The 144,179-nt window shown below is 41.2% G+C and overlaps 3 protein-coding genes, 1 long non-coding RNA gene and 1 pseudogene across 5 annotated transcripts; 3 read left to right on the plus strand and 2 right to left on the minus strand.

The window, feature by feature from the left end:
• Positions 1-33,932: 33,932 nt before the first annotated feature.
• Positions 33,933-46,703, minus strand: LOC134620165 (chloride intracellular channel protein 6-like). Its single transcript, XM_063466166.1, has 7 exons — positions 46,407-46,703; positions 43,883-46,247; positions 36,708-36,817; positions 36,493-36,618; positions 36,300-36,406; positions 35,289-35,470; positions 33,933-35,199 (listed from the first exon to the last, which is right to left on the minus strand). Exons 1-7 carry the CDS (start codon positions 46,553-46,555, stop codon positions 35,047-35,049), a joined length of 3,192 nt encoding a protein of 1,063 aa, XP_063322236.1. The 5' UTR covers positions 46,556-46,703; the 3' UTR covers positions 33,933-35,046.
• Positions 46,704-49,346: 2,643 nt separating this feature from the next.
• On the plus strand, positions 49,347-79,036 carry LOC134620441 (calcipressin-1-like). Of its 2 annotated transcripts, XM_063466598.1 has the most exons (5): positions 49,347-49,505; positions 49,667-49,803; positions 65,585-65,758; positions 67,997-68,156; positions 76,107-79,036. In XM_063466598.1, the coding sequence occupies exons 2-5, from the start codon at positions 49,678-49,680 to the stop codon at positions 76,289-76,291; spliced, it is 645 nt and encodes a 214-aa protein (XP_063322668.1). In that variant the 5' UTR covers positions 49,347-49,505; positions 49,667-49,677; the 3' UTR covers positions 76,292-79,036. The 2 variants fall into 2 exon arrangements, with proteins under 2 accessions (XP_063322668.1, XP_063322666.1); XM_063466596.1 differs by lacking the exons at positions 49,347-49,505; positions 49,667-49,803 and adding an exon at positions 64,305-64,903.
• Positions 79,037-98,451: 19,415 nt separating this feature from the next.
• LOC134620466 (tripartite motif-containing protein 16-like) lies at positions 98,452-103,453 on the minus strand (annotated as a pseudogene).
• A 14,256-nt stretch (positions 103,454-117,709) lies between these two features.
• On the plus strand, positions 117,710-129,871 carry LOC134620468 (histone-arginine methyltransferase CARM1-like). The gene is made up of 14 exons (XM_063466636.1): positions 117,710-117,761; positions 118,451-118,579; positions 118,667-118,723; positions 118,769-118,821; positions 118,888-118,992; positions 119,287-119,397; positions 120,433-120,610; positions 121,748-121,838; positions 124,462-124,543; positions 127,569-127,654; positions 128,190-128,279; positions 128,510-128,647; positions 129,047-129,136; positions 129,775-129,871. Exons 1-14 carry the CDS (start codon positions 117,710-117,712, stop codon positions 129,869-129,871), a joined length of 1,359 nt encoding a protein of 452 aa, XP_063322706.1.
• A 9,206-nt stretch (positions 129,872-139,077) lies between these two features.
• Positions 139,078-141,112, plus strand: LOC135932315 (uncharacterized). The gene is made up of 3 exons (XR_010573413.1): positions 139,078-139,238; positions 140,045-140,208; positions 140,531-141,112. It is a non-coding gene; the product is annotated as an uncharacterized LOC135932315 (long non-coding RNA).
• The last annotated feature ends 3,067 nt before the right edge of the window (positions 141,113-144,179 follow it).

Consider the following 144,179-nt stretch of genomic DNA (forward strand, 5'->3'; position numbering starts at 1 on the left):
TCTATCTATCTATAGATATATATATATATATATATATATATATATATATATATATATATATATATATATATATAGATAGATAGATAGATAGATAGATAGATAGATGTACTTTTCTTTTATAGTCGCAGACAGAGCAAAGTATGTCTGTACTGGTGGTAATGGCAGAGCTCTGGTACACCAACCTGTGGAGGACATGTCTACAGTACATCATCTGTCTGCAGCATCTATACCTCACTTTAATGGTACTTATGATATCATTTATTGTCATTACCATCTGAGGCCACTCTAACCACTAACATATACACAAGTACATGCAAGTGCAGGTAGCAGGCACAGTAAGTGATATAGATTGCAGCACTCTTCAGTCCGTACAGAATGGAGGTCGTGACCTTGGACCAAATGTCATCAAAGAGCTGTAAATCTCTCAGTGGTTTGTGTAGCATCCTCTTAAGCTCGTCTTCTTTTGCACCAAAATACACTTAAATTAATGAAATTAAAACAACAATCCAAGGCCTTGGAAACTTACCAAAAAGCTTATCCCTCATTTTAATCTGTTATCAAAGCTTTATATGTAAGAACCAATGGCACACGTTTTTACTTAAAATGTATTTTATTCAATGTGGAACTAACCATAAAATCACATGAAATTCAAATTAGATCTGTCAAGCTATGCTATGCTGCCAGGTTTGTAATTTCTACATCAGATCATAAACTCTAAACATTTCCTTTGCCGTTTTTCCCCAATCTGGAGCCTGAGACAACATGTGACACTCAGTAGGATTAGGTTACTTGCAGATTCTGTCCATAGGTGTAAATCTAACTGCATGTCTTTGGACTGTGAGACGAAGCCAGAATACGTGAACAGAAACCATACAGACACAGGGAGAACATGCAAACTCCACACAGAAAGATCTCAGACAGATGGTGGGCCAAAGGCAATAAATATGACACATGGGATTACCAAACAGTGTCATATCAAAGTATAATTATTATTAGAGTCTGGAAAAACCTTGAACCAGAGGGCTCGTCTCACTCGCCACCACGCTGAAAAAACATTAGCCAAGGATGGCAAAGCTAACATTTTATCAATCAACACACTTAACCTGAAGAAAGGTTTTTATCATATGTGACCATAATACCTTAATATATTACAGACGACTGACAACATATACCTGTAATAGTACAACATTCCACACGTTGCATGCAACACTGGGGAAAGTTTTAGATTATTGGTCAGTCTGTCTGCTTGATAATCCCAAGATGTAGTTTGCAGGTGAATAAAGGTGATAACTTACAGTGTTTGGCGATATATGCTATTGTAATACTCAGCATTTTGCAGCATATGTGAAACTGCAATAATATCCTATTTTAAGTGTCATGATGATATTCTCTATTCTCTGACACATGCTCTAATATTTGCATTTTGGACTTGCATTATTTGAACACTGTCTTCATCTTCCAGCAGCTTTTAAAGTGTAGTATGTATTTATACTTTAAAAAAATCCACCAAAGATAAAAAGTCATATAGAACTTTTCCTCCCAAAAGATAATTTACCTATCTCTGCCTTTCTCCTCTTCCTTATTTCTCCATCTGTCTCATCCTCGCAAGGCCATTACCCCATTAATCAAATACAGGCCACCTCACCACTATCTGTCTTCTGCCGAGGCTGGTCATGATGGGATGGGGAAGCAGAGAGGAGAATCAATGAGGCCCCTGCCTGTCAAGTCTGCTCAGTCGTTTTCATATCCATCTACCCATTGCTGTGTCCTCCTCTTCTTCCTCAACGTTGCCGTTTTTTTCATTGTTAGTTTCCAAACCTAAAAGTGTGTTGACTAAGGGACCAAATGCTGCTACAGCCTCTCTGCATCCTCACATGTGGTAGATTTGATGAACTTTGAGTCTCAGTAACGATGCATATTGTGTAAAAAATTAACATTTATTTTTATTCTAAAAACATTTCTCCGTATTTCTAATAAATGCGTTGAATTAATGAAAAGACGACTTGATGACTGCTGGAAAGGAGAATGTTAAACTGAGGGGTAGGCTGCTAATGAAGTTCAAAATGATGTGGGAGTTTTCATGAATGCAGCTCTGTGCTGAAGACCTTTCTCTGACTGAGTGCACCTTAATCTATACAGGCATAGATCACTCCATCAAGTAAAAATGACCTCTACATATTTTCAAGTTACATTCTGCTCTAAATTCAACATGATGTCACAAAGTTTGCAGATGTATTAACACCAGTTCTAGTAACATGTGGTGGTGCATATATTTTCACAGTAATGTAAAAATCTAAAAATCTTTTGTGATAAATTTTATGAAAGGACAAAACGCATCACTGACTTTCACTAAGATAGTTTCCCAGACAGAGATGGGGGGTTGCTCTGTAGAAGCCTCTTATTTCACATCATTAAGAGGTGATGATATGCAGCTGAACAACAAGCACTAAACTGAGAAAAGCAAAAATCCCTCATTTGAACTTTGTCATAAAGTTCTTGAAGATACAAAGAAAATGATATATTTTATAACAGTGTTCTGTAAATACTTTCTGTTAATGATTCCTGAAATACCGTTTACATGTGTTAAAATCACAGCATAGAGAGGATATTTGTGCCGGGGTTTGGAAGTCGATGGCCTTCTGTGTGTGTGTGTGTGGGGGGGGGGGGTCGGGGGTCGGGCAGCTATTTGAACGGTCACCTAATGTGTCAAATCCAGTCTGGGCTCTCAAACCTGTCTGTAAAATGACTGCAGTGATTTATCTGAGATGTGCAGAGCGCAGAAGGAGAGTTAAAATACAGGTGGCTCACAGCGGCCAATTCACTGCAATCCATACATTATTTATGTAACATTAATAATGTAACATTAGTAACATAAATACTGTTATAATGTAGAAGGCTCTTACTTACCTAACAGTAAAACTACTGTTAAGACATCTACTTAATACATGTAACAAATTGTGTTATTAAAGTGTTTATTTATTCATCGTATTTTAAATTTTACATGGTTTATCCGGTCTCTACATTCAGGTGGGGTCATATGATGATGATGAAGCTTTGATTGCACAATCCCAAGAAACAATGTGAAAAATGTATAAAACAGGTATCAGTTGTTTAGATTCTCCCGACTGCAGAGTTGAAACAAACTGTATTCTGTGGGAACAGTGAGCGCTGTTTGTATGGTCGCTCATTAGGACCAGGTTGAACACTAATAACTGTTCATTCTCTCCTACCTGTCAGCACATGGAGTGTTTCCACCTATAACTAAATAAATAAATACAGCAGGTTGGACACTTATTTGCGGGACATGTACCAGTTGCTGGATTTGGGGTCTCCCTTTCACAGAGTTAAATTTTTGAACCAGAGTATTAAAATAAATCACAAAGACGATAGACTAAGATTAGCGGCAGACACCTTGAGTAAGCGGGCATGACTGTGATGGTCAAAGCTATCACTGTTCATTTATTTGGAAAACGTAAATGGAGGGAATTAACAATAGTTTTAAGCACAGTGCCAGAGCTTTGTGGTTCACTCCTACAGCAGCGTTTCACTGACCTTATTAATCATCAGAAATATTTAGAACAAAGTGCCACATGTTTCTGGCAGAAATACACACATGTATACATATTGTTGCACTTTTAAATTGTGATTTTTCATTTTATATAAGAACATTATCAGTGCAATGAAATAATCATTTTATGCTTTCATGTTCAGAAACACAAATCAGTAATAATCTTAGAAGATAAGAATCCCTTTCTGCCTGGCTTGTTCAGAGTGCACAACCTGTATTTTATTTGCTTCAAACGTGCATCTATATCAGTATTTCATTGAAAGGTTGATTCTGGCACAATTATAGAATCCCTCAACAAATTTTAAAGGTATACATATATAGTGTAGCAAGTCTGTAACTGAATGCGCCTCCACACTGCTCCCCCTGGTGGATACACAAGACATTAATACTGATTTTCCTAAATGGGGTATTATTAGTTATTAATAGGAGTATTACTACTCATGGTCACATCACCCACGCCGCAGGCAGGGGATATCGTTACGACCACACATCATTCAGTCAGGATTCCACGAAGGATCAATCATGGTCCTGTTTTTCCATGGCCTCTCCAAACTCCTCCCACACCCAGGTTTTTGCTTCAGCTGCTGTCCAAGCTGTTTTCTGCTTGGCTTCCAAAGTCCCACAGGCTAACCAAGCCCAATAGGACTCCTTCTTCAGCCTGGTGGCTCCCTTCACCTCTGGTGTCCACCATTTGGTTCGGGGGTTACCACCACGACAGGCACCAACCACCTTGTGGACGTAGGTCAGTGCAGCAGCTTCGGCAATGTAGGTACTGAACATGGTCCATTCAGACTCGGTGTCCCCAGTGTCCCTCAGAATGCTGTTGAAGCTCTGCTGGACAAAACAGCAGAGTAACAAGGCCGGGAGGCCTTTCCTCCCATCTCCAGGTCTCACCGTCATTGCCCACGTGAGCATTGAAGTCTCCCAGTAGGACGACAGAGTCCCCAGGTCAAGCACCCTCCAGTACTCCACCCGGGGACTCTAAAAAGGCTGGGTTCTCTGAACTGTCATTCGATGCATAGTCAGGACCCATTCCCTGACCCGAAGGTGCAGGCGACAAACCCTCTGGTCCACTGGGAAAAACCTCAAAGTACAGGCAGCAAGCCGAAGGGATACTAAGATACCCATACCCAGGGATACTAAGATACTAAGGAAAATGAGCCCATGTCCCTTTTTTTGGCTGTGCTCGGCCAGGCCCCAAGGGCTAAGGCCGGGCCACTAGACACTCGCCCTCGGGCACCCTTCCCGAGCCTGCCTCCAGGGCGGGGCCCCGGTAATCCTATCCCGGGCAGGGTGAACTTATAGGGGTCGTTTGAATGGCTCTTTGTCTGGTCCCTCACCCAGGATCAATTTGCCATGCTGGACCCTACCAGGGGGCAAAAACCCCCAGACAACATAGCCCCTGGGATCCCTGGGACACACAAACCCCTCCACCACAATAAGGTAGCGATTCACGGAGGGGTGAATCATCTTCTTTTGCATGAATAAAGGAAGCATCTGCAGATGGTGTACCTGAGAGGAGCCATCCCTAACCAGTTCCCAGTTGGAGGCATGAAACTGTCCAAAATGCAGCTAAATAAATGGAGCTAAATAAATAAAATAAAATTGAATTGAATTAAACTGAGAGCGATCTATTCCTTCACAAATGTAGAAGCAGTCTGCATGCCTATGTACTTGATTTTATACACCTATAGTCGTGGAAGTGAACACATGAATTCAATTATTTGGATAAGCGAGTAAATACATGGTCCTCGCAGCACAGCTACTACAAACATATGATAGATACAGTATGATGTTGGACATCAAACAGAATGCAACATATGCAAAAAGAGTTCAAACTTAAACATATGTAGCAGTAATATGAATTCATTTATGACTGATAGGTTTTTGCAGGATGTTTATTTTTAACAGCTAGGATAGGCTTCAGCCCCTGTAACCCTGAGTTGTATAAGTGAATGTGGATGGACTGATGTACAGTTATTTTTATGTTGATATTTTTATGTGTAGCGAGGTCTTTTTATATTGTTGCTTCTTTTCCTAAAGTCGTGGGTTGAAAAAATTCTCTACTGCTTGTCATTCTCAGCTAATGTTAAGTCATTTTTGGTAATATGCTAGATATTTATTTCACAATAGAATAATAATAATGCAAAATTCTTCAGACAGTAAGGAGTGCAGAAAGGTGATCTGATCAAGTTTATCTCGTTAAACTGCTAAATAGAGGAGGAAGATGTTTTTGTTTGTGTGTCTCTTGGGGGAGGGGCTTCTCTGGTTGCCTTTATGTAAAAGTCAAGGCTCGTCACACAGACCCACGTATACCACAGTCTACATGTGGTATCCCTGAACACACTGTGAATGCTATTGGACCTAGTACTGTCACCATCCTGGCTCGTTTGACCCAGAGTTTTGAGTTTTCAAATATTTTGATGGTTTATGTTTCAGTTCATTTAGTTATCTTAAGCTCCTAGGTTGCCCAGTTATAGTTCATTGTATATTAGATTCCCCCGGTGTTTAAGTCTCCCTCGCCCTTCATGTGTTTCAGTGATGTCTTTGTCTCCGTCTCGTCCTCACTCCTCACAGTCAGCGCCCGCTAACTGTGACAAGTACATGTTAAGTCATTAGAATCACATACACTGCTTTTTGCTACCGGCTATGCATCATTAGATCCAAATACATAAGAATATTAAGAATAGATTCTGGAAATGCATGCAAACAGTCTCTGTCCTTTTAATCACACACACACGGTCATATGCAGTACACCCATGTTCTTATTTTCTGCCTTCGTTCATCTCTCGCTTACACACCAATCACACACACAGAATCAGGTCATGCCCTTCTCGTGTTTCCTTTGACACATGGTAATAGATTCCGCTGTAGCTCTACGCCTCGGCTAAGTGGCCTCACCTTTCACTGAAAACAAATCACTCTCTCCCACTCGCACACACTCACACACACACTCGCACACACTCACACACACACTCACACACCCTCACACACACCCACACACACACAAACACGCGCGCACACACACACTCCACCCCTCACATTTTTACACGTTTTCTTTCTCACCCTCTTTTTCCTGTTTATCCTCATTTCTGACCTTTCTCTACTCTCTTTCTCTTTTTCTCCCATGGGTGCGCTTCCTTTCACTCGGCCCATCATCCTTATCATCAGTTTATTTATATGCAGTTTTTCCTTTTTAATCCCTTAAACATAAAAATCTTAATTTTAAGTTTTAAAGGTGTTATCTTCAGACAAATTACAAATCAGCAATATAAACTGCAGTAGAAATTAATAATATCATATTAGTATTTTGAGGTGATTAATTCTTTTTATTATAAATGATAATTATAATTACTAATAATTATAATGGTAAGCATTTTAGGTAGTCTAAAATCCAGGTAGTACAATCCTAACTGTAACTGTGACACTGATCTTTCTGTATGGACAGATAGATAACTAGACACATCAAACTATTTCCAACGCTATAATAAAAATATTGTAGCTATTTTAAAATGTAAGCTTAGATCGATAAATAAATAAAGTTCATCATTTAGCTGCACTCAGAGTTTGCTGGTTAACACTGGTCTCCACTGCTGTTGTTCACCAGCTACAAAACAACAGTGTGGGATTCGGTTTTATCATTAGTGCCAATTAACTTTAAAGATACTGGCTAGCTAAATGTCTGTCAACTATAATATAGGAAACAGCTAGTGTCACTGTTTGACTGATGCAGCTCGTCGCTGGTTTATCCAAAATGATCGTTTTACAAAGCAAACATTATCAAGTTGAACACTGACTAGAACGTGTAAATGTAAAAGTTTTAATGCTAAAAATATTTTATATTTTAGGCATTACTCATGCAAGTCTACAATTTTCTTTAGGGAACAGAAGCTTAAAATATACAGACTCATGGAAAGAGCTCAAGACACTGAACTCTTGGCTTAATATGTGTTGGATTTTATTTAATGTAATGCTTTTAAAAGTAAACATTTCAGTTGATAATGTGAAGGATCACCAGCATTTATTATTTCATGCAATAAGGCTTTACTTATTTATTACACATTTATTACTCATTTTTTAAATTATTCTTGTTATTATATTTAACCTTTTTCTTTTTGACACTGCAGGGACTGCACCTTATTTTGTTGTACTTTTACAATGACAGTAACGACATTCGGATCTTTGTCCAGAATCACACGGAGACTTTTCCTATAACTGACTTAAATAACATGGAATTTGTTTTCACCATAAAATCATCAGTTCCTTGTGTTTATCTGTGTTTATATGTTGAAGGGATAAGTGAATCTGTATCACCCAGTACATGACATCTAAACTACACTGCTATTTGCTTTATGACATTTATAAATATGTTGTTTACTGTTTGTGACCATACCAACTAAAATGCACGTATATTAATGAATTCATAAACTAAGCCGCATTAATATAGTCCACTATGAAGGGCCAGCTCTGGACCCATGCATCTCTGAGGCCATATATGGAGGTTGATAGCCCTCTAGAGGTGAGCAAAAGGATCTCAAACACTGTTGAGCCTGAAACCAGGGACAGGTCTGGGATCACTCTGATAACCACTTAAAAAGAAAACATAGCTGCTTCTGAATGAAACAGGACCAAACACAGAAAACATGGAGTGACCAGAAACATGTGGATTTTCTTGTGCTGAACAAATGAGCACAAGTGATCCTTTTGTTTTCTTCAACACGTATTATTGACAAGACTTTCCCAGTTTACAAAAGAATAACAGAACAGGGGGCATCTTCACATAATAATGAATGCATTGACTGTGACATCTAAACTATTATGCTATTTAAGAAATTCATAAATATAATAATATAATATAAATAAAGTTATTACCGTTTGGGACCATATCAACTAGAGTGCATGTTAAATAATGAGCATAAACTAAGCTGCATTCCTGTGCTTGGGCCGACTCTGGGCCACATATGCATGCATGTCCATAACATTTTGAAATTATGGCAAGTATCGATCATGTTGATGTGATAGAGGTCTCAGAAACTCATGTATCAAATATGATACAAAAGGCAATATAGGGTAAAGTCGATTTTTGGATTTTGTCAAAGTCAGCTCTGTGAGTTCTATGAAACCTCAGATGTGAACTAGCACACATGTTTTTTGTTTTTTGACTGTCCTGCTTGATTCTTTAGCCTCAGAATTGTTGTCTGACGGCCAAAAAGATGCCCAACAGATTTACTTTACCAAGTGGATCAGAATCAAAATCAGAAAGGGTTTTATTGCCAAATGTTGAGAAGGTTTCCAACATCAGGAAATTGCTTCGGTACTTAGTGTGAAACATACTGTAAAACAAACACTTAAATTGACATAAAAATTCAAATTAAAAGTGCTAGGCAGATAGATATATACATAAATGCAGGTGATCATCAGTGCAACAAATGGAACAAATGCAGAGAACACAGTATATGGTCATCACGGCCTTGCCATATTGGTCCATTTGATTTTGTTATTATTATTTGTTTATTTCATTTTATTTTATTTTATTTCAAGTTATTACAGACGAGACAGACGCATCTGGGGGATAGGAAAGGGAGAGAGAGGGAGGGAAAGAAAAACAGAGGGGAAGAGGGACAGTGAGAGAAGACACTTAAAAAGAAAGAAAAAAATCACCTGTTGAGAGAAAAAAACAGAGAAAACAAGCAAAAAGAGAGCAACATAATAAACACAACACCACAGCAATAATCTAGCTAACAGTAAATACTAAATATTGAAAGTTATTGTGCAGCACGCTGGACCAACAGCGCACAATGTGCTTTGAGGTAGCAGCCAAGAAAGGTGTAGTTTGTGTCTGTGAGCACCCATGTGTACACCTGTGTGGATCAGCGCGCTTGTATTCAAAAGGTTTCTCCATGTAACGGTCTGCTAGGGGGTGTAGAGGGCCATAGCCCCGTCCCCCAGGGCATGAAGCAGGCATGGAGAGATCCAGGTCCTTAGACATCCAGAGGGCCCAGAGTGCGAGAGCCCACGGAGGACCACCAGAGGAGCAACCATGCCACCGTCCTGGGAAGAGCTGAGGAGAGCCTCAGATAAGGGGTCACCCAGCAGCCACGGAGCAGAGGACCGGCACACATTAACATGCCTGACTCATTAGTCTCCATGTGCATTAGGATGAATGATCACATTGAGGCAGAGGTGGGAAGTAACGAGGTACAAATACTTTGTTACTGTACTGAAGACTACCTTCATTACAACATCCCTAAACATAGCATCTCTTGTCATTGCTTTGAAGATGACCTACAGATATATTTGCCTATACAAGCCAACAGATGGTGGCTCGACATAAACGTCCTCAATCTGAACAAAAGTAAAAGATAAATTATTTTATTTTGGTGACCCAACCTGTTAGATGGGTATGAACGCGCCATTGGTCTTTTAGCCTCTTACTGTCGTCTGGTTACAAGGACCATTGGTGTGACTTTTGACAGTCCTTTAATAACAGATTAGCTCTATTGTTAGGACAAGTTTCTTTCAACTAAGGCTCCTCAATAAGGTAAAGGCCTAGATTCTGAGATCCAGGTTTAAAAGCAGAGACAATCAAGCTTTTCAGTGGTGGCTCTTGATCTTTGGAACAACTTGCCTCTTCACATTAGCACTGCCCGGTCTCTCAGTCATTTAAAACGCTTTCAAAATAGTGATGTGTCGGTCGCGAACGAAACGGCTCTTAGAGCCGACTCTTTGAAGTGAACGACGCGAGCCGTGGGTTTTTTTTTTTTTTTTTCCTTTCTCTCACCCTCTCTCTCGCACTTTTTTCCGCTTCACTCTGCACGTGAGCCTTGTGCTTTGCGCTGGGCAGAGGGGGGAGGGGCGGTAGTTACACTCGCAGTAGCACAGGAACAGAGCGGGAGGGAGAGAGAGAGAAAGAGAGCCAGGGACAACAACGTCACATTAGAAAGGTATAGTAATCATCCACAACTACTTTCAGTTGCGGATGATAAAGGATTCAGAAAGTTTATTCATGCAGGCCCATATGACAGAGAATGTGCATCTTCTTTTTCATATTTTAATTTATATTTAATTGTGTTGTGGTTTGCTGTGTTTTGTGTTGTTTCACTTTAAATTTGTTTAAAAGGAAAAAGCTGAAAATTTGAATAGTTAAAAGTTGAAATGTGAATACTTGGTTTTAGTATTATATGATTTATTTATTACATTTTATGTGGAGTGAATAAATAAAAATATATTTACGGTGGCCGCTAGAGACAAAGCACATGCAAACTCCAAAACACGTAAAAACTCCAAAACACGTAAAAACTCCAAAACACGTAAAAACTCCAAAACACGTACAAAACACAACAGAAGTGCTCCAAGATGCTAGGCGCAGTGTTGAGCTTTTGTTACCTCGTGGCTACACAAGCCAGGAAGTACCAATGACTGGATTTGGTGTGTGTGTAACCGGTTTCTCCTTCATCCCGCTGCAACAGTTCGGCCCAAACAGACTCCTCGACTCTGCGTTGTGTTGTGTTTTTAAGAAGACAAGGAGTCTCTGATCGATCGTTGCCACTTTATTTCCTGAATGGAAACAACGGTGTTTTATCAGTGCACAGGCTCGCCACACACCACTCCGCACAGCACACTATGGCAGAACATCCCATTAGCATTCCGCTTTAGCATACAGTTTTACACAATAATAAACAAATGAAAAGTACATAAAACTGGTGTTGGACATGTGTCCACTAAGCACTTATTACACTTGGTGCCCATCAGCTAATCAAACATGTTTTATGTGTCTGTACTATTTAGCTATATTGTGTGCGGAACAATACAAATGGTAAATGGCCTGTATTTGTATAGCACTTTACTAGTCCCTAAGGACCCCAAAGCGCTTTACACAACCAGTCATCCACCCATTCACACACTGGTGATGGCAAGCTACATTGTAGCCACAGCCACCCTGGGGCGCACTGACAGAGGCGAGGCTGCCGGACACTGGCGCCACCGGGCCCTCTGACCACCACCAGTAGGCAACGGGTGAAGTGTCTTGCCCAAGGACACAACGACCGAGACTGTCCAAGCCGGGGCTCGAACCGGCAACCTTCCGATTACAAGGCGAACTCCCAACTCTTGAGCCACGATCGCCCCATTACAACTCACCTCTCGTATGGCTACGGCAGACTGGCACACACTGACATTTGTGGCAAGTGGAATAATACCACATAAACACTGTTACATGTGGTAGTAACAGGTAAATGAACATTTTTTTAAATTATTTGAATATATATGAGTGCCTGTGTATAAATACACAAACAATACACATATGCTTTCAATTGTGCAATTTAAGTGATCTAGGTAGTATTGAACCCCGATCCTTTTCTCCCCATGATAGAACAGAGCAAACCGAGTCATAGTGTGTTAAAACATTTATATTTCTTTTTATTCAATCATCTTCCTGAAGAGAGAGACCCCTGCACAGCTCAAACGCCAGTTGCAAGAGCTCTAACATTAGAATCATAAGCTGTGTCTCATATAGGTGTTATTTTGGTACTTTACACGCCACACAGTCTCAAACATTGCTTATATGGAAAGTTCCTCTTTTCTGTGTCTTATCTATTAATATGCCTGTGCACTAAAACTTCCTGTTTTCCAGTCTGGCTGAGCACTTAGTTTGTGAGTCAAAGGTGGCCTTGCTCTACAAACCTTCATTATTAAAGTACATAAAACAATATAATAAAAAATAAGGATACTAAGGATATTGATTTCCTGACAGTTCTCCCCCTTTTTGTGTTTTGTAAGAAACACAACATAATTCCTAATTTATCACTTTAAGTTTACTTCAATGCAATCCAATTCAATTTTATTTATATAGTGCCAAATCACAACAAAAGTCGCCCCAAGGCGCTTCATAGATACAGAGAAAAACCCAACAATCATATGACCCCCTATGAGCAAGCACTTTGGCGACAGTGGGAAGGAAAAACTCCCTTTTAACAGGAAGAAACCTCCAGCAGAACCAGGCTCAGGGAGGGGCGGGGCCATCTGCTGCGACCGGTTGGGGTGAGATAACAGAGACTTCAGGAGAGAGACCTAATATTTACTAATCCACATTTCACTGTTTTACTCTTTGGTTCACATGTGGATTCTGTATTGTTCTTTCTTTGTGATTGTTTATGTTTAAGTTGTTTATTGCTGGCTTTTAGTTTGTTTTTGTCTGTCTCTGTTTTGGAAGTTCAGTTAACACTAGAAATGTGTTTTGGAGTTTGTACGTGTTTTGTCTCTAGGGGCCACCTTATATATTTATATATAAACATATATAAATAAAACCACTTTTTTTTTACATTAGTAATTCCTTTTGTGCATAATTTTATTTTGTTGTTAATAATAAATTAATTAAAGCAACAAAACAACCTGAAGAGCCGGTTGGGAGCCGAAATAGCCGGCTCTTTTGAGTGAGCCGAGCCGAAAGAGCCGGTTCTCTGAAAGAGCCGGAAATCCCATCACTATTTCAAAAACCTTTTTGTTCTCACTTGCTTTCAGGTCTAGTTGAGCAGAATACCCTGGTGTGGTTTTTTTACAGTTTATTTACCTGTTTTATTTGATTTTTAGTCTATATTTATTGTTAATTTAGTGACTGTTTTATGTAGTGTGTATTTTGTATAAGTTGTACAGTACTTTGGTCACTGGAGATTATTTAAAAATGTGCTATATAAGTAAGCTTTGACTTGACTTGATTTCTTCTGTTCAGATGAATTTAAGACAGCCTATGTTGATTCTTACACTTACCAAAGGTTTGTTGATGAATTGAAGAACTGTCCTTGGTCAACTGTCCTTTGCATTCAGAGGAAGCTGTGTCATTAAATAGGAATGAAGAATGGAACATTTTTTCCCTGATTCCCAGCAGTAACCCCAGGGGACCACCAGGTGTAGCCCATGCAGCAGGCCTTGGTGAACTCCCTCAGAATGGCACATACTGAGCACCAGGATCTCTCTCTATTTGGGCCAGCTGGGTAAATGAATCCATAAAAGCAATCATCATGGAGGCATTGAACAGTACTATTCTGAACAGTGAGTACATTCTTTTTCTTTGTGAGGCTTCTGGTTCTCCGTTGGCATTGACTATCCCTTGTATTATTTGGACCATGGCAGAATTACTGGTACAGGTCTCATTGTCACTTATTTTGCCTTCAGTCTGTTCTGCTTCTTGAAGATAGTGTTCCTCTTTCAGGATTTGAGATCATTCCTGTTGTCTACTATGTGTCAGGGGAGTCTCCAGGAAACATTTGGCTTCGGCATTTGACTTGGGTCCAGGCAGCAGAGTTGCAGGCTTACACACCTCTGCAGCGTCTCTACTCCTGTCATTCCCCCAAACGCCATCCCCACAGAGACTTTGTAAACTCCCATGTAATCAAAAAAGAACCAAAAGGTAACAAAAAACAATTTAAGCATTAAAAAAAATCACTAAGAACAATAAAGCATCATCAGCTGCACCAAAGAGTAAAATTATCAAACATTAGTTTTCTCACTTTTAAGTCCCTGTTAGTAAATGATTTAATAATTGATCAATATATTGATTTAATCTTCCACTCCAGCTTATTAATGAACCATAAACCCACACAGATTTAATTCATTTGAAAGCCTAACTCTTAGCCTTGTCTGCCATAATTGGAAAACTCAAAAGCCAGTTGTTTGCTATCTCTTAACCACGTCCACCTGGCCCCTACTCAGAGTTTCTGTCTGATTTCTCTACATTTTTATCTGATTTAGTGCAAAGCTCAGATAAAATAATTGTTCTGGGTGATTTTAATATCCATGCTAATAATCACAGCCTCAAAACAGTAATTAATCTATTGTTTGACTACACCAGCTTCTCTCAAAATGTAAAAGAGCCCACCCATCACACTCTGGATCTCGTTCTGAGATATGGCATGGAAACCGAACATGAGGTGGCTGTGGGTCATCCACTGAAGTTTGGAAGTTTAATCCTTGGCTGATCCAGTCTGCATTTCAAATATCGTTGGACAAGAATGTTAGATAGAAAGTGCTCATGTTGTTTAAAGCGCTTTGAGCACTCTGGGAGAGTAGAAAAGAATTCCATGAAAACCTTATGTTCTCTGCTCAATTGTTAATAACATTTATATTTACAATAATGGATTACGCAGTAGTGGGAACTGCATTTGATTACAGTAAATGTCTTTCTGAAATAGTGATGTGTCGGTTGCGAACGAAACGGCTCTTAGAGCCGAATCTTTGAAGTGAACGACGTGAGCCGTGGGGTTTTTTTTCTTTTTCTTCCCTTTCTCTCACCCTCTCTCTCGCACTTTTTTCCGCTTTTTCGCTGGGCAGAGGGGGGAGGGGCGGTAGTTACACTCGCAGTAGCACAGGAACAGAGCGGGAGGGAGAGAGAGAGAGAGAGAGCCAGGGACAACAACGTCACATTAGAAAGGTATAGTAATCATCCACAACTATTTTCAGTTGCAGATGATAAAGGATTCAGAAAGTTTATTCATGCAGGCCCATATGACAGAGAATGTGCATCTTCTTTTTGTTTTCATATTTTAGTTTATATTTAATTGTGTTGTGGTTTGCAGTGTTTTGTCTTGTTTCACTTTAAATTTGTTTAAAAGAGAAAAGCTGAAAATTTAAATAGTTAAAAGTTGAAATGTAAATAGTTGGTTTGTGTATTATATGATTTATTTATTACATTTTATGTGGAGTGAATAAATAGAATAGAATAGAATAGAATAATCCTTTAATTGTCCCACAAGGGGAAATTTGGTTGTAACAGCAGCCAAAAAGACACATATACAAACAAACAGTACACAGGACACAGAACAGAAACATACACAATTTTTCTTACATATTTACATCAAGGACAAAATTACTATATACAGAGAGCACTGTACAGTTATTAAATTAAATAAAAATAACTACAGATAAGAGGCAAACCAGGTTGTAGTGTGAATCGGTTAATTAACTTATGGCAGTTACAGTGCTGATGTAAACCTCTATGTTTGTTGGGAGCAGTTCTGATTGTACAGTCTGACAGCTGCAGGGAGGAAGGACCTGCGGAAACGCTCCTTCATCGAGGATGCAGCAGTCTGTCACTGAAGGAGCTCTGCAGTTCAGCAACATTTACATGCATGGGGTGGGAGACTCTGTCCATCAGAGATGTTATTTTGGCCAGAGTCCTTCTGTCTCCCACCACCTGCACTGGGTCCAGGGTGCATCCCAGAACAGAGCCGGCCTTCCTGATGAGTTTATCCAACCTCTTCCTCTCAGCTGCCGATAAACTGCTGCTCCAACATACAACACTGTAAAAAATGACAGATGCCACCACAGAGTCATAGAAGGTTTTTAAAAGCGCTCCCTGGACTCCAAATGACCTCACCGCCTCAGCAGGTAGAGTCTGCTCTGACCCTTCCTGTAAAGAGCATCAGTGTTGTGGCTCCAGTCCAGTTTATTATTCAGGTGAACACCCAGGTACCTATACGAGTCCACTATCTCAATGTCCACTCCCTGGATGTTCACCGGTGTCAGTGTGGTGGGTCTGCGTCTCCGGAAGTCCACCACCAACTCCTTGGTTTTCCCGGCGTTGATCAGCAGGTGGTTCTGCTGGCACCAGTCCACAAAGTCCAGAGTCCACTGTCTGTACTCTGAGTCGTCCTCACCTGTGATGAGGCCGACTATGGCAGAGTCATCAGAGAACTTCTGTAGGTGGCAGCGTGGGGAGTTGATGGAGAAGTCTGCAGTGTAGAGGGTGAAGAGGAACGGTGCCAGCACAGTTCCCTGTGGGGCCCCCGTACTGCAGACCAGCGTGTCAGAGACACAGCCCTGTGACCTCACATACTGTGGACGTCCTGTGAGGTAGTCCAGTATCCACTGGGACATGTGGTGGTCCACTCCTGATAGCTCCAGCTTGTCTCTCAGAAGTCGTGGCTGGATGGTGTTGAAAGCACTGGAGAAATCAAAGAACATGATCCTCACAGTGCTTCCAGGCTTCTCCAGGTGAGTCAGAGCTCGGTGCAGGAGGTAGATGATGGCGTCCTCCACCCCAATGCCAGGCTGGTAAGCAAACTGCAGCGGATCCAATGAAGACCTCACCAGGGGGCGCAGATGGTTTAGAACCAACCTCTCGAGGGTCTTCATCAGATGCGATGTCAGGGCTACCGGCCTGTAGCTGCTGAGGTCCTTGGGATGGGAGGTCTTTGGTACCGGTACCACACATGAGGTCTTCCACAGCTGTGGTACTTTCCCCAGTGACAGGCTCAGGTTGAACAGATATCCTAGGATGCCACACAGTTCATCTGCACAGCATCTCAGGAGCCTGGAGCTGATGCCATCTGGACCTGCAGACTTCCGCACCTTGATCTTGGTCGTTCCTCACTTGAAGTGCTGAGATAGAAAGAGTGGATTTTGGGGGAGGGGTGTGTATGTTGGAGTCCACAGAAGCCGGGGGTGGGTGTAATGACTGGGAGCTGGGAGGTATGAAGCTGAGAGGTGTGAAGTCCTGAGATGAAGGACAGGCAGTCCCTGAAGATGAGGGAGATTGCAGCAGGGGGGACGATCCTGGGGGAGGGGTGGGTGTTTGATCAAACCTATTAAAATATTTATTTAGGTCATTCACCCACCCCAAGTCTCCTGCAGCCTGGGGGGTTGGTTTTTGTCCTGAGATTGTCTTCAGGCTGTTCCAAACCCCTCTGATGTTGTCCTGTTGCAGCTGCTCTTCCATCTTCCTCCTGTAGTTTTCCTTCCCTTGCCTTAATCTTCCATTTCAGCTTCTTCTGGACAACTCTCAGCTCCTGTTTGTCTCCAGATCTAAAGACTCTCTTCTTCTCCTTGAAGAGAGCCTTAATTTCAGGATTTATCCATGGCTTGTTGTTAGAAAAACACCGTACCTTTTTGATGGGTACGGTGTTGTCCACACAGAAGTTCATGTAATCCGTAATGCAGTCTGTGATGCTGTTGAGGTCATCCTCCAGGGTGCTGCAGAGGTTGTCCCACACAGTAGAACGGAACCATTTCCTAACTGTGCGTTTCACTACTGGTTCTCTGTGTACTAGAGGTTTATACACAGGCTGGAGATGAACCAGATTGTGATCTGAGCCCCCCAGGGGAGAGAGAGGTGATGAGCTGTATGCCTCCTTGGTGTTGGCATACAATAAGTCCAATGTTTTATTGTCTATGGTGTGGCAGGTAACATACTGGGTGAAGGTGGGGAGAGTGGAGGACAGGGAGATGTCATTAAAGTCCCCAGAGATCAAGAAAAGGGCCTGAGGGTGCTGTGTTTGGAGTCTGCTGGTTACAGTGTGCAGGACCTCACAGGCTGCTGCAGCGCTAGCAGAGGGCGGGACATACACAGCTATCATAATCACGTGTGTAAACTCTCGCGGTAGATAGTACGGTCTCATGCTAACCGCTAGCAGCTCAATGTCCTTACAGCATAGCGTCTCTTTGATAGATAAATGCCCAGAGTTACACCATCTATCGTTCACAAACACAGCCAGACCCCCTCCTCTCTTCTTACCACTCTCCGTTGTTCTGTCGGCCCGGATCAGATGAAAACCATCCATGTTTACGTGTGAGTCCGGAGTTAGCGCAGTTAGCCACGACTCTGAAGCACATCAGGCTGCACTCCCTGTAGCTCCTCTGATGTCGGGTAAGGGCTGCCAGTTCGTCTACTTTATTGGGGAGAGATCTCACATTCCCCATAATAATAGATGGAATCGCTGGCCAGTACCTCCTAACTTTACTGAGACGCCCGATCCCAGCCCGAGTACCGCGTCTCTTCCTACTCACCTTGCGGGGGATGTTGGCTTGCTCGGCGGTAGGCAGGGCAGTGGAGGCTCCGAGGGCTAACAGCTGATCCCTGCTGTAAACAATGGGAGGTCGGACCTCCACGTGCTCTCCGGACAAAGACGCCGTAAAAAATGTAATAAAGAATACCATTGTCCATAGAATTCTGAGCTCCATTGTGGGGGACAGCAATCCACAATAGAAAAACAAAAACAACAAAGAAACATATATTAAAGAGAAAAAAGGACTCGGTCAGGTCGGAGCTGCTGATACTGGCTGCCAGCTCAGAGCGGCGCCGGAAGTGATAATAAAATAAAAGTATATTTACAGTGGCCCCTAGAGACAAAACACGTACGAACTCCAAAACACGTAAAAACTCCAAAACACGTAAAAACATAACAGAAGTGCTCCAGGATGCTCCAGTGTTGAGCTTTTGTTACTTAGTGGCTACACAAGCCAGGAAGTACCAATGACCGGATTTGGTGTGTGGTAGTAACAGGTAAATGAACTTTTTTTTTTTTTTTTAATTATATATGAGTGCCTGTGTATAAATACACAAACAATACACATATGCTTTCAATTGTGTAATTTAAGTGATCTAGGTAGCTCTGTTTGGAAGTTCAGTTAACGCTAGAAATGTGTTTTGGAGTTTGTGCGTGTTTCGGGCCACCGTATATATTTATATATAAACATATACAAATAAAACCACGTTGTTGTTTTTTTTACATTAGTAATTCCTTTTGTGCATAATTTTATATAGTTGTTAATAATAAATTAAAGCAACAAAACAACCTGAAGAGCCGGTTGGGAGCCGAAAGAGCCGGTTCTTTTTAGTGAGCCTAAAAAGAGCCAGAAATCCCATCACTATTCTGAAAGTGCCATAATTAAGTTTAAGGATGTAATTTGTCCACTCTTCTTCAATGCCATGTGCCAACACAGTGCAGAGCAGATACCTAACCTCTTCTCCAATAGAGGCCAATTATCTCATTAATGGTGTTACATCCTCACTGCAGATGGCTATGCATACTTTTGGAGAGGAAATGTCGTCTCACTAATTTAGAATTCTTCATTCGACCTGGACAAAAGAAAGCTCTCCGTAAAGCCAGAACATTTTACTACTCATCACTGATTGAAGACAATAAGAACAACCCCAGGTTTCTCTTCAGCACTGTAGCCAGGCTGACAAAAAGTCAGAGCTTTGTTAAGCCAGCCATCCCTTTAACATGGGGGTGATCGTGGCTTAAGCGTTGGGAGCTCGGAAGTTGTAATCAGAAGGTTGCCGGTTCGAGCCCCGGCTTGGACAGTCTCGGTCGTTGTGTCCTTGGGCAAGACACTTCACCCGTTGCCTACTGGTGGTGGTCAGAGGGCCCGGTGGCGCCAGTGTCCGGCAGCCTCGCCTCTGTCAGTGCGCCCCAGGGTGGCTGTGGCTACAACATAGCTTGCCATCACCAGTGTGTGAATGGGTGGATGAATGGGTGGATGACTGAACGTGTAAAGCACTTTGGGGTCCTTAGGGACTAGTAAAGCGCTATACAAATACAGGCCATTAACTAGTAATGACTTCATGAACTTCTTCACACATAAAATTTTAACCATTAGAGAAAAAAAAATGACTCATAATCATCTTAATGACTTATTATATACAGCTGCTTTCAGTCATATTTATATTTATTTAGACTCCTTCTCTCAAATTTATCTTTCTAATGTGGTGGAACGGATGAGGGATAACCGGGACGGTACCTAAGATGTTGACAACACCACCTGGGGGAGGGAGTTACACCCCAGGAAAGATTTCTCTAGCCAATGTAAGTGCTACACTGGCTACCAAAGCCCACAGACTCGTTATTAACAGCAGAGGTGAGACAGATGAATTTTACAAATCAAAATTTATTAAGAAGAACTACTAAAAGCATAGAATTGTAAAATCAGAAAGGTACCTAAGGTAGCAGGGTTGAGACAGCAAGATAGTTAATTAGAACACTTTATTAACAACCGATGATTAAAATGACCAGACTCCCTACCACGATGCTACCCTAAAACAATCACAGCTTGATAAAAGAGCAACTAAACAAAATGGTGGAGACCGGCCACTTGAGGAGGCAACCTACAGGGAGGAGTGCCCAAGGGTGCCACCAATTACTCACCCATGTGATTTCACTGCAGACCTCACTGTCACTCACACTGAACTCTAAATGGTGCAATCTACCTATGCCCGGTGTGTACACTCGCATGCATCGGGGAGGGGATTCCACCTCACGTGCCTAGCCCCTCAACAAGCGGCCGCACCTCCACTAAAGCAATAAAACAAAGCATAACACGTTAAACAAATTAGTAAAAGATCTACATAAAACAAATACACCCCAAATTACTGTTCTTTATAAAAGCATCACATAAACAAAACAGCATAAGACAAGACAGCAGCAGTATAGCACAATCCTGCAACAAAAGAGGGAAACAGTCGTCAAGGTCCACCCTACTATGCCACATTATGATGAACGCAAGAGTCCCACTTACCACTCTCTAAAGGGCAATACTAAACTGAGTAGCTTTCCTGGAGAGATCTGCAGTGCTTAACTGCCTAATGCTCGCAGCCACCTTGGATGGACAAGACTGCCAAATGCCTGCGTCTGGTAGTGAAGGGCAGCTGTTTCTTATAAGCCCGCTAACTGTCAGCTGGAAAGGTGTGGATGTTAGTGCTGCATTCATGGACATCACATAAAATCCTACCCCAGAATCTACTTCACTACACTAAGTTAACTTATAACCAAGTTAAATAAGAACTCAAGTTAACTTGAGTTAACTTAACTAATAATCACTTCTTCTAAAGCATCAGTGTGTCTATTACACCCCCAGGATCAAAGATGTCCTGCCATTAATTAATGCTTCAATCTTAAATATGATCAACCTATTTCTGTTAATGGGCTATGTACCACAGGCCTTTAACGTGGCAGTAATTTAACCATTAATTAAAAAGCATCACTTTGTCAAACAGCTAACAGATCATCTGCAGAGGAATGGCCTCAGCCACACCAGAAATCTGTGTGGATGCCCTCACCTGGAACACTTACCTGCCCACTCTCTATTGATGATACTATTTATCTCAGATTCCTTGGACCCCCTTCTTGACCTGAAACATTTCCATAAAATTTCCCCTTGTGGGACTAATAAAGGTATATCAATATCAATTTTCAACTCAATTCACACCATTTGTCCTCTCCTCACCTTCACAGAGCTCCCAGCCACTTGCCCAGTTACACTCTCACTTCAGTTCTCAGTGCATTCAGACTCATCAAACTGTCTCATGTTGTATTCTGTCGCCATAAGATTTTATCTACCCTATCAGACCAGCTGATAGGGTGATACCAGCTGATAGCAGTGGGTAGATCAAATATATAGTATGATACAATCAGCTAACTCAAAACTGTCTCAGTTCACACTCGTGTAACCAGGCTAGTTCAACCCCACAACAACCTCCTCTGCAAGCTCCAACCTGGTCTCAAGCCCATCATTCTCCTTTCCAGCGTCCCCCGCACCTCACCTTTTCGCTGTGAGTTGGGTCAGTGTGGCAGCTTCCTCTTGCAATGCAATTTGTTGTTTAAAATGTGCCCACTACACTACAGGGTGCCTGTGTTGTGTGTGTGTGTGCATGGCTGGGACTGGGGCTTGCTGGGACTTGGCCCCTGTGTAAGCTGCACCCATGTGCTTTTGGTAAATCTTCCGCTTCTTGTATGGTACTCTTCTACTCTGCCTGAGCACTCAAATTAATACAACTTGCCCCATTTCACAACAGCACTTTAAAAGAAAAAAACATCTTTCTATATAAGTGCTTCCTAGCTAACATTAGAACACATTCATCTCAGTCATCCACAATAGATGGATTAGAGAGAAAACTGGGATTAGTAGCTTGCTCAAGAATATTTGAACCACCAACCTTCGATAGGTCTGCTGCTGCTGTCAGTTGCTGCCGAGGGACAACTGCCAGAGAGGGTTTTTAAAACAGCTGGAACAGATGGAACCAATCAGCAGCTGCCAGCTCTCCAATCAGGAAGGACCTGCAGAGACTCTTAAAGGCACAGGACACACACAGAACAAAATCCAACCACTGTGATCTAACATATGGCCAGGGCCGTAGCAACAACCTACAGACAACAGCCAGGTACCTACAAACATGTTAATTTATTTATAACATGCTTGAATAACTGTAATTTCCCAGTTCTACAGAAAAACTTGTTTTGGTTTTACAAGTGATGGTAAATCTAATATTATCCTTAATTAAACAAGCAGCGTTTCCTCATTCCAAAAGCATGGCTGGTTTCAGAAGACGAACTACAAGGAACTACAAGGAACCAGGGGAGACTTACTGGGAGTGGTGAGGCAAGAGGAAGGGGCGTATCCTGCTGTCCACAATGGAAAGCCACAGCTGACACACATGTTGTATCATGAGGGGAAATGAATGATGACATCAATACACACTCTTGTGTTCACTTCTTTTCTCAGGGCTGCGTTCTCAGCCCCCTACTGTACGCCCTGTATACCTATGACTCTACACCAATTTACCCAACCAACATCATCGTCTAGTATCCCGATGACACCGCTGTCTCTGACGGTGATGAGACAGCATACTCAGAAAATAACCTGAAACTGAATGTCCCTGAAACAAAAGATCTTATCATGGACTTCAAGGGCAGGGACAGGTCCCCTCTCCTCACATTATAAATGGAGAATGGGTGGGTGATGTCTCTGCACACTTGGGTCTTGTATACTATTCAAAACCGGGTACCAAAATTACACTGAAGCCAATTATGGGACATAACTATTGGTTGAGTTTTGGTACCATCCTGGGTATCAGTAACTAGTCATCATTAGTAGTAGGTTTGAATCTCACCTCTACCTATCCAGTGTAATGTATTTTTGTTTCATTGGCTGCATCAAATTGCAGTGGGTCATATGTGTTGACTTTCACATCTTAACACCAGGGCTGCATTTTTATATCTCATCTATAGCACCTTTGTGAGCCTGTCTCAGAGTACCTGAAATCTCACAACAGAGCGAGAGCAAGAGAGAAAGACACAAAAGGGAAAAAATCAAGCTACTACTATCTTCTGCTATGTCATGGTTATTAATTACCAGAGACTTTCACCAGCTGAAAAACTGCATGAAAACTTACTAGAAAATAATCAGATTCTGATATTCCTGTTTTTGTTTTGATTTTTAAAGAATGAAATGAATGAAAAAACGTGCAAACACACATCCTGTAAGTGTCTATAAGAGGAGAAACTAAAGGCTTCTACAGAAACTGGAAGAAGAAAACATTCCTTTTATATTTCCCTTAAACTTTCAAACTCATTCACTTTTTGTCTCTGTCACATGTGGACACACACAGCGTGTTAATGTCAAAGCTAGGCAGAAAGATTGAGACAATGAGTGAATGTTTTTAAACTAAATTCTTTTCACCCAGCAACTCTCCCTGTCTCTCTCCTGGTCTCTCTCACCCTTCTTATCATTCTATCTCTTTGCAAAGTTCAATATTTCCCCCATTGTGTTAATGAGGTTCATGGGTGTATATTTGTAGTTATCACTAAGGTGTCAGCTTTCTGTCTGAAGGTTTAGTCATTCCAATGAACAACTGAAAAGTCCTTTTTGGACATGAATTCCCAGCCTTCATGTGCACTTTGATGTGCATCCCACACTTGTTTTCATAGTCTCTGTGTGGTTTTCACTATTCTTCCAAGTTCATTTGTGTGTGTGTGTGTGTGTGTGTGTGTGTGTGTGTGTGTGTGCAGTCGGAGGCTCCAAGCCCTCATGCGTCAGAATGCTTTTCTTTTTCTGTGGCCCCTGAGCAAACATATTAAGAACTACCTTATCACTGCTTATACAGCCATGTCCACATACACAAGACACACATATTAAACACAAGCCTAAGCACACACACACAGACACCAGATTCACAAAACAATACAGCTGACACCAAACACACAAAGCTTGCCGCCACACTCTCCAAATGTCACCGACCCATCGAGGAGGAAGGGCTGGGCTGGATGGCCTCTCAGGTCTCATTGGTTGATGCTGAGAAGTCAGTCTGACGCTCTGGGACAAACCAAGGATTATAAAAGCGAGGTACGTTGACTGTGTCCGAAAAAGCAACACACTCTTGACAAGCCTTCTTTGAGAGGTGCATCCATGGATTATGAAAAGAAAAACTTTCTCTGTTTCACAGATGAAACTGATGCTGAAGCGTAGATTTTTTAGAGTTGTGAAGTTGCGGAGATTTAATTGACAAATACCAATTTAGGTACTGTATCACACCTGAAGATAACGCTGATTATCTCTTTGAGTAAACTGGAAACGACAGAATCTCCAAAGACAAGTCACTAAAAGAACCCAAAAAATCTCCAGAGCTCATTTTTTGGATGGATAATTTGAGCATCAGGAGAAACAATACAGACTGAGAACTTGTAGAACAAAAACACTGTGGGAAAAAGATTCCTAGTCCAAGTTTGAAACTTTGAGAAAAAGTAAATTCACATAGACTGCAGGGCTGAGCAGCATCTTCTTTTCTTTTTCAACTAAAGCCACAATGCTAAACAGAGCAGCAGTTTTGATGGGGATGGCTTTAATCCTGCTTGTTCTGATGATTCTAGGGATGCAAGTGGAAGCAGCAGCTGATGAAAGAGGTAAAAAAAATGTTAATAATGCAAGACTGTCTAATTCTCATAGCTGGGATTTCCTTATTCTTGAAGAGTTCATGGTTAAAGGTTTGTTTGTGTTTAAAAAACTGTGCTTTCATTTAAAGCACATCACAGTTTTTAAAAAGTCATTCAGTCTTCAGCCATGGTCTTTGCATCAATCATTTCAAAAGAAGGTGTATGATGGCTGGAACCTAATAGCAGCTTCGCTCTTCATCGAAAAGTCAGCCTAATCACTTTATTGTTATTTGTTTTGTAGGCTTTGTGAAACAACCGCATCTTTTTCATGTCTCAGCTGTTCCACAGAAGACCTTAGCATTCAATTCAAACCAATACCTGAAGCACTGGCTCCTCAAAAGCACAGCAGCTCAACATGATGGTACAGCAAAAAGCACTGACCAAACTGCTACAAGAACTATTGCAGATACCAAGTCCAAGCAACCAAGGGTCAACAGCAACACAGCTGGTCCTGGTGCACAAGCCAAGCTGCAGAAGATGGTCTCAGCCCTGGAGGAATTTAACAGAACCCGGAGCTCACAGCTTACCATCATGCCACGAGGTAATACCACTCTTCTTTTAACTTTTTAATGCATTTCATTCTTCATTGTGTTATAAAATGTATTACTCTTTAAGGTTCCAGCATTAGCAGAAAGAAAACGCCAAGAGAAAGAAGAATATCTCTCCCACATTAAGACACTGTATCTGGGATATTTTCTACCATTGGCCTTTATCACAGCACGAAAGAGGAGAGAGTCTCATTGCTGGAAACACCTGTTTTGTTTTAACTGAGGGTCTGTCTGAGTAGAGTCTGCATACACATCATGCCCACTTGTATATGAATGACAGTTACCTGCACATATTGACTGCAGTGATGCAGCTCAGTGGATCTGTTACTAATCAGAGCATCAGTTAATCACCTGCCCCTCACATGTACCTTATGTAATGAACCCCACATTGCAGACGATGTCTCCATCAGAATGAATGAATATGCATTTGTGAATATGTTTTTTAAAGTTCTTTGAGTACTCTGACTAGACTAGAAAAATCCTAGTTCATTTCCAAACACTTTGTACTTATGAGTTGCTGCAGTAAAGACTATTTAACATCACATCAGACTAATTCAAACATGCAGCTCCTTGGGTAACGTCTGGAGAGCTTCAGGACTGCACAGTATTTACAGGCTTAGCCTAAACCAAGAAGTGACCACTGACATTTTTGTTTTGTTTTTCATTTCAGTAAGCAGCAGAAATTCTGGGGGGAAAGATAAAGTGGTAAGTTAGACCCAAAGTCTAAAGATCTGAGTTAAAGAAAGTGCTGCATGAATGTATGAATAAATGTCACTTAGTAGGTCGCTCAGTCTGAGGCGGTTTAAGTGGTCAGTAAGATTAGAAACGTGCAAAATAACTGCATTCGAATTAGACATAAAGAAAACAGATACATGAATTGGTTGACAAGAAATGAGAATTTTTGTACTCCCTGCATTATTCACTTGCTTGAGTAGTCTTTGGCTGCATGCAGGTTAATAGTCTATCTGAAGAGAAAATTGGCTTGTTTAGTTTTATTCAAAACACTGGTCTTTGTCCCAAAAGTGGGCTAATGAAGTGCTGGTTGCATTTTAAACATGACTTCTTAAATCCAGCAATAAAGAACTTTGACCAAAGGATGAAATGAAACACAGAGTGTGACGGGGTGCAGAAACGAGGATGTCTTGAAATCCAAGCAAAGCCACTATGTAACAATCTCCACATATAGGAGTATAAAAAAGCCAATGATGTTTGTGTGGTTGCATTCTTAAAAGGGGCAGAAGGAAAGTATCTAGTTGATGACTCATGCTTTGATTGCTGACTGCCAGTTTGATCTTTTTGTTACCGCTGTGATGGAAGCTCACTGCTGCTGAAGGAGCGGTGAATCCCACCACTGCCTGCCCAGTATTACTTGACAGCACTGCATCCAAAGCCAGTGCAGACGTCATCCCAAGCCTGACTGGTCGAAACTTTAGGAAGTCCTTCCCACCACAGACAAAGAAGACCAACAAAAGAGGTGAGGAAAGTGTGTATATATCTTCTGACAGGTGGTGTATTTGCTTGACAGACCATAATAATAAACAGGTCAAACCTATTTATTTATTAAGCCAAGCTGTTCTCATTCACCTTTGATTAATGCAGCAAATTTGCAGAGCAGCAGTTATTGGGGACTGGAGTGTATAATTATGTGTGTGAATGCAATTTTTAGTGTGCATGAATTTATCATTACTCTTTGAGGTGTTGTCACCAGCACGTCTTCAGACTGATTTATAACCACGTGTTCCTTCTTTGCTTCTTCCACAGTGTGTTTCTGGAAGTATTGCTCTCAGAAATGACAGCTTTCCAGCCGCGGCTCACTTTTGTGTCTCATCTTCTTCCTTTCGCTCATCTCCCCTTCCATCTACCCAAGCACGCGTCTCCATTTTTTATTCATCCTCCATCCTCTTCTGTATCTCCTGCCTGACTTCTGAGTGCTAAGAAACTGTGGCTATGACAACAGAAAGATCTTCGTGCTGAACCAGGCCGGCGCCAGCCTTTACTTGGACCTTTTCATTCATGCATCAACTAACAAGACAGACCAGTCAAAGCAAACCTTGTGCGCCCTTGGTCAAGACACACACACTTGTTAACCCTTATGCTCCTTTAGAAGACAGACACACGTCAGTTTTTCAATGTGTGTGCCATATTTTAAATAAAGTTTATCATTTGCATAGCAAGTACTGACTGTGACGACAAAGGCTGACATTTTATTTTCTACAGTCAGAGATCTGAAACAGTAACTTCACGTTGTGGTTTTTCTTTGATTACACAGTTTGTATTTAAAGGATTTTGTAACACTGCTTGTTAAACTGAAATCAAATACAGTACTTTATTTAGATACAGCTTCAGCAGCAGTATGTTGCAATCTGACACTAAATCACCATCAGAGTTAATAGTATTTGATGAGTGACACCAGCTAGCCTCAGTAGTCAAACCAGCCTATGTCCAGACCAGCAGTGAATTCTTCAACTGGGCGTTTCTGGGGAAACTGGACTGTGAGTATTTGGTGTCCGGGTATGTAAATTCTGGGTCACTTCATTCAAAGGGTTTCTGCAGAAGTCAGCGTCATTGTCCAGCTGGTGATTGTGTCTAAGTCTGTGTGTTAAATGTGCTTGACCTTGCAATCACAATCATTTTGTCTATTTTTATTTACCACAATGATTAGAGCATACACTGTTTTGGAAAGTCAAAAGTCTAGCACAGGACCAAGAGCAGGCTATTATATCAAACATCACACCACTGTTTGAGCACATGATGGACATAGACAGTTGGTTAGGTTGTGGATTGTAGCAGCGACGTAGCAGGAAAATGTCTAAAAAATAGTCTATCCTCGCATGTCAATAATTTGTGCATTCAGTCTTTACACTGCTGCCTTCTTGTGGCTGCAATTAGCTACAGTCTGCTGCGCTTGTTTCAATTTCATAAGAGAATGCAACCCTCAATGTTTTGAAGGTGTGTCAGTCTAACGTTAGCAATTACTTTAGTGGGCAAGATGAGAGGCCAGGAGGTTTTTCTGCTGGTTTGTGCATACACATTGTGGATAAACCACTGGTCTTTGACTATAAACTGATTAGAGACCAGCATGTGACACAAGCTACCACTGACTGACCTTTCACTGTTCTGAGATCACTTACTATCTGCGCTTCATATAGAAATACAGCTAGCATTAGCAAGTAAATGAGCCTCAGTGGTTTGTCAGCGTAATATGAGTTTCCTCTTTGTACCTATTTTGGCTAACATGTGGGATGGAGAGAAGATGGAGAATGAAAAAGCTGTTAATAACTGTTTTTAGTACATTAACAAGGAAAGCTCTGATGATGATAGAGAGGGGATGGCAGCTCTAATCATATCTGATCTAATAAAATGCAGGCTCAGCAGTACTTCCACATTAACATCTATGAGATTGTCTGAATGTACTGTCTTTAACCAGCAGCTCCAAATTCATTTTCATTCATATTTTTAATCCCCCTGTAGATATTAACAGTTAAAGTGTTTGCTCAAGCATTTAATTCAGCTGATTATTTTAATTATTAACTTATTTAATGTGCTTTAAAAAATCAAAATGAAGCCTGTATTTGTGAGCTCACTCTTTTTTCAGAGATAAGTGGTCCTCACAGGACAGCAACTACAAACATATGATTTATTTTATAAACCATGTTGCTGGGCACTAAACTGTATATATACAGTGTTGGGGAGTAACGGAATACATGTACCACCGTTATTTAAAATACAAAATATGAGTAACTGTATTACAGTTACCGTTTAAAAAGGTGGTATTCAGAATACAGTTACTTTGTTGAAATAAATGGATTACACGACGCTATTTTCCTGTTTCATATGTTAGGCTATGCTCTCTCTATTTCTGGTAATTCACGCCAGTGGAAACCCAAACAAAACACGCTTTAAGAGGCTCTTTGTCTCAATCTCGCGGCCCATGTCACCTCTACTTGCGGCTGCATAATGACGTGAAGAAATATTTTTAAAAATGATTTAATCTGAAGGCAATAGGCAGACTGTTACAGGCATATGTTACACCCCTGAAAACAGGGGAAAAAATCACAAGAGTGATTTTGACTTGCTTCCCTCATGCAGCTGTTTATTGCAATGAAAATGAACATAAATGTTTCACATTCTGTACTGCTTCATGTCACATGGTGGAAGGAAAAGCTAAACAATAAACCAAAATAATGAAGTGCTTACTATACATATACCTGAACAGGTTTCCTGACAACATGGTTGTCAGGAAATAGCAACATTTCTAGCTCCTGCCGTTAGCTTAATGGACATTATACAGTATAAAACTGAGGCTCAAAACCACCGTGTCTATGTGCACAAAACAACTGTAATATAATGCTTCTAAAGCTTACAAAACGATGAAGGGTTACCTATTAAATATCTTAACAATGTACAGATTGCAAATATATCAACTTTTAAACACTTTTACCTGAAAACAGGGGAAAAGAATCACGAGAGTGATTTTCACTTGCTTCTTTCATGCAGTTCTTTATTGCAATGAGGAGAGCGTGCGAAAGCCCCCTAGTGGAGAATAGAGACACTACTAATCGATCCCAGAAAAGGCTTACTAGCCGATCAGTGATGTATAGATTGCACTTCTCTTAAAATAAAATGAAAGTCATTAATATAACATGAAAAATAATAACCTCTTAACAATTTTCTTACCATATTTACATTATTTTTGTCCTTATATCAACTAATATGAATTAGTATTACCTGAACCCTTTTATATTCAGTAATCCTTCAACCTGTCACACATCACCCTAAAGCATGTAACCTCATGGGCAGTGTAGTCCGTGCTGCAGGGAGAATGGACTGCCATACCCGTTATGTGTCTGTGAGCGAGGGAGGGAGAAAAATGAAAAGTCCGAGCTGTCACCAAGCAGAAACGGGAGCTGGAAGCATGTAAATATAATAATAACCACTGCAGCCAAAAAGAGTGCCTGACGAGCCCAGTTGTAAGTAAGCTATTAAGACTCGACTGTACACTGTGTTCGTGTTTTCCTCCGAAACAATAAGTTCCGTTGGAGCAGCCTTTCAACGCCTCTCTCTGTCTCTCGCTAGCAAAGTTGACCCAGACAACAAAGTAAAACTAGTTTTCAGCTACGAGCCCGACACGAACCCGACGTATTAACCAGAGGTCCCTTTACTACGGTTCGGAGCCACGGACCTGTTTTATATACGCGCCGAATAGTTTTCTATACGAGATCGCTGCAAAAAGTGCAGCCTTACCTAATGTCCACCTACTGTTACTCATTTATATTAAGATTTAAACATCTAGTTGGTATTGGTATGGAGAGTAGCCTTCAGTAATAGTAATAAATCACAGCAATAGTACATTCACGTAGTTGTAAAAAGCATGATAATATATTAAGTAATCCAAAGTATTCAGAATACGTTACTCTCATTGAGTAACGTAATGGAATACGTTACAAAATACATTTTGGGGCATGTAATCTGTAATCTGTAGTGGAATACATTATAAAAGTAACCTTCCCAACACTAATATATTTATATATATATATACATATATGAATATAGATAGATAGATATATACACACACATACACACACACACAATAAATTCTTTCATGGCATGCATCTCTTTGAAATTTTGGGCTGATTGGGACCTGATAAATATAAAAACAAAGAATTATCTTTTTACCTGTTTTTGCTCTACAAGGGCCTGATATCCACATATGAGGACATTTGTTTTAAATTTTGATAGAACAGTGGCAGTATAATGTCCTCGTAAGTGGATATCAGGCCCTTGTAGATTAAAATCTAGTATTGTGGTCCCGACAACCCAAAATGTGATGTCCACATATGTGGACCTGGCGGAGGTTAAAGCTTGAGTGCTCTACCAGAGACCTTGGAGCTCCAGAGTCCTGCGCGGTATCTTTGATCTGCTGGAGCCAGTTTGGGGGTCACAGCCCTGAGTGCTCTGATTATCATGCGACCACTGTTACCTTCACCCTCCGCATCTTCTCGAGCTCTTCTCTGAGCCCTTAGTATTTCTTGAGCTTCTCTTGTTCCCTCTTCCTGATGTTGCTGTCATTTGGTATCACTACACCTACCACCACTATGTCCGGTTGGTTAGCCATCAGCATTTTGTCCGTCTGTATCTGGAAGTCCCACAGGATCTTAGCTCGGTCATTCTCCACCACCCTAGGGGGCTCCCATTTTGACCTCGGGACTTCCAGGCCGTATTCGGCACATTAAAAAAGTAGTGAAAACTGTAAATGTTAATATACAGAACTTTAGACATATCCGCACATCATTAACAGACACAGCAGCGATTACATTCCTGCACTCTGTGATACTGGCTCATATTGAATACTGTATTACAAGTTGGTCCTATACGAGCTCTGCTGCTATTGCGCCAATCGAAGTGTGCTACAAAAGAGCATTGAAAATATTAGATAAGAAACCTTTTTCATATCACCATTGTCAAATTTTATAAATACAAGTTTCTAAATTTTATTAATTTCAAATTATTTAAATCTGCCTGTCTAATATACAGAGTTATACATGGTCTGGCGCCTCCACCAATGAGTGATTTTATTAAACAAAAGTCTAGCAGTGTTGCCGGGTCTCGACTGACTCGACCCACTGTGAGAGGTGATTGTGAACTGGCAGTTAGACGGACCACCTTTTCACAGATGCTCCGTCAAATCAGGGAGTGAGCTTCTGGAATAGTCTTCCACTGTCAGTGAGGGAAAGTCTCCCCGTCTTTAAGAGTCACTTAAAAGGGCGTCTGAGGGACACACAAACATGTGATCATGTTTAATAATCATGCTTCATATTGGACATGAAAAAGAGTTAGTGTGTTACAAAAAGGGAAACAACTATTAGTGTAATGTGTGAGTGCAATATCAGGACAGTCAGGGCATGTTTGTGCAATACTGTGCAATATAACTGATGTGTTTCCGTTATTGTTCTCTATATTGTCCTCTGTTGTCCACTCTTCTTGTCATTGTTTGTTCTAGTATCATGTGATCACTGTTTTTGTCCTTGTCACATGACCTGTAAATAGTGTCTCTGTATGTTTTTACTAACGTGTGTGTAACACCAACCTACCAGAGCGTCTGCAGATGGAAATTAGCCCAAGGCTGTAATCTGGCATATTTACATTTGTTAAAATGTTCTTTCTAAATAAATAAATTTAATTTAATTTAATTAGATGTTCCTGTACACTATGCCGGCCACTTGGTTATGGCGTTCCATGTATGTCCTGCCTGCTAGCATCTTGCACCCTGCTGTTATGTGCTGGATTGTCTCTGGGGCATCTTTACACAGCCTGCACCTGGGGTCTTGCCTGGTGTGATAGACCCCAGCCTCTATGAGTCTTGTGCTCAGAGCTTGTTCCTGTGCTGCCATGATTAGTGCCTCTATGATGTCTTTCAGTCCAGCTTTGTCCAGCCACTGGTAGGATTTCTGGATGTCCTCTATCTGCCGGTGGTACATACCGTGCAGGAGCCTGTCCTTCCATGATGGTTCCTCCTGTTGCTCCTCTTCTTTCTCTGGTTTCTACTACCTGAGCTATTCAATAAGCATGTGTTTATCTTTCTTATGTACTGGTAGAGCTTTGTTGTTTCATCACTGATCATGATACAGACACTCACCAGTCCCCGGCCTTGTTCGTTTCCCTTGCGTACAGCCTCAGGGTGCTGGACTTGGGGTGAAACCCTCCACACATGGTCAGGAGCTTCCTGGTCTTGATGTCAGTGGCTTCTATCTCCTCCTTTGGCCAGCTTATTATTCCAGCAGGGTACCTGATCACAGGCAGGGCGTAGGTGTTGATAGCCTGGATCTAGTTCTTACCGTTCATCTGACTCCTCAGGACTTGCCTGACCCTCTGCAGGTTGCAGCTTTCCTAGCAGTCTCTTCATGGTTTCTATTTGCCTGTTGTTCCCAAGTTCCAGGTACTTGGGAACTTAGGTACTGTCTTCGATTTCCTCGAGCTGTCCTTTGTTGTCATCCCACTACACTTCTCTAGTCCGAATAGCATTCCAATGTTATTACTGTAGATCCTGCTGGTGTAGATCAGTGCACTGATGTCTCGTTCACTCTTGGCATACAGTTTGATGTCATAAAATAAAATTAGTTGCGATACTTTCTGGATGTCATAATACAACAAAAATCTACATACTACTTTAAAGATACAGACCCATCGGTGTAACTTTCTGCTGAACATTGGGGGGGTCAGGATCTCTGTTTAAATAAATAAATAAATCTGGGTAAATTCCCAGATGATTCAACTTGCAACTATTTTGCTGGTAATACCCGAAATGAGTAAAGAAAAGCAACAGCGTATTTATGCAAGATAATTCATAATTTTATTGGGCTGGTTATATTGGTTGGGTCTGATTATTGGGGGGGTCATAACCCCCCTAACCCCCCTGGAAATTCTGCCCCTGTACAGACCATAATACCATTCTGCATGCTGACTCCTTTTAATCTCCTCACCACTCTAACAAAGCACCATCAGATCTACCTTCAGAAAATGTTTTCCCTTTGATTACATTCAGATACCTTACTAACAGGGCTGAAACACAGACAGCAAAGGCAAACAAAGTCCACAAAGTGATCAGATCAGTTTAATAAAGCTTCTAACGCTGAGCATGTATATGAAGAACAAAGTGATTTTAATACTAGGACAAACACGGCTGAATTAGAGTGAACTGTGATCTGTATCCATCAAAACACATTTACAGTAGACAAGTCCAGAATCAAAGCCACAGCTAGTGACAAGCAAAAGATTCAAAGTATTTCTGAGATTATTCCACTAAACAGTCCCACTGCATGAGCACACATCAGTGTGTTATTGATCTGTTTTATTAAGACACACTGTGCTCTTTGCTAGACCTAACAAATGCTTTGTGTTTTCATTTTTTTAATTTTCTATTATCATGAAGTAAATCATGAGCAGTGATTATAAATCAGCAGTGACAGAGTGGAATCACTACTTAAGGAGTAAACACACACTGGAAAAATAAGATCTTTCCATGTTGGGAAGCATTTTAATGGTGCGCGAAATGAACATTATTAACATTTTCACTTTAAAGAGAATAAAAGATGAAAAGATCATTTTGATTTCTTATAAACTGAGTTTTTATTGATCACAAAGTTGAGGCTGCGATAATTGTTATCTTTGAGACTGCCTCTCTCACTCTCTCGCTGTGTGTGTGTGTGTGTGTGAAAGAGAGAGAGAGTATACAACAGTCAGAGTCAGTGTTGCAGTGACACGGTCCTGCCATTATCTGAAAAGTGAAGTAGTTGTGTTGTCATCATTTTTAAAATGGTCAAGATAGAGATGACACACACACACACACACACACACACGTGTGTTAGTGCTTTCCTCTTTACTAGTTTTCCTTATGTTCTTTTCATATTTCTTGATTTCCTTGATTTCTGCGCTGCCCTACATTTTGTTTAATTCATTTTGCAACATGCAAATAGGCAAACTCAATCTCCCTCTCAGCGGGACAGGTGCCGGTGAACTCCTCTCTCTGGTAGGCACAGCTCAAATACCGCCACACGCCTGTCATCTCCTGAGGGATCTCAAAGCCACGATATTTCTTAGCTACAACCTTAAAAAAAAGGCACAGAAAATAACCAACAATGGATCCTTCTGATCGGGCTCATGTAAAAGTTCTAGCAACCTAAATAAGCTCCAAACCTTTAGAATGTGGAGTTTGGGCAGCAGGTTGCAGTCAGACAAGGTGAGCTCTGGCCCATCTAGGAAGCTCCTAGTTGACTCTGGCACATCTCCTAAGACATCAGCATCAATCTCTTCAGACAGGGGAGTCCTTAGGAAGTCATCAAGGCGCTGAAGAGACTTCAACAAAGCTTTCTGTAAGGCTACAAAGTCAGAGGTAGAGAACACGCTGATTTGATTGACAGACTTAGGATAAGCTATCTGAAAAAACACTGATGTTTTCCACAACAACCAGCTCCTTATTTATACACCAGTATTTCCAAAAGACTTTTAATAAAATGCAAATAATTGCAGATTTGTTTGGGGTTTTTTGCAAATCATTTAAACCATATAGTTTAAACATATTGAATACTGTTTTAAAAAAAATATCTGATTACTTTAAATTTCACACTTTTAAAAAGGTTTGAGCAGAATAGCAAACGACTGCAGAAGCAGTCACCTGAGGGTCACCTGAGCTAGCCTCCCAACGATATGCTTTATCACAAAGGAGAGTTTGAAGTCTTATGCTCATCTTAAAAGGGCGTCTGTCTCCTGAATCCAAACTGGGAGCTGATTCCACAAAAACAGCCTCTGCCTCCCGTTCTACTTTTAAATATCCTGAGAAGCACAAGTGAGTCATCAGTCTGAGAGTTTTCTGTTAGGGTGATAGCATGAGCTCTGTCACATGAGAGCGAGCCTGATTATTCAAGAAGAAGAAGAGTAAGTTATGTTGAGGGTTTCCCCACAGAGGTATGGCATGGGAAACAGTTTTAGTTTAAATAGTTTCAATTTTCCAATATAAAACGGGGAAAAGTTTAATATAGTTTAACATCTATATAACACTGCATGGCCATGACCTGTGAGTCCTCAGGCACCACTGTGATTAATGTTGTCAGCGAGCACAGACCAATGCTGCAGTCACAAACAAACCACACACACACCTTACTATCTTTGTTGAATACATGTTTCCAACCTAACTGTGTCCCTTCTTACCATCCGTTGTGTCTTTTCTTGTGTTTTTGATGTACGCTGAGAATTTGGCAAAGATGTCAATGCCAGCTGTGTTAGCTTCAGCATGTTTGGGAGCCAGTCTGGGATATCTGGTCCAGACAAAATGGAGAAATTTGAAATTAACCTCAACACGGCTTCCCATCGCAAACATATCTTTCAATGTGTGCTTGCATACCGGGGTGGAGTTAGCTTCTCCTCCAAGAATTCTTCTATCTTGTTGACATCAACCTTGACTTCACCATTAAAGGTCACGAAAGGAGGGTTGGTTCCTGGAGCGAGGTTGTGGAGGTCAGCCGGCTTCCTGATAACCCAAAAGTCAGGCGCATGTGGTTACTCTCATGTGTATCATAGTCACTGTATGAATACGTGTATGCGTCTGCACCATGTTACCGCTTGAGGTCGACTGTGGTGACATTAAAAATGACTCCTTTTAGCCACAGGATCATAAAGAGTCTCTGAGAGAAAGGACAGTTTCCGATGCTCTGTCCATCACTTCCTGCCTACACACACAAACACCAGTCATCAAGTGTCCTGCAGGTGATCTGTGAACATTTATAAAAACTGTAGTGCTTCACTACTGAACAGCAGAACAAATGGGTGGGTGAAGGAAGCAGATAAAGAAATAAAAACCCCAAAAGAACAATACGGTGTACATTTCATTTTCTCTTTTTTCATATTATAATTTATTTAACTGAATAAATCTGGACTCTGTGTTTAACAGAGATGCACAGAAGAATATCCTCTGCATGATAATGGAGTTCCTGTTTCTCTCCCATGTGAATACATGAGCACATCAGCTATCTGTTAAAGTTCAGGCGAATCTAACACAACTAAAATGTGTCTGTATCCTATTATTAGCTGAACTGGGATGAATATTTCAGTATGGTCACTGTAAGAGATCCAATACTGGAAAGAAATTCTAAAAACATTATCTTGCAGAGGAGTAATGTAAAGAGTAACGTGATTAATAACTTTTTTAAGCAACGTGCTTCATCTTTATGCTGTGAGTGTTGTGTAGAACAGTTTTCCTGTGAGTGAAGAATTCATGCTGGAGCTGAATGTTGCTGCAACAGCTCTGAGCTCTCAGTAACAAACAGGAGGATAATCAGCTTACCCAGGGAGACTGCTGAGATTAACATAGCACACCAGCACTATTCAGACTATTTCATTCTGTACTCTTTTACAAACAAAAGCAGAAACTGCATTTCAGCACAAGTTGAAAGTAAAATGCTTATTTTAAGATATTTATGATCGTGCTGTTTTAAAGAAATCCTCAGATGTGAGGATTTACAGCTTTTCTAGACCACAGAGAAGGAAACCTGAACTTTTCCATAATCTTTGTATCTACCTCTGTCTGTGCTGCCCACAGGGCCCGTGACAAAGGGAGGCATTGTTTGAACAAGCTTGTTACGTGGACACGGCCCGACACATTTGTGCTAAATCTCTCAGGTACTGAAAGTTATTCTCAGGATACTGTTGAACCAGAGCACAGAGCTAAGCACACAATGGTCACAAAAGCTTTATCTACTTTGAATCTTTTTCAAATCTCATTTAAAATGACATGCATTAAGTAATGTAGGTTACCATGGCGATGGATTAGAACAGCACTGTCTTAATGGGATAAGATAAGCAGATCAAGATTAGCTTTTTCACTCGCTGGTTCTCTGTCACGTCACGGTCCTGGGTTTGTGCTCCAGTTTGTTCACACTTGTTGTTCATTTTTGCAGATTGTTGAGATTCGGATCTTCAGTGTGAGAGAGCTCAGCTCTTCTTCAGTTTAGTCATTTTTCCTGTCCAGTCTCTGACACCTAACTGTGGCTGTGGTTCTGCCACATTAATAATAATAGTGACACTTACATGCAGCCCGTTTAAGTTTACAGCTCTATTCCAGGAAGCAAGCTTAGCTAACAAGAGTGTGCGTGAACCAGCTGACACACATCTGTGATTATTCAGACATTTCTGCCAAACTCATATTTTACATTTTTACAAAAATTCCAATTAGATATTAGTTTTCTATTTTGTGTGCAGTCATCAGCAGTTATATCATGGATTCATCATCCCCTGAGTTCAGTTGCTTCCAGGCACTTTATATAGTAAGATAACAACCCTACAATGAAACAGCAAGCTCAGAATAAAATCTATGTAGTCTCCATCCTTCTAACTCTCGTGATGCTAGGTTCTCATGTTGAAATGTGTTCACGGATTGAGGTTCCATCGTAAATCATGATATCAAAGAACATTTTGAAGGTTTCTGTGTCTGAAATTCAGAGTCTGAATATGGAAATCCACTGAAATTCATCTAAATCAGATTCCACTTGCATGGCATGGATGGCTCACAAATTCAGACCAGATCAAGACCAGATTCAGTTTGGCTCGGGTCATTTCCCAGGTCATCCTGTCTAGATCTGGCCAGTGTGACAGCAAGCCATCATCTAGACATGGATGCCGGGACCTGGAGGAGAAGGGGGATGAGCTGGCAGCTTACGGCTGAGCTACTGGGCAGCACTGGCCTGAACAGGCAACTGTGTGAACAAACACTGTGAATACTGAAACAGTGTGTGTGCAATGTACTGGGCCGAGAACAGGCTCGAGCTCCCAAAACTCTATTGAAATATTTAAACTCTGTAAAAGCAGAATCACTTCTTACAGCACATTTACTGATCAAACTAAAGACTTGGAAAGTTCCCCTGCATTTGTTTTCAGTGAACTCTAGCACTAGCACACACATGCCACCATCTGTCAGTGAGGGCTGAATATTAGAAGAGATTAGAAATGGGAACATTTAAGCACTTTTTCTCTATATTTATTACAGATTTCTATCCAGTACAACCAGAAATAATCTTATTCTATATATGGAAATACAGAGGAACCCCGACTTACGAAGTTAATTCGTTCAGAGGGTCTTTCGTAAGTCAAAATTTTCGTAAGTCGAAGCAGCTTTTTCCGTCGCCTTTTGAGTGAGGCGATGCTGTCTGAAGACGAAGTTCTTGGTGGAGGCTGAAGAAAGCATACGTATGCATGCATACATACGTACGTGTACATGTACATAACATTATGGAATTTAATTCTAAACATTAAAACTAAAACTTACATTTACGTTAATGAATGTACGTACGTACACTGTGCAATGATATTTTTTTAAACTGGCTCATATTTATGCCTTATGCCGGCCCCATTATGAATGAACGACAGGCTAATTGCAAACGAAAAGCACACGAAATAGCGCACTGCAACAACAATACGTCTTTCACGTGGAACAGCGAAACGCATTTCGCAAACGGATTTCGTTGCACGGGCATTTTGTCGTACCACGGGCAAAAATATTGCCGTTAAGTGCCTTTGTAACTTGAATTTTTCGTTAAATGGGGTCTTGGTAAGCCGGGGTTCCACTGTATGACTTACATTCTCTCAGTTTTACTGAATAATTATACAAAGAGTCTTTATTTAATTCAGCATGCTGTATTAAAGTGGAGTCACTGCTCTTCCTATGGTGAAATGTGGTGGAGCTCCACCTGTCATGGCTCTCTCTGCATGCTCACACAAAGTTGAGCATTCAGCTTATTGAACTAATTCAGCTGTTCTGGAACAGGAAACTCTCAGAGTCTCAGTTTAAAGTCAGAGTGTGATTAACATACTGATGATCAGCCTCAAAGCTTCAGGCACCAGTGACACTACATGTGGGTAACAAGCAGTGTTGGGTAAGTTACTTTAAATTAGTAACTTAGTTACATTACTAGTTACTTCTCTAAAAAAGTAACTCAGTTACTTCAAGTTACTCGTTACTTTCAAAGTAACTAGTTACTAGGGAAAGTAACTTTGGTTTTACTCAGAATTCTCTTGTTAATGTGTTGCTTCCGTAACTGGATACCCAGCAAGATTGCCAGTCTTCTAGCTTGCTTACTTGCAACAAGTGCACTGTGCCACCTACCAATAGAAAGGAAAAAATAATGTGCACATTTCCACGAGAGAAATCCCACGCCTGGACCGTCGTTGACCGCCGCCATGATTCTAGCCTGCTTTTTACATCCAACACAAAAACTGCAGTCGTGGTGGTTTTGATTGTACTGAGAACTTGGAAATTCTGCCTTCTGAATAGGACGATGTAGGTAGGTAACACCAGACTGCAGATGAGCTGCATACAGAGCTGGACTGGGACAAAAAAATCGTCCCGGGCATTTTGACTAGAGACCGGCCCACCATTATAGGAAAAATCATAAAGCCTTTGAATGAAAATGTACACTGTTCTGATGGTATATATGTATCAATCTATCAATTGTTTGTTGTAAGACTCAGATCATTATTTTTTAAAAGCTAGACATTTTAAATGAGAATAATAAAGAAAAGTATTTCTTTGTGCCCCCCTTTCCCTGTTAATGCCCTACCTGGCCCCCTGGCCCAACACTTTGCTAGACCCACCCCTGCACAGTTACCAGCTGTCAGCTACATAGAAAAGGATCCTGGTGTTATTTGTCTCTCAGAAACAGTTCATAACTTCCCTTCAACTCATTCATGTCACCTAAAAGGTAAACCTGTTTCTCCATCACCTGTTCAGCTCTGATGATTCAGTAAGGACATCTCCTGGTTTCATCTTCATGTTTCCCTCTCACCAGATAACCAAACTGATATCATGACCAGCAGCTTTACAGCTGTGGCTCCAGCAAACATCAGCTGATACTAGAAATTAATATTAAATAAATTCTAACAACAGCTGATCAAGCTTAAACGTGCTGCTGTTGTTTAACGTGACATCCGCTGGTTTCCTCTTTCTGGCGCAAAGTGGGCGATAAACAAACAAGAGAGAAAAGCCGATCAGCTGATCATTGATCAGTTTCGTGATTGAAGTAGAAACGGGAGAGAATGAGAGAAGAAGAGGCAGCTGTGCAGCTCCAGCTTTGTGTCTTTTTCATTGTAGCTGAAGTCCGGGACAAACTGTGTTCCTTTTCACCTCAATACGAAACGCGTAATATTTTCTCTGAATACGAGACGATTCTGTTTTTTAAGGGACGGTTGGAAACTCTAATAATTAACCTTATGAACAAAATAAAGTTCAACATCAGTAACATAGCACCACCCAGCTGTATAGAAACTCCGTCATGCTAGCTAGCACGCAGTACGAAAATGTCAGCATACCGAAAATAAACTCCACCTAAACTTGGTTTATATCTGACTCCGATAGACTGCAGGTCATAACTTCTCACCTGAAGTTCAGTTCACCTGACACTCGGACCGGCGGCCGCTTCGGGTCTCTCCTCTTGCCTCCCTTTTCCTTCATCCACCTGCTGGCTTCCACCACTTGCTAATGTTACTGAATCTGTGAAGCTCCGCGATAGGAAAAATAACGAGCCTATCTAAATCCCAGTAACGAGTAACGCGTTCCTGGTTTTGGCATAATAACTAGTTACCGTGCTCGTTACCACAATAATAACGTAGTTACTGTAACGCGTTACTTAATAATGCGTTAGTCCCAGCACTGGTAACAAGTTATAGACACCAGGGACATCTCCACACACTTTACTGAGCAGGTATCACCTGAGCTGCTGTCACAGCCTTCATGGTCTCTATAACCCTCTCTGCTGCACTGCAAACATTGGCTCTACACATTTGACCAGGATGGTGCCGGTGTGTGTGTCTGCCGTCTGTCACTGCCGGTGTTTGTTTGTGTTCAGCTCTCAGGGCTCAGTTCTCGGCCCCTCCTCTTCTCTTTGTATCTGCTTCCTCTTGGTTGAAACACAGCATTGCGTTTCACTTCTATGCTGCTGACTGTCAGATCTATGTCCCTCTACAAAGGCTCATATTCCACACAGCCAATACTTCAGCGTCTCGATGACATTAAGGCTTGGATGTCTCTAAACTTTTTAAAATTCAGTGATAAAGAGACTGAGGTGATGGTGTTTGGTAGCCCCACTGAGACCCCCAGTGTGTATTTAGATATCTCGGCCCAGTGTAATAAGCCAGCTGTCACAAACCTGGGGGTCAAAGTGGACTGTGATCTGAAGTCATCTACAGAGGGTGCAAAATGCCGCAGCTCGCCTAAAGTTTGAGCACATTTCCCCTGTTTTAGCTTCACTTCACTGGCTGCCCATTTCTTTTAGGATTCATTTTAAAATTCTTTTATTTGCTTTTAAAGCCTCCATGGCCTCGCCCCATCCTATCTCTCTGAGCTGCTACAGCCTTATACACCCACCGCTCTCTCAGGGCAGCTGATCAGCTGCTCCTGATTGTGCTTTTGCTGTAGCAGCTCCAATGTTGGTTTATTTTATTTTATTTTATTTTATTTTATTTATTTAGTTAATTCTATGTTGTTTTATGTTGTTGGGGGTTTTTTTTAATATAAGGCTGTTTTAAGTCTGATTTTATGTATTATGTGTTTTTTTTTATTCTATTGTTATTAACTTATTTACTGTACAGCACTGTGATCGTGTGCTGGCTATTTTAAAGTGCTTTATGAATAAACTTGGATAGGGGTACACAAACTGACTGTATTTTTTGAAGTACATGAAATATCAATAAATTACACTGACAGTGAATTAGTATGTTTAATGCTAAAGTAAAATACATTGGAAAAACCAGGATCCTTTTTGTACCACATAAAAAGACTGTAAAAACACATCTAAGCATAAATTCTACTTAATATGACAAATGCATTCATAACATATGAGGCAGTGAAATATTAACAACAAAGGATGTTTAGTCTCTGTGTAGATTTGTTTGCTAATTAACTGATATGTTGTGTAATTAAGGACGTTTTCACAGCATAAATGGTAACAATGGTGTAACATGGAAAATTATTAAAAGCTATAATTATGCTAATTTCACTGATGGCTTAGTATCTTATAAAATTGCTTACCAAAAACATAATAATAACAAATAATAAGATAAATGCAGATTCTGGGACACTTACAAAGAGTGTGGAATTTTTCACATACTTGTTTTTTTACACAAGTATTTAGAAGCATCGAATATTTTACAATAATTAAAAAAAATCAAATAATCTACTTTTATAACATAGGTCTCATATTTATCAAAATTATTTTCTAAGTCAGGACAGCTTGAAGTTTTTTTTTTGTCATATTCTATGGAGCCAGTACTCTGATCTTCAGGTTTTATGACGTTCAAACACAGCGTTCCCTGTGCACAGACGGAGGCCTGATGGTGTTAGATGGGCCTCTAAAGAAAACAAAAACTCTTTGATATATGAAGCTAACATTTCATCATTGTCTTTATTAGTTTTATCTGTGTTTCTTGTTCCACACATTCCTAATTCTTTTGTGTATTTATATCATATTTCCTTTCTTCAGGTTTTCTCTTGTACTAATGTCCTCCCTGTTCTCAGAAGAACTTTATATTTCTCTGCTTATTTTCCGCTCTGTGCACTTTCACTTTGCTGTATCATGAACTTCTCCATAGAGCCTAATTCATTATTCATTATGACAAACATGCTCTTTGTAAATCCCCACTATGATAATAGTAATAACTATCAGTCTGGCATTCATCAGTCTGTTGCCACCAAAGGAAGCATGGAGGAGTTATAGACATGCAGTGCTGTGTGTGCATAAAGTGATTACCTTGACATACAGGGAGATTTCATAGGGCTGGTTCTCCAGTGTTTTACTGTCCACAGGGACCGCAGGACTGTCCGCTCTCCTGTCGGAGGTCAACTTGATCTCTTCCCTCGCCTCTGCAGTCATCGCCTCCCGCTGAGGGACATATGAGCAACCATGTTCCAGCAGCACCACTCTCTTTTTCTTCACCTGCTCGTCTTTCTTTTTGGGCAGGGATTCATCTTTGATAACTGACTTCAGCTCTTTTATCCAATCCGCCTTCCTCGGTGAACTGATCTTTTCTGCTGATGTTTCTTTATCCACCCATTCTTTCCTTCCCCGCTCGTTCTCCCAGAACTCTTTTTTGATGTGCCTCAGCTCTTTACTCCAGTCCTTCCTTTCAGCAGCAGTCTTCTCTTCTTCTGGTTGATCTATTTTAATCCAGTCTCTATCTTTTCTCCTGGGTGACAGCACCTTTACTTTCCCCAGTTCGTCTTTCCTAAGACCTTGTGGCTCAGGACACAAGAACCCGTTCTCCATTGTTTGCTTCAGTGTTTTAATGCTCCCATTTAGATCTGCCTCTGCCTCACTGTTGTGCACTTTTAGCTTCACGTCCTGTGTCTCCATGTCCTCTTTACCCAGTATGGCCTCGTCTCCTGGCAGCACTTGATGATCTTCATCTTTTATCTTGTCTATGGCATCATCAGAACCGCTCATAATGGTGAAAGGATGTACTTCTGTTTTTTTACTGGGCGTCTCCTCCATCATTTCAGTCTCATCATCAAGAACGGTGACTGGCTCTTCTGCCATCTCCACTTCTTCTTCCATTGACTCTTCGACTGCTCTTCCTCCAGTCTCAAATTCTACAAGCATCTCTGTCTGTGTTTGTTCTTTTGTGTTGTTTCTCCAAATTGTGTCTGCTTCTTTCAGGAGCTGCAAAGGATGCTCTTGTAAAGCACTTCCCCCTTCTGTTGTGGATTCATTTTTCTCTGATTTGTCCTCTCCTTCTGTCCCGTCAAGCTTCACCTCGATGCCTTTCTCAGATAGAGAAGCTTCCTCCACCTGGTCCTGTGTGTCTGTATGTACCTCTTCTCCAGTCTGGCCCACTGGTTCTGGAGGAACTGTTATAGCTTGGATTTCAAGCTTAGCAGCTTTTTCTTCTTGCATTTCTAGATCATTTCTTGTTCTGTGCTCTTCTTGGCCCATTAACTCTCCAGAAACATTATTGGCTATCGTCTCCTCCATTTCTGAACTCTTTCCTCCCCCGTCCATCTCTGCTAAGTTGTTAACTTGCTCTTCTGCTTGCTCCTTCTGGGTGACGTCTTCAGTCCTGTTTTCTTTAGTGTCTCCATCTGACTGTGGCTGTTCTTCAGAAGTTAGGGCCGTCAGCTCTGGTTCTTGTGCCATTTGATTGGTTCCTGCTCTCACGGGGAACTCATAGCCATGATTTACACACTCCTGGACTCCCTGGCATTGCCATGTAAGATTATCAATAACAACCTCCTGTTTTATGGATTCTGAGGGATCTTCTCCATCATTGTTTTTTATTTCATTTTGACTCTCAATATCTAATTGGTAGGTTTGATTGGCCACCTCTTCAGCTGTAGCAGTTATATCGACTGGTGTGTCATCAGTGCCCAGAGCTGAAGCTTGGATGCTGGCCTGTTCATTTATCCCAGTAGAAAAAGGAGCCACTTCTATGTTCAGATTAACCTCTGTTATGTTGCCAGCAGTGGGCAAAGTAGCAGTTTCTGTTTCGTCTTGGCCACCAGTACATGACAGTGTACCCACTCCTGACTCCCACACAGAAGTACCTCTGTCCTGAAGACAGGACACGTGATCGTCGGCACCTTCGTCCATGTTTTCCTGCCTTACATCTGTTCCTGCGCTTGCTGTTACTCCCCCTTGTTTGTTTTCTTTTTCATCATCTCCATTGCTGTTTAATATTTGCCGTTTCCCTCGTTCAACCACAACCAATAGAGGAGAAAGAGACAGATTTTCAGCCACCTTTGTATCTTCAGATTCTTTGTCTGCTGTCAGTGTGGCTGTTATTTCTTGATGTCCATCTCCTGCTCCCATTTCTCCATTCCCCTCCTCTCCCAGTACTTCACATTCATCCTCCCCCTCTCCTATTTCTCCATCTGATAACAGGGTCACTTGTGTAATCTCTCCTTCCTGCCAATCATTCTCTTCTTTACTTTCATCTTCAATTTGTTCTGCTTCAGCAACCATCAAAACATCTTCCCCAACCTCCTCTGCTAGTTCCACCTCATCATCATCATCTTCTTCTTCTGCGTCGTCTTTGATTCTGTGTGTATCCACGTCTGAACACATACCTTGTGGGCTGTGGACAATGGCTCCATTTGGCATGTCTGGATTTTGGCTACAACTTAGTTGAGCCATTAGGAAAATAACACAACTTATTTAGAAAGAAATGATGGTGTCCAAGTTTCCAGGATAAATGTGCAGCTTTATAACATGTAAAATTTGTGAAAATGATCCAGCGTTCTAGAAAAGTTCAAAGATGGGTATGAAGAGTAAAACTTACAGTCCCAGTTTTAAGCTTGTATCCCAGAGGAAATCACAGCGCTGATAGAAAACAAATGAATACAATCTCACAGGATTTCTGACTGTGAAGGATTTCAGACGAGTCCAGATTCCAAAAAGTAAAGATGAATGGTTACCAAAGTTTGACATCTGTAACAGCTGTAGGAGTGACACGAGGTTCCAAATTTCCAAAGTAAAGTAAGAAGAAAAATCCAGATTTCCCTTGAAAGATGGTTATGGGGCTCTCTCATCAGTACTGTGCCTCAGGCACCGTTTCACATCAATAAGTACCTTTCGCCTCCTCGCTTTCTTCTCTCTCTCTCACTCTGAGGGATTAAACCAAGGCTGATCCCACATGATCACAAGCTTAAACTCTGCCACCCAGAGACCAGCACCATTTGATCTGGAGTTTCTTAACACATTCAACGACACATCACAGCTACATCTATGAAACATAGCCTCCAGTAGATAGACAAAGCCATATATACAACATCTAATAAAATTCAGTTTTATTTGTACCGTGCAGGTTCACCAGAACTATTTTATTGAAGCACTCTCAGCCCAGTTTACTACATGAACGTGTTTAAATGCTGTCTTCATTTTGTCATATCAGTGATTTTTCTTCTTAGTATCTTTAATAGATGATATTAAGATATTAAGGAAACTTGAATAAGTCCAGAGGCTTTTCTTTCCAAGCTCCTTAGACTTTGATGACCTGGATGACTGAGAAGCTTCACAGACATGTGAAACAGAAAAATGTTTGTGTTTTAATTCAGCTGAAACAAATAACAGAAAAAGTGTGTTCTTTTTGAGTAAGAAGGTTAGAGAAGGAAGAGGCCTAAAGATATACAGACCCTTACAAAAAATTAGAATAAAGTTTATTTATTTCCATAATTCCGTTCAAAACGTTAAACTTTCATAGATTATAGATTCAGGCCCACAACTGAAACGATTTCAAGTACTTAGTTGTTTATTTAAGTACATAATTTGGGCTTCCAGCTCATAAAACCCACAAAAACAGGATTTCAAAAAATTAGAATACTGTCGAGACATCAGCTCAAATTTTACAGGGCATGAATGTTTTAAACTGAGTGTCACACACAACTCATCTACTAAACTCAAGGCACCTGCACAGGTGCCAGGTGTCATTAAATTGCTTCACTTTGGTTCAGTTGTCTCAGTTAAGTTCAATATGGGCAAGACTTGACAACTGGCCAGAAGAGCGTCATTGGTACCCTCCATAGGATGGGTAAGCCACAAAAGTTCATAGCTAGGGAGGCTGGCTGTTCACAGAGTGATGTGTCCAAGCATATCAATGGAAAGTCTAGCTGAAGGGCAAAATGTGGCAGGAGAAGATGCACCAGCAGAAGAGATGACCGTGGCCTTCAGCGGATTATCAGACAGAAGATTCAAGAATCTGTCAGAGATCCAGAAAGAGTGGAATGAGGCAGGAGTCAAAGCTTCAAAACCACTTCTGAGCCTGAGCCAACGTAGGAAGCAACTCAACTGGGCCAAGAGAGAAGATGGACTGGACTGTTGGCCAGTGGTCAAAGGTCCTCTTTTCGAATAAAAGTAAAGTGTGCCTTTCATTCGGGAATCAAGGTCCAAGGGTTTGGAGGAAGACGGGTGAGGAACAGAACCCAGGCTGCTTGAGGTCCAGTGTGAAATATCCACAGTCAGTCATGATTTGTGGGTGCAATGTCCGGTGCAGGTGTTGGAAAACTCTGCTTTCTTAAATCCAAGGTCATCGCAACAGTCTACCAGAGTGTTTTAGAGGGCCTCATGATTCCTTCTGCTGAGGATCTGTATGGAGATGCAGGACCTGGCCCCTGCCAATACTGCCAGAAGCACCAAAACCTGGTTTGATTGCCATGCCATGACAGGGTTTGACTGGCCAGCCAACTCAGCGGACCTAAACCCCATTGAGAATCTATGGGGTATCAAGAGGAAAATGAGGTCCACCAGACCCAAAAACAATGAAGAGCTGACAGCAAGCATCAAATCTGGGCTTCCATAACTACCAGGCAGTGCCACAGGCTGATTGCATCAATGCCACAGCGCATCGATGCAGTGATTAAGGCAAAGGGATTCCCAACCAAGTATTGAAGATTGACATATCATTTTGAAAGTACCACATTTTGATTGATTTGATGTGATCCTAATTTCTTTCTTTTTTTCCCTGCAAAAACTGAGAATTAAACAGTGATGTCTTGACAGTATTCAATTTTTTTCAAATCCTGTTTTTGTGGGTTTTATGAGCTAGAAGCCCAAATTATGTACAAATAAAAAACTACGTACTTGAAATCGTTTCAGTTGTGGGCCCTGAATCTATAATCTATGAAAGTTTAATGTTTTGAATGGAATTATGGAAATGAATCAACTTTTCCATGATATTCAAATTTTTTGGAAAGGGTCTGTATACGAAGTTAGCCAAGAAAGAGTATAAAGCTTTGGATTTTTGGCAGTTCATTTTGATTGTGGATGAACTTGAAGAGATGGTGTAACAAAAAGCAAGTCAGTCATTAAGATATAAGCAGACAGCCAAGAACCAGCTGAATTTTGTTTGTGAAACTCTTTCAGTCATCAGTTAAAGGTAAAAACATCATATTCATGCAGTAAGACAATGAGAAAGGTAAACAAAGACATCTGTTAATAAAGGAAACAAGTGATGGAGGGAAGTCTGAAGGGTAGCAGGAAGTAATAAAGAAATAGCAAAAGGTTTGGCATGATGATATAAAAGTTAGACTTTTACATGTAATACGAAGGAGAGCAGGTGAGAAACAGGGTCCATGAACAGAGTGATGACAGGACAAACAGATGAGAAGAGAGATGACTGCAGGGAACCAACATGTGACTGAGTGTGGAGGCAGGTCATCGGACCGCTAAATAACGTGAGAGGGCAGTAACGCACCGTGAACGGATGTAGACTGCCGCGAAGGCCCGGCGAAGAAGAAAACCCGGAAATGCTTCCGCTGTTCCGTGTAGCTGCAGGTAGCCGTAAGTACAGCGGATATCAGCCAGTAGTTCGGGTTTGAGAGCACAGTGAGGAGCCAGCGGCCGCCTGAAGGCACACACAGAAAGGACGTCGCTGCTAACACCGGTGGGTAACCAGCGCAGCCTTTGTCATAATAATATGTTTTAACTACAAAAATAGCTTCATGTCCTGGGTTTGGTACGCGGCATATCAAAGCACTGATAGGTGTAGAGTCAGGCAGTAATCAGTATGTGTCGGTACTGACGGAAGGCTGTCGATGTTTCCAGATATTTGGGTGATGCAGCAGGCGGATAATGGCGGCGAGGAGGAGGCGGCCCCGGTAGATGTTCAGTTCACGGATTTACCGGACGCCCTGGTGGCCTGCAAAGTGGCGGAGGATTTATTCAACGAGGAAAGGCTTAAGGTAGGCTGTCAGGCACTGGCCTGTGTGCGGCACAGCTAAACACTGTTTACATATGAACGTGAAACATCAACCAATAGCTTTGGTGCTTTTGTGTAGTTCATTAGAAACAGTTGTTTTTAAACCAAAATATGGGATTATCTGATACCATGACAGAAACAAACACACACGGTTACCTAGGAGATAAACGTGTATCTATGGAGCACAGTAGCCTTAAATGAGAAAGGTGTGTGTGCAGGAGAGCCACAGGTTTATGTGGTTTCATTGCTCCATCTGGTGGCAGATGGATTACTGGCATCGATACATGAAAATCAATGAATTAACTCCATTAAAGACTAGTACGTCTGTTACCAGCTGGTGACAGCTATAGTCACGCCCCTAAACGGATTCTGCTGGAAAGCGTCTCTGGGACTTTCTTTAGTTCATTCCTGAGGTTTGTAGTCTGTTTGCTAGCTTTAGTCAGAAAAGAAGGTCCAGTTGGGTTCAGACCCAAAATGCTCCTGGATTAAACCGAATAGTCAGGGTGTTCATTGATGTCACACAAGGGAACGTGGCTGAAATGAAAGACGTCATGGATGGTCTCCTACATCTCCTGCAGGTTCTTGGGGGAAGGAGGTGAGCAGGTTAAGAGCTGGTTCTGTCACCAAGGCGAATCCCAAATCAGTGAGCATTTCCATGGACTCCCCATCCTGTAAATCAGAAATGTTACTGCATTAATATTTGTGATGGCTATAATGAAAATAAAACCAGCAGAATCATTCTGAGGAAGGCAGGGGGTATTCAGTCCCAGTGGACATGTGCTGTATGGAAAAACAGATTTGTGCCGGTGAAGCCAGGACTGTATGATACTTATAATTTGTGCAGTTTCTTCACTTTCACCTTTGGGAGCAGTTTCTCCTGTGGATGCTGGGTGCAGCAGTGTGCAGCAGCTGGTGAGAGACTCAGTTGAGTAACAACACAAACATCAAAAACTGATGTTTGATGCTCATCTAATTAGTTGCTGTTGTGATTTCAGTAATGAGACATCCTCACGGTAACTAGTTTGAGCATAATGTTTTTTTTTTTGTTTGTTTGGTTTTTTTTTGCCTGTCCCGTTTGGCTCTTTTGCCATCAGAATTATTGTCTAAAGGCGAAGAAAGATGCCCAACGGATTTACTTTACCAAATAGACCATCCCAGCCTTGCCGTAATGGTCTATTTGATTCACCTTTTATTGTTTATTTTATTTTCACTTGCTGAATACGGGACAGACTTGACTGGGGGAAAGAAAGGGGAGAAAGAAAGAGGGAAAGAAAAAAAGGAAAGAAAAACAGCGGACGGGGAAAAAGGGCAAAAAACAAAAACCAACAGAATAAGTAGACAAAAAATACATATATCGATCACCTGGATCACCTGTTGAGAAAGAAAAAAGAAAACAAGCAGAAGAAAATGAGAGTAATAGAATAAACAACATCACAATGATATATGGGAATATAACAGTAAATACTAAATATTAAACATTATTGTGCAGCACGTAAGATCGACAGCGCACAGTGTGCTTTGAGGTAGGAGCCAAAAAGGGTGTAGTTTGTGTGTGTGATCACCCGTGTGTACACCTGTGGACATGGACGCGCTTGATTTTTTTTAAAAGGTTCCTTCATGTAATGATCTGCTAGAGGGTGTGGGGGGCCACTGCCCCGTCCTCCAGGGCATGAAGCAGGTATGGAGGAGATCCAGGCTCCAGACATCCAGAGGCCCCCAGAACACAAGAGACCAAGGAAGACCAACAGAGGGGCAGCCGCGCCACTATCCCAGAAAGAGCTGAGGAGAGTCCCAGATGAGGGGTCACTCAGCAGCCGCGGAGCAGAAGCCAGGGGGGGGTTGCAGTGACGTGCCCGTGAGCTCCGCCGGCAGCCAGCTGTGCCTGAGTGACCGAGCCCCAGGCCGAGAGGCTGAGGGCACCCCATCCCCGAAGTGGCCCAAGCGAGCCCCAGGCTCCAGGCCCCGATAAGCAGCCACCAAGGAGTGAGCCGGTGTGTACCTGGACGCCCATCCCCGGACACAAAGAACCACCAACGCACCGATGTCTGAGGGCGTCCGCCACTGGCAGGGGGAGTGGTGGGGGGAGATAGGCCTCCATACCTTGGAGGGCCTGAGATGTCCCCAGAGAGGTGGCGTCTGATACCCAACCTGACATATAGACACAGACATACAGGCACACACAGATACAAACATCCATTCCCACCCTCATGCTCTCATATGCAATTACTCCACACTCAACCAACGTGGAGACAGACATAAAGAGACGCTGTACACACAATCACACTCCCCAAGCGTACTCTAAGAACCGGGTCTAGGTACCCTTGCCCCTGGAGGGGGAAACTGCACCCAGACCCAGGTGGTGTTACCCTTTTCCCTGCGGTGAGGAGAAGCAGACCGCCCCGACTCTGCAGCAGCAGGGAGGCCCCACATTCCAGACCCCAGTCGGACGGCCAACTCCTCCTTCTAGCCCCCCAGCTCCAGCAGGCCGCAGAGACCGGGGGTGTGAGAAGACTCCAAACCTCCCTCCACCCGCTCATATGTAGTGTTGATGTATGTGTGTTCTAAGGTGCATTTAAAACCCAGGAGGGCATGGAGCTACCTGCCAGAGAGCAGCAGGTAAGCCTCCTGATAGCCCTCAATGTCTACGTGTATTTAAAATTGAGAGGTGGGCAACGACGCCAGGGGTGAGGTTGTACACCCTGATGGTCATCTGGATGACGTGTAGCGTGCCCACCCCCAAGATACTATATGTATGTGTTATGAGAGTGTGAGTAATGTGAATGTTGAAGTTGTGGGATAAAATTGAGGCAGAGGCAGCCAGAAGGGGACAGAGGGGGGGGATGCCTCCTCTGCACCCTGGTGCTGCACCCTGGTGCTGCACCCTGGTGCTGCACCCTGGTGACACACCCCTACCCCAAGGCCCTGCATGTGTGGGTGATTGTGGTGGAGCGGGAAGAGGGAGGCAGCTGGAGATGGGGAGGGAAGGAAGGGAGGGGCAAGTGGCCCCTCCCTGGGGCCAGCTCCCCCGCTGACCCCAGTAGGCACCCCCATACTCTGCAACCCGCCAGGGAAAGGGGGTCCAGGCCCATCCGGACCAGGGCCCAGTGCAGCAGCGCCGCCCGGCCCCACAGAGCCCGGGACAGCCCACCCGACCCCACCACAGAGAAAACTGCACCCACCCCGTCATCCACTCATCTTCCAGACTACACAAGACAATAGACGCCCAGGCTGAGATCTTCCTCCACCTCTCCTATATCTCCCCCTCCTGCAGAGAGAATTCCTGAAGAGAGGAAAGCTCCTGCAAGATGTGACAGCCTCCCCCACCAGTTGAAGAGCCCCCCAGGTGGCTCGATGCACCGGCGGCGCCCTGCGCCAGGACTGGGCCCCCATATACCCACCCGCCCACAACCCCAGCAACACACCAACCAGGACCCGAGCCCCCGAGGCCCGGCCAGGGCCCAGCCCAGAGACGGAGCGCCCCCAGAACCTCACGCCTGTCCCGGACCCACCCAGGGGCAGCCAGGCTACCAGGTCAGTAACCCACGTCCGTCAGCACAGACCCTCCCCTAGCCCCGCTGCACGCAGCCACGAGGAAACCGTCACCTAAGAGCCAACAGAGCCCTTAATTGGCCATGACCGCTACCCCGGGTTGAGCCCCCCAAGGAAGATGCTCCTGGGGAACCCCCCGACGCCCTAAGCCTGTCCCTACCCCCACACCAATCACAACAGTGAAGGTGGGACCAAACTATGACCCCCCACCAGCATAACGTTTTCAACAACGGTAAGTTCGTAAACAATAACCGGTGGCTTCAGTTTGATAGAACTCGAGATGAACCTATGTGACTTGTTTGTGGCATTTCCTCACACAACATCTGTTTCTTTTTTTTGTTGTCTTATACATGACAGCTCAAAAGTTTTGAATGAATTCTGATAAAACTGAAGTAGTGTAGTGTGAGGTTAGAATCAGATTCGGCTGACAGTCACCAAGGTCAACTTGTTTTTGTTGTTTCCTGTAGTCCACTATCGCCTCCTTTGTTTCGCTGATGTGGAGAGAGGTTGTTTTCTTAGCACCAGTTGTTTGGTCCCTTCTCGTCCACTCTGTAGACCAGGGGTGGGTAATTCCAGGCCCCAAGGGCCGGTGTCCTGCAGGTTTTAGATCTCACCTTGGGTCAACACACCTGAATCACATGATTATGTCGTTACCAGGCCTCTGGAGAACTTCAGGACATGTCGAAATGTAGCCATTTAAATCAGCTGTGTTGGTTCAAGGACACGTCTAAAACCTGCAGGGACACCGGCCCTCGAGGCCTGGAGTTGCCCACCCCTGCTGTAGACTGTGTCATCGTCGCCCGTGATGGTCATATCATCTGTGCTACATCTGTACTGTACTGTTTGTGATGAGCGAGGAGGAAGTGTGTTTTCCAGCTCTCACTATCATGCTGAATGCTGAGCTGTAGTCAGCTAAGGGCATTCACACATATATGTTCCCTTTTTCCAGGTGTGTGTGGCCAATGCAATGGTTTCTTCTGTAGGCAAATTGGACCAGCGTGTAAGGGAGGTAGACTGGATGTGTAGTGTGACCATCTACTGACGTTGTGATGACTGATGTGCAACAGGGCAGTAGTCATTTAGACAGACCACTTGTTTCTTGGCGATGGGAATGATGGTGGATGCCTTGAAGGGAGATGTTGAAGATATTGGCGAACACCTTTGCCAGCTGGTCACATGTGCTCTGAGAACATGACCAGGAATGCTTTCTGGTCCTGGAGCTTTATATAGGTTGACCTTTTTGAAGGCCATTGTGGCAGCCTCACTCCCCACTAGGGGACATGAAACTGTTGGAGTGAGCATAGAGGGTGTTTAGCTTGTCTGGGAGAGATGTGACGGACTGAACACTGACCTGGTTTTTCTTTTATTACTCAGTGATACAGCATAGTCATAATCACTTGGGGTCAGAGGGGCGCAGAAGAGTGTTAAGTGGACTCCTGTGGACTTTGTCCTGGTAGTCCCACTTGGCCTTGGTTACGACTTCAACACTGATCACTACAAAGTGGGAAAATACCTCCAACAGGCCCCTAATCTGAGCTTATTCAGTTAGGTTTTAGGAGTTTTAAGCATTCTAGCCATTTTTAATAAAATGGCTTCTTATATATGCTTTATATAGCACTGAAATTTGATATAGCGCTGATTAAACTTATTCTATTCAGACATTCTTATAGATGCTAATCTGAAAGTGCTGCTGAGCCTGTACTTGGGTCAGCTCGTCTGCTTTATTTTACTGGACATGCCGTCTCTCCATCATGCTGTTGTTAATGTAATGTAAAGAAGTCATTCACTTTTTCAAAACTCAATATTCTCTACATTTCATGCTTTGCCTCTCCAAAACGTGAAATAGACATGCATTCAGAAGTTGCATTACTGCATGCAATAATTGCATTACCAGCAGGAGGAGATAATATATTTAAAGCCAGGAAGTCAGTAGTGCAGTCCAGGGTCCATATTCCTTAGAAAAGACTAAGCTAGGCAGCTAATATGTATGCACACTCAAATGTGTTAATAACGTCTGTTTAAACACTTTTGCCTTGAAATAAAATATATCTCTGCTGTTACTGCAGCTTACTGCAACTTCTGCATGCATGCACATTTCATGTTTTGGAGAGGGAAAGCATTAAATGGATTTGAATATGTTTCTAGGGTAGTTTTGCTTCTACTGTGGTGTGGTGTCAGGCTGAACAGGGAGGGGAGCGACACCCTAATCCCATTGTGGAGTTCACCAGGAACAAGAGAAATGTGACAAAATACATCCAAGATCAAAAAATACTGCAAAAGCAGCCCTAAAGTTTCTCAAGGTAAAGTCATGGTACGATGCACTGGTTCTTATACAGCGCTTTACACAGCTTGCCTCAATCACTTCTTTCTATGCTCTTTGTCTGTAAGTGCTTCCTATCTAACATTCACATGTGTTCACACTGCATCACACAGCTATTCAGGGTTAGTATCTTGCCAAAGAATATTTGGCATGCAGACTTGAGCACACGGTGATCGAACCATCAACCTTCCGATTAGTAGTTGATCTGCGCTACCACCCCACCTAAAGAGTTATGGTATTCTTCAAAGACAAGAAGCTCAACCCAGTGGAGCACACGTTTCAGCTATTAGATACGAAAATGAATGCAGAAACACCCAAAAAAGAAACAGTCGCTGACAGCAGTAAAGACCCAGCAGAGCGTTTTAAAGGAGGAAAAACAGCGTTTGGTGATATCCATGGGTTCTAGACTTGAAGATGTTATACCTGTACCGCGTGGGCCAACCTCATATTAAACACTATGGATTAAGAATGGAATAGCACTCAGGTTCATATTATATCACAATCACAATTTGGGCAATGTTCTGCTAGGAAACCTTGGTTCCTGTCATCCATGTTGATGCTACTTGGACACGTACCACCTACCTAAGCATGGTTGCAGACAAATGTGCACCATTTCATGGAAACTCTATGCTCTGATGACTGCAGTGTCTTTCAGTGGGTTAATGCTCCCTGCCATAAAGGGGGAAACAAGGTTCAGGGATGGTTTGAGGAGCATATCAAGGAGTTTGAGGTGTTAAGTGTTCCTCCAAATTCCCCAGATCTCAGTCCAATGGAACATCAGTGGGATGTGCTGGACAAACGAGTCCAGTCCATGAAGACTTGACACTGGAACTGGGATTTAAAGAAGTTCTAAAAAAAAGATTCTAGACTCATTGCATTGTTCTACCTTCTAAAAACATATTTACACGTCCAAATTGCTGTTATGAATGGAATCTGTCACCTATAAGTCACAGCTGTTAATAGTGATACTGATGTTGGAACACGCAGAGTTATGGTCATGTTTAATGTGTATTTCATGGAAGTATTCTAAGAGTGCACTATTAAATTTGTAAAATGGCAAAAAGCATAGTTGCATGCAGTTCTGGCCTAGAAATAAATGATGCAGGAAGCAGCAGGAAGAAATAACGTAATGTGATTGAGTTTTAAGTCTAAAAACTGGAAACAAGTTGAATATCTTTAAAATGTACATCAGAAAAATGCAGATTGGCTCAAACAGAGTTTCTGAAGGTTTTACCAAGGAAGCAGTTTTTTAATAGATCCTCTTATATATTTTAGCCAAAGGTGTAGAGCTGTTCGATATAATGATATATATCGGATCACGATATAAAAACGTCTATCATTTCATATTACACTGTCTATCATTTGTTTTGTGGTCTTGCAAAATAAACGGTTTACAGCAATATTTTTGGTCACTGTAGTGGCTATATTAATTTCTTAAAGTCCTCTCTTTCTCTTATATTTAATATAACCACACTATGGACGGACAAGCGACTGTTTCTATGCGTTATCGTTAGCAACAACGATCGTGTGGCTCTGCCGTTCGATTGTTTATTTTCCACATGAACCTTTCACAATAAAGCTAACGATGCTGTTAAGATTTTTCAAAATAAACTGAATCATGTGAAAGAGTATGCAGAGTGTTTACGGATGAGAGGCCAAAAAGAGCCGCCAGGTGCTAAAAAATAAACCTTAGCACAGGCTTTTCCCTGCAGCACGCCGTGTAATAAATACTCACAAAGAAAATTGCGCCCGTTAAACTTATGTAACACTGGACTCCAGGTACACAACGCCCAGCTGAAAACACGCAAGTCGAGCTGCCCGAGATTCACAGAATTAGCTGAAAATGTTAAATTTTTGTGATTTATATCGTTGTCGGGACGATAAATGTCTCATATCGGGATATGAGATTTTGGTCATATCGCACAGCCCTACAAAGGTGTGCAAAACACTGAAAAATCTTTTTAACAAACAAACATTTGGACAAATGTTTTTAACTAGTGGACACAGTCAGGTTCTGCTAAACAGTTTTCTAAACTTTCTTGGTTCTACTAACCTAGTTAGCTGGACACTAACTTCATTTTTCTCTGAGACCTGAAGGTTTGTCAGGATTATCAGCAAAATGATGATTTTCCAAATCTTCTGTTATAGCTTTGCTATGCGCCTACTGGCCTCAGGAGGGCAGTAGAGGCCTGTCTCTACATGATCACTGTACCCCAGTATGAATTTAAATACTGTTTGCTGAGCTGTGCAAGTTTTATTTCTGCGCTAGAAAGGAGAGCATGATGCAATAAAAATATGTGTGCTTGTTTTGTGTCTGCCTGGTGAGGCAATGGAAAAAAATGTGCAGATGAAACAAAAACAGTGGGATGGAAAAAATGCAGGGCTGGGCTTGCACACACAGCGGCTGCAGCAGGGTGAGGCTGAGACCTGGAGGTGATTAGTGCAAGTATGTCTGTAGTTTCTGTGTTGCTTAACATCAATACACAACACTCGATGGACACGGAGCATCAGCAGGCTGCCAGGAGGCTCACTAATATTACAGCACTGTGTTTGCACATTTGTCTCTCACACACACACACACACACACACACACACACGATAGTGACATGAGTCACTGTGCATTTACACCCATGCTCAGCTGGCCATAAACTGTGCATGCTGTTTCCGTCTTGGCGTTTCTGTTTTGATGGATTTTCCTGTAAGTGAACCTCCTGTGTGGACTTTCTCTCTCACCGGTTGTGTCTTTGCTTATTTGGGATTTGTAGCAATTTGCTTCCTCTTAGGATATTTTTTTCTTCCCCAGTATTTTAACTAATTTATTTCAAGCAAAGACAGTCACTAGATTTGTTTCTTATTCTTTGTATATTCATGCCTTACCATGTACAGTGCAACTGGGAACTCATTTCTTCCATATTTAGTCATATTATAGCATTAATCCCAAATGAATGACATTTTTCAGCTCAAAATTCTACAGTGACAAAGTGACATTTTTTATTATTAAAAGTATATAAGAATTCCCAGTCTTTGCACAATACGTTGCTGAAGCCTTTGGTCTTTCTGAGTATGATGCTGAAAGCTTGGCACACCTATTTTGGACAGTGTCTCCCATTCTGCTTTCTAGCACCTCTGAAGCCTCCTACAGGTTGGATGGGGAGCACTGACGCACAGCCATTATCAGAGCTCCTCAGAGACCTTTCTACATCTGCTTCAGTTGTTTCCTCAGCCCTGGTACCTCTCGATTTCTCCATGCTCGTTCTTCCTGATGTTTTAAGCTAAGACAGGATCTATCACAGCTATGGTTCTCTGCCACCGCTGTGTCTGGTTGGTTGTCCAACAGCTGCTTGTCTGGAGTCCCACAGGACCTTAGCCTCATTGTTCTCAACAGCGTTTGATGATGGCTCCCATCAGGACTTGGGACTGTGTTGTCCATGTGCCACACAGTACATCAATCAAGCTACTTGGTCGTGCCTCTCAGTGAACACTGTCACAGCTTGCGTCTTACATCCTGCTGCGATGTGTTGGATAGTCTCCGGGGCAGCTTTGCATAGTTTGGGGCTGAGGTCCTGGATTGTGGCTCTGACACTCATTAATCCTTGTCCTCCCTCTTTTATAGGGCGATAGTGTCGTGGTCATGGACTTTGGGTGGAGGGTTTTCCCTGTTTCTCTCTGTGCCTGCTTATTGTTACAGGACATATGTATTTATAGCTTGGAGCTTATTCTTACCATTCAACTGGCTTGTCAGCACCTGTCTTTCCTTCTGGCTGTACCTGACTGTGGCTGATCTTTGTGCATATTCATCATGTTCCCACTGGCCTGTGGGATATCCAGGTACGTTTAGCTTTTGTACTACAGGGTGGGTCGTTTATATGGATACACCGTAATAACATGGGAATGGTTGGTGATATTAAAGTCCTGTTTGTGGCACATTAGTATATGTGAGGGGGCAAACTCCTCAAGATGGGTGGTGACCATGGTGGCCATTTAGAAGTCGGCCATCTTGGATACAACTTTTGTTTTTTCAATAGGAAGAGGGCCATGTGACACATCAAACTTATTGGTAATGTCACAAGAAAAACAATGGTGTGCTTGGTTTCAACGTAACTTTATTCTTTCATGAGTTATTTACAAGTTTCTGACCACTTATAAAATGTGTTCAATGTGCTGCCCATTGTGTTGGATTGTCAATGCAACCCTCTTCTCCCACTCTTCACACACTGATAGCAACACCGCAGGAGAAATGCCAGCACAGGCTTCCAGTATCTGTAGTTTCAGGTGCTGCACATCTCTTATCTTCACACCATAGACAATTGCCTTCAGATGACCCCAAAGATAAAAGTCTAAGGGGGTCAGATCGGGAGACCTTGGGGGCCATTCAACTGGCCCACGACGACCAATCCACTTTCCAGGAAACTGTTCATCTAGGAATGCTCGGACCTGGCACCCATAATGTGGTGGTGCACCATCTTGCTGGAAAAACTCAGGGAACGTGCCAGCTTCAGTGCATAAAGAGGGAAACACATCATCATGTAGCAATTTCAAATATCCAGTGGCCTTGAGGTTTCCATTGATGAAGAATGGACCCCATATACCACACCAAACCATCACTTTTGTTGTTCCAACAGTCTTGGAGGGATCCATCCAATGTGGGTTAGTGTCAGACCAATAGCGGTGGTTTTGTTTGTTAACTTCACCATTCACATAAAAGTTTGCCTCATCACTGAACAAAATCTTCTGCGTGAACTGAGGGTCCTGTTCCAATTTTTCTTTTGCCCATTCTGCAAATTCTGTGCGCCGATCTGGGTCATCCTCGCTGAGATGCTGCAGTAGCTGGAGTTTGTAAGGGTGCCATTTGTGAGTAGCTAATATCCGCCGAAGGGATGTTTGACTAATGCCACTCTCCAGTGACAGGCGGCGAGTGCTACGCTGTGGGCTCTTGCTGAATGAAGCTAGGACAGCCACTGATGTTTCTTCATTAGTGACAGTTTTCTTGCGTCCACATTTTGGCAAATCCAACACTGAACCAGTTTCACGAAACTTAGCAAGCAGTTTGCTAACTGTAGCATGGGAGATGGGTGGTCTCGTAGGGTGTCTTGCATTGAAATCTGCTGCAATGACCCGGTTACTGCGTTCACCAGATATCAACACGATTTCGATCCGCTCCTCACGTGTTAACCTCTTCGACATGTCAATGGCTGTGAACAAAGAGAAACTTGTAAATAACTCATGAAAGAATAAAGTTACGTTGAAACCAAGCACACCATTGTTTTTCTTGTGACATTACCAATAAGTTTGATGTGTCACATGGCCCTCTTCCTATTGAAAAAAACAAAAGTTGTATCCAAGATGGCCGACTTCTAAATGGCCACCATGGTCACCACCCATCTTGAGGAGTTTGCCCCCTCACATATACTAATGTGCCACAAACAGGACTTTAATATCACCAACCATTCCCATTTTATTACGGTGTGTCCATACAAATGGCCCACCCTGTACATCTGCTATTGTGCCTCCACCCCTTCAGTCCGGATGAGCTTGCCTGTCTTTGCAGCCATTCGACTTTACTTATCCAGTCTGAATAACATCCTGACGCCTTCACTGTACATCCTGGTGATGTGAATCAGTGAGTCAGTGTCCTGGCTTATAGCTTGTCACCCATGTACAGTAGTTGGCTGATGGTTGCTCCACTGCAAAATTTGTAGCCATGTCCACTGTTAAATGGTCAATGGACTGATTCTTATAGTGCTTTTTCTACTCTCAAAGTGCTTTATATAACATCCATCCATTCTCATTGTCAGGGTCTAGTCAGGACAGCTAGAGCCTTTCCCAGCTACCATAGGGCAAGAGGCAGGGTACACCCTGGACAGGTCTCCAGTCTGTCGCAGGGCTAACAGACAACTAACTATTCACACTCAGGTTCACACCTATGGGCAATTTAGACTTACCCAAGTAACCTAATTAAGCTTCACACACTTTCATACTTGGCATGCAGACTGGAGGAGCCAGGGATTGAACCACCAACCGTCCGATCAGTAGATGACCTGCTCTACCTAGCTACAGCCACCCCAAGTGTGACAGATGTCGGTGATGATCAGGGGATTGAGGTCTAACAGCAGCAAGAACATTCTGTTGGCCACTTGGTGTCCAGTGTTGTTTTTTACAGTCCCACTGAGTTCCCCATGAATATTATCAGTCTGTTATTAGCTTTGCACAGTGTAAAGGAAACGTGTGCTTACTAGGGGTGCAACGATACACAAAATTCACGGTTCGGTTCGATACTTTGGTGTCACGGTTCGATATTTTTTCGATACAAAAAAAATGTTCATGCTTTTTTTAATTTGTCATTTATTAAAATTATAAATATATATTTTAACTCAAAAGTACAGTTTTTAAATTTAATCTTGCTGAAACAAAGTAATAAAAAAATAAATATCTGATGGAGAAATCCCTCACCTTTGGAAAAGAGAGTTTATTACAGAGAAATGGCTCTTTCCAAAATAAAAGCTATACTATACGCTTCTTCTGGGGTATACTCTCAGCAGCATATTAAACATATCAGGTCCCCATAAGGAGAATCATGTGCTAACGGCTGTCTAAATGACTCAGGTAAAGTTTGTAGCATGCGTGCTTGTTGTTTTTGTCTGCTTCACTTGTCTTTGCACTAGGATGATGTCGGCGTAAATGTGCAGTCATATTCATTGTGTTCCCACTAGTGCTGTCAGCGTTAATCTGAAATGACGTTAACGCCACAACACGGCAAATCTCCGTTAACAAGCTACCGCGGATCACCCCGTGCGTGGGGCTGGACGGTGTCAACACGTTAACGAGCTAACTGCGCTAACGCAGTAGTTCCCACCCATGTAATTGAGCATTGCGTGGCACATCCGACATACTGTTTTACTTTTGTCCATGACGCGCTTACCTTCAGGGTCATATTTCACATGAAGACCAAAATGGTTCCAAAGGCCAGATCTGAATGAGGGTGGGGGAGGTTCAATTTGCTATGTTGCAACTAGCTTAGCTTCTGTCTTGCTAGCTTGCGCTGCGCTCAGTGGATCTGCGCTCGACAGTGCAGCCTAGGCGGAGTAGTCGAACGCAGATCCACTGAGCTCTCAACACAGAGAGCATCGTCAGAAGAAAAGTTGATAAAATAAATTTTTGTATTGTTCGATACACATGTGTACCGAACCGAAAGCACTGTATCGAACGGTTCAATATCGATACCAGTATCGTTGCACCCCTAGTGCTTACTCAGCTTGGTTGCTACAATGCCTGAGAGGAACTTCCAGGTTGGAGTAATCTGCTGGTAGCTTCATGGTGTGGTGTCTGTAAACCTGATTTCTTAACAATCCATTCAAATTTGGCTCAGATCTACCAAAGTCTCCAAGGTCATTGTTCAAAACATTGACCTCTCACCTCTCCCTCAAGGTCAGTCAATTGATTTAATGGTCACAGTAATAATAATGCTATACAGAGCTATTTAAAACAGTTTCTTGTTTGTACTGACTACATACAGAGAATAATATATGGGGATTGTAGATATCACATCGACGTATGTCACATGTCCGCTCTGATCTCAGTTTTACATTTCAGAGCTGCATTTCTTTCAAGTTGACCCACAAAAGCAGTATTTTTACTGCACTATAAAATTCATAAAGTACGAACGTAACAATATGAATATGTGCAAAATCCAGTACTGCTCCCTAAAGTAAATACTGCTTAGAAACTGAGCAGCCTTAGCAGACATCTGCACTCTAAGTGCTGCTTGGTGATCTTTGTAAATATTGTGACTTTTTTCCTCACAATGAAATGAAAAGAAGAAATCATGTATGTTGTATATGCATACTTAACTAATTTACTTACAAGTTTTTCTTGTAAGTAAATTAGTTAATATCTAACTAATTAATGATTATACTTTTTCTTTTATTTGGCTTTTATTTATATCTTATGGAACTGTATTATTTAGTTCCAGTGTGCGGCACTTTGATAAAGCACTTTAAAACAACCAATAAAGATGATGATGATATTGACTGTATGAGCAGCATGCTCGTACTCTAAGTCAGAAACAGTGTTGTCTGTCATTGTGTGAAGCTTTAAGCTCTCTGCTATTAATACCTCACAGACACATGTTATCAGCCTGCAGACTGTCCTCCTGCCTCTGGATCCCTTCATGCTTCTCACTAGTCGTCTTTCTACTCTTCCTTCACCCCTTTTATTTTTTACTTTGGGTGTCAGTCTCCCAGCTACATCTGTCTTTTCTGTCCTTCAGTCATATATACAAAGAGAAAAGATATGAATGTATGTTTTTGTTCTGCGTGTGGAATCCAAAGTGAGGCTCACTGTCATAGTTTCTACTAATAAACAGTATCAGGAGGCAGAGTGATGTCAGTGTTCCACTCTGTGTCTCTCCCACTCGCTCACACAGACGCAGTCATTGCCCTTCACTCTGTATGATTAGTCAGTGTTGGCTTGTATCTGTCAGTGGAGGAATAGGAAGAGAGAAGAAAATAGATTTCCCTCCTCCTTCCACCGATGATTGGCCTGCAGTGAATGAGACCAGGAAGAAGAGAGGAGGGGACTGTGGCTAATGCGTCATAGGCTGGCAGGGGCTCATTGAAGTGGCTGTGGATCTGGGAGAGAGAGAGAGATTAAAGTGTGAGTGACATTTTCAGCTGTCCACACCCAAATCTCTGGAAAATTCCTTGAGTTTTCAGTCTGCTGCTGAGCGAGACAGGAACAAGCTGCAGCAGCACCAGAAGAAAACGCAGATTAGCAAATCTTAGATGTTGTTTTCGATTTCTAACTTTAGATTCTTATTTCATAATCTTGGAATGTGCCGCACTGCCTCTCTAACATTGTGGACTTGATGTACTGTGGGCACCGAAGGAGAAAAACTGCTGCTGCGCTTTCCAACAAAAACACATGTGAAGCCAGTGCTGGGGAAGAAGCCCGACTACGGTCCTGTTTGGAACCATCCTGTTGTCTCTGCTCGTCCGTCACCCTGGGGAAAGCAACAGTCCTCCAACCTCGTCCCTCCTCTTCCTCAACTTCATTGACTATTACAGCATTGCATCGTACCCTGAACTCAGTTATCGGGTGGAAAAGGTTGCGGATCGGCGGGTCGCCTGTCATGCACATTAAGACCACTAAATGTAACCGGTTCTGCCTGGTGGCCTCGGTGACCAACCGGGAATTGTTCCACCACTCTGAGGTGCAGGTAACAGTACGGTGTCACTAAAGGATTTCCTGGAATTTGACTACCGAGGCAGCTGACCCTATGTGCATTCTGAGACCTCTTTACTGGCCTCCAGGATCTACCGGCAGCTTCCAACTGCATTTTGTGTTGACTGTATATAAGTTTTATGTGCAGTTCGTCATGTAATGTAACCATTGAGAGGTCTGCTTAAACTTGATTTTACAGCTGAATAAACCCAAGCATCCAGCTCAGCTACCCTCTAAAAACTGTCTTTCAGTAGTAATGTAGCAACTCGACTGTTAGATGGTGTAATGGACAGCAAAGACTGACTGTAAAACACAGTAATGAGGATTTTGCAGCATGGCCGTGCTTTTTAACATAATTTCCTGAAGCTGTTGGTACAACTCGATAATAAAACAGTGTTAAGAAAAAGATGAATCCTACATCTGCACTAATGTGTGCTAATCTATAGGCGTTTAGGTAATATCGATCATTTTAGTGTGTCTGCATGATCAGATGTCTGTGGCTTTATTCATAGCATCTTCAAATAACTATTTCTAACTGGCTCTTGCTCAATATTTTCAGCTAAAAAGTGAAGAAAGTGCTAAATGGGCTGAACGGAGTTGAAGTCTGTAAGACGGTTCAGAGATTTCAGTCATTACTTCAGTCTCCTCCTACTGTCTGCTTCCTCTTTGTTTCCAGGCTGACTTTGAGGCCTTGTTCCGTTCATTCGACTCGGAAGTGCAGTTCCAGTACTTCAAGTCGTTTCGGCGGATCAGGATCAGTTTCAGAGATGCTCTGGCTGCAGCGGAGGCGAGACTCCGACTACATAAGACGGACTTCAACGGCAAAGAAATGAGACTTTACTTCGCTCAGGTAATATCTGTAGGCTGAGATCTATCAGACACATGAATGTAACTTTTTCAGACCTTCAACGGGCTAAACCAGGCGGAGCTCTTGATACACTTTCAGAATGTCATCTATGGTTGTCCCAGAGTTTGGAATAATAAATGAAAAGTGAAATAATAACTAAAAAACAACTTGTACTTTGTGGAAGAACATTAACTTGTGTGTTATAGCAGTGTTCGTTTTTCTCTTATAGAGATGTTCATAATCGTTTTTTCCTACTTTCACTTATTGTGACATCAACCAGCATCCTCCAGACTAAATTTGACATGTTAGCTTCAGTTTAACCCTTTAAAACCGGTCGGAGCGGGCACGCTCTGTTTTGCGTAACTATTTTTAAATCCCGGTAGCTCTGCAACCACGTAAGCTAGAGCAATAATTTCTTTTGCATATGAAACCGTAGGAGTTGTACTTACATCTTATTCCATCAGCTTGTCCTAGGTCACGGTTTCCTTCTACATATAGCTTTGCAAAAACTGCATAAAAAGCGCTTGCAGCAACAAAAACATAATATTCCAGAAACACGCTTTGCCGATCCGATCAGCTGTTCATAACACTTCCTACGTTGGAATAGACGTCAGCGCGAACTATCGCATGTCCGCCATTACCTGCCCGAACCCGGAAGTGACGTCATTTTCGCAGAAATGTAGTTTTTTTTTTACTATCAGGGCCTCATGAGCCTATACTGGTGTTTTTAAAAGTTATCTTTGACTTTATGACTTTCTGTGTCGTTTCTGGGATGCTTAGAACTCATATTGCACTGCTGGAAATAGTTTATTTTGATGCACATGCTGGTTTTTTTGCAAATTTGCACTATAATATTTATTTTCGTTTTTCCTGCAGTATATAAAAATTGGTGTATTTGAAAAATAAAACTATGAAGACACTCAAAATAAATTTCCTGTGGTGGGAAACTATTTTGTGCAACTGTTTTGTATTTGCAGTTTTGAGGGATAAGCCTCTTAAATTTCTCTAACTAGAAATCTATGTTAAAAAAACAAAAACGATTTTCAATTTTTTTGTAGTTTATTGCACTTTTTTGCAATTTATGTAATTACTATGCACTTAATGCATACATATTATTAAAATTTGGGCTATAATGGTTGTATTGATGTATATCAACTTGAAATGCTCCCAAAAATGTCACTACAGCATGTAAAAATATAATATAAGCTCTGGCGTACTTGGTTCTATGGTAGGTCTTAAAGGGTTAGTATGAATGGAGCTGCTGCTGTGTATATGTTTATAAGAATAGAATAACCTAGTGTAGTTTATAAGAGTGTTACATTCTGTCTACCTAAACAATGTTGTTAGCTTGCTTTATGTTAGCTAGCTGATGAATTCATCCTTTCTGATGCTACAAAATAATAAACATTTCAATTCAATGTTATCAATACAGCACCAAATCACAACAACAGTCGCCTCAAGGTGCTTTATACTGTAAGATAGATCCTACAATAACACATACAGAGAAAAATCCAACAATCATATGACCCCCTGTGAGCAAGCACTTTGGCGACGGTGGGAAGGAAAAACTCCCTTTTAACAGGAAGAAACCTCCGGCAGAACCAGGCTCAGGGAGGGGCGGGGCCATCTGCTGCGACCGGTACACAATGCCCCTGTGGTGAATGACGCAGTGGGCAGTGATTAGACGTTCCACTTCACAGTAGGGCGGATCCCAGAAGCATAGGATTTCCACCTCCATGTTTGCTGTGGGGACGGTGTTCTTTGGGTGGTACTCACACTCAGCAGTGGGACGAGCTGATGCCACTTACATGCAAATCAACGTAGAACTTTTGCGATGTTTTTTCTGTCTACTAGAACGAAACTACTCTAAAAATCAGAAACTGTTTATTTGTTTTTAAGCTAACTTACAAAGTCAGAAGGGGATTGAATAAATAATTTTCTCACTGTAGTTAAAGTTGGTGAAATACACAGGAAAAAAAATATGCAATAAATTGAATGAATCTACGGTTTAATGTGACTATGTGGTTTCAGTGGTAAGACTATAGAAGCACTATATAAATATCAGTTCATTAATAACTAAGTTAGTTAGCTGGGTAGGTAGGTGACATAAACACAATCATCAAGCTGTTTCTTTGGCAATGACCAACTTTTTGTGTATTTCTACGTGATGCTACAGTTTCAGTAAACCTGTGATATATTGCTGGTTGTTATAAAGTGCTTCCCTGCCTTTGCACTGTGTAGTCTGTTCACATAGGGAGTCCTCGTCTGGAGCCTCCCAAGCCAGAGAAGCAGTTCCTGATCTCACCTCCTGCTTCCCCTCCAGTCGGCTGGGAACAGTCTCAGGACGCCACACCGGTCATCAACTATGACCTGCTTTGTGCCATCTCTAAACTGGGGCCAGGTATACAACACGTTATGATTTGTGTTTTCCATGTGTGTGTGAATGTGAATCGACACTTCCTGCAGCCTCAAATACAAACTGAAGGCTCGTTACAGGCTTGGAACGAAGCTGAGTGGTGCATGATTTAAAACAGTGTTCAGCTTCTTTTAATCTTATCTTTTCTTTTTTTATCATTATCTCTTTTATTGAGAAAGTAATTGAACATAACAGTAGTATGGCTTTTTACACTCTTTGCTTTCACATTTTTTAACTTTTAATTGAAAGGGAGAAAATAAAGAGTTGCATAATACTCAGGGCTTTAACGTTAAAAAAAAAGCATGGTTCATAAAAAAATCACAGCTCACAGGCTTAACATATTCTGTCCATTTACACCATACTCTGTAGAAAGTATCCCTCTGAAGTTTAAGAGAAAATGACAATTTTTCCATCGTATAGATCTCCTGTACAGAACGTATCCAATCTTCCATCGTTGGTGGTTCAGGCTTGAGCTCCTCGTAACAGGCTTTTTACTCGCGGCCAGTAGGATATACAAGAATCTTCTATCATTGGAATTCAATTTATCCACTGGTGTGTTACACAAAAATATGGTCTCAAAGGTTAAAGGAAAAACAAATGAAAAAACATTTTGTAGATGTTCACGGATTAGAGACCAGTGCTGGCGAATAACTTTGCAATCCCAAAAGATATGGAAACGGTTAGCTCCATCTCCCCCACATCTCCAGTTCCCCGATATCTTTGTTGAACAGGGCTGATGAAGAATCTCATAATGATTTTCCAGATAAATTCACGCCAAACACTGGACCTGGTGGTAGCCCACTGTGTCATGCATGCGTGGCCCCAACACTCCTCTGTAATCCACAGATTACCTTCTTTCCCCACATTGCTTTAATATAGACAGTGCTGTCGTTTTTACACCGCAGGATGCTGTTATATCGTTTGGAAATAATTTTGCTTTGCGCTCCAGATTTGGTTAATGATAAAAATGTTTCTACAAACTGTAATTCGTTTAGGTTCACTTTTAAGTTTTGATTCAAATAATTTCTGACCTGTAGATATCTAAAGAAGTCGTCTGAGCCTAAATCATGTTTACTCCTTAAGAATTCAAAGCTTTGAAATGCCTCCTTGTGGACAAATGAATAATAATTAGTTATACCTTTTAAAATCCAGTTCTTGAATCTATTATCGTACTGATTCGGGGAAAAATCTGAATCATATGCGCACCATCTTAAAACCTTGGAGGCATTTTCCAAACCGAAAATTCTGATTACTTCTTTCCAAGCAGATGTCATTATTTGTAGTATGGTTTCATCTGCCATGTGTGTTTTATTCTGCAATTTTATGTCCGATATTAAAGCTGTAACTGGTTTTCCTTTAACTATTGTTCCTTCAGCATCTTTCCATCCAGCGGTGTGATCTAGACAGCAGAGACATATCAATGGTCTTAACTGAGCTGCACAGTAATATTCTCGTAGACAAGGAAGCCCACGACCTCCCTTTTCTTTCTTTAGTTGGAGCTTTTCTATATTTAACTCTAACTTTTTTCCCGTTCCAGATGTATTTTGACAATATTCTATCCCACACCACAAACTGTTTTTGTGGTGTGGCAATCGGTAAAGACTGAAACAAATACAGCAGTCGGGGAAGAATATTTAATCTGATTGATTCAATCCTGGAGTGTAGGTCCAGAAACATAATGGTATTCCATCTTTGTAGATCTGATTTTATAGATTCATTTAGCGGGGCATAGTTTGCACTGAACATTTTGGTGAAGTCACGATGTATTACCACCCCTAGATACCTAATGCTATCTGCATACCATTTCCATTTATAGCGATTCTTAATTTCGACTGGTGGTTCATAGTTTAAAGTTAATACCTGCGTTTTATTTACATTAACCTTGTATCCGGAAAAAGACCCGTACTCTGATAGCATTTCCATGATTTGGGGGAGTGCCTGTGAGGGATAGCATATTGTTAAAAGTAAGTCGTCAGTTCCCCTCCTGCTGTTCTTACTCCAGCTATATCCTGTCTCTGCCTGATCCACTGACTTAATGGTTCTATAAACAAAGCAAAAAGCAGTGGTGAAATGCAGCAGCCCTGTCATGTCCTGCGTTCCAGTATAAATGGTTCGGTGAGGTCTCCGTTGATTTTGATTTTAGCTGTTGGGTTGTTGTATAGCCCTGAAATAATATCAATTATGGATTTATCAAAATTAAACTTCTCAAGCACTTTATATAAAAAGGACCATCTCACTGAATCGAACACCTTCTCGGCATCTAAACTTAACACTAAGGTCTCTAGTTTTTGTTTATCGACCTGCCTCATTATGTGCAAACCTTTCTGATGTTGTCCTGGGCCTGTCTCTGTTTGATGAAACCCATTTGGTCATTATGTATTAACCCGGGTAATATCGTTTCTAGTCTCTTAGAGATGATGGATGTGAACAACTTATAATCAATATTCAGTACACTAATTGGGCGATAGTTACTACATTCTAGTTTATCTTTTCCTTCTTTTGGTATTATTGCTGAAGAAGGGATCGTTTTCTTTTCCATTACCCAATTAAATGTTTTTAACATGGTGGGAGTCAAATAATCCTGCGGGATTAATCTTACCTTTTTGTGTCTTCCTTCATTTAATTCTTGATAAATTCATCATAACTGATTACAAGCGCAAAGTGTGTGAGGTTGTCTCCATCAACGCCTACAACTCAAAGTCAGGAGGCAGGTAGCACTGACTGCCAGCAGAACTGCAGACAGGTGTCGTGTTCAGAGGGAAAACCCAACACCGCGATCAGAGCACCATTACTGTCACTGAAACAAGTACAACAAAATTAAGTGTCGTCCCTGCTGCACTGAAAAGAACAATAATATTAAAGAGAAAAACTATAAAATGAGATTTAAAAAGGACAAAAGAACCATCTATTGCACTTAAGGAGCTGTGCTGTGGTAGGTGTTCATTGCAGTGTTTCATTTTCATTTCCACTTTGTTTTGTTGTACATGGTCCCTGTTAAATAGTCTCCTAAGAGAAAAGATGTCCCAGGTCGGGATCGAGATGACATCATGTAAATAGAGCAACAGGAAGCTGAGTCCCTGATAGTTTTTAATGAATTATGATACAAAATTATTCACATTTGGGTTACGTTCACTGAAGTCTTCAAGGTCAGTTTAATGATAATTGGTCAATAATTGACTAAAAGGCTTAGAAACTGTCATTATTACAAACACAGTGTGTATTGTGAACATATAGAAGGTATTGCAGATAAAGATTTAAAATATGTCACATTTGACCACTGACCTCTTTTTCATGGTCAGTAGATCTGAAGGTAAAAGTCATGGTTTTAAATGGCACTATACAACTTTATTATGTTTCTTACTGCTCTTGTTTATATTGAATACATATAGGGATTCTAAATATCACCTTACTTTTGACTTCTGGCCTCTTCTTCAAGGTCAAACTTTCATGAAATGTGCGGGAGGTTCTATAAATTAATGCTTACAAGTCTCATGCATGTGTTAGTGAAAGTCTGACAACAGAGCTTTATATAGCTGTACAGGCGAATTGGCTCCGCCAGAGAAATGGGTGACACTGAGCTCAGGGAAGTGATGGGAAACGCACACATCATGCACGTCTGCTAGGCATGGACACACAGCACATTTAAAAGCAGTGAGGATTACAAACATATATCAACAAATGTTTCTGGCACAACTTCACCTTCTTCTAAGGTGCACGGAGAAGACAAAGATCTGATGACCTGAAGACTCCAGCAACACTTAAAGTAATCCGTTCTTTAAGTGATGACGTGAAGAATCCTGCTTCCGGGCCCAAACTGCTCTGTCTTTACTACGGCTGTTGCAGGGCTCTAGGGTGCAACCAAATTTTTCAATGGTGGGACTAAAAAAAAAAATATTTGGTCGCACCGGTGAGACCAACTGTTCGAGTAAAAAAGAAAAAAAAGTCTGAAAGTCTCCGTGTGGCCAACAACTGACACACGTCATGCCCCTATCGTGTGTCCCAATCAGAGATAGTCAGGGGCGGGACTTCTATGATTGGCCGTGGTCCTGTAGTTGTCGTTTGAAAGTGCAGGTGGAAGAGAGAGGTGAGTAGCTTGAATGAAGCGATATCAATTGAGTAAATCCTGAATCAACTTTTAAATATAAATGTATTTTGCCAGAAATGCCAGAATCTCAGGTTAAAGCTCACAAAACTATTTCAACAACCACCAAACAGTAAATGAGAGCAGGTAACGGATGTAAACGGAGCGGACCGACGCATCAGAATCAGCTTTCTCTTTCTCGGCTTTCTCATCCAACAGCACGGACACGCCGTCGGGGCTGAAAGCCGACAGCTCACCGATTCTGATGCGGCGGGTCTGCGCTGTGTTTACGTCTTTTTTGTGCTAGATTATGATGCTGCAGGTTTTATCTCTCTCCAACCAAAATTCACTGAACCAGCAGCAAAAGAAGATCCAAACTAAGCTTCACATAAACATTGTCATGAATTCACTCTGACTTTGGCTGTTTTGCTTCCACCACAATAAAATCACACTTCATGCACAGCTAGCGCTCTCTCTCTCTCTCTCTCTCTCTCTCTGTGTGTACTTCAAGAACAGTTTCCCATCTCAGATCTCTGTTTTCTGCACTGTTCATTCACTTATTACCCATCAGTCTATCGTTGTTTACAGCGCTGTCGGCCGCTGTCTTTTTTTTTTTTTTTTTTTACTTAAACGTTCTCGGACAAGAAAGCCTCATTTCTGCTGTTCAATACTGAAGAAATTTATACTTTTTAAAATTATGCAAAATTGCTGAATATTTTTAATGTTATCTGCTATAAAAATCCAGGACAGGAAAATCTGCTTCATGTTTTTCTGTTTTATTCTCATTTACTTTGACACAGAGGCATCTGCTGCATGTGATGCTACACCTCTGATAAAGTCTCACAGTGTCAGTACTGATAAACGATCAGAATTATAATATTTCCGACTGTCTGAGGCAAAATTGAATCGAATCGAATGTATTATAGAAATCAGTGATGATGCCCAGCCCTAGTGAGCAGCCTAGGCCCGACAGAAGTGGATGTAGCTGTGGGTAATAAGAAAAGATGAAAAGAACTATTGATAACTTTTTTTTGTCAAGGCCTGATCCGTCTGAAATTCATAGCCAGCTCTGACACAGAGCCATCAATCTCTGAACGCTGAAAAAGCAGCAGTGTATCCAGAAAACACATTATATGCTGCGATAAATGCACTGCCCAAGAGTCCCCTCTACCACTGCCTTTCAGCAGCAAACAGGTCGTCAGAGGAGCCGATGTGATGATTAAGTTTAACATTGTCTATAATATTGCCAAAGAGTGCCGGCGCACTTTAAGCACAAGCACTTTTTCAGTAACTTGTATAGACAGCAATTTCCCCCCCAAAAAAGTGCACATGTAAAACTGCTGTGTTAAGTGTTGGGTGTGCCTAAATTTTGTGCTTAGGCGCACCAGTGCAACCGTGGCAAAAAGTTAGTCTAGAGTAGGGATTGGTATTGATAAGATTGTCACAATTCCGATTCCATTTTCGATTCTGTTTAACGATTCGATTCTTTTTAAAAAAGGAGAACACTAAGGTCGATTAGCTTAGAACTTTGTTTTATATCTTCTCTTTGAACAAGATAGAAACTTAGGAGTAACATGGCCTTACAAACCCAACAGTGAGATCTTAAGAGATCCACAGCCTACGGCTCTTCATGGGGTGTCACAGGGTCCCCAGGAAAAAAAATTGTAAATGTAAAATAATAAAATAAATATTCTTCTGTAGCAATAACAAAGTATAACATAAATTATTCTGTAGCAATAACACAAGAATATCCAGTAATGTCCCTGCCTACAATTAAACACATTCACTTACCGAAAATCGGGGGCATCTGCTGTGGCAAATGGGTGCAAGCCTTTGACCACAAACTTAGTCACTGCTCGGTGACATTCGTCTATCCTGGCCTGAAAGGAGACGCTACCGGTAGACTGCAGCGAGAACTGCCAGCATCTGAGCCAGCCAGACTCTGTCTCTCTCATCATGGTCACCTAAATGCACAGTAATGGCAGGTTTTGTAATAAGGCAGATCGCGCTAACATAATATGCACTGTTAGTTGATTATTTACCTGCCGCATTAACGGGAGAGGACGTGCAAACGTTACGGCTGCTGCTGGGTTGAGATTCACGAGTCCAGAGCGGAATTAAAAACACGACATTCATTTAAGGTTAAGGCGTGTTTTGTGAGCAAATGCTTTTGCATATTCGTAGTGTTTCCGCCCTTAAATGAAATATCTACTTTGCAAGTATTGCAAGTTGCCCTGTTGTCATCCGTTCTCGTAAAGTATGACCAAACTTTTGAGCGTTTGAGCCGCTTAGGCGCCATGTTTCCTGCCAGGTAAATGACGCTCCGCAACGTGGTGACGTAATTTGGGGCGACTGGAATCGATAAGGGAATCGTTTGCAAAAATGGCAAACAATTCCAAGGAATTGAAACAGTGGGAACCGGTTCTCAACAAGAACCGGGTTTTGATACCCATCCCTAGTCTAGAGCCCTGCTATTGTGTTTTTAACATGTTTTAATGCTTTGTATCTTCTTCTATGTAATCTACAAGCCCCTAAAAACAGTCAGTGATCACTGTCGGCCTCTCTCAGTTTTTATTACCACTGTTCACTTTAAACCTCAGTTTTTAAACCCTTAGATGTAACTACAGTCCAGGCCATGCAGCAGTATATTAATGACTAACCTCGTATTGTGGATGGATTATCTCAGTTGTTCTCCTGACTGAAGTTTGGTCCGTTTACAGCATCCTGCCATGCGATTGCATTTGTCTCTAACCATCAGGAACCTTCATGTTAACTTTTGTTGAGTGGAAAAAAGTTAGCGTTCATCCTCCAGCTTTACTGTGTTTATGATATGCTAACATAGCTGTGTCGCTAGCGATCACGTAGCACATCATTATATACCAGCTAGCCCAACTTCAGTAACCCTACAAACGTCACTGCTGTTTAGTTTTCTGTCTTCATTTATGTTGGAAGTGATAGCAGAGCTGTACGTTTGAATTTTTCAGAAATCTCTCAGTCAGAACATGCTATATCATGTTTAGGTGGAAACTAGGGAGCTAACTTCCTGCTAACTTCTAACTCTGTTAAACTTAATAAATTCAGTTTTCATGGATGCCTGGATGTTAAACTTAATTGTTACACCTGGTAAAGCAGCAACACTGATCATTTTATTAAAGATGAAAGAATTTAGACAGTTTGTAACTCTCAGTGATGCCACAGTGTTTGTTTGACTTTGGGACCTGCAGCAGAGTTTGGGCCTGGGAACGGCTAATGACGGATAGGGACAGCTTTACTAAGTGACCAACACGCTTCGGCGTGTGGCCTTCAATGACCTTGATGAAGGCCACACCCCGAAACACGTTTGTCACTAAAGCTGTTCCCTTTAAATGTCACTGGAGTCTTCATTACAAATTACAAACGTATAACATATGGAATATTTGACTGTTCAAACTGGTCCTGTTGCAGCTCCACATGCTAATGCTATGTTCACACCACCAATGTCAAAGTTACAAGAAGTAAAGGTAGTATGGGTTAGGAGTTGGTGTGTTAATGCTGTGCCGGCTGATGTGGCTAAAGCATCTAGATTCTGCCTCCAGATACATCAAAGCAATATTTCCTAAAATTGAATGATTAAAATAGTTTCTTTGATACATTTGAAATTGCCAGCTGATGTCAGACAGGCTCCAAAATGTCCTCATTGACATCTAAGACTGAGATCATCAGGTCGTCAGGATCTTGACATCAGCTTTGTTCTCCATTTTGCATCGTCCCTTTATCCAAAGAGGGAAACATCATCACGGCACAGTGACTCGGTACTTTGTAGCCTGCCCTGTGGGAAATGTCCTCCAATTTAACTGTTTTTGTGTTATTCTTAGGGGGGAAGTACGAGCTTCACACGGCAACACCAACCACTCCCAGCGTGGTCGTCCATGTGTGTGACGACGAACGCGGTGACAGCTCAGCACCCGATGACAGCGACCAGGATGACAAGCCCCGCCCACCACGACCAAAGATCATTCAGACTCGACGGCCTGACTACACACCTAGAGTTGAGCAGTGAGCGGTGCTTACAGGGGAATCTGTACTGTGTCAGCGTCTCCAGCGATCAGGAGCTGAACATGCTCGCAGAGATTTGGATAAAGCTGTGAGGCTGTGAGAAGGCGTCTGTGGGTGCTGCAGTATCCAGCTGAAGCAAATGATTAGAAGTGCATGCTGCATTTGTGTCGCGTTCGACAGACCGAAGAGGGAAATGGTTTAAATGGACTTACTGTACAACTGTTGATATCTGCTCTGGTGCTCCATTTGTCTGTTATTAAGGTGTGAAGCAACCCGCTTCAGCTTTTTCACATTTTAGTGGCTTGTGTGCTCACTAGCATGAAGTCCTGACAGTGTCCATTGCTCTGCACTGTCGTCTGATGTATCTGCTTGGCCTAAACAAAGCTGGCCTCCTGCTGTCTTACAGTCTTTGCTGCGACTCAGTTTTCCAAAAAAAGCAGTTTTGCACCCAGTTCCTGGAATTCTCTTCAAAGTAGTGTTTGAAGTTTGCTACATTCTGTGTGTGTTTTGGTTGTCTCATAGCAAACAGCTGTTATTAAAGGCACCCACACAGGAAGTGATTTGTAGTGACAGAGACCTTCAGGCAACAACTGTCAAGATGGCTGCTGGTGACGTGAAGTTTGGAGTTAACCCTCGAGAACCTGAATGTCTGCAGGCCACTGGCTCTCAACAACACAGTGATCACATCCTGCGTGGACGCCCGTTTACTCTTTGACTTAAAATCCAACAAATGTTTATCTGTTACTTTAGAATGCCACACTTACCTGTTAGTGTCACTGACCATGTCGTGCTGTCATTAAAAAACAACCAGATGACTCTTTTTGCCATGTGGGCTTTAAATAGTATTCTGAAAAATGTCTTTCTGCCAATGTGTGCGAGTGCTGCTGTTCAACCAGTGACTCAGGGCCCAAACAAGCTGCCGGTTACTTTGGGGCACATCCAGCTCATGTCCTGAGGCTTTTACTATGAAGCAGGATGGTCAAGATAACAATCCAGGCCATCTCAGGGTTAACCCTAGATTTTCTTTACTTTGATGGTGCAGTAAGACGTGGTATATATCCACTGCCTACCTGGCCATGTACCCATGGTAACTAACCTCTTATAAAAAGAGGTTATGATAGAGATCGCAGATCACCACCTACTTACCAATCTGTGCGGTCCCTCAGACCTCTGTGTGTGGATACTGGGAGGGTCTAAATTATTTTTTAGTGTATGAAGTCTGTTTTTCCCTGATGTGTGTGAGGCGCACATAAGGATGTTTCTACATGTTCGCTGCAAGCAATTAAAAAACGGTTTCATTGTTCTGTAAGGATTAGTGTATGATCCCAAAATGGAGCTCCTTGTTGTACTCGCTCAGTTTGTATCGAATCTACATTTGAATTCTGCTCTTATATTTATTCTTTACTCTCCCTGTCAGGCTGCAGCTGATACAATAAAAACTCTTTCAAACACACATTTCATTACATTATAATCCATCAGATTCTCAGATGTCTTAATGATAGAGTTGTGATATTGAGAAGTTTGATAACTTACACAGTCAGCAGTTTGGGCAGCTTTCCTTCCTGGTTTCAAATAGGCTAAACTTTATTCATATAATTTTAATACTAAGGTAGTGTACAGCAGCTCTGTTACTGTATGTGTTTAACTACTTATATTTTTATCTTCCTTTTTAACACTCAGCTGTAATAGACTGATGGGGACTGTGGTCACGCTGCCGAGTGGACAGGCCCAAGTTTGTGAACTCAAGAATGAGGCGACACAGGTTTTTGAAATTGATACCATAGGAGGCCGAGGGGTAGCACTGTAAAATCAGCTGCTCTGCTGGCTGTTCACGTACCTCGTTTGACTGGGCAACACCATCCCTTTCATGTGATAGTGCAGGGAAATCCTGGGTTAACCAGCGATGGGAGGTTTTATCCTGATTTCAGATATTCCAGTAAGAGAATAAAGGATGGGATATACTGGACTTGCTTTGTAGTACAGGGCTCTGTTGTGTTTTCAAAGATGTACTAACTGCTGTGTTGCTGTTGCATCAGTAGGGTTACAGCAATTTCCAACTAATTGTTGTTTGATTTCAAATTAGTGAAAGCGTTTGCAATGTTGCAGCTGTGAACGTGGCATCATTGTCACCCTGCCGGTATGGGCTGGCAGACGTCGGGGACACTGAAGTATTCACTGACTGAACGAAGCGAGATGGCTTGTTTCACATTGATACCATAAGTGTATCTACTAGGAGGCTAAGGGGCAGCACTGGCTATTTGTTTAATATGTCTGCATTTCTGAAGTTTTTATAAGACTAGCTTAGCTTTTTCTGCTATATAGTCCTCAGCTGCAGATGTTCAAACGCTGTGTCTCAAATCTGTGTACCTAATTCATAACACAGGACTGTCACCTCTACATGAACATTTCAGAACTGGACTGATGCTATATATCCCAGTTTAACTCTGTATAATAGGAATCACAACATACTTGTTTGTTTCAGCCTGTAAATGTAACTTTAGGGCGACGTGACACTTTGTGATACTGAAGGAGAATCTAAAAATGAACACGCACCTGAAAACGTGTCTGTCTTTGCAGTCGAGCATCTTAACGGGCTGTAACTGCACCGTTAGTCCGGTTCTTTTGTTTCCCTTTCATTTAGACACAATTGGACACTGTGGTAGTTTGGCTACTTTTTTTCTTTTTTACTAGAATTTTATTATTTTTGAAATAATAAGTTACCATGAATAAATATTTCACCATCTAATTCCATCTGTGTCGTTGTCCTGTAATAAGTGTATATGTCTTTATTACACATATAAGTTTGAGTATATTTCTGAACTGTTTAAAGGACTTCTGGTTGGACTCATTTGAATGAGGTTTGTGTTTTTCCTGTATGTGAAATTTGTAATATTTTGGTCACAGTGGGCTGGACGTTTTGACAGTGTAAATAAACACCGTTCGAAAGCCTTCCACAGACTAGAATCAGAAAAAGAAGTATCCTCACTCTGTGTTCACTTCAGTAATTTCTTCCTCTAAACCATTAATGAGCCTTCTAGACTCCATTCGTTCAAGACTTCTCAAAGACATTTTCGCTCTAACTAATGCTTTCTTTACTAACAGATTAGACACCGCATGCTTTCAGGGTGGACGTTATTAGGCCATTCCTTAAAAAGCCGTTTCTTTGATCCAGCTGTCTCCCCTTATTTACTTCTTCAGACTGAAGAAGTCACTTGGATGAGTGACGAAAGGTTTCTCCCACTGAAAACTTCCACATGAACAGAATCAACTTTTTGGCTTTTTTTAGCTCAGGTGGTAGATCAGTAAGATAAGAAGTTTTTATTTATATGCAACACGTTCTCACTCCCAAAGCGCAACATTTTACGCTAGGTGACAAATCGTCAACATATTACGTTTTCGGGCACCCAACGCGTTCCTACATCACGACATCGGAAAACTGCGGACACATGAGAACCGTTTGGACTCAATCTACACATCTTCGCTTTTTCCCTTAAAATCGCGTCACGTCATTAAAGTGCTGGTTAAGGTTAGGAATAAGGTTATGGTTAGGTTTAGGGATAAGGTTAGGTTTAGGCGTAGGGATACGGTTATGGTTAAGGTTAGGAATAAGGTTAAGGTTAGGCATATGGTTAAGGTTACAAATAAGGTTAGGTTTAGGGCTGCAATACAGGGCTGGAACCCGCTGCGTACCATAAAAACATGGAAGGCCACCTTTCGCGTTCCTCGGGAACGCCGCGGGACATGACAAAACGTCAGGATGTTACGCCTCGGGAGTGAGAACGGGCTGTTATATAGCACCTTTCGAGACAAACATCACAAAGGTTTTCACACAAAAATACGAAGGCATTTAAAACAAAACAGACAAACAGTTCACCAAACGCAGGTCAGTGCTTCGATCTGTGGATGCTCCATTCTGCATCTCAAATATCCTTGAGCAAGATCCTAACCCCAACTCATACATCAGAGTATGAATGTGTGTGAATGTTAGATAGAAAAAGCATTTTTTAACAAGTGCTTGTGTGAACGGGTGAATGAGGAATGTTGTATAAAGCACTGTGAGTGCTCAGGTAGAGTAGAACAGCGCGATATAAGAATGATTCCATTTGCATTTGTCAAAAAAACATGTTTCATCTGAATGGCATCTATTTGATTCTTTTCAATTCAATTCGGTGTTATTTATACAGCACCAAATCACAACAACAGTCGCCTCAAGGTGCTTTATATTGTAAGGTAGACCTACAATAACACATACAGAGAAAAACCCAACAATCATATGACCCCCTATGAGCAAGCACTTTGGCGACAGTGGGAAGGAAAAACTCCCTTTTAACAGGAAGAAACCTCCGGCAGAACCAGGCTCAGGGAGGGGCGGGGCCATCTGCTGTGATTGGTTGGGGTGAGAGAAGGAAGACAGGATAAAGACATGCTGTGGAAGAGAGACAGAGATTAATAACAGGTATGATTCAGTGCAGAGAGGTCTATTAAAACATAGTGAGTGAAGAAGAAACACCCAGTGCATCATGGGAATCCCCCAGCAGCCTACGTCTATTGCAGCATAACTAAGGGAGGATTCAGGGTCACCTGATCCAGCCCTAACTATATGCTTTAGCAAAAAGGAAAGTTTGAAGCCTAATCTTGAAAGTAGAGATAGTGTCTGTCTCCTGAATCCAAGCTGGAAGCTGGTTCCACAGAAGAGGGGCCTGAAAACTGAAGGCTCTGCCTCCCATTCTACTTTTAAACACTCTAGGAACAACAAGTAAGCCTGCAGTGTGAGAGCCAAGTGCTCTAATAGGGTGATATGGTACTACAAGGTCATTAAGATAAGATGGGGCCTGATTATTTAAGACCTTGTATGTGAGGAGCAGGATTTTGAATTCTGGATTTAACAGGAAGCCAATGAAGGGAAGCCAATACAGGAGAAATCTGCTCTCTCTTTCTAGTCCCTGTCAGGACACTTGCTGCAGCATTTTGGATTAACTGAAGGCTTTTCAGGGAGTTTTTAGGACTTCCTGATAATAATGAATTACAGTAGTGTAATTCATGAAGTAGTGAACCTTCTCAGGAGTGGCAGGCCGACAAATTACCCCAAGACCGCAGTGACGAGTCATCCAAGAGGTCACAAAAGACCCCAGAACAACATCCCAAGAACTGCAGGCCTCATCTGTGTCAATTAAGGTCAGTGTTCATGAGCAAGAGACTGAGCAACAATGGCCTGCATGGCAGAGTTCCAAGATAAAAGCCAGTGCTGAGCAAAATAATAATAATAATAACTTTATTTATAAAGTGCTTTCAAACAAAGTGCTGTAAAGATATTTGAAAAGGAACATAACAGACACAGACAGAAAATATCTTGATGATCCCAGAGACTATTGGGAGAATACTCTGTGGACAGAAGAGGCAAAATTTGAAATTTGTGAAAGGTGTGTGTCCCATTACATCTCACGTAAATGGCTTTACCAAAATCATTTCAGAAGAGGAACATCACACCAAAATTAAAATATGGTGATGGCAGTGCTGCCATCAAAGAAGAATAGTTTCCACTGCTGACAGAGAAGAATCTGTTGTTGAGGTATGAGGTGAGCCAGTGTAGTGCTGTGCCGCTGACACCAGCACTGAAGTGCAGGCGTTGTACAAGAATATTGTGGTTTCTATTGTATGCTGCGGGTTGCCTTGATACTAATGATGGTCTGTTTGAAGTTGAAGCTTCATGTGTCAAAAAAAGAAGTCACATGAAAAGGGAGAACACAGCATGGCACATCACAAATGATTTATCAACCAAACAGACAAAACATTTTATTTTCTCCCCAAAAAATTTATATTCAAAGCAGCACCTGTGTGATATCCAGTGTTGGGCAAGTTACTTTGAAAAAGTAATTAATTATAGTTACTAGTTACTTCTTCAAAAAAGGAACTGAGTTAGTAACTGAGTTTCAAGATTCTAAAAGTAATTAATTACTAGGAAAAGTAACTATTGCGTTACTTTAAAAAAAATGTTGAACCCTCTGGGGTCCAGGGTATAATTGGCCGTTTTTGACTACTTTTGATGTTTCCTCTACATTTCACCTTTAAAAACTGTTTATTTGCCTTGTTTGGTATCATTGTTTTCAGCACAACCTCACGTGTCTGAATTTACAGTTATGTTTTCATTTTGACATACTGTATTAACACAATTGATCTAAAATCAGACAAAAAACATAAAATCAGAGTAGAAAAAGTTATATTTTTACTGTAACAACCACAAACATGTTTAATGAATCATATTTCATAACTTTAAATGCAAATATAAATTGTCCATTTTAAAATCATACGCACAAGTTTTGCAAACAACAAAGTTATTTGCAGCCATTTACCTTTTACCCTTTTTTTATAACCATTTCAAACTATTTACAGAACAATCAGCTGTTCTGCATTAAATAAGATGCCACACAAATTATTTGTGCCACTCCAAATATTTCTGTCCACTATAAAGGAGAACATCACAGCCTGATACCTGCAGGTCTGACAGCAGCAGGTGTATCACTCCTGTTTCTACCTGGAGACAGCAGTCGCCTCATCGTTCTGACACACAACACAAAACTATCCACAACACTACATACTAACTACACAAGACAACACATTAACTACACACTCCAAACCAGTGGCGGTCCTAGCCTGTTTGGCGCCCTGGGCAAACACTTCCAGAGGGAGAACACTGTTCAACCCCCCCCCCCCCCCCCAAAAAAAAACATATTAAGGATTGTACATTAACATAAAACTGTTGTCGGAACCATACTGAATTTCACCAGAGAAACACACACACACACACATATGAAGAGAGAGAGAGTATGCATTACATGCAAACGGCTACCAAACAGCCATCATAATTCCTCATACAATGAGAACAGGACAAATCAACAATTGACAATGACTATTTAATATTAAAATCTGTAACATAATGTATTGTTTGGAGTTTAGTCTGTTACTGTTACTATTTTTAGAATTTATTCTTGGAGTAACTGTAACCCACATCATTTCCTTAGGGATTAATAAAGTATTCTGATTCTGATTGTTTCAGGATGACCTGCCATTATCCAATGACACATCTGCTTACCTGTATCTTTGCTCGTTTCTCCTCCTCTTCTTTTCTCTTTTTTCTAAACTGAGCACCTGATGGCTTTGAACTTTTCTTGTCCATCTTCCATTGGTTTTAATTTTGCACCCATCCCTCAACATAACCTAACAGACCTACACCTTAGTTCACAGATTCACTTTGTCTGGGTTTATTTCTGGGATTTCACACAACCCAGGATTCAAATCATGAATACATGATGGGCTTGGATTTACAACATTATGAATGAAATGTGCTCTATTTGGAAGCAGCCGGCCCCTCCCCTTTCGACAGGCTGTGTGTGAGACTTTAAATCATCAAACTGTAAAATATAAATTTTAAATTGTTATTGATCCCTTTACCCCTGGTCCTAAAGTGTATATTTATTTTCTTACTCTTGTTATATTTATTGTTTGTTTACTTGCACTGCTGTAACTGGAGCCTCGTCGTCTCGTCTCTCTATATACTGGACTGTATGTAGCGGAGATGACAATAAAGTTTACTTTGACTTCAGCAGCGCGCAGGCGCACCGAGGGCTCTCGCGCTCACTTTTTGCGTATAGAATTTCGAAAAAACATCGGTGCAAATTATAAGTCTGTATCATAATGTCTGTTGTTTTCGTGTTTGTTGGTTTGTTTGTATTTTGTTTTATTTTGCGAGTTGGTTATTAGATGCTGCTCCAGCCAGCCAGAGAATCCCCCGCTGCCCCGCCCTCTCCTCCCTGTGCCGCAAGCAGCAGGCGCACCTCGCAAATGGAGAACGCCCTTACTCCCAGCAAATGGGCGATAGAAACCCGATCGGTGCCTCTGACATTCCCAATATGCGCTGGCTGATGTCGGGGCAGCATGAGTACGAGCAACTTTTAAAAAAAAATTTTTTGCCGATGCCCGTGATGCCGCCCCCGCCACGGGCAACCGCCCATGTCGCCCGTATCAAAAACCGCTACTGCTGCAAACACACTAAACGTCACAAATCTCTCACATCTCAAAACTCGCTCTCTCTCTTTTTCTGCTGTCTTGCTCTCTCTCTCTCTCTCTCTCTCTTGCCATCACTCCTAAAACTTCCCCCTCTTCCTAAACAACCAAATGTCATGTCGCCATATCATTTTTTTGATTGGTCGACATGGTGCATTTTTCCACCAACACAAAGGGGCTGTATTTTTATTTTTTTTTGCTCATAAGCAGAGAGTGCTTGCTAGCGCTGTCCTTACACAGTAAACGTGGCGAAACTATTGAGGAAAAAACGCCGTGTATATATTGTTTATCATGACTCTGGTTTTACGTGGCCTATCAACACAATTTAAAAACTGGTATATATCTTGAAGTGGTCATGTGATTGGCTTACCACGACTACTTTATGCTACCTCAGTCAAACAGCAGCACTCATGCGATTGTTTTGCCTCCTTCAGTCGGACCTCGCTGTGTCTGATACCTTGGCCAGTGAGTGAGTGTTCTCCAGCCTGCAGCGCTGGCTCCCTGTCTAGCGTCACCTGCTTCTTGCAGGGTTGCACGGCCAGTAGGGTCCCCACTCAGTGGCTCGGTGAGCTACGCTTCCTCTCCTCGCTGTGCTCCTGGGATTCCAGGTCCGGGCCCTGGGCACCCCAGGCTCCAGCTGGGTGTCCTTGCAGAGTGTGCACCCGGGCTCGTCCTAGCCGACCGCGGAACGTGGTGTGTTAACCACGTTCCGCGGGTTTATATGCTTGTCAGACCTTGCTGTGTCTGACACTTCAGCCAGTGTGTGAGAGCTCTCCAGCCTGCAACGCTGGCTCCCTGACTGGTGCATTGCCTTGTGTCACGGGCTTACACGGCCAGCCCAGGCCCGCTCAGTGAGCTGGGACTTATGGCTGACCTCGAGTATCTCGTTCGAGTTCACCCTTGATGCTCATCTGTCTGTGGACAGCATGTAGTGACGGTGCTGCGGTGGGCCTTCGGGTGGTCACCTCACACAGCCCTCCGCTTCAGCAGGCTAAGTTGCCAGTCCCCCTCCCTGTCTGTCGACAGCAGGGGGCGGCTTTGGCTCTGTGGCTGTACAGGTCTGATCTCTAGCTTGACCTGGCCTTCGCGTCCGGTGAAACCCTGACCGGGGTGGTCTGCTTATGTGTACTTTATCAATGGTTCGTTGACACCTTCACTCTCGGCAGTTCGGTTGTACAGTCTTCTTGCGGGGTGTCTTACAGAGTTACCCCGTACATATGGAATATGTAACAGTGTGGAGAGATAGTCTCGTTACAGTGTAACCTTGGTTCTCTTAGTGAGAGACTCTCTCCACTGCCAGGCTGTTTGGAAACGCGTTCCGATCAAACTATCACCAGTGTCACGTCTGCACAGCTGTTTCATACGTGAGCTGTGGGGCGTGGCTGGGCTTGCCGGAGTGTCTTAAAGAAATATCCACGCGCCACGACCAAGGTGGGGTCGTACCCGCAGAGTGTCTTATAGAGTCACCCCGTACATATGGAAAATGTAACAGTGTGGAGAATTAGTCTCTCACTAAGAGAACCAAGGTTACACCGTAACCATACATTATCTAATCACAAAAACTCCCAGGGCATATCTGGCTGGTAAATCTACTGGGAGATTTCTTTTCTGATGTATTAATCACTTATTTTAACCATATCACTTTAGTAAAAGTAGTATCACTTTGTCACTTAGGTTAGAGCATAAGACACATTTGTGAAGCTATCACATGTTCTACACACACAGTGAGGCCATTGTAAGTTCATGGGAGACGTTAAACAGATAGTGAGAATCCTTCTGCTTATCAGAGATGTAAATCTTTAGGTGATGGCCAAGCAGAATACCAGGTCATAATTCTCTCTGTGAGGGAGAAGGTTTTAGGGATGGGGCTAAAGGTATAGCCCCCCTGTGAGAGGGCCAACATGTAAGAGTTGTGGAATGTTTTTTGTTTGTGTGTGTATATAAGATTGTGAGGGCTTTGGCCATTAGCAGAGATAATCCTAGTGTTTTATTTTTTAAACCCACTTCAAATCAAGCTCACTGGGTGTATTGTTAAAATTTCCATAACATAAATTATATCGAGCTGTCTAACTGTACAATTCTGGCTTGCAAACATGATTGCTAGCTAAACCTTATCTTTTTATTCTCTGATGCCAACTTGTGTTTTTTGCAGTCAGCACCATGCCCAAGTCTTTATTCTGATTCTGACCTATGCAGTATTTAATCAGGTCTCTGAACTGTACAAAATAAAGTATGTGCAAAAGTATAACAAGACAGAGTTATGTAGGTTTAATCAATGTTAACTGTCATAACTGTCAATAAAGTACTTGGCTGTGGTCAAAATATACTGTGGTTTAATGTTCCAATAAACCAGGAACATCAGTTCAGGCTGCAGTTAATCTGCTCCAACAGGAGGAAGTTTTTTTTAACCGGAGCAGAAAAGCTTGAAAGCTGAACATCCATTTTTTTTCTCCCATATTTTCTTTCTACGTTTCTTTTGCTAAAACACTACATCTCAAAAACAGCAGTTAATATTTCCCAGCTAAATTGAGAACATTCACTGACTGAGGAATCACTGCAGCTCCAATGTACTTTTTGGATTTGACAACTGATGGAAAAAAATGTTATGCAATCTTCTAATTGGTGTGAGCTGTATGATAGTCAAGGATACACATAGTGCCTGGAAATATGCCAAGACTACAAAAATATTATCTGCTCATTACAGTGCACACACTCATAATTAATTTCCTTCTCGAGGCTTCTCAAAAGCCTCGAGAAGGAAATTCCTTTTTTTAAAGGATACATGGCACACCATGCTAAGACATATCACATTTTCAGCTTATAGCTCTTTGGGAATCAAATGCGGCAGTTTGCTGATTTCCGCCTGGTGACTTTCATGTTTATCAGCCTAGGAGTTTACATACTTTCTCCCTGCTGAAGACAATTAACAAGAGCTTATTCATGTGCTCTAATTCCCTTTTTTTGTCTTTGTTTTTTTTTGTGTGTGTGTGTCTATTTTTGTCCTAGATGGCCTGGCGCAGCAGGTAGGGGCGAACTCTATGTCTCAGTTGGTCTTTGCTCAAGCAGTCCAGAAATGGCTCGATCGTACGGGTGGCGCAGGACGCACATCATCCATCCCCATCCCGGAGTAAATAAAAAGTGACGTGAAACATAGAAATGTAAATAGGAAACTTTGTCTTTTAATAAAGTATTTTGCAAATGATAAATTTTTTTTGTTTTTTTCAATAAAAGCAACTGTGCAAAAGAGGTGGAAAATCATATCATAGTTCATCATAGTTCAACAGTGTTTCAATATCAGAATCTGACATTGTTTCAATGTGTTAGAAAATATGGCGTCGAATCAATGTCAGCTTTCAACATTGATTCAATATCAAAACCTGACGTTGTTTCAATATTAAAAAAGGGTGCAAGAGTGACGTTAGGTCAACGTCAGATCTCAACGTTGATTCTATGACATCGCCTGATATTGACTAAACATTGTTTCAATGTTTCCTTGCTATCTGGGTAAACACAATTCTTGACTGTTGCTCACTTTCTTCATTTTTATTGTGACAAAAGTTCACTTGAGCAAAGGATTAAAATTATTAACCAGAAGACTGGTTTGGGGTCCATTTGTCCCAATATAGGATATAAAGCAATAATAATAAACAACAGAGCTAAACAATGAACCAATAGAACAGGAGCATACTGAACTTTAACCCTCGTGAAATGTAAGATCAGTTTTCCTGATACAATTAATAGAATCATGTAATAAACTGAACAAACAATGCTGAGAGTTCTTTACTGCTCTGGAAAAAAAAAATGATTTGAATATGCATCATTTTTTCACTCAGGTGTTCAGCGATGACTCACAGCTGTCCCACATTTTCTAAGTATATACGTTTTAAATCGTATGGATTCTCATGTGCTTCTTTAATTGTACCTTATCGACAAACCTTTTCCCACAGGTGCTACAAGAATATGACTTCTCACCTGTGTGAACTCTCGTGTGTTTTTTCAACGTTGATGAGGTAGCAAATCTTTTCCCACAAGTGCTACAAGGATATGGTTTCTCACCTGTGTGAATTCTTATATGACAGTCCAAACGTGACTTCAGAATAAATCCTTTGCCACAGGTGCTACAAGAATGTGGCTTCTCACCTGTGTGAATTCTCATGTGTGCTTTGAATCCTGATGAGTCAGCAAATCTTTTCCCACAGGTGCTACAAGGATATGGTTTCACACCTGTGTGAATTCTTGCATGACAGTCCAAATGTGACTTCTGAATAAATCCTTTCCCACACATGCTACAAGAATGTGGCTTCTCACCTGTGTGAACTCTCGTGTGTTTTTTCAATGTTGATGAGGTAGCAAATCTTTTCCCACAAGTGCTACAAGGATATGGTTTCTCACCTGTGCGAATTCTTGCATGAGAGTCCAAATGTGACTTCTGAATAAATCCTTTCCCACACATGCTACAAGAATAAGGTTTCTCACCTGTGTGAATTCTCCTGTGTATTTTTAATGCTGATGATTTCGCACAGGTGCTACAAGAATATGGCTTCTCACCTGTGTGAACTCTTAGATGTGCAATCATTTTGTATTCATCAGGTAAAGTTTTTCCACACACATCACATTGTACAGACTTGTTTTTTGTGTCTGTTCTACTTTGGCTCACTGACACAGGAGTGTTGCCTACTCTCTGACTGTGATGTCTCTTCTAGTTGATCTTGAGTCCACATGCCTATTTTCTTCATAATCTCGGCTCTCTGCTTCAGGAGAGCTGTGAGAAAGGAGCTGCTCACGGTTTGGTTCTGGTTCACTGTGGGAACTTTCCTCATAAGCGGGTGTCACCATGAAAGTCTCAGTCTCCTGCTTCAGTCCAAGCTGCTCTCCCTCCTGACTTCTGCAGAGTTCCTCCTGCTCCTCTTTAATCTGTGGAGGCTCTGGGTCCTCCTGGTCCAGTCTGGAGTTCCTCTCCTGGTTTAAAGACCTGCTGGTCTGTAAGAACCTCCTCTTCCTTAAAAGCATGCTGCTGTACAACATCTAAAGGCACAAAGGGGACAAAATGATAGCAAAACAAACATTTAAGAAAATATTTAGTGGTCTAAACCATTAGCAGAGCATGTTGCTCACATATACCACTGAAATTTAAAATGTAGAAATGTGAAAAATTATCCGGGCACTGATGGAAATGTTTAGTTCTGACACTCTTATTAGTAAAGCTCAAAGTTCAACTGACGTCACATACGTGAATGTCTGTGATGTATGAAGTAATTAGGGCTGCCACAAACGATTATTTTGATAGTCGACTAGTCACCGATTATTTTTGCGATTAGTCGACTAATCAGATCATGCATCCATTAGATGTAAAATGTACAACTGCACCAGCAGCATCTGCTCTTATAAAACTATCATTAGCTTACAGCTTGAAGTGTTTAAGGTATGTGCTAACTAAAAATAAAGACAAGATGATAGTTTATTAAATTTTAATGAAATTTGCAGATTGTCTCAGTGAAGTTTAATAAACAAGGCCGTCTGCTCCTTGCTATTTAAAATATAACTGGAGTAAATTCTCAACCATCTCACACTTCTGTTTAATCAGTTTTCTGCTTGATGTTTATTCAGCTGTGTAAAAACTACAACTTTAATCTCAGGCCCTGCAGGCCCTGAATTTGGACACAGCTACGATACCGGGCACTGCTTCTTCTTCTTCTTCGGGGTATAACGGCAGCTGTCATTCTTGTACATGCAGTGCTGCCATCTTCTGTTTCAGTCTGTTATTACAATCTTAAATCTTACAAAACTTCAAAAGTTGACTATTAAATTAGTGGTCGACGATTTTGATAGCTGACATAATCATGACTAGTCGACTAATCGTGGCAGCCCTAGAAATAAATAAATGTTTTTTGTTAAATGAATGTGGATGTCTGGATTGGCTATAGTTATAAGAAGGCATGCTGGGGCAGAGCTCTCTCACACAGTGTTTTGGCTGTGCCTGAAATGCCATGAAAACTCTCTTTGTCTGATCAATTTCAGTTTAGAAACTCTGAATTCATATTTTCCAAAACAGAATAGAAATATTTATTCATACTTACCCAGACCTGTAAACTGTTCAAATCTCACCATTTCCATGCTGCAGAGGAAACATGTAATTCTTTAACTTAAACTGTTAACAGAACAAAATGAAACTTGTGTTGTTGGCTTTGTGTCTCTGTGCAGATTTTTCCTGAGCAGTGGGTGCAAATTTGAAACTCAGATGTTTCACATCTTTCATTCTGCTGAATTCTTATGCACTAATTTTCACCTTTTTGCATGAATTAATGGTGGAAATGTGTTTATGTAAATGAAAACAGAAAATTAGGCCGAAGAGATTCATTCATGCTGCTTTTTACTTTTGGACCTTCAATTTTTCTTGTGCCTCTGAAAATAAATGCAACCAACTAACCTAACCCAGCTGTCTGCATGTCTCTGGAGAGTGAACAAGGGGAGAACATGCAAACTCCACACAGAAAGGCCCGGCCACACAGTGGAGTCAAACTCAGGACCTTGTTGCTGTGAACCAACAGTGCTAACCACTGTTCCACTGTGACTCCTGTGAGTCATATTCACTTTTAATAAAACATCACAGTTTTACATACCTATTCTGTGTAACTTTATCTCAGGTTTACAGATGGTCTCCAGCAGTCTGAGCTGCTCTTCATCAGTCCAGACGATTATGCCTTCAGCCTCCTTCTTCAGTCCAAGCTGCTCTCCCTCCTGACTGCTGCAGAGTTCCTCCCGTTCCTCTGTAATCTGTGGAGGCTCTGGGTCCTCCTGGTCCAGACTGGAGTTCCTCTCCTGGTTACAGACCTGCTGCTCATACAGACCCTCCTCTTCCTCACAGTCATGTTGTTGTGGGAAGTCTTGTCAAACAAAGAAACACAAGAATAATAATCACTAATGTGTTGATACAAAAACTCAAACTGTTTTTAAAAGCATGAATCAAAACCTGAATAAATGATGATCAGCCTGTCATATGACCCATTATGAGCCTCACACACAACAGCTCAGTGAAATAGTTGTGCACACTCACAGCCACACGCTAACATGTTAGCATTGAATCTCCTCACTGTGAGCAAAGACACAAAGTTCACCAAACTAAACTGCAGGGTGACCACCATGAAAACATCACTGTGTGAAATCCTTCTTTAACCTCCTAAGACCCGAACTCTTCCACGACATGCATTTTTAATTTCTCTTTGATATTTGGGCTGATTGGATGAATGTAAAAACAAAGAATTACCAGATTTTTCTTTTTTAACTTATTTTTGTTTTTAAGAAAAATGAGAGCCACATATAAGGATATTTCTTTAAAATTTTGATAGAACAGTAGCAGTATAATGGGGGTAATTTGGGGTGGCTGTAGCTCAGGAGGTAGAGCTGGTCACCTACTGATCGGAAGGTCGGTGGTTGTCTGCAGTCTGCATGTCAAGTATCCTTGGGCAAGATACTAACCCCAACTTGCTCTCCGATGCATCCATTGGAGTATGATTGTGTATGAATGTCGTTAGAAAGCACTATGTATAGATAAAGTGCTTGTGAGAATGGGTGTGAATTAGGGGTGGGTTTTTATAATCGATTAAAATCGATTCTGGCTTGGATAACGTGAAATCGATTCATTAAAATCCTGAATCGATTTTTAAATATAAATTTATTTTGCCCGAAATGCCAGAATCTCAGGTTAAACCTCACAAAATTTCAACAACCACCAAACAGCTAAGACAGTAAATGAGAGCAGGAACACGGATTCTGCACAAAGACGTAAACACACAGCGCGGACCCGCCGACGCATCAGAATCAGTGGGATGTCGCCTTTCTCACCTGACGGCACGGACACGGTCGGGGCTGAAAGGCGACAGCTCGCTGATTCCGATCTGTCGGCGGGTCCGCGCTTTGTGTTTACGCCCTTTTTGCGCTGATTCTAAAGCTGTTAGTTTTATCTCTCTCCAAACAATATTGACTGAACCAGCAGCAAAAGAAGATCCAAACTACGCTTCACATAAACATCGTCATGAATTCACTCTGACTTTTGCTGTTTTGCTTCCACCACGATAAAATCTCTCTCTCTCTCTCTCTCTCTCTCTCTCTGTACTTCAAGAACAGTTTCCCGTCTAAAAATCTGTTTTCTGCATTATTCGCTTGCTTGTTACGCACAAGTCTACCGTTGTTTACCGCGCTGTCGGCCGCTGTTTTTTTTTTTCCTTTTACATACTTCCGAAAAGAAAACCTCATTTCTGCCGTTCAATACTGAACAAATTTAAACTTTTTAAAATTATGCAAAATGCAAAACGCTCAGCCGTGTCTCTAATAAAACCGCTGTAACGTCAGAGGTAACGTTCATATGTTGATTAATGGTTTTCTTTCGTTTTTGATGTACTGCAGAATATTTTTATAAAATCCCAGGCCAGGAAAACCACCTTCATGTTTTTCTGTGTTTTATCTTCAGCTACTTTGACACAAAGGCATCTGCTGTGATGCTCACACCTTTGATAAAATCTTGCGTGTGTCAGCTTCCTTTTTATAGATACAAAAATATGTAAATGTACTGATCTGAATTACAATATTTCTGACTGTCAAAATTTCCCTGATTCAAATCGAATTGAATCAAATCGAATCGAATCGAATCGAATTGAATCGAATCGTGGATCAAATCGATTCGGGACCTTGTGAATCGGAAACGAATCGATTCTAGAAATCAGTGACGATACCCAGCCCTAGTGTGAATGAGGTATGAATGAGGCATGTTGTATAGAGCGCTTTGAGTACTCTGTGAGAGTAGAAAAGCGCTCTATAAGAATCAGTCAATTTACCAATGTCCTCGTAAGTGGATATCAGGCCCATGTAGAGCAAAATTGAGTATTTTGGTCTAAATAACCCAAAATGTGACGTCCACATATGTGGACGGCAGGTCCTAGGAGGTTAAATGAAGCTTCACTTCAACTTCAGAGAAGTCTGTTAACAACTTGTTAAATGTGTTTTCTGCTGACATCTAACTAGATCTTTACTGCACAGTCTCAGTGTTTACAGAGGATCTAAAACACTGACGCCTGATGTACTCAACACTGGAATCTGTTAGAGAAAAAAAAGTTTAATAAATAAATCAATTAAAATGTTTTAAAACCTAACCTATCAGTAACCATGGACCTGCACCAGTCCAACATAGTCCATCACTGGACACTGACCCACAGCACTGATAAATACCCAGTTTAACTTCTTCTAGTAAAGTTAGTCACACTGAAGAATCTGAGCTTGAACAGCAGAGTTAAAAACATGTCCATACCTATGATGTGTGAGTTTCTGTCGGGTTTCCGGCTGATATCCGGCAGTCTGTGCTGATGGTTGATCTCCTCCTCAAACTGGACGATGGTTTTTTGAACCTCTGAGAAGATTTCTTCACAAACAGCAGTTAGTCTCTCCTTGATGAACTCTCTCAGATACTGAACTGAACTCATTGCTGCTTCAACCCAGGCTGGGTGGATCGATACAAGCATCGATACAAGCATCGATAGAAGCGATACAGACGTTGGTATCAGATCCACACTGATGTGACGGGATCAACACTTCAGTTTGTGTCTCTCCTCTAAGTTCAGTCTGCTTCATCAACAGTGGCCATGTCTGCACACACACCGCTCCTCTACCACAGTAGCGCTGTCCTCCTCTGTTCTTCTTCGGGGCTTGATGGCGTTTGACTGGACTGGAGTGTGGACAGGAGAATAGCAGGAAAAACAAGGATAATTATATTCTTTCATCAATTTTATAATTCGATAGAACAATTATCCATTTACTCGTAGATTTCTGAGTTTAATGAGGAGTCTCTCTTTCCATAACATGTTGTATGGCTGTATTAAAGAAGACAGCTATCATCATTTCCTTATTTGTTTGAGCTTTCCTGATTTCTGATTCCAAACATAATAAACTATCCATCGTTCCTCTTTCTTCATGAAACATTTAAAATGCACACTGGATTCATCCAACACGTTTATGAGAATGCATCAGTTTACTAGACGATTTAATTACACACTAATCAATATTACAAACAAATAGTATATTTATAAGCACAATATCATTTTTTAAATCATCTCAAAACATTTCTGACTGTGTGTCTAAATGAAATAAAGTCCAAGATAATTCAATAGCTGTGCCCCAATTCATAGGCCGCATCCTTTGGAGGCCGATTATGCCACAGCCAGGTGATGAAGGCTATCCCAGTTAAAAGTCTGCTCCAAATGCAGCCCACAAACGCGTCCTCCTTTTCCCCAGATTAGAAGGATCGTTGTGGTGGATGTGAGTGAAGTTGGCCCCGCCACGTTCTTCAAATCCAACAAAAGTGGTATCAAACGTTTGTGCTGCAATCATTTTAAAGATATTAATAAAAATGTCTAGAGGTCATCAGAGGTCATTCAGCCCCCCCCACATTACCCAAGTCAAACAAATTTGATTTTAAACATTTGTGCTACGTTTGTGCTTCAAAATATTTTGTTTGTGCTGCTATCATTTAAAATATATTAATAAAATAAGGTCTTGATGCGTGCTCAATCATCCAGGTAAGTAAATCTCCAAAAAGTTGAATCTGTTCATCTGGACGTTTTCAGTGGGAGAAACTTTTCCTCACTCATCCAAGTGACGTCTTCAGTCTCAGCTGACTGCAGGTTTCCAATCTTATAAACAGTACATTTGCATAATGACTGAAACCAGCCCACTGAAGGAACAATGGGCTGGGAGGTCAGTTCCATGATTGTTAATATGCAAATTCTTATCACCATTGATCAACGACTACTAATCAAAGCCTACTGATCAATGGCCATGAGTGTCATGCAGGAAGTAGAGTCGCTGTTGGTCTTCTCCACATTCAGGGACAGGTTGTTGTTGCTGCACCACTCGGTCAGATGGTTAACTTCACCCCTGTAGTAGGCCTCATCATTGTTGCTGATGTGACCTACCACAGTTGTGTCGTCTGCAAACTTGATAAAAAGGTTGGAGCTGTGTGATGGTGTGCAGTCGTGGATCAGCAGAGTGAAGAGAAGGGGGCTCAACACACATCCTTGGGGAGCCCCTGTATTCAGTGTTCTTGTGCTGGAGGTGTTGCTGCTGACCCGTACTGTCTGCTGTCTTACTGTCAGGAAATCCAGCAGCCAGTTACACAGCGAGGTGCTGATCCCCAGCAGATCCAGTTTGTGAATGAGTTGCTGGGGAATGAACGTGTTGAATGCTGAACTGAAGTCTATGAACAGCATCCTAACATATGAGTCTCTAGTTTCCAGATGTGTGAGGGCCGAGTGAAGAGCAGCTGAAATTGCATAGTCGGTTGAGCATTGGTAAGTAAATCTCAAAAGGTTGGTTTACTTACCGGTATGCTAACTCAAATGGATCCAGGTTGGGGGGAAGAGATGTTTTGATTTGATGCATGACTAACCGTTCCAAGCACTTCATAATGATGGAGGTGAGTGCAACCGGACAGTAGTCGTTAAAGCAGGAGGTAGATAACTTCTTCGGTACAGTAATGATGGTGGAGGCTTCAATGCATGTGGGAACGACAGCCTGACCCTGATGATGTGTTAAAGACGTCTGTGAAGACATTTGTGAGTTCCACAGCGTAGTCCATCAGTGCTCATCCAGGGATGTTATCAGGACCTGGAGCTTTGCGTGTATTGATTTTGGCAAGGGATCTCCACACATTGTCTGGGGATTGTGTCACCACGGTCTGTGGAGTGGGGTTGTAGTCTGTGATGGTTTGTATTCTTTGCCACTGTCTCCGAGTATCTCTGCTGTCACTGAAGCTTTGCAAAATCCTCCTGGAGTACTGCCTTTTTGTCTCTAATGCCACGTGACAGGTTTGCTCTTGCTGTTCTTAGGCTAACCTAATCCTCTGAAGTTTTATGTCACTTCTTTTGTTTTATAGAGCTGACAGTTCACTTGTTAAGCTAAAGGAAAGGAGAAACTTTGAGTACGGCTCCTGATTACATGTTTTCAGAAATTAAGCCACATATCAGTTTTTTAGACCCTTCAGTTCAATCAAGCCTTAGAAACTTGGGTGTCATATCTGACAGTTCAATGTCACTTGAGAAACACTCCAAACTACTGTTTCTTAACTGTTTATATCATCTAAGAAACATTTATAAACTCAGACTACTGGTGTCAAAGGCAGAACATGAGATGATTATTCATGCTTTTCTTTCTTGTAGTTTGGATTATTGTAATGGTCTTTTAAACAAATCAGCTTTGGTTTGCTTTCAGACTGTAAAGAATGCTGCGGCAAGACAAGAGGTCACATATTACTTGAGTTTTGGTTCATTTTAAAATTTTAGTTGTAACTTTTAGAGCGTTACATGGTGAAGCTCCCCAGTATATCTCTGACCTGTTGAAACCTCATGCTTCATCCCGAACACGTAGGTCTTCAGGCCACAAGTTACTGTTGCTCCCACGTACTCGGTTCAGAACCCGTGGCGATCAGGCACCAAGGCTGTGTTACGCTGTCATTACGCTGCCAAACTCCACTACAAACGAGCTTATATTAAGTAAAGGACTAGATGTTGTAGTCCCTGATGATGCTTCTGATTGTTTAATTTAATTTAATTGTGAAGCACTTTGTGATTTTTATCTGTGAAAAGTGATATATAAATACATTTTACCTGCTTACTTGATGTCTTTTATGTTATAGAGTCGTGTGTCTTGCCTTGCTGAACCACATCCCTACAAACACTCCTCAGAGATCCGTTTCTCAGTATTATAGCGCTCTTAACCTCCCTGCAGGCTTATTTATCGCTGTTGTTGCTGAATCTGGTTCCACTCACCGAACGACGCCGTCTGGAGACGATTTTATGATCACTTTAAATCCGTCCTCGTGTCTCGTTGTCACGGTTACACTGCGCTCACTGTCCGTTTCCTCCACATTACAGGTTTACTTTCACTCTGCTTGTTGTTCTCTTTTTCCGCTTTGTTTTTTGTTTGTTTGTCTTATTTCACCGCTACATCGCTCACCATCCACTTCTATTCTCATTTCACTTCCTGAGACGTCACTTCCCTCTGCCGTCTGTTGTCCATTCACAGCCCGTTAGGTCAACTTAGAGCCCCTCCCCCCTACACTCCTGACTGAGCAGACACCTTTGTTTGTTTGTTTGGTTTCCAAAACTTACAGAGACAGTGTAAACAGGTCCGTACAACAAGTCTGCTACATGTTGAAAGACACTTGCTTAACCTTATTATTGATACAATATTTATCACAGGTCCTCCGTGCATTCTCCTGCTGTATATCATTATCATTACCACAAATATATAAAGCTGTGATCAATTTTTTTTCAGTCTCTCTGCTCATTTTAATGTTTGCTCCAGGTTAATTTGTGTGTAATCATTTTCTCACATATTCAGATCAAACTCACTGAGCTCAACATGAACTTCCTGCTAGCAGAAACTAAAATTAGCGCAAAAACAGCAGGAATATTTGAAACATGGTGGATGTGTTGCAGACGAGTAAGAAGCAGAAATATCTGCCTAAATTTTATTGGAGTTTTATTATTTTTATTTTAAACCATAATGTTTGCTGATATCATGCCCCTGTTGTTTGCTCTCATCAATGTTCTGTTTTTAACTGGTTTTCACATCTGGTCCAGGTATTCTTCATCTAAACATCAGAAACCTTTGTTCTAAACTAGGTTTTTTGAAAGCATCAGATACCGAGTAACTATCTACAATGATTTTAATGAGTCTTCTGGCAACAGATCTGAACTGGGACTGCTTATCATATGTACTGAGAGAAGAAATCAATACTCACTACAGCTCACTTTTAGATTTTATTTGTTCTCCTCCAAAGTCTGGATTGTAAAACTGAAATGCCTAAAAGGAAAATTCCTGCCAAGTCTTCTGAAATTCAAACAAAGCAGTTCAAGTAGTTATCAAGTAGAAACCTTTCATCTAAAAATGGCTTTAAACGATTTTACTCTAAATACAATAATTGATTGTTAGTAGCACGATTACATAATCGTAAGAAATGCCCATAAATGTAAGTACGTTTTGAATCTGTACAATATTATTTTCACACATCAATGGACCACTGAACTTCTCAGCTTCTAAAATGTAAAGCCTCATTTAGAAAATACACAAGTACATATAATGGTCAGGGATCAACATGAACCTATCTTCTCTGTCTTTAATCAACTCTGCAGTGGCTCCATAATCTAAAAGCCAAAGTGCAGCATAGAGCGCTGAGTGAATGTGGTCTGGACTCTGTGGAGGAGAGTCATGGTTTCGCTGTAGAAAGACAGAATACCTGCTCTGTGATCCAGGTACACTCCTACTGTGGAGGACCGAGGACCTGAGAGGTCAGTGTGGACTTTGTTGTGAAAGAATTTGTAACTGTTTGTACCACAATATAATGTCCAAGATTTGTCATTGTATCCAAATAAACATTCATCTGACCACCCTGCCCTGATGATATTCTTGTATGCGACTGCTACCCAAACTGCTCCCCCTCTCCACTCCACCTCCCAGTAACAACGTCCAGTCAGACTCTCTCTACTCAGGACCTGATAATATACAGTGAATCTCTCTGGATGGTCACAATAAAATTTTTGTTGGTCCATAAATGTTACTTTTCTGTTCCCCTCAGATAATAACAGATGTGTGTGTGCTGTGTTTGGATCCAGTGTGATTTCACATGAATATTTTAAGAATCCAGCTCTGGTCTTTGGCTCTGCTGGTGACAGTAAAACATCCACTTCAGTGACTGTCAGTGAGATGTTTGTCCATTCCTCTCTCAGAATGTCCTGTAGTTTATCTCTGACCTCTGACACAGCTGCTGTCACATCCTCAAAGTAGCTCAGAGGACGAATATATATGCTGGATGAGTGTGTAGACTCACTGAGCGCTGACAGTGAGGGGTAGTTGTGTAGAAACTGGTTGTGATCCTCTGTGTGTGAGAGCTGCTCCAGCTCGCCGTCTTTCCTCTTCAGCTCAGCGATCTCCTGCTCCAGCTTCTCCTGAAGCTCTTTGACTCGACTCACTTCAGTTTCCTGCTGGGATCTGACCAGCTGCTTCACATCAGAGCTTCTTTTCTGGATGTGACGAATCAGCTCAGTGAACATTTTCTTACTGTCCTCCACTGCTTTATCAGCAGAGCCATTGATGGCCTCCACCTCCTGTTGAAGCAGCTTCACATCTTTCTCTCGCTCCTGGATTCTCTGCTGGATGTTTAGTCGTCTCGCCTCGAGCTCCTTCTGCTTCTCAGTCCTTTCTGCTGCAGCTGGGACTGTTTCATGGCCTTTATGTTCATCCACTGTGCAGAGATAACAGATACTCTGCTGATCAGTACGGCAGAAAATCTTCATCGCCTCATCATGACGAGAGCAGATGTTCTCCTGGAGCTTTATGGAGGGGGCCACCAGCTTGTTTCTTTAGTGGAGCTGCATCATAGTGAGGTTGGAGGTGTTTCTCACAGTAAGAGGCTGGACAAGATAAACAGGACTTGATGGCTTTCAGCTTCCTCCCAGTGCAGACATCACAGGCCACATCTTCAGGTCCAGCATAGCAGTGATCACAGTAGCTGTGTCCACAAGTTGTAGTCACCGGATCCTTCAGGAGATCCAAACAGATGGAACAAGAGAAGGTTTCTCGGTCCAGCTGAACTCCTTTCTGTGCCATTTCTCCTCTCAGTGTCAGTGACTGTGGGAGTTTCTGTTCTGTAGAAATGAAACTAGTCTGAGCTCTGATCTCAACAACATGTGTTTCTGCAGATAATGGAGCCTGTCAGCTCTTACATCTCACCTCATGTTGGTTATAACCATGTTCAAAGTGCAGATCTGAAGGGAAGGGAACGAGGAAACATGTGGACAGTGAGGAGGTGCTGTGTTTAAGAGCAGGAACAAGAGGGAGGGTTATCAGGCTGTGCTTCACTCCAGGAAGAGGAGCAGTTTGAGATCGATACTGTGTGTTTAACCCTTTTTATTTACCGCTCACATCAACTTTTAAGCTTGTTAACACTTTCTTCTATTTAAGTTAATAAACAAAATAAACATGAACAAAGAAATACAATATTAATGAACAGTGAACATAAATTTCCCATGGCTGTTGTCACATGACCAGCTTCTAGGCAGGCATAGTCTGCTGTATTAATGAAATCATATATACCACAGGGTTAGGTTAGCAGACATATGCTGGCTAGGATAACCCAGTTTTTTTTATGATTGTCCAAGTTTTTTTTTCTTTTCTTTTTTTTGCTTTAATAGTCAGTAAGAGATGTTGCCGTAGCAAGATGAGACCCAGATATTTACCTATTTATGTTATTTTATTTTTTTGCCTATCCTCTCCGGTGTTGTAGCAATCAGAATTATTGTTGGAAGCCCAAGAAAAATGCCCAGCAGATTTGTTTTCCTAAGTGGCCAGTACAGCTTTTGCTGTACTGGTCCTCTTGATTGTCATAGTTTAATAGATTTTTATTAGGATTCTTTATTTTTTATTGGACAGGACCGGGGTATGGGAAAGAAAAAGAGAAAAGAAAGCAGAAGTTGGGAAGAGAATCAACAGAAGGAAACTGAAAGAAAAATAGAACAGAGATAGAGAGAGAAAATACACTGACAATTTGCTTCAACACCTGCTGAAAAAAAAGAAAAGAAAGAGCCATGGGGTCCAGGCCCCACCAAGCAGTCACCAGGACTGAGTCCATACACACCCAAGCAGCCAGCCCCGGACACTTAGAACCACCAGTGCAACATCTCCTGCAGCGGCAGGGAAGCCTACCAGCCCAGACCCCGACCACCTGGCCAGTTCCTCCTCTCAGCACCTCTGACTCAGATTGCGAACAAAAAACGGGTGTGTTAAGACCCCATACCTCTCTCCACCTGATTGATCTAATGTGGCAGCAGAGGCTGCAACAAGACTAATGGTCTATCTAACGGTATCCATATTGGTTACAATTAAGATTATTTTTCCAGTTCATGAGGACAGTCTTCTTGGTAATGCACAGGGCAGTGGGAGCCATGTGGACTGTATGCATTTCTGTTGTGACATTATCTAATTCACCCAATAAGCAAACTAAAAGGGAGGCCTGGAATGCTAAATTTCAGACAACTTGATAAGTCTTCACATATCCGGTGCTAAAACTTTATTTATTGGAAGTTAGCTTTTAACAAGCATGTAATGATTATATTTAAATTAGGTGGTCTTATGTGTTTAAAAAAAAATCTCTTTAGACCTAAACTGACAGTGCCAATACCACACATTCAGACACAGTAGTAGATGGTGTTTTAATACTATATGTGTTAGTCTAATTTGGTTGTATGGGGTCTACATTGACCTTCTGTGTTGTAAGTTATAATGATTGCACAGCCATTAAGGATCAAATCAGCTTCTAAAACATTTTCTGTTTTTTCTCCCTCTGCTTGCTTCTTCCTGTCTTTGAGGCTGGGGACCAGCACTCCTGCTGTTGGACAGAAAGACATCAGTAAGTATTTTGGTTTTCCAATATATTAGCAACTGTCAGTGACATTTATATTAATCAGGCTGAACTTTAATCATACTTTAGATCAGCCTGTTTTACTTATTGTTTTATTTGTGCTTTGGTTTGGGGAAGTTGTTTCTTCACTGATCTTTTCCTGTCTTCTGTTATTAGACTTGAGATATGACTGCACTATGCTGTTGCTGTGACTCCAGTTAATTCTACAAGACATGCTGTGTAAGTAAACAAACAACAACAGTTTGGTCTGCATTTCCTGAAAGATCACATCCCCCAAACTTAGTTTAGAGGGTCTACACTGTATATAGTGAAGTCTGCAAGTTTTTTAACAGCAAAATTTGTTTTGTGCCCAAATCATTTTGCACATCATTAGAATGAAAGTTACTGGCTATGTTTGCATAGCCCTTTTTAAAATGATGCTTTCATGACATTATTGTATGTTGGGTGGTGGTCAGGGCTATCCAGACTGACAATTGGGACATTGAATGTCACCTCTCCGGTGGGGAGGGAGCCTGAGATTGTCTAAATTGGAGTCTGTTTTATACCAAAAGCAGAAAAAAATGTTTTAAGAAAGCAATTAAGTTCATGTTCCAAAAAATATGATTGTTTGCTTGCAGGACACCAGGAGAGATGAGTCCTCCGTCACAGATGGTGTGGTCAGTGAAGATGGTCGCCTGCAGGTTCAAGCTCATTGCATCTCCAACCCACATCCACTGCCACTGTACTTAAGGGAAGTTAAAGACTTTCTTCTGCACTTACATTTGGATCACCTCGATCCATGATAGTCATTCAGGCAGTAATGCCTGGACTGGAAACAAGCCATCCTTAAAATAATACAGCATTCCAGCTCCTGTGTTGGAATGAAAAACAAATGTGTTGTTTAAATTATAGACTGCACTTGTGACAGAACAATAAATATTTTATTTTGATTATATAAGTAATGTAAGTACAAAACAAACTTGTGGTAGGCCTAAACTTATTTTCAGAATAATTACATCTGAGACTTTGTTTCATTGTAAGATTATAACAGTGATGGCAATATAATTGTTTGTTGTTCAGCAGAACAGTGTCCAGTATGTTGGCTGTTATACTTTGTTGTGTTTGAAAATAAAAGTTGGGCTGATTTTAACATCATTACAAAAAGTTTTAATTATTTTTAATCATATTCAGGTTACCACAAATAGTTTTTTCATGTAGTTGAACTTGTTTGTCAGTAGGTAAAAAATTAGTATTGTACAGTCAGAAATATCAAGTTATTCTTAATACTGCAGACTTGCAATGAATAAGTTGCAAACAAGTTCCTAAAAATCTTAAATAAGCTTTACTTAGTTTTTTGAGGCAACAAGTTTGCATAGTTTGAGTTCTGTGAACTAATTAGATTTTACAGTGTTGGAGTCCAGTCCTCTTCAGCTACTCCACCAACTCTGCTAACATGATGTTTTTCTCCAGGACAGGCCTCAGTATGAAAGTCTTCCTGCACTGAGGGCAGCTGTGGATTCCCTTCCTGTCCTCTTCATTCCAGAAACATTTAATACAGTTCATGCAGTAGCTGTGTCCACAGGTTGTAGTCACCGGATCCTTCAGTAGATCCAAACAGATGGAACAAGAGAATTTCAGTGTGCCTGATTTCCTCTGTGCCATTTCTCCTCTCAGCAGTTGTAATTGTGGGATGAGTTTTCACTTCTATAGGAAATAAAAGTAGCATACTTGCATTCTTTTCTGTCCCAGTATCATACTGAGTTGTTGTTAATTTACCTCCTACTTTACACTTTATACTGATCACACTAATCCTTGAGCTGAAGTTGGGGACGGGGAGGAACCAGGAGATAGGTGAATGTACTGGTAAAACTGGATCCTCTTTCTGAGAAAAGGATGGACTTTCAGTTAATACATTCCAGTTAATACATTCCGCCAGATCTCAAAGTGTTTGACCATTTCTCACCTTATAGCTTTGCCCCCCCCCCCCCCCCCCTTCCACAGTCATAAAACATCCACATTCTTTCTCTCTCTCAGTGAGCCTAAGTTATGACCTTGGCTTCCTGTGCAGTATGTTCTGTTCTTTTCTAATCAGACAAATAAGGCCATGACTCTCTGAAAACAGTATTTCTCATAAATCAGCAGTATAATGCATCATAAACAATGTAATTCATTCACAATAAATCAGCAGTCTAATATAATACAAATCAGTCGAATAAATGTAATAGTTATCACCTTCTAAGTCAGGAGAATAATGCAACCTAAAACTACATAATGATTTCACAATCTTTGTATAACGTGGCTGCCAATCGCTCTCCCTGACAAATTCTCTGAATGTTGAATCTATTACTTTTCAAAGAGTTAAAGTCAAAGTTTCAGATATATCTGATGGCTCACATAGAGACAGGATTTCTTCAAGTGTTTTTTTTTTTGCGTGTTTTTTTTACTTTATGACTTAGACATTACTCTTAGACACTTCAGATCGTCTTGCATTTTGACAGACATTTCTATTCAATTTATACAGTGCAAACTCACAACAACAGTCGCCTCAAGGTGCTTTGTTGTAAGGTAGCTTACAATAATACATATAGAGAAGAACCCATCAGTCATATGACCCCCTATGAGCAAGCACTTTGGCGACAGTGGGAAGGAAAAACTCCCTTTTAACAGGAAGAAACCTCCAGCAGAACCAGGCTCAGGGAGGGGCGGGGCCATCTGCTGTGATTGGTTGGCGTAAGAGAAGGAAGACAGGATAAAGACATGCTGTGGAAGAGAACCAGAGATTAATACTAATGATTCAATGCAGAGAGGTCTATTAACACATAGTGAGTGAGAAAGTTGAATGAAGAAGAAATACTCAGTGCATCATGGGAATCCCCCAGCAGCCTACACCTATTGCAGCATAACTAAGGGAGGATTCAGGGTCACCTGATCCAGCCCTAACTATAGCATAAAGGGATGTTTAAAGCCTAATCTTAAAAGTAGAGATAGTGTCTGTCAAAAAACTGTCTGTGTAGCGAGCAGGAGAGGACCCAAATGCAAGCATAAATGTGAACTCAAAACCAGCCTTATTTGCTGAATGGTGAATTCAAATAAACTAGACTGGGAAAATCATAAACTAATAACACGAATAGGCACACAGTGTAGGACAGGCAGACGAGAGGGATCGAGGGAACATGAGGGAGAACACAGACATGACGGGCTGGGGAAACATGGATAAACATGATGGAATAAAACACTAGGGCAAACAAGAACTCACAGAATTAAATAAACACGATGTTGGAGTCAAATTGTTAAATGTTGTCATTGTGTTTCTTAAATTTGTGAAGTCTTAGTTCAAACTATAGGATCAAAGACATTCCTTTGTCTCTGGCAACCTCTCCAGCCACTCTGGTGCTGGGGGAGGCTTTATTGTAGGCACATCCTATCTGAAAGATCTGTTTCTTGTGTGGTAAGCTTCCTGCTTTTATGATCCTTCTGTGATCAGCAGGAGGTCACACCTCTACCGTTATGTTAGCAAAAAGGTTGTGTTCAAGTTAATCACATTAAGTTAAGACACCTGTGAATGACAGGGCTAACGTGGGTTGGTACTAGCAACTTGCTGTTAACAGGCATGTTGTTGTCCAGGCAAATTCAATTCTTCTTTATTGGATTGGTAAATTGCCAAATAAAGTGTGTTTACTTACATTTTTTCTCTTTGTTAATAATAATAATAAACTTTTTAAAAAATTATTAGATTAAGGAAAGAAGCGGCTACTTTCTTACTTAGCCCACATATGTTCACACTGCAGGCAAAAAAAAATAACAGAGCACTCACTTGCCTTCGATTAGACAAAGATAGCTGACTTTGGTTTCTTGTTACTTAGCACTTGCAACCTCCTGTTAACTAGCCCGTTACTGTCCAATAATTTTTTTTTAAAAAACATGCAGCTGTCACAGGCAACGCCTGACCAGAGGTCTGTTCCTGGTATAATGGCATCCAGGAGTAAACCATTCAGCAGTAAGGGATGTAATGATGTACCAGCAGTAGCTATGTAATGCACTGATGTCTTATTAGGGACATATGGGGAGAAATATTTTTTGTAAAATTTGGTGTGTTTAATGAAAACAATGTTGATTTACATGCTGTTTTAAATCATTTCTTAACTGAGAAAACATTCATCCAAGCTGAAGGCCTTCAGTGACTTTATAGCAACACAGAACCGAGCCCTAGAACAACCAAAACCTGTGGTTGAACAACCATCTTTTAAAGAACTTTTATTGACACTGTCCACTCTCAGGACCAGAATAGAGGGAGCTCCCTCTCAGTAAAGTTAGCCATGTTCCCACCGCTACAGATTTTGTTCTCTTATTTGGCAGTTTAAAAGACATTCTCATGTGAAAGAATGATATATTTATGTCTTGAAAACACAAAATATACCTGACAGTTTGGTTTTATTTGTATGGGCTCAAAATGTGGTCATAAATATTTTGTACTTGTAAATCAGTTTTGTATGTGTAAAAAGAATTTGTGTGTGCGTAAAAAAGATTTGTGTGTGTAAAAAAGATTTGTGTGTGTGTAAAAAAGATTTGTATGTGTAAAAAAGATTTGTATGTGTAAAAAAGATTTGTGTGTGTGTAAAAAAGATTTGTGTGTGTAAAAAAGATGTGTGTGTGTAAAAAAGATTTGTGTGTGTAAAAAAGATTTGTATGTGTAAAAAAGATTTGTATGTGTAAAAAAGATGTGTGTGTGTAAAAAAGATTTGTGTGTGTAAAAAAGATTTGTGTGTGTAAAAAAGATTTGTATGCGTAAAAAAGATTTGTATGCGTAAAAAAGATTTGTGTGCGTAAAAAAGATTTGTGTGTGCGTAAAAAAGATTTGTATGTGCGTAAAAAAGATTTGTGTGTGGAAAAAAGATTTGTGTATGTGTAAAAAAGATTTGTGTATGTGTAAAAAAGATTTGTATGTGTGTAAAAAAGATTTGTATGTGTAAAAAAGATTTGTGTATGTGTAAAAAAGATTTGTGTATGTGTAAAAAAGATTTGTATGTGTAAAAAAGATTTGTGTGTGCGTAAAAAAGATTTGTATGCGTAAAAAAGATTTGTATGTGCTTAAAAAGATTTGTATGTGTAAAAAAGATTTGTGTATGTGTAAAAAAGATTTGTATGTGTGTAAAAAAGATTTGTATGTGTAAAAAAGATTTGTGTGTGTAAAAAAGATTTGTGTGTGCGTAAAAAAGATTTGTATGCGTAAAAAAGATTTGTATGTGCGTAAAAAAGATTTGTATGTGTAAAAAAGATTTGTATGTGTGTAAAAAAGATTTGTGTATGTGTAAAAAAGATTTGTATGTGTAAAAAAGATTTGTATGTGTAAAAAAGATTTGTGTATGTGTAAAAAAGATTTGTATGTGTGTAAAAAAGATTTGTGTGTGCGTAAAAAAGATTTGTATGTGTAAAAAAGATTTGTATGTGTAAAAAAGATTTGTATGTGTAAAAAAGATTTGTATGTGTAAAAAAGATTTGTGTATGTGTAAAAATGATTTGTATGTGTAAAAAAGATTTGTATGTGTAAAAAAGATTTGTGTGTGTGTAAAAAAGATTTGTATGTGTAAAAAAGATTTGTGTGTGCGTAAAAAAGATTTGTATGTGTAAAAAAGATTTGTATGTGTAAAAAAGATTTGTGTGTGCGTAAAAAAGATTTGTATGTGTGTAAAAAAGATTTGTGTGTGGACTTAGGCTATGTCCACACGTACACGGGTATTTTTGAAAACGGAGATTTTCCGTTTTCGTTTTAAAAAATAATCCCGTCCACACGTAAAGGCAGAAATGAAGGAAAACGCTGCTACGAACATGCCAAAGCAGCAGGTGGCGATATATTCCTAACCGTGTAGAAATGTTGGCCAATCAGAAGTCTAGAAGCCTCGGCGGGAAATAGTAAACAAAGCTGGGGCATAGAAGCAGAACCGAGTCGTATGTGTGGAGGGACAGTAACTGTGCATGCATATGTAAGCATTTAAACACTGCAGAGAGTACAATTAACAGTAACAGTATTGTAGAAATTCATTTCACCGAAACAACAACGTGGCGCACACTGTGACGTCAAAAAAGGCGCACACCTTTGACGCTGCGTTTTCTCCGTTTTTCTCGTTCACACGTAAATGCAAAAACGGAGTTTTAGAAAATATCCACCCTGGCCGGAGTTTTTAGAAATCTCCGTTTTCAGTGACCGAAAACGGCGTTTACGTGTGGACGAAAGGTGCAAACGCATAGAAAAATCTGCGTTTTCAAAAATACCCGGGTACGTGTGGACATAGCCTTAGCCAAAAAACCCCTGCAAGTTACAAGTACGGATTTTGACCCTGTTTTTCTTCCTTTCATCTGATTGGTCAATGTCATGTCAATCACAAATGTAACAATCCAATCAGAGGACAGATGGGTTTGCCTGTCGGAGGGGCACTTTTTTGAACTGCAGGTCCTTGAAGGGTAATACAGTTTGAAGCTGGAGGATCACTATATAAATATCCGATAGCAGCTAGGTCCCCTAACTTTCAGCAGCTGTTGAAAGGATAAAGTTGTGGTATGTCAGTGGTTAGAAATACCATCATTACTTTAGGATTAGATTAACACAAAGTCAGGGCTGACCCGGGACCATTGCTGTGAGTCACAGTGCGCAGCATAAAAGCCCTTTCACATCGGACACAGGATGTGCTGCTAATGCTAACTAAAAGCAAAGGATCCAGAATTTGTTGCGCTGGCTGCTGGGCTCTGTGGGTTTTTGCAGCAGCTCTACCTGTACTAGATGCACCTGCTCCTTGTCGTTTCTATCTCTGACTTTATGTCCTCTACAAGAGTTTCGGGTTTTTTTGCTAGTTCTTCAAATGTTCAATAAAAACATGTATGCTAATTCATAACGAAGAAAGCTTTGTAATGGAGACTGTCATTTCCAAAACACTGCCCCCCCCCCCCCCCCCCGCGGTCCGCAGCGCTGTTGAAAAGGCTGTGGAAGTCCCTGTATTAAGCACGTAGACCTGTGACACAAAAATCACCAAACTCAGACGACCACAGACTGTTTTCCTTCCTGGTGATGAAGGAAAACGCTGGGTTGGCATGTAAAAGGGCATTTATTCCCTTCAAAGACCTGCAGTTCAAAAAAAGTGCCCCTCCGACAGCCAAACCCATCTGTCCTCTGATTGGATTGTTACATTTGTGATTGACATGACATTGACCAATCAGATGAAAGGAAGAAAAACAGGGTCAAAATCCGTACTTGTAACTTGCAGGGGTTTTTTGGCTAAGTCCACACACAAATTTTTTTTACACACATACAAATCTTTTTTACGCACACACAACTCTTTTTTACACATACAAATCTTTTTTACACACACACAAATCTTTTTTACGCACACACAAATCTTTTTTACACACACAAATTCTTTTTACACATACAAAACTGATTTACAAGTACAAAATATTTATGACCACATTTTGAGCCCATATATTTGTTTCATTCAAGGAAAGTCACAGCACTTGTGACTATTCATTGTGACTATCCATTTTGATGTTTAGATTCGCAGTTTAACTGCCATTGCACCTTAATTTGTAAAGTTTTTCTTTTAATTAAAAAACAAATATGTTTTTAATTAAAAGACATACTTTTAATACCCCTTGCCAGTCTGTGGACGGCACGGGGTGGTGTTGCGGCTTGGGGACGGACCCTTTGGGTCACGTCCCTGCCTCGGGCCTCCGCTTTAGCAGCCGCACTGACATTGTAGGCTGTGTTCCCCTGGTGTATTCTCGTGGTCACCGGCTTACACCCCAACACCTGGAGCTATAGCTCCAGCTACTTCCATGCAACTGATATAAGATGCGGTAAGCTGAACACAGCTTCAACCGTCTGTTTGTTGAAAAATAGTAACGGACCGCGCCACATTTTCTTGTTAGTAACGGTAACGGTGTTGTAACGATAGGAATAGTAATTAGTTAGATTACTCGTTGCTGAAATAAGTAACGCTGTTAGCAGTGTTGGGAAGGTTACTTTTAAAATGTATTCCACTACAGATTACAGATTACATGCCCCAAAATGTATTTTGTAATGTATTCTGTTACGTTACTCAATGAGAGTAACATATTCTGAATACTTTGGATTACTTAATATATTTTAATGCTTTTTACAACTACATGAATGTACTATTGCTGTGTGATTTATTACTATTACTGAAGGTTACTCTCCATACCAATACCAACTAGATGCTTAAAACAGTAGGTGGACATTAGGTAAGGCTGCACTTTTTGCAGCGATCTCGTATAGAAAACTATTCCGCGCGTATATAAAACAGGTCCGCGGCTCCGAACCGTAGTAAAGGGACCTCTGGCTAATACGTCGGGTTCCGTGTCGGGCTCGTAGCTGAAAACTAGCTTTACTTTGTTGTCTGGGTCAACTTTGCTTGCGAGAGACAGAGAGAGGCGTTGAAAGGCTGCTCCAACGGAACTTATTGTTTCGGAGGAAAACACGAACACAGTGTACAGTCGAGTCTTAATAGCTTACTTACAACTGGGCTCGTCAGGCACTCTTCTTGGCTGCAGTGGTTATTATTATATTTACATGCTTCCAGCTCCTGTTTCTGCTCGATGACAGCTCGTACTTTTCCTTTTTCTTTTTTTTTCGCTCACAGACACATAACGGGTATGGCAGTCCATTCTCCCTGCAGCACGGACTACACTGCCCATGAGGCTACATGCTTTAGGGCGATGCCTGTAACACTCTGCCTATTGCCTTCATATTAAATCATTTTGTGAATAATTTTTAAAAATATTTCTTCACATCACTATGTGGGGTGTAGTAGAGGTGACATGGGCCGCGAGACTGAGACACAGACATTAGAGCCTCTTAATGTGTGTTTTGTTTGGGTTTCAACCAGCGTGGAATTACCAAAAATAGAGAGGGTGTCATGGTCCGGAGTCTGTGACTCCGTGTTTATGTTTAAGTTTATTATTATTCTGGGTTTTTGTGTTCCTTTTTCATGTTTCATGTTCCTATGTTCTGAGTCTCCCAGTCTGTGTTAAGTTTGTGTGTTGTGTCATTACGTGTAGTCAAAGGAGTTTGCAAAGAAAAGCGTCTGGACTTCTTTAAGTTGCTTGAAGATGTTTCACCTCTCATCCGAGAAGCTTCTTCAGTTCTAAGGTCAAATGGCCGAGAGTCCCAGATTTAAGCCCAGTGGGAGTGTCCCCCCAAAGAGGGACAAAGGACCCCCTGGTGATCCTCTAATCACATGAGCCAAGGTGTGAAAACGGGTGTGGGACCTAATCAGCCAGGGTTTCGGCTGAGTGTGTTGATGGGTCTGAAACACACTCAGACAGACAGAAACTGGTTCACCCGAAAGACAAAACTCCAAAACACAGACTTAACAATGTGGTGTATGCTGTACAGTGCAGCCAGGAATGCCCAGACCTCTACATTGGAGAGACCAAACAGCCACTTCACAAGCGCATGGCACAACGTAGAAGAGCCACCTCCACAGGACAAGACTCAGCAGTCCATCTGCATCTTAAGGATAAAGGTCACTCTTTCGAGGATGCCAGTGTTCACATTTTGGACAGAGAGGACAGATGGTTTGAAAGAGGAGTGAAAGAAGCCATCTATGTCCACTGTGAGCGACCATCTTTGAACAGAGGCGGTGGTTTACGACACCAACTGTCTGCCATCTATAATCCAGTTTTGAGTTCCCTCCCCAGACGCTTTAATGCCCACTCACATCCTGGGCCATCTGACCTCAGGAATTCACATGACAAGGTGGGGCCAGGTTTCACAATGAGCACACCCGAAACCCTGGCTGATTAGGTCCCACACCCGCTTTCACACCTTGGCTCATGTGATTAGAGGATCACCAGGGGGTCCTTTGTCCCTCTTTGGGGGGACACTCCCACTGGGTTTAAATCTGGGACTCTCGGCCATTTGACCTTAGAACTGAAGAAGCTTCTCGGATGAGAGGTGAAACGTCTTCAAGCAACTTAAAGAAGTCCAGTCGCTTTTCTTTGCAAACTCCTTTGACTACGATGACCTGGATGACTGAGAACCTTCACAGACATGTCATTACGTGTATGTGTTTCCTGTTTTATTGTGAAGGTCTGCGTCTCATGTGAGTGTTTTCAGTTTGCCTCCCTGGTCTCGTCACGTTAATCACTCCCAGCTGTGTGTAATCTCCCTGTGTTTCTCTGAGTGTATTTAAGTCGTGTCTTCTGTCTTAGTAGTTGCTGGTTCGTCTGTGTTATTCCCCCCTGTCTTCCTGCGTTTCTCCGTCCGTCTCTCTGTGTATTCCCAGTTCCTCCCTGCATCTTCGTTTCTGGTTTGTTTTGTTAGTTTTGCCCAGTTTAGGTTTTCCAGTCTCATGTTCACCCGCCATTTCTATTTGTATCTCCTCTTGTTCAATAAATACTCACCTGCACCAGAGTTGCCGCATTTTGGGTCCTATCTTCAACTCCACAGGTCTGCCACACCGGACGTGACAGAGGGGACAGCCTAACATATGAAACAGGAAAAGACCGTCATGTAATCCATTTATTTCAACAAAGTAACTGTATTCTGAATACCACCTTTTTAAACGGTAACTGTAACAGAATACAGTTACTCATACTTTGTATTTAAATACGTAACGTGATACATGTATTCCATTACTCCCCAACACTATCCGTTAGTAGCGTCGTTACTTGTAACGCCGTTATTCCCATCACTGGTGATATGTGTGATAGCCTGATATCACACAGATATGTCACATGATGTTAAACTGAAGCTGTCAAGTTGGTAGAGCGGGCAATCATAATGAAGCAGTTCCTTTTAATTTGTAGATTCAAGCTGCTCTTCATATTTTTGGCCACCAGATGTCACCAAAGAGGACTGTGTTGAAAAGATTTGAGCAATAAACCTTTTTCAATACAAGCTTCAGTGCTTCAGAAAGCTTCATTTGGCCATCACTATGCGAAACTCAACTTTTGAGACTTTTGAGAGGATTGGAAGTTTGTAGATTGGTCAGTAGTTTTTTGGTAATGTAGGTTCTAGGTTATTGTTCTTCATCAGAGGTCCAACTGCCTGCTTGAAGAGAGCTGAATCAGTACTGAAGGACAGAGCTGTTGATGATTGAGAGAATGCTTGGACCAGTGTCTAGTGGATAGGTTGTGGATTTAATGAAAGGATAGGATAATGTGGTTTGAAAACAGATCAGAAGAAAGAATCAGTTAAAATGTGAGGGGAGGTAGTAATACTACTCCTAATATTCTGAACTTTACTAGTAAAACTCTTCACATTTGTCAGCAGAGGCATCCTAAAAAAGCACTGGAGGAGGTAGAGATAACAGAGTTGGTGGTGGAGAACAAAATCCTCATAATGGGATTATTGGAGTTTTTTGCGATTTTGTCAAAGAAATATTTACAACAGCAGATTTATAGATTTCTTCTGGGTTATTTTCCAAAATTAAAAACAAAACTTGAAACTTGTTCCTCCTTCACTGTTTTTCTGGTTTTATACAATCTGTCCTGAGAGCTCCAGTGGTGTCACTGATCCAGGGTGACTTTTTAGGCCTGGGTTTACTCAGTTTATACGGAGCAATGGTTTCAATAACTGTGGCGCAAGTGGTGCTGAATAAGGTGATAAGGCGAGGGAGCAGGAGGCAGATGCTTTCAAAGGCCTCACCAAAATTCTTAGCAGTAGAGGAATTAATACAACCTGATCAGCGTAATGTGTCCAATACAGTGTTAGGTACAGGAAACGTGGAGCAGTGCATAAAAATGACAGGGAAGCAGTCTGATAAGCAGGCATCAGTTATATTCAGATTAAACTCGAACACCTGATGGCAACACAATGTGTGGCCTAGTTTGAGTGGGTGTAGTCTTTTCACGAACCAGAAATCCAGAGAGGCTGTATAGATGAATTCAAAACGCTTCTGGAAAATATCTGTCAACTATGTGAAATCACATGTAGCATATCAGCCTATTAGAGCACTTCGCTCTCACACTGCAGGCTTACTTGTTGTTCCTAGAGTATTTAAAAGTAGAATGGGAGGCAGAGCCTTCAGTTTTCAGGCCCCTCTTCTGTGGAACCAGCTTCCAGTTTGGATTCAGGAGACAGACACTATCTCTACTTTCAAGATTAGGCTTCAAACTTTCCTTTTTGCTAAAGCATATAGTTAGGGCTGGACCAGGTGACCCTGAATCCTCCCTTAGTTATGCTGCAATAGGTGTAGGCTGCTGGGGGATTCCCATGATGCACTGAGTTTTTCCTTTCCAGCCACCTTTCTCACTCACTATGTGTTAATAGACCTCTCTGCACTGAATCATATCTGTTATTAATCTCTGTCTCTCTTCCACAGCATGTCTTTATCCTGTCTTCCTTCTCTCTCCCCAACCAATCACAGCAGATGGCCCCGCCCCTCCCTGAGCCTGGTTCTGTCGGAGGTTTCTTCCTGTTAAAAGGGAGTTTTTCCTTCCCACTGTCACCAAAGTGCTTGCTCATAGGGGGTCATATGATTGTTGGGTTTTTCTCTGTATCTATTAATGTACGATCTACTGTATAATATAAAGCGCCTTGAGGTGACTGTTGTTGTGATTTGGCGCTGTATAAATAAATTGAATTGAATTGAACTGAACATGTCTGAGTGACTCATGTTACCTTTGGTGTTTCAGAAAAGGTCTTTGGATATTGTTGATATTGTGCAAGTGTCAAGATTTTAATGGTTTATATCGTCCCCAAATGACACTGGGCTAATTAATTAAATAGTTTATTCTTTGCAAGCACTGTCAGTCTGCTCACGATAAATGAACTGTCAGGTCCCAGAGAGTAGTTTTATACCAACATTTGTACTCTGAGTGAGAAGACCAGGATTTACTTACACTGTGATTAGTCAATGAAAATTTCACAAAGAAATTGACATAATAATTTTAATCATACTAATAAAGAGTTTTAACAGTTTATTTGATTAATTTAAAAATGTAAGAAGACTATTTTCACTATTGTCGTGTCACCATAAATCATATTTGTTTGTTTTATAAAAATGCAATAGTAACGATCAATGTCAACAGAATTTTAGAGAGCAGAGCAGTGTCTTGTCCAAATCTTAAACGTATCAAGGATCAATCCAAATATAAGAACAAGCAGCAAATAATCCACTTCTGAACCTGTCGATAATGTAAAGTTTCACTGACCTAATGTTAACACCAATGTGAGACAACAATTCCTCTCTTTGAAACACAGTTTGTGCTCCAGCTCAGCTGCAGGGTGTAGCTGTACTGAGACTGAAACGCTGATTTAACACCTCTACCTTACAATACACGATTCCTAGTCCATGCTCCTTTGACAGCCACATTCCTTGTGTACAGCCAAGTACTGAATACAGTATTCCAGGACTAACTTTCATTTTTTGTTTGGGAGCTATACCACAACGTACAATTGAGTCAGCCAGGCTACTGCTCAGATGTTATGTTAGTTAGTTAGTTCTGGATTTCTACGTAATTTATGTTCCCTGCTGGACTCCCTGTATTCATCCCTCCTCCCTCTTTCTTCCATTCCTTCTGTGCCTCCTCCTCCCTTTTTCTGTTTTTCTTTCCAAAGAGCAGCTTCCTTTTACACTGAAAAATGGAGGCGAGAAGTGATCATTCACTGGCTTTCTCTGTCAGGGTCTTCACTCTGCAGGAAAAGGTGAGAGCTGAAGCATGCGTGGATACACATAAAGAGGTGATATTGGAGGTGACAGAGGTGCACTCTTTCACCTCCAATAAAGTGTTTTGCATGCACTGGCATTGGCTACTATAGCTGTAATTCTGCATGAATGCAATCTGCTATTGCTGTGGAAGTGAAAGCAAACAGGCTGCTGCTGTTGAGGATGTAGGATCAGCTGTGTATAATTCTAAAAAACATGCCTTTTATTCATTATTTAACTGTTAAGAAGAACAATTACACAAGAACTGAAATGAAAATCAGTGAAAGTTTTGGTTCAAATCATCATCAGTATGTACAAAGGAGGTCTGGAGAGTCGTCGAATTACGTGTATCTACAGTCATCTGTAAAAGTCAGCAGAGGCTCTGTCATCTTTTTGCAGTTAAACCAGTTTAGCCAGATGTGTTGGGGATGTTGTAAATGGACTGGTACTTGCAGTGCATCCAGAAAGTATTCACAGCACTGAAATATTACAATACTCTATAATGACAAAGTGAAAATGCTTGCTTGAAATTCAAATTTATTAAAAATAAAAAAACAAACAAATGATATTACATGTTTATAAGTATTCACAGCCTTTGCTCAGTACTTTGTTATATACTTTTGCTACATTTGGCTGCAATTACAGTCTCAAGTCTCGAATGTGATGCTACAAGCTTAGCTTCTTTGCAGAACCTCTCAAGCTCCATCAGGTTGGATGGGGAGTACTGGTCCACAGCTGTTCTCAGATCTCTCCAAAGATGTTCAATCCATAGAGTTCAGTCTTGTGCCTGGCTAACTACCCTGGCGGGAGAACATTACTCCAATGTGAACACAAGTAGTGGACAGCTGGCAATACTGCAGGACTAAAGTGCAGACTTTTTCTTAAGCTGAGACTACTTGGGTCATCTATCCATGGAGAAAAACTCAAGATATGAAGACAAACTACGAATTCTGACAACTTGGCAGCTTCATTTAAATCCCTCTTCCAGAGCTCCTGTTCAGTGACATCTACCTGTATCTCGTAGAGCAGCGGTCCCCAACCTTTCTTGCGCCACGGACTGGTTTATGTCCGACAATAATTTCCCGGACCGGCCCTTAAGGTGTCGCGGATAAATACAACAAAATAAAACCAGTACCGGTACCAAAAGAAAGATTTATTCATAACACACGTGAAAAGACCCAGGGAAACCGAGTTAACCATAAAAACGATTAAAAAATAACGCTAAAAAGCGATAAAACCCCTGAAAACCATCAATTTCACACCGGAGCCTCAACTGTCACGGCCCAGTACCGAACAACTCACGGACCGGTACTGGTCCATGGCCCGGTTGTAGAGAATCCCTTACCTTACTCTGCTGCCAAGATGAAAGCTTTCAAAGCACCAACAGCTACATGCATTCTCGACATCGTTGGGTAAATAATGGCGCAACGTCAAAGGTTGAAGAAGAAGAAACTGTTCATTGTTAAAGCAAGGTTAAACTAACAGATGCACATAAATCTTACGTTTTGTTGACTTGAACATTTACAGTATAGGGCCTGAAAAATTCCAGTAGTGTTAATTTGTCATATTAATGTCGCTTTATAACAGTAAGGTATTTTTTCCGGTGTCAGGTAAATCATTCCTACAGTTTAAATGAGCCTGACAGCCTGTGTTACTGTGGAGAAGCAGGGATTGGTGCAATATGGCCTGAAAGGCAGGGTTAGGAGAGGTGTGCTCACATGTTAGTGCCATGATCTATGCCATTCTGGCAGCTATAAATAAATGCTGATTAGTGCATAGCACAGCAGCTATTTGGAATTTTGGTAAAGTTAAACCCAAAACTGTTCAAAGGATGGCTGGAGGGCAAAGGACTGCAGTACTTTTTGCCCACAAGGTGGGCGTGTCCCAGTAGCTCTGGCTGGACCACTCACTGACGAATCTTGCCTGTTTTTGCAGCAAAAACAAACATTCCCACAGTATGATGCCGCACCACCATGCTTCACTGTAGGGACTGCATTGGCCAAGTCAGTAGCATCAGAACGACCAGCTGAACCTTTAATTTGAAAGTGGAAATTCCCACCATGGCATTTCCCATCACTGAAATTGCCGTGGTTGAGAATTTATCCAGTGAACAAAAGCAAAAACTTTATATAGTTTTGTCCGTGCAAGATAGATATTGTTTTTTCTGTTCAGTTAGCAAATTCTGCTCTATAACTAGTAATGCAGTTATTCATAATGCAGTTTACTTGTAGGCAAACTTAAGATTTAGAAGACAGAGATGAACACTTTGCTGTGGTTGGGTTCTGAAGGAGGAGCAGGTTCAAGGAGAGGTGAGCAGAGGCCAGCATGTGAATGTATGCAGACAGAGAAACGACCAAGAACTCACTCTTCATCTCACCACAGGACAGGAAGTTCAGCAGGTAACTGTGCAGGATGGTAAGTACGCAAGGAAAAGCAAAACACATACACAAATATACAAACACACTATGTTTGCTTAGAGCAGTGGTTAGCTGTAGTAATAACAGAAAGTCAGTTTGTATTTGAAAGTATGTATATATGTATTTATATAAAAAGTGAATATCATCTGGCAATAGAAGGTGGTTAGTTCTGACCTACATTTACTGCTCTTGTATTGAAGTTTGTGTCCCAGGTGCAGGTGGGTCACACATTGGCTGTAACACTTTGCATATGAGGGGGTAGCAGTAGCAGTTTATGTTTTTTGTTTAAGTAAAATTTTCATGGAAATCCGTTGCTCTGTCTTGTATTTAGTTTTCCTCAGTGATGTTTCTGAGGTCTTTATGGGTTTTGGGGTCTTTCAAGCTCACTTAGGTGGCCCAGCCAGTGTTGATCATACTCTGGTGTAAAGAGAAAAGAGAGCATAGTGGAGCGTCATTTTCCCCTCAGATACGGTGTGAATCCAAGTCCACACTGGTAATCACTAAGGTTGTATAAAACCCATACTGTGGATACAAATCTTAACGTTTTAAATGTCATCTTTATGTGTGGAACGTGTTTTCAGCCAACAAAGCATTGGTTTTCCAGTTTACTGTTTCCGAGGAGATGGACTGCTGCCAGGTTGGAGGTCAGTCCTTCTTAGTCACCAACAACAACAACTTCAGTCTTCTGCTGCAATTCAAAACTCCAGCTGGTTTGTAGAGTATATTCTAGAATAATTCCTACCATGAGAAGTTCGGATTTGTAAAATGCTGAAAGAAACTTGTCTTTGACTCCTTAGATATGCAGAACTTCCAGAGATTACTGAAGACCGAGGAAAATGAAGAGAACGGGAAAGGTTGGATTGAAGTACATCAGGGAGGCAATAAGGATGCAGAGAGAGGACCAACAATGTTTGACAAAAGGATTGAAAAGAACCCTGAACAGTGCTACCAGGTAACCGAACCTTCTAACCTTAAATTTGACACTCGAACACGGTTTAATACGTCTGTGTGTTTGCAGTTCCACAGCTGTCTGACCCAGCAGCAAAGCCTGCTTCAGGACTACTTGAGGAACGCCACCTATCAGAAAGCCATTTTAGTCAATGAGGCTGACTTCAGAGACAAGGTGCACTTCTATGAATGGATAGTGTTATAGCACGTTCCTTAATTATGTCTATAAGGTCTATACAGTTTACTTATTACACTGCTGTGAAAACGTGTTTTCCCATCTCCTGATTTCTTATTGTTTTCCATATAAAATTTTGTGCTCTTGCCGAAAAGCTGTCTACAGTTTGAACCAACAATTTGCTTTGTGACACTTTCAGTTCTTTTTCTTTTCACTTTTGGTCTGAATTTTTCACTTTGACTTTATTCTATGGGAAGTTTGACTTGGTTTCTGCATGCTTTCTTGTCTCTGTAGGTGGTTCTGGATGTGGGCTGTGGTTCTGGTATTCTGTCTTTTTTTGCAGTCCAGGCCGGGGCTGCCAGAGTGTATGCTGTTGAGTCCAGCCCTATGGCCAAGTATACACAGGTCAGCGTGGTTAATTCTTTTACCGTTTATATTGTTTTCCTTAACTGTGCAGGTTTAACTCTTTATGTTTGAAAACCTTTCTTGCAATAATGAAGCCATTGTTTAGCATTCTCTAACTAACCTACAAGCATAATTTGAAGTTTTGTTGTGTAAGAGTTAAAGAAATGAAGGGCCTGGATTACAGTTTACATGCATTTTGGCTTTGATAAAGTCTTAAGTGAGACCAGAGTCGTGCGTGCAAGCACATAGGGCACATACATGAGATGCAGAGCGTGGCATTCTCAGGAGTTAATGGATTGCTTCAACATGTGGCCAAGAGTTTAGTAGGATAGGGGCTGCAGAATGCTGAAGCACACAGTACAGACTTACACCAGTGCTGGAAATGATACATTCGTAACTAAAACAATACTACTGTCATGCAAAAGTGTTTTTAAAAAACGTAATCAGACAGGAACAGCTATTTGTAAAAACTCTTTGGGTTAAATAATTAATGCAAACTTTAACAACAGGAGACTTTCTGTGTGTGCATTCTTCCTTTGTGTCTGCATGGATTTCCTCCAAATATTCTGACATCCTATAGTTAGAAGACATTCGTGTTAGGTGAACTGGTAATTACAAATTGGCCATGTAGCTTGTAGGCTAAAGTACTTTAGTACTGCAGGCTTTAGACTACAAAAGTCTATTCCAGAGTCAAATGAGTTTAATAAACCCTGTTTAGCTAAAGTCCTGTTAACAAAACTTGAGAAAACTATTTCTCATAAACATGAAAGTTTATTTGGAGACGAACTTGTCTAAAAAGCAGGGTTCACAATGGCTAACATGATGAATTATTATGAAACAAATTCATAATGACTGGGGTACAATCATAAGACAAAATAGGAATGTCTGCTAATATGTTTCCAGAGTGTTGCACAGTACAGTATAGTATGTGGTACAGTGTCCTGGTGCTATAGAGTGAAGTTAATATTCTTTAATAGTCATGCAGTCTTACAGTGAGTTGTTTAAGGCAGGAGATATTTTCTGTCTCCTGTTCAGATCCTGGTGGAGGATAACCGTCTCTCTGAGCACATCAGGGTCTTTGAGGGGGAGGTGGAACAGGTCAACCTTCCTGACATGGTGGATGTCATCATCTCTGAGCCCATGGGTTATATGTTAGTTAACGAAAGGCTCATGGAGAACTTCTTGTTTGCCAGGAGATGGCTCAAACCCAATGGTAGGAATCCAGATATCGAGGTTAAACCATGTTTTAATATAGTGAGGCATCATTTGTATAGGGCTTTGGAGCGTGATGTCACGGGGGTGGGCGTGGAAAGGATTTTGGCCCGATCCGCCATTTTGGGGGTCTAAGCAAAGCGCAAGTGAAAAAGGAGCGAAAGCACAGCCATGGTTCGTACTTGCTGTGTGGCCGGCTGCAACGTTCGATCTTACGACCGGCACGGGAATAAGCTTGGGTTGTCTTTTTATGCTTTCCCAACCTGGAAGCAACATGAAGGAGCTTATGTATCGGATGTTACCAAACGAAGGCATCTAGCCTGGATAGCAGCCGTGAGACGAGCTGATATCAAGTTCTGTTACATCTCCAGATATCTGTTGGTGTGCTCCAGACATTTTCATTCCGGTAAGTTCTAAATATGTTCATATCACACTTTATAGCCGCTGCTTCGCCTCTGGACGCAATCGGTCTCTATACTGTCCGTTTTCTTTTAAGCTGCTTTTAAGCATGTTTCTTGTCATCCTCGTTCCAACACAGTGTGTTTGTTTTGATTCGTAGACCCCGAAAATGGCGCCGCGCTCCCACAATGCATTGCGGCGTGACGTCAACTCCAAAGCCCTATATCCCACTATTGATGTGATTAAAAACATTGAGAAAAAGCACACATTTAATTGAGTTCCAACTGCAGGAATTCTCTTTGGACAAGTTCTGAGTAAGAAGGTACTTTGTTCTAAGTGGCACCTCAAAAAGTGCTGAGCAGGGCTGGACTGATTAGTTCAGCTCTTCAGCTCAGTGCATTTTTTTTTTTACATGAGAGGAATAACAAATGAAAACTGCTGCTGTCACTTTATTGATGGAAGTAACAAATAGCAAAGCAGTGAAATCTTGATCTCCTCTGCTGTTTTCTAACTGACAAGGTTTGGGCTCTATTTTATGGTCAAAGCTGACAGAAACTCATCGGCTGAAGCAGTTTTATGAAACTGTTCTTGTGAATATTTGCACCCTGAGCCTGCCCAGACATCCTGCAGTGGAACAGGAGCTACTATATCTTCCTCTGTTTAATGTCTTAGCGTTTTTGTCTTTCACATATTCCTTTTCTCTGCCTTTCTATTATTATCCACTTCTCTCAATTTCCAGGTGTGATGTTTCCCTCCTATGGAGACATTCACGTGGCTCCTTTCAGTGATGACCAGCTGTACTTTGAGCACTACGCACGGGCCAGTTTCTGGTCTGTCACTCGCACACAGATGCACAGACATAACTCTATTCCTGGGGACACGAACACACTGGTTCCTTTTTATATCTCACACGTTTGACAGTCAGGCTGTGAAACATTTAGTCCAGTCCTGACTCATACAAAACAAAATGGATTTGGGTTTTTTGTATCAGTCAAAGTCCATAAAGAAAGCAGGAAAAAGTCACAAGCTGAAGAGACACGGAACATATAGTAGGGTGCAAACGAGGAAAAAAACAAGTCAAACTGAGGGCTTAAATATGCACAGGAGGTGATTAGAGAGAGGCAACACAGCTGGGAAAACAATGCACTGGTGAACTGAACCGGACCAACAAGACAGAAGGGGAAGTAAAACCAAATGCAAGGCAGAAAAAAAAATCTAAATTACACATAGAAAGTAATATAGCAACGACACACCTAACACAGAGGGGTGGGGTCGACAAGATGTAAAAAATATATATTATTGATCATTTGAAAATAAAGTCATAATCTTGAGAAAATCTATTTTTAGAAAAAAGACAAAATTGTATTTAAGAAAAAAAGTTGAAATGTGGTGATTACAGTTGTTGTTTCAACACAAACTGCCGTGGTTGCTGTACCCTCTGAGTGAGTGAAATCGGTTTTAGTAGCAAGGAAGGAAATGATCTCTCTTTTTGCACAGAGACACAGTGTGGTTAATAAGATGGTGCAAAAAGCTCCATTTGGTCAACCTCACAAACTAGGAAGAGTGGATTTGTACAAAATGAAATGGCTGGTAATGCACAGATGCAAGGTTATCAACGGTTCCACCCTCGTGCAATAAAGGACGCATGTTCTATCACAAGACGGCTAATCATCTACATAAGGCGTTTCGTAAAGGGTATCGTATCCATAGCAGTTTATCTTGAAACAACAACTGTAATCTGCATATTAGCACAAATTCCCAAATAGAATTGTTTTCTCAAAATAGTATTTAAACCTTATTCTCTGAAACACAACTGGACCCTAGTCTTGACCGTCTGCTTTTTTTTTTTTTTAACCCAAAACCACAAACATTCAAGCTAAGGCAGGAATATTTCTGATCACCTAGGCCCATCATTTCATCTTAACACAGGAAGAAATATACTTTAAAGAAACAAAACAAAAAAGGAACAGGAAGAACTTTCATGATGAGACAGCCTTTCTTGTTTTTATAACATTTGCAATTCATTTGTTTGATGTGATATTGGACAAAGTGGAAAATAAGCAAAATGACATGAATACTAGACCAGAGGTAAAGAAAATCATACAGGGACTCTCTGCTCTGAGCACCTGACTCATGTGGATACAGCCCTAATTACTCGGCTCTCAGGCCTGATCACTGCTTGTATGTACCAGCATGCTTTGGCCAGTTCACAGAACATGTTTTTAAGATTCCTGACTTCATTTAAAATACAGCTCTGGTGACGATCGCTTCCATGCCTTTGATGTGTTCAGCCTGCAAACAATACCACCTCTGTTTTGGAGTTTGCATGTGCATGCATGCATACCACCATGTGTGTGTATGTGAGTGCTGCTATGCTCTCTTCCCCTCACTGCTTTACCACTATGTGCAGGTCAGGCTCAGTCAGCAGTGAGGAATGAATGTAAACTGTAAACGTTTTCCATCAGTTTCTACTTTATCTTCCCTCACTTTTCAGCAGTAGAAGAAACACATTTACAAAAACATTCATTATTCTCTGTAGTTCTGCATGATTTCCTGTTTTTTGGGGGGGTAGGGGTTCGGGGTTGTGTATTTCTCATACACATTTCTGATGCAACAATCTTAAATATTAGACAAAGTTAACACAAGTGAACACAAAATGCAATTTCAAAATGAAGGCGTTTATTATTAAGGGGGAAAAAAAATCAAAACCTACATGGCCCTGGGGGTCTGGTCTGGGGCGGTTTTGCTGCCGCAAGACCTGGAAGACTGGCTGTGGTAAATGGAACCATGAATTCTGCTGTACCAAAACATACTGAAGGAGAATGTCCGACCATCTGTTCGTGGCCTTGAGTTCTACAGCAGGATAATGATCCAAACACATCAGCAAGTCCACCTCTGGCTAGACCACTCCAAAGTCTTCATTTTGTTTTTCTTCAACCATTCAAAATCCTGACCTGAATCCGATTGAGATGCTGTGGCACGACCTTAAAAATACCCTGCAATGTGGCTGAATTACAACAATTCTGCAAAGATGAGTGGGCCTAAATTCCACTCTAAAGCACTCATTGCCAGTTATGACAAACACTTGACTACTGTTGCTGGTGCTAAGCGTGGCCCAACCAGTCATTAGGTTTACGGGGTAATTACTTTTGTAGGTTGTAGATGTAGATTTTTTTTCTCCATAATCATAAACACCTTCATTCAGAAACTGCATGTTGTGTTTACTTTCGTTATGTTTTATCTAAATGGGAAAAAAGGAAGAGGGCAAACATTTTTTCACACCACAGTATATATAAACTATTGTTAAATATTTTCGTCAGACTAATTAAGCTGCAATCTGAGCGCATTTAGAAACTGAGGGGTAAAATTACAGGGTATAGTGTTAACCACCAGTTGTGCCAATCAGTCGACTGCAAATAACCTGATCTCTGCTCTTTACATGTTTCCCTTTAGGCAGCAGAGGAGCTTCTATGGTGTGAACCTGAGTGCTCTTCACAATGCTGCGGTGGAAGAGTTATTCAGGCAGCCTATAGTGGTATGGTGCACTGTATGATGCAAAACATACACATAAATAGAAAATGTGTAATAAACACTAAACTTAGCACAAAAAGTAAGGATATATGTGATCTTAAATGGTGCCACATTTGTAAGGAAAATGTATTAGTGGGTTGCATGAAAAACGTACCAAATCTGCGCTACCATTTCCAGTCAGCTTATTGTATGATTGACTCTTGTTTTGCGCTTCTGGTAGAGCTGATGATCAAGTGGCTGACTGGTGCCTGATTATCAGGACCTGTTAGCATGGACCCCGTTTCAACAGTCAGTAGATATCTTATCCAAGCATGACACATTTGGCTGATCTGGCAACTACAATTTGGTCTTCTGCAAAATCAAGTTGCAGCATTATTTCAAGTGATCCCTAGTACCATCTCTAAATTGAAGGTGAAGTTTCATATAATGGGAGGTGTCAGAGACGGTCCATGATGTGGGCCTCCCATGAAGACACCACAAGCCAACCATTTCCTCTCCCTGTTCCCACAAAGAAACTGTAGGCAGTCTTCTACAGATTTGCAGTCAAAGTCCGCAGGATGATATAGTCAGTGACTCTCCATCTCTGGTCTCATATAGCTGCCAGGAGCTCTGCCATGACTGCTCTTCACTGTCAGGCCCATCTGTGCTTGTGTTTGCAACATGTGCACTGGAACCTGAACATGTGGAGCAACATAATGTTCAGCATTGAGTCCAGATTCTGCCTATGGCGGTTGGATCATGGCATCAAAGTACTCTTCGATTCGAGTACTAACCAGGCCTGATCGTATTTAGCATTTGAGTTTGGACAAGATCAATCATGCTCAGGGTTTTATGGTCATCAGTCAATGCCAAATTCTGTGTTAAACTGACTCCACTTTTAGCAATGAAAATCGTTCTCACAGATGGGTCATTGGCTTGAACCCAGAGACCATCATGAGTTTTACTGAAAAATATAGTGTCTGAACAGGCTGAACCAGGCAGGGAATAATATGGTCACCATGACCGGGAACATGTGATTAGTTTTTTCAATTGACTGCAGATCAATTCCCAGTTGTTTTGATTGTCTTCCTCGTCATGTTATGATAAAAACAAAAGATAAAGCTGTTTCATTGAGGGCTCATTGGATGGTTTTGATCAAAATGATGTAAATAATATTGTCAGAATTGTGGAGTGCAAAGAGTGTGAGGACCCAAAAGCAGACAAAAGCAGGTAGATCGTGTTGAACAAAAAGCAAGCCGTTTGTTAGACTGATGGAAAAGTACAAAATAAAAGGTGAAACGCAAAATATAAAAGGGAGCTTAAAAACCTCTACAAACAGAAACCTAAACTGGGAGTGAACACGATTGGATGGGAGCACTGAAGCTGGGAGACATGAGGGCAATGTTCCCTCTAAGCTGCACGCATGCACAATTGTGCACTGCTGGCACGGTCTCTGAGCACAGAAAATCTGTGTTGTGCACAAAAAAATATCTAATCTGAATTGAGATTTAAATTATTACTTAACTAAGTAAGTAAGTGACTGGCTGCTCCCGTATGGGATTAGAACGATGCCACCTTATCCCATAGTCCAGCCAATGATGTGATTCACATTCGTATATACGCAGCTAATCAACGTGGTTGACAGGCTATGACAGCGTCCTTATGTGCCGACACCGGTGTTTTAGCTAGCAAAGCGGCGTGGCTGATGTGGAGTGAAGCCACGTTAATGACAACGTGTACAACCATTGGAGATGTGAGCAGGACAGACGGAACAACTGACGGGAAAAGTGTGGACTTTATATCAGTATACCAGTACTTTGATATTCTTTGATATACCTTTATTATTAGTCCCACAAGGGGAAATTTCATGTTAAGGCTGCCGACCTATTGCACGCAATGGCGGCGCCATCTTACCCTCCGACCATACATACATTACACAAAAACATCACATGGGGAAGACAGGTCAGAGAGGTATAACAATGGAAAATGCACCACATGAGGAAAGATAAGGAGAAAAAAATAACTCCCCCCAGACTGAGCTCCAAGTTATTTTTACTTCCAATAGTGTTAACATCCTACACAGGTCATGAACAAGATTTTTTTACATTTTCATTGTAAGTGGGCTAAAGCAGTTAATTAGAAGTAGTCTAACATAAATGTAAATGCTGTAATTTGATTATTTTAATAAACCATGTAACTTGGATGGATTGGATGCTGGCGTGACCACAGTGCACACGTCTGCTGTTGCTCACAGTGGTCCAAGGGACCGCTCAGGGAGTTTGTGTGTTCACTCAGACACATGAAACATTAGAGGGAACATTGCATGAGGGGAAGGTGAACTGACGGTCTGACAAAGGGAGACTAAGACAATATATATAATGGAGAGTAACTAGGGCAAGTGGAAACAGCTAGGGAGGACGAGACAAAGGCAAACTGAAAGCTGAAGGCAAGGAACACAAAACAAACACAAAATAAAGCAGGAGGAGTGAAAACTGAAGAGGGAAAACACATATTCATAAACTTAATACAAGAGAACTGTCACCAGAAGGAAGGACACAAAACAAGGAATACAGCTAAGGAAACTAGGAACTGAGAACTAAATACACTAAGGACTTCCTGAAATTATTATAAACATTACACAAAGCAACAACCACAATAAGCTTTTCTATTTAAAACAAAAAACATCAAAGTGATACAAAATGCTGCGTGAACTCACCCAGGACCATGACTAATATGTTTCTCCATCTCAACATAACCGAGCACTCTCTGTGCATGACATCAAAACAGGAAAACAAGGAAATGTCTTTTGGACGAATGTGTCCACAGAGCCAGAAGTTCAAGTTCAAGCCTAAAGGGACAAAGAGAATCAGTGCAAAGGAGCCCTGGACCCGTTGTGGACGAACACTTACTGTGACATTTTTTAATGTGTTCTCTTTTAATTTGTCATCACTCTGTGTGATAATTGGCATTGTTGCTTGGGTAGTTTCTTTTTCCTCCTAAATTTTATACTGTGATCAAAAGATTGTAATAAATTTAAATGTTTGTTCCAGGACACATTTGATGTTCATATCCTGATGGCCAGGTCTGTCAAGCACTGCATCAATTTCATGGAAGCTAAAGAAGAGGATTTACTCAGGTTATACACTGAATCATATTTGATTGCTAATGCCTGATCAGAAACATTGTATCTACACCTCATCTATGCAGTGATTATGTCACATTATTGATGATTTAAGATGTGACTGGAATGCACTTATAGGCAGAAAACAGATAAGTGGTTATATAAATAAAAGAATCATACCTGAGTAAAAAAAACAGCGTACATCAATTAACTCTAAGAATTCCTTTATGTTGGTTTTGTTATAGTGTGCTATAAATGATAGCTTTGCCATTTCATTTTTTAATGTTCAAAGTTGAATTATTGACTTACTTTATGATTTAATACTTTATTATACTTTACATATGTTACTACTTAATGTTTTACTTTTTCTGGTTGGAAAGTAAGGTATTGCGGTCCAGCAGTGATGCTAGATAGTCCAAACAGTTTGAGAAAACAGAAGTTAATGACATATTAACGAACACTGGATGCAAAAACCTTTGTGTGCAACACTTTTCTTATAATGTTTTTTAACTATTTGATGAAAATTGAAAAACAAAATCTGTGTTTACAGAATAGAGATTCCCTTTGTGTTTACTCTGCTCCAGTCTGGTCTGATCCATGGACTTGCCTTCTGGTTTGATGTGGCCTACCTGGGATCCAAGTAAGTAATCCAATGTTTTATTTCTAACATTTAATGAAGGATTTTCAGTGCAGACCAAATGGAAGGATGCATGGAACAAAAATATGTTATAGCAACAGAAGAACTTTGATTATTCAAACACACAGAAAATTTGGATCTGTCAAACAAAATATTAAGCCATGTCCCCCTCAATAGGTATATTCACCTGAAGTCGTTCAGTATGGAGGTGATCTCTCTCACTGTCTTTGTAGGGCCACAGTATGGTTCTCCACTGCTCCCACAGAGCCTCTGACCCGCTGGTTCCAGGTCAGATGTCTACTTCAGACGCCGCTCTTTGCCAAGCTTGGACAGACTTTGTCTGGGACAGTCCAACTGGCTGCTAACAACAGGTATAGCTGTGCCGTCCATAGGACTGCATTACCAATAGGGCAAAGAGGGAAAAGCAAAGGAGCCTTAATACCCTGCTTTAGTTCCACATGAGTTAGGTGCTTAAAGTGCTCGAGTTGCCAGTTGGACAAGTTTTCACAGGAAAAGAGAGACACTCACAGAAAAATACATAATCAGCAAATTCAGACTGCCTTGTTACTTATAAATATAAATGACACAATATTTGCCAGTGAATTATCTGTCAGTTGCCTTCCTAATCACTTTTTATGTACCTTTGTGGGCAAATAAAGGCACTTATCACAGACAAGTCAGCGGGGTTGGGGATCAATAAAGGTTCAACAACAAATTTTTCCCAGGTTACAGATTTCAACTTGTACCAACCCTTATCTTTCTCACTCCAGACAAAGCTATGACATCCACATCACAGCTACAGTGGACCAATCAGGCTTCAGATCTGGGAACATCCTGGATCTCAAGAATCCTTTCTTCAGGTCACTTCTCTCTACTCTTTAATGCATACATGCTGATTATTTTTGCTATAAAATTTGCCCATGAAATCATTATTTGTTTCTTTTTGTTTGCTTTCAAATTCAGAAGTTACCCAAGTGGAAATCTTCAAAGTTCATTTTGTCAGTAGACCAAATTTAAACATGAGTACAATGGTAAAAGGTCAAAGAAGAAGAAGAAGAAAAAAGAGTAATGTATAGCTGGCCAAAATTTGTACAGTTCATGTAAGTTCTATGTTCATAAATATCCATCCATCCATCATCTTCTGTTTATCTGGGCATGAGTCGCGTGGGCAGCATTCTAAGCAGAGACGCCAAGACCTCCCACTTCCCAGCCACCTCCTTCAGCTTATCCAGGGGAACACCAAGTTTTCCCAGGCCAGCTGAGAGATGTAATCTCCCCCAGCATGTCCTGGGTCTGCTTGGGGCCTCCTTCTGGTGGGACATGCCCAAACACCTTACCCAGGAGGCATCCTAATCAGATGCCAGAACCACCTCAATTGGCTCCATGCTTCTACTCTGAGTCCCTTTCAAAAGACTGAACTCTCTAAGGGAGAGGCCAGCTACCCTTTGGAAAAAAATAATTTCTGGCACTTGTTTCTGCGTTCTTGTTTTTCTTTCAGTCACCATCCAGAGCTTGTGACCATAGGTGTGGATAGGGATGTAGATCGACTAGCAAAGCGACAGCTTAGCCTTCTACACTATGACAAACTGGTATAGCCCCAATCTCTCTGTCAGTCTTGTTTCCCTCTCCCCTCACTCATGAATAAGACCCTAAGATATTTAACCCTTTGGGGTCAACGGATGCGCCAGCGCATCCAAATCACATGACCAATTTAAGATGACAGAGCAATAAGTTGCAGCCACCCTGAGTCTCCATTTCAACTTGTGTTGAAAATGTGGACTTCAAACTATATACCAGTTTTTAAATTGTGTTGATAGACCAGGTAAAACCAGAGTTATGATAAAAAAAGAATATGCAATGTTTTTTCCTGAATACTATCGTAATGTTTACTGCAGGAAGAAGAGCACAAGAGCAAAAGAAAGAGCGAGATAGCGAGTTTTGAAATGTGAGAGATTTGTGACGTTTAGTGTGTTTAGAGTGTGAAGTTAGTCTGTTGTCTTGTGTAGTTAGTATTTAGTGTAGTTGTCTGTTTTGTTTTGTGTGTCAAAATACCTCCTGCTTCCAGGCCTGCAGGTATCAGGCTGGTTATGTGCTCCTCTGTCTTATGATGGACAGAAATGATTTTTTTGGGGTGGACAAATAATTTGTACAGCATCTTATTTGATACAAAACACCTGATTGTTCTGTAAATTGTTTTAAATGGTTACAAAAAAAAATAACGCCTGATGCCTTGGCTGCATTTTTAGGAAAATAGTTGCATATAAGTTTGTCTGCAAAACTTGTGCATAGGATTTTAAAATGTACAATTTCTATTTTCATTTTAACCAAAAATAATTCAATAAACATGTTCGTGGTTTTTACAGTAAAAAATATACATTTTTTTACACTGATTTCATGTTTTATGTCTGATTTTAGATCAACTGTGTTAATAAAATCCAGAAGTTTTTGGGAACTCAGGGGGAACCTTGTCAAACCTAGGGGCCCAGCTACCAAGGAGCTGTTTAACTACCTCAGTGATCTCGTCCCCAGTGATGGGCGGGTCTTCCCCTTGTCACTAGACTCTGCTTCCTCTATAAAAGGCGTGTCTGTGAGATTAAGGAGGTCCTTGAAATATTCCTTCCACTGCCCAACTGTATCCCTAGTTGAAGTCAGCACCACCCCACCTCTACTGCACAACCATGTAAGGGCAGCACTGCTTTCCCCACCTGCACCATGTTGCACTTGTTCTACCCATCAGCTGCCTCTGAAATCCCACAAGCTAACCAAGCCCAACAGAACTCCATCTTCAGCTTGATAGCTCTCTTTAGCGCTGGTGTCCATCATCTGGTTTAGGGATTACCACCATGACAGGCACCAACCACCTTGCTGTCAAAGCTCCTTGCAGCTGCTTCAGCGATGGAGGTGTAGAACATCGTCCCTTTGGACTCAATGTCCCCAACTTCCCCCAGAATGCTGTCAATGTTTTGCCAGAGGAAAGAGTTGAAGATCTTGCAGACTGGGACCTCTTCCAGGTCTTCCCAGAGCACCCTCACTATATATTTAGGTGTACCAGCTTTGTCTAGCTTCCTTCTCTGAAACCTGATGCAACTGACCACCTGGCGATCAGTTGAAAGCTCAGCTCCTCACTTCACCCAAGTGTACAGAACATATGGGCACAAATTCAATGATATGATTACAAAAATCAGACATCAACCTGCGACCTAGGGCATCTTCCCACATAGAAAATTGCTATGACCCAGATCTGGCCCACGCAATGTGCTTACACATGGCCCACATACCGCAAAGAATGACGGCCCTTTGGTGGCCCAGATCTGGTTTGCCAGAGGTGGCCCACACATGGGCCAGCACAAGGCCATTTGCAGACACACTGCTGGCCCTGTGCTGGCCCAGAACAGTTTCAGCTCTGGCCCCAGATGTCAGCCTACTGTGTACCTTAATCAAGCCATGTAATAACAACATGTGCCGGAACATAATAGTGCAAAAGTAACATGACGAAACTCTGTTCCAACAGTGAAGGGACTACATAGTGCTTTGCTACTCTCGCAGATTACTCATAGTGCTCTATACAACATGCCGCATTCATCCAACCACACACTTTCTCTAAACTGAGTGCTTCCTAACTACATTCATACACATTCACGACATGCAGCCTGGAAGAGCCAGGGATCAAACCACTAACCTTCCGATCAATAGGTGACCTGCTCTACCTCCTGAGCTACAGCCACCCGGTGGTAAACATGAATAAACCGTCACTAGGTTTTGGATAAAGTGTACACTCACAAAACTGTCAAACCTGCATTTGAAACGTTGGCTACCATAGCAGTATAGTATTGTAACATGGCAGTTGGATCTTCTAACTAAAATAGGAAAATAGGAAAATAAATAGCACCATCATTGCCAGACCTGGCCCACATCTGGTTGACATACACTCTGCCATGACACCAGTCAGTCAGAAGTGCCAGATTGATGCCAGATCTGGGCCAGACCTGTTTTCTCTGAGCCTGGGCCACATAAACCAAACCACAATTGGGCCAGATGTGGCATGCCATCACATAAACAGTGCCATCTATGCCAGGCCTGGCCCGGCTTCACACCCTTGATTCAGCCATAGCTAGCCAGGCCCCTGTAGCTGGTGCAGCCGAAGATAGCGTAGGCCCCGCTAGCTGTTCCCCGGCAGACCCCAAGCAGCTGGGGAAAGAGGGCGGCTGGGTGACGGTAAGGAGGAAGCATAGTCTTAAACAGAAGCCCCAGGTACACCACCAACCTGTTCATGTGTCTAACTGTTTTTCCCCACTCGGTGACACACCCGCCGGGGGTCAAACTCTGGTAATTGGATATTCTGTTCTTAGACATGTGAAGCTAGAGACACCGGCAACCATAGTCAATTGTCTTCCAGGGGCCAGAGCAGGCGACATTGAAGGAAATTTAAAACTGCTGGCTAAGGGTAAACGTAAATACAGTAAGATCATAATTCACGTCGGCAGTAATGACACCCGGTTACGCCAATCGGAGGTCACTAAAATCAATATTGAATCGGTGTGTAACTTTGCCAAAACAATGTCGGACTCTGTAGTTTTCTCTGGTCCCCTCCCCAATCAGACCAGGAGTGACATGTTTAGCCGCATGTTCTCCTTAAATTGCTGGCTGTCTGAGTGGTGTCCCAGAAACGATGTGGGCTTCATAGATAATTGGCAAACCTTCTGGAGGAAACCTGGTCTCGTTAGGAGAGACGACATCCATCCCACTTTGGATGGAGCAGCTCTCATTTCTAGAAATATGGACAAGTTTATTAAACCCCCAAAATATGACTATCCAGAGTTGGGACCAGGAAGCAGAGTTGCAGTCTTACACGCCTCTCTGCAGCTTCTCTCCTCCTGCTACCCCCCCCCCCCCCCCCCCCCCCCCGCAAAAACCCATCTCCATAGAGACTGTGTCAGCTCCCAAACAGACAAAAAACAAACTAAAAACGAGCAACAAACAACTTAAACATAAAAATCACAAAGAAAGAACAATACAGTATCCACATCTGAACCAAAGAGTAAAACAGTGAAATGTGGATTATTAAATATTAGGTCTCTCTCCTCCAAGTCTCTGTTAGTACATGACTTAATAATTGATCAACAAATCGATTTACTCTGTGATAGGTTTGTAGCTTAACCCGATTCGCTGGAACGTTGAAGACAATGTAATTACACAGCAAGCAAGACACGAGTAGGCAAAGTTCTTTATGTTTCCGTGCACGGGAGAGAACTGGACAAACGCCGTTCCTTCGCTTGACCCCAGTTGCTCTCGTCCGCTCTCCCGTAACACTGCTCTTTTATTGTGGTTACATGAATATGCATAGGTTCATTAACATATGACATCCTACATAGGTATACATGAGAACAAAGAATACCTTGTGTGTGTGTGTGTGTGTGTGTGTGTGTGTGTGTGTGTGTATGTGTGGGGTCAGAGTGTGACCCCATAAACGACTTCCCTAAACCTGCTGGCCTGGAAGTCCAGGAGTTCATCTAAACAAAAGGCACTTAGCCTAAAACAGATATAGATACGTTTATCCTACCATAAAACAATAAGACAAGGCACGGCCTCTCCCATGCTCCCAAGATGTGGGTGTGACAGCCAGTGCTCTGGAATGCACACAAGTGTCTCTGCAGACTACTAAGGATCAAACCTCCTATCACTACACAATCGATTATATACTTCTAAGCATAAGGCACAAATATTTCTAAGCATAAATGACAATCAACAATACAAAAACCTAACACTCTGCCTTACAGAAACCTGGTTGCAGCAGGATGATTATGTTAGTTTAAATGAATCAACACCCCCGAGTCATTCTAACTACCAGAAACCTCGAAGCACAGGCCGAGGGGGCGGTGTGGCAGCAATTTTTCACACCAGCCTATTAATCAACCAAAGACCCAGACAGACTTTTAATTCATTTCATTTTAATTCATCCTCACTACGTATGACTCTGGATACTGTAGCTCCTGTGAAAACTAAGGTCTCAAATCAGAAGTACCTGACTCCGTGGTATAATTCTCAAACACGTAGCCTAAAGCAGATAACTCGTAAGCTGGAGAGGAAATGGCGTGTCACAAATTTAGAGGATCATCATTTAGCGTGGAGAAATAGTTTGCTGCTTTATAAGAAAGCCCTCCGCAAAGCCAGAACATCTTACTATTCGTCACTGATTGAAGAAAATAAGAACAACCCCAGGTTTCTCTTCAGCACTGTAGCCAGGCTGACAAACAGTCAGAGCTCTGTTGAGTCAACCATCGCTTTAACGTTAACTAGCAATGACTTCATGAACTTCTTCACAAATAACATTTTAATCATTAGAGAAAAATTACCAATAATCATCCCACAGATGTAATATTATCTACAGCTACTTTTAGTACCATTGATATTCATTTAGACTCTTTTTCTCCAATCGATCTTTCTGAGTTAACTTCAATAATTACTTCCTCCAAACCATCAACGTGTCTTTTAGACCCCATTCCTACAAAACTGCTCAAAGAAGTCCTGCCATTAATTAATTCTTCGATCTTAAATATGATCAACCTATCTCTAATAATCAGCTATGTACCACAGGCCTTCAAGCTGGCTGTAGTTAAACCTTTACTTAAAAAGCATCTCTAGACCCAGCAGTCTTAGCTAATTATAGGCCAATCTCCAACCTTCCTTTCATATCAAACATCCTTGAAAGAGTCAAACAGCTAACAGATCATCTGCAGAGGAATGGCTTATTTGAAGAGTTTCAGTCAGGTTTCAGAGCTCATCACAGCACAGAAACAGCTTTAGTGAAGGTTACAAATGATCTTCTTATGGCCTCTGACAGTGGACTCATCTCTGTGCTTGTCCTGCTAGACCTCAGTGCAGCGTTCGATACTATCGACCATAATATCCTATTAGAGCGATTAGAACATGCTGTAGGTATTACAGGTACTGCACTGCAGTGGTTTGTATCATATCTATCTAATAGACTCCAATTTGTTCATGTAAATGGAGAGTCCTCTTCACACACTGAGGTGAATTATGGAGTTCCACAGGGTTCAGTGCTAGGACCAATTCTGTTTACATTATACATCCTTCCCTTAGGCAGTATCATTAGAAGACATAGCATAAATTTTCACTGCTATGCAGATGACACCCAGCTCTATCTATCCATGAAGCCAGGTAACACACACCAATTAGTTAAACTGCAGGAATGTCTTAAAGACATAAAGACCTGGATGGCCGCTAACTTTCTGCTTCTTAATTCAGATCAAATATATCAGCTCTGCGTATTTCAGAGTGGCCTTTTGTTGTGGGCAGTCTAAGGCACACCTGTGCAATATTCATGCTGTCTAATCAGCACCTTGACATGCCACACCTGTGAGGTGGGATGGATTATCTCGGCAAAAGAGAAGTTCTCACTAACACAGATTTAGACAGATTTGTGAACAAAATTTGATAGTAATGGGTCCTTTGTCTATGTAGAAAATGTTTCAGATCTTTAAGTTCAGCTCATGAAAAATGGGAGCAAAAACAAAAGTGTTGCTTTTATATTTTTGTTCAGTGTAGTTAGGGCTGGATCAGGTGACCCTGAATCCTCCCTTAGTTATGCTGCAATAGGTTTAGGCTGCTGGGGGATTCCCATGATGCACTGGGTGTTTCTTCTTCAGTCACTATGTGTTAACAGACCTCTCTGCATTGAATCATACTTGTTATTAATCTCTGTCTCTCTTCCACAGCGTGTCTTTATCCTGTCTTCCTTCTCTCACCCCAACCAATCACAGCAGATGGCCCCGCCCCTCCCTGAGCCTGGTTCTGCTGGAGGTTTCTTCCTGTTAAAAGGGAGTTTTTCCTTCCCACTGTCACCAAAGTGCTTGCTCATAGGGGGTCATATGATTGTTGTGGTTTCTCTGAATATATTATTGTAGGGTCTACCTTACAATATAAAGCACCTTGAGGTGACTGTTGTTGTGATTTGGTGCTGTATAAATAAAATTGAACTGAACTGAAGTTAATTGACTATGAAGACCTTGGTGAATATAAATCAAATTTGAATAAACTGTTAACATGACCCCATTCTACACCTACACAAAGTTTGATCATACACCCCTCGACCACTCTACCAAAATGATAACCTACCTGGGATGTGCTGTTTTGTAGAAGATGCAATATTGACTCACCATTATGAATACAGTGTTCGAGATGGACATCATGATTCGGTCTAATTGTATTTATGTATGTTGCTAGAAACCAGCCACACCGGTAGTATGCCAAAGGTGGAGGAGAAGAGAACTCGTAGGCACTTCTGGCATCTGGATAAAACATCATCCTCTTCCTCCTCACCTTCATCTCCTAAACTAAAGTCAGAGCTCTAACACACAAAAACATGCAGAAATATGTTTATTTACTCCAGATATTGTCACAGTAACGTATTGTTAACACATTAGACATGTAACTCTCCCATCTCCAGACAGCTGGCAACAAGCAGACTTAACAACAGTAGTTGGTCATAGACTAACATGCTACCTAATGTTAGGCTTGAGTGCCCTATACATCATAATTTCCCTTTAACAAACAGTTTAATTACTTTCTCGTAATATATCAATTTATCGATGAAGTATCAAAAATGAACAGATGTACCACAGCCCCAGTTGTTTGTCCTACACTGGCCACTGTAGCTGGGATTATGCACTTGCACTAGAAGGGGCAAGAAAGCAGTTGACTGCAGTCTACTGACATCTAGTGGTGAGTTTTATGTACTGTACCTTTGCATTTTTCTGATCTTGCAATAACAGAAATAACAGTTTCCATACAGCAGACAGACAGACTTGTCTCTTTAAAGTTCCATGAGCTGCAAATCATAAATCTATTGTACAACTTTTTAAAAAGCATCTGTACAAATAAAATAAAAATTATATCAATGTTTGTCAGGCCAAGCATTTTAATTATAAATTTTGTCGATAAAAATAGGTCATTTTATTGATAAATAGCCTTAAAAAATGTAACTTATTGGTATTTAAATCTATGTTCTTGTCTCTGCAATTCCAGCAGGGTAAAAGAAGCTTATCAGCATTAACAGCTGGACTTCATTCAGTAGTATTAGTAAGATGCGACTTATTTCCCATTAGAAAATCTATGTAGCATTTACAGTTTACTCTAACTAAAACAGTTAGAATCTAGCACTTCCAGCTAATTTTAAATGTAACTTTGGACAAGTGTTCTGCATATCACTGTAAAAAAAAAAATTGTAGAATTTACGGTGAATTACTGGCAGCTGTGGTTGCCAGAATTTCACCGTGGAAAATATAGTGATAATGCAGAATACATAACGGTATACTTTGTTGAGAAATGTAAAATTCACAGTGAACTTTGGCTTTTGTACAATAATTACATTGAAGTAAAAAACTAATATAAGGTAAACCAGTTAAAATACATTTTAATAAGCTTGATTATCGTCTCCTATTGACAAAGCACAGAAGAGCTGTATAATACAAAACATGTTTTTTATTCAAAAGTTCATATTTACAGTAAATTACTGGCAGCTGTTGTAGCCAGAATATCATCTAAAAAATTAAGGTCCAATAAATGAGGTAATAAACATAACAGGGCTGATTGGCATAAAATTTACATTCTATGACTTTTTGTTATAATTTGCTAGAAACATTAATGAAAAACCAGTAGAGACAATGATTAAATTAAACAGTTAATATTAAATAATCAAATTAATGACTAAAAAGGCACTGATCTTGTTAATATCAAACTTAATGCAACCAAAAACAAATAAGTGCATAATAAACAGTCAAATAAAATTTAAAACACTTGATACTTGCAGTGGTTGACAAAGTTTCTTTTTATCCAGACTTGATAGTAGAGGGCTTTCAAAACAGTCTCTGATGGTGTCGGAGGAACTGGATCAGGTTTTGGATCCAATGTGTTTGAGGACTTGCATGTTGTTCTTCAGATGCTCGGTGTAGATTAGCCTTCTTTCCCCGCAGTCTGAAAGCAAATACAAAGCACAATAAAGCAAACTGCCCATTTCAAAAACAAATACACATGTATCCAGCAAATATACAATCTTACATTTAATAGAGCTGACACAATTAATCGTATAATGATTTACAATTGTGATGCATTGCAATGCGGACATATATTATGGAGGACCACAAGAGCCACGCGCATCGAAATAAAAATTTCTGTGCTTTAATAATGAATTGTAGAATAAATTCTGCAATTGTAAATTCATTTTTGAATTCCAATTTAATAAACTGCATTTCAAAATCCTTTTTCCAATTGCAATTTAATAAACTGCATTTCAAAATCCTTTTTCCAATTGCATTTCAAAAAACATTTTTGAATTGCAATTTAATAAACTGCAGTTAAAAATCCTTTTTCCATTTGCACTTTAATAAACTGCATTTCAAAATCCTTTTTCCACTTGCACTTTAATAAACTGCAGTTCAAAATCCTTTTTCCATTTGCACTTTAATAAACTGCAGTTCAAAATCCTTTTTCCATTTGCACTTTAATAAACTGCAGTTCAAAATCCTTTTTCCATTTGCACTTTAATAAACTGCAGTTCAAAATCCTTTTTCCATTTGCAATTTAATAAACTGCAGTTCAAAATCCATTTCCCTTTCCTGTTCGCTCCGGGATTAGGTGCTGGATTAGCTGTTGGATTAGCTCTTCGATTAACAACTTGCTGGAGGCTGTTCAAATTAGCCACACCGTGGGATGTAAGGAGCTCTCTGATTGGTTGGTCAGACACAGGCTGTCTGCCAGCCTGGATTTTTCTAGCTCGTAGCTTCTCCCTGCTAAGAAGCGTGTGTGCTTGTACAAAGGCCGTTCAGCCTCGGGATTTACACTCGGCTCGACACGGATATGTGAAGAATGAAGGGACCCTGCAGCGAAACGGAGAGCCAACCTCTGACTGAGTGCCTGTTTACGCAGTCTGACCACCTGTTGAAGGTAACGTGCTAACATGGCTAACGCTAGCATCACCGCACATAGCTCCGTTATTTTAAGGACATCTTAGTTTATGAAGGTTTTACGTCGCAGCTGTACGAGCTCGCTGCGTGTTTTGTAAGCTGCTGTGCTCTTCACAAATAAAGCTGGAAGCAGCTCAGACTGTTAGAACCAGCACTGAGGCCTGTTACATTTATACAGTGTTAGAGCAATGGCTGCAACCTACAGCCTTTAAACTAGCGATTAAAATGCTGACAGTAAACTCGTCAGTCCAGATGTTACCACATTACTTTGTGATACTTAGAGTTAAAACAACTGAGACAGGCTGATTAAAATAACAGCTGTCAGTTCTCTCATTCCTTATATCAAGACTGGAGATCACACTACTGATTTCAGTTCATTTAATATGTGAGTGCACAGATTCATTCTCAACTGGACATAAATGATGATCAAAGGTTGTATATATGATGAATTCATCAAATCCCAGCCTCTAACACAGTGCGCTGAATCTTAGCTTTGAATGTCCAGTATATTCTAATCAGTGCAATTTAAGCATTCACTGAACCTACAGTAGCTACACCTGTGTGGTAAAGATACAGATAATGAAGTTTAATTATTAATACAATATACATCATGAAAAATGAAAGCTGAAATTGATTCAGTTTAGTACTTTTCTCTGTATGTTCTGTGATTATAAAGGCCTTAAATTCTGTGATATATACTGTAAATGATTTTCACAGAGGTCTTAAAGTACTTAAATCACTGCTGATAGTCTGGTTGTTTATATTTTCACGTTTTTGTGTCTGTAGGGCTGTTTGATGACGATTTGGACTCCTCTGGGAGATGAGGACACACCCACATCTGTTCCATACTGCAGCCATGGATGGTGTTACAGCTCTGAGTCAGCTTTGGGCCATCAGACGCACACACTGGAAAACCAGCACCTTCATGCAGGAGAGACGGCCTCAGTGATGTAGGTTCATAAGCTAGTTCAAACATTTCTGGCCTCTTATCACTTAGATTCCTTAAGCTTAAAAGTGGATGCATTTAAAGCAGGAACTGCACACCTAGCTGTCAAAAGTTTGGCAGCATGAGTAAAGTTTTGTAGGGTCCTTGTTAAAAATTCCACAAGCACCACATTTGTCATATAGTTCATTTTGTACAGGACATTTTTGAAATTATAAACTATATATTCTAGTTATCCACTTGTCAGTAATTTTTGAGTAAATGGATGGCACTGATAAATCAGTGGTGATTCACCTGCAAATGTTTTTAACAAACTTTGTTTTTTGTAGAATTAATCAGCAGCTGTGAGGAGATGCATTTGAATATCTTCTGGTTCCACTTTTCCTAACCTGGAAGCTGAGGATGGCTAATTCCTGACAAGGACACAAACCTCAGCGCTTATCATGGGTGTTACATCCTCCGTGCAGCAATTCCAGAGAAAACGAGAGAGCAACGACCACTCATTAAGACCAGCCAGAAATCTGTCCCTTTCTGGCATCATATGAGGATATTACATTTTGACTTAATTCTGCTCAATTAAGTGTTTTGATCGTTGATCCAGTATAGCAGCTTTGTGTTGTGCAGCAAGTTAAAACCCATTGTCCTCACGAGCACAGCATCTAACAACTCTCCTTAAAAAAACCGAAGGACTTTAACTGGACACAATGGTTTCCAGTGGGAGATACATTCATCACTCATCCGTGACACTGGAGAAGTCACCTGGATGAGTGATAAAACAATTTTCCATGGAAAATCCAGAGGAACTAAACTTTGTTGTTGTTTCTCTGGGCTCAATTTCAGCCTCAGGAGCATCTCTCAGAAGAAAACATTTTGCCAATAATCAGATAGAAAGATTGTTGAACCAGGTGGTATTCTCTGGGGTTTAAGACCAAAACTGAACTCAGTGAAATGACATTAGACTGGAATTCATAAGATGAATCGAAATACTGCTGAAGCTGATATATATATATATATATATATATATATATATATATATATAAAAAAAATATATGTGTGTGTGTGGTTTTTTTTTTTTCTCCAATTCACCAGGTCTGTAAAGTTCAGTATGACTGTGGTACATGATACAAAAGAATAAATACAGAAGAATAAAGACTTTATGTGAATAACTTTACTCTTCTTAAAAATAACTCATAAAACAAGTAAAAGTACAAATGTGTACAAGTTAGAGACTTACTCAGTAAGTTTACACTCTTTTGTAGTGATTTTAATTATGTGTTAAAGAAGAAAGAGATTAGGAGGTGAGGTAGAGGATGCAGAGTCCATCATCACTGAGGCCGTCTCTCCTGCATGAAGTCCAGGTGCTGGTTTTCCAGTGTGTGCGTCTGATGGCCCAAAGCTGACTCAGAGCTGTAACACCATCCATAGCTGCAGTATGGAACAGATGTGGGTGTGTCCTCATCTCCCAGAGGAGTCCAAATCGTCATCAAACAGCCCTACAGACACAAAAACGTGAAAATATAAACAACCAGACTATCAGCAGTGATTTAAGTACTTTAAGACTTCTGTGAAAATCATTTACAGTATATATCACAGAATATAAGGCCTTTATAATCACAGAGCATACAGAGAAAAGTACTAAACTGAATCAATTTCAGCTTTTGTTTCTCATGATGTATATTGTATTAATAATTAAATTTCATTATCTGTATCTTTACCACACATTTACCACACAGGTGTAGATACTGTAGGTTCAGTGAATGCTTACATTGCACTGATTAGAATATACTGGACATTCAAAGCTAAGATTCAGCGCACTGTGTTAGAGGCTGGGATTTGATGAATTCATCATATATACAACCTTTGATCATCATTTATGTCCAGTTGAGAATGAATTTGTGCTCTCACATATTAAATGAACTGAAATCAGTAGTGTGATCTCCAGTCTTGATATAAGGAATGAGAGAACTGACAGCTGTTATTTTAATCAGCCTGTCTCAGTTGTTTTAACTCTAAGTATCACAAAGTAATGTGGTAACATCTGGACTGACGAGTTTACTGTCAGCATTGTAATCGCTAGTTTAAAGGCTGTAGGTTGCAGCCATTGCTCTAACACTGTATAAATGTAACAGGGCTCAGTGCTGGTTCTAACAGTCTGAGCTGCTTCCAGCTTTATTTGTGAAGAGCACAGCAGCTTACAAAACACGTAGCTAGCTCATATAGCTGCGACGTAAAACTTTCATTAGCTAAGATGACTTTAAAATAACGGAGCTACGTGTGGTGATGCTAGCGTTAGCCATGTTAGCGCGTTACCTTCAACAGGTGGTCAGACTGTGAAAACAGGCACTCAGTCAGAGGTTGGCTCTCCGTTTCGCTGCAGGGTCCCTTCATTCTTCACATATCCGTGTCGAGCTGAGTGTAAATCCCGAGGCTGAACGGCCTTTGTACAAGCACACACGCTTCGTAGCAGGGAGAAGCTACGAGCTAGAAAAATCCAGGCTGGTAGACAGCCTGTGTCTGACCAACCAATCAGAGAGCTCCTTACATCCCACGGTGTGGCTAATTTGAATAGCCTCCAGCAAGTTGTTAATCGAAGAGCTAATCCAGCAGCTAATCCAGCAGCTAATCCAGCAGCTAATCCCGGAGCGAACAGGAAAGGGAAATGGATTTTGAACTGCAGTTTATTAAATTGCAAGTGGAAAAAGGATTTTGAACTGTAGTTTATTAAATTGCAAGTGGAAAAAGGATTTTGAACTGCAGTTTATTAAATTGCAAGTGGAAAAAGGATTTTGAACTGCAGTTTATTAAATTGCAAGTGGAAAAAGGATTTTGAACTGCAGTTTATTAAATTGGAATTCAAAAATGAATTTACAATTGCAGAATTTATTCTACATTTCATTATTAAAGTACAGAAATTTTTATTTCGATGCGCGTGGCTCTTGTGGTCCTCCATAATATATGGCGTTATTTTTGTGCCACTATTCTGAGCGCACATAAAAAAAAATTGAGTGCACGTAAAAAAATTTGCAGGTGCAAGTGTTGCATTTTGAGGAGAAATTTATTTTGAGCGAAGAAAAGCTAAATTTGAGTGAACAAAATTCATTGCTGCGTGCAAAAAATGTATTTCAGTGTTTGCTATTATCCACACACACAGTAGCAGCCCCTCTCGCTCAGTTTTTGCAGTTTTTGTATGTGTTGCTCGCGCTCTCAACATTTCTGCCCGTGCGCGTTCAACTCTTTCTGTACACCGTTATATTTGTGCCACAAAACCAGCCAATCACAGACTTGGATGTAAAAATTTCTGATTGGCTGTTTTGGTCTCCAGTCAGCTCGAAATGACGAAATGCAATATCCCAGAATGCATTTTGTCCAAAACTCAAACGAGGCAGTGGCGGAGGAACACAGAGTGGCGGAGTTTGAAATATTACTCTTTCTGGGTCACAAAATAAACTTTTAAGATATTTTCATGTGAGAATGGTGCTGTGTAAACTTCAAATACCTGCTCGATTTATCAAGACATCACATATTTGCAAAAGTGCTCTAACGTTTTCGGAGATGCCTGTTACCCACCAGCTAAATGGTAATGGACTGATTCTTATATAGCGCTTTTCCACTCTCCTGGGGTACTCAAAGCGCTCTATACAACACACCGCAGTCACCCCATACACACAAGCACTATTATCTATACTTCGTGCTTTCTAACTATCATTCATACGCCGGTGGATGCATCGGAGAGCAAGTCGCGGTTAGTATCTTGCCCAAGGATATTTGGCATGAAAATTGGGGGAACCAGGGATCGAACCCCCAACCTTCTGATCGGCAGATGACTTGCTCTTCCTCAATTGGGGTGCCTTGACCGGGTGGTCAAGGCGCGGCTCCCGGCACATCGTTTTCAAAACCCCCGTGGTCTTTCGCTACTTGGGTTAAACATAATATATAAGTCACTCAGATCAGCGGTCCTCAACCTTTTTTGTGCCACAG

This window comes from Pelmatolapia mariae, linkage group LG23 (genome assembly GCF_036321145.2).
Source record: "Pelmatolapia mariae isolate MD_Pm_ZW linkage group LG23, Pm_UMD_F_2, whole genome shotgun sequence".
Lineage (NCBI taxonomy): Eukaryota > Metazoa > Chordata > Actinopteri > Cichliformes > Cichlidae > Pelmatolapia > Pelmatolapia mariae.

Coding starts and splice junctions, on each gene's coding strand:
- LOC134620441 (XM_063466596.1), top strand. CDS start 64,553: ATGTACTGTGGGCACCGAAGGAGAAAAACTGCTGCTGCGCTTTCCAAC. Junction 64,904..65,584: donor TCCACCACTCTGAGGTGCAG/GTAACAGTACGG, acceptor CTTTGTTTCCAG/GCTGACTTTGAGGCCTTGTT. Junction 65,759..67,996: donor TGAGACTTTACTTCGCTCAG/GTAATATCTGTA, acceptor TGCACTGTGTAG/TCTGTTCACATAGGGAGTCC.
- LOC134620165 (XM_063466166.1), bottom strand. CDS start 46,555: ATGTCAAACTTTGGTAACCATTCATCTTTACTTTTTGGAATCTGGACT. Junction 36,407..36,492: donor GAGAAGCTAACTCCACCCCG/GTATGCAAGCAC, acceptor TGTCTGGACCAG/ATATCCCAGACTGGCTCCCA. Junction 35,471..36,299: donor AAGAAAAGACACAACGGATG/GTAAGAAGGGAC, acceptor CTGACTTTGTAG/CCTTACAGAAAGCTTTGTTG.
- LOC134620468 (XM_063466636.1), top strand. CDS start 117,710: ATGAACACTTTGCTGTGGTTGGGTTCTGAAGGAGGAGCAGGTTCAAGG. Junction 120,611..121,747: donor GAGATGGCTCAAACCCAATG/GTAGGAATCCAG, acceptor CTCAATTTCCAG/GTGTGATGTTTCCCTCCTAT. Junction 129,137..129,774: donor CTCAAGAATCCTTTCTTCAG/GTCACTTCTCTC, acceptor TTTTTCTTTCAG/TCACCATCCAGAGCTTGTGA.